The following is a 142,974-nucleotide window of genomic DNA, read 5'->3' on the forward strand; positions in this document are numbered from 1 at the left end:
GGGCACCAGGCGGAGCGGACCTGAAAGCGCAGCTACTGTAGTTGTTTTAAAGATGCGCGTCTGCAGGTCGCCCTGACTGCAAGTCGGAAGCATGCGCAGTCGCTAGAGCCTGGGAGTACGCGGGAATACTGGGGCCTCCTTCGCTTATGATTGGCTATCGCGGTAGACTCCCACCCACCGAGGCTCAGCGCTGCGTGCTGATTGGGCGAGCCCGCGAGGCCGGACGCGGTTTAGCGGAGAAGGGAGGGGAGGCGGGAAACGACCGTGCGGGCTCTGAGTCGAGCAGTAATCTCCGTAGGGGGAAGCCCTGTGTGGAGACGCTGGGAAATGGCGGTGCAGCCGAAGGAGACGCTGCAGTTGGAGGGCGCGGCCGAGGCGGGCTTCATGCGCTTCTTTGAAGGCATGCCGGAGAAGCCGAGCACCACGGTGCGCCTCTTCGACCGCGGCGACTTTTACATCGCTCACGGCGAGGACGCGCTGCTGGCGGCCCGCGAGGTGTTCAAGACCCAGGGCGTCATCAAGTACATGGGGCCGCCAGGTGAGGGCAGCCGCGGCGCCCGGGACCGGCTGGGGGTGGGGGAGCGTCGGGCAGCTCTGCAGCGCCGGGGCCCGGGGCCGGAATACCCGGGCGCATCCAGCTGGGTCGGCGGAGCTGCTCCCCAGAGCCCGGGGGGCGGGGTGGGGGAGGGCTATTGGTTTGTCTCCCCCACAGCGGCAGAGCTCGCGACAAAACACCTCTTCGTCCAGGCAGCCTCCCGAGTTGATGGGATTGAAGTCATGTGCCACCGTGCTTAGCTCCGAGTCTGTTACAGTCCGCAGCCTAAGAGTGGAGTGGTGGGCACTTGGGAGACTTCTTTTCGTTACTATCATTTTTGCCAGTAAAACTTACTATTTTTTTTAAAGCGTACCGCTTGAGGTGATGACGATGGACCATTTTTTTTTTTTTTTGAAGAGCAGTGTTGCGAAGTGGTCAGGACCAGGGGGCTCTGTTCTAGAGCCGAACTGGCCGGATTTCAGTTGCAGCTCTCCTACTGTTTGTTGTGTGCGCTTGGGCTAGTTGGAAAGCGGTGTTGTTTTCTGCTACCTGGCTCTACTAGCTGCAGAGTGCGTTTGTGGCCTAGGTAGATAGATGACGCCCCCTCCCCGTTGCTTTTTTTTTTTCCCCTTCCCAATTAAAATGGAGTGTGAGCTCTAATTCTTACGCTGTCATATGCAAACGGATGCTACAGACAAAAGATAGCCCTATCTCTTTTTGCCTTGCCAGTGCTGGGTGGATAGCCTGGTGTCACTACACTCAGTTGTATTCGGTTTTGTTGGACAACTATTCCTTACCTTCAGTTAAAGAGTGATACATATACATACAAAATAAATCACGTGTCCATTATTAGTTTCCTGGCCCTTGCCACTAGTTTATTTTCTTTCTCTAGGGATGCAACACGTAAATGAAGTCATACTTTGTTTTTGCTTCAAGGCTTATCTGTGTTATCAGTATATCATTACTTTTGGTTGCTAGTAGCTCTTTGTTTGTGGGGTTTGTTTTGGTATGGTTTTTTGTTGTTGTTGTTGGTTTTTTTGTTTGTTTGTTTTGTTTTTTGAGACAAGGTCTCATTTAGCCTTGGCTGACCTGGGACTTGTTAGGTTTACCAGATTGCCTTCGAACCTCACACCGCCTCTGTCTCCTGGGGCTAAAGGCGCTCACCACCAGGCTCCACTGAGCTGGTGTCTTGAACCTGTACTTTCATTTGCATCTGGACCCATTTTCCCCAAGAGTGCACTGAAAGGTGAGCTTTTGGCGGGGTTTTGGAGGCCATCCCATAGGCCCTGGTAGGTTTTTGCTGATAGTTGCTGATAGTCATATTCCTCTCGAGCCTGCATCTGCTGTCTGTTGACTGACATTTTACCTGCTTAATTGTCATCACATAAGGATCCATTATTATAAAGCCCTGTGCTTAGAGAGAGCCTCCCGAGTGCAAATGCTGGGATTACGTATGCATCACCACAGTACACTGTCTAACCCTGGCACGATTGAGTGCAAGTAAGGGTTACACATTATGCTCTAGAGAGGCTTGTGCGAATTTGAGTATATTTCTTCTGCGAAGAAAAAGATGGGTAATTTTAAATTCTGATCATTTGTTTCACAGCAGAAAAATCCTATTTCCTCCAACTGTTCGCTTTTCAGCAATTTAGAGTATACACAGACAAGCCCTTCAGATGCGTGTCAGCAAGCATGTACTGCCTATTGGCATGTGACACACACACACACACACACACACACACACACACACACACACACACACGTCATCTCCAAAGGATAAGCAGCTAACTTGAGATAAAGGTTCCATGATGTAGCACAGGATGGCCTCTGCCTTCCAACCTGCTGCTTGCTGCCTTGCCTCCCTGGTGTGCACCACCTTGCCTGGGAAGTCGGTCTCTGTGATGCTAGGATTAGCACAGGGGAACCAGCTCACTCTCACTTCTTTAGTCCTTCTTAGAAACCCACTGAACAACTGAGTTCCAGTTAGTAGAAAGACCAAGAAATGTTTCCTTGGGTTCTAGCTAGAGAAGAAGCCAGGCTGTGTTGCACACGCCTTTAATCCCAGCACACGGGCAGGCATCAAAGCCAGCCTTCTCTGTGTAGAGTTTAGGACAGCCAGGGCTACTTAGAGAAACCCTGTCTCAAAAACAAAACAAAAACCCCAAAACCTAACCACAAAGAACAGACGGCCTTGTATATGTGTGAGGGCGTCATGAGGGGGTGAGCCTTACCGCAATGCTTCAGAGAGCCCTGTACTGACCTACCTGTTCTTTTTTTTTTTTTTTTTTTTGAGACAAGAGTTTCTTAGCTGTCCTGCACTCGCTTTGTAGACCAGGCTGGCCTTGAACTCACAGTAATCCACCTGCCTCTGCCTCCTGTGTGCTGGGATTAAAGGCATACACCACCGCACCTGGCTCAGTCTTTGCATTTTACTTTTCAAATTGAGAGCTGTTAGGATTTTCCCCCGATTTTGAGATAGTGTCTTACTTTATAGCCCTGGCTGGCTTTGGAACTTACCATGAGCTCACAGAGATCCTCCTGCCTCTGTCTTCCTAGTATTATAGGACTCGCCAGCAGACTGGCCTCTTAAACATTTATGTCGTTGATTTCATATGTATGTGTTTGGTCTGCATGCCTGTCTGCGCATCATGCCTGGTGCCCAAGGAGGCCAGGAGAAGGCATCAGATTCCGTGGAATTGGAGTTAAAAATAGGTTATAAGTGGCCATGTGGGTGCTGGGAAAAATTGAGTTTTTATTCCAATGGGTGGTGTGTGTGTGTGTGTGTGTGTGTGTGTGTGTGTGTGTGTGTGTGTGTGTATGTGTATGTGTATGTGTTTGTAGTAAAATATGCAGTTTTTAAAAGACTTTATGTATATGGGTATTTTGCTTGCGTACCTGTCTGTGAGGAAATTGGATCCCCCGGAACTGGAGTTACAGATGGTAGCTATCTGTGGGTGCTGGGCCCCTAACCCAGGTCCTCTGAAAGAGCAGCCAGTGCTCTTAACCACCAAGCCATCTCCAAATCTCACCCTTTCACAGTCTTTTTTTTTTTTTAAGATTTATTATTATGTATACAGTGCCTGCATGTACAGCTGCATGCCTGTACAGAGGGCGTCAGATCACATTATAGATGGTTGTGAGCCCCCATGTGGTTACTGGGAATTGAACTCAGGACCTTTGGAAGAGCAGCCAGTGCTCTTAACCTCTGAGCCATCTCTGCAGCCCTCTCCTTTACAGTCTTACTTTATGTGTGTGCACCACTTGTGTGCCTGATGCAAATTTAGAATAAAAAGGGCATCATCGGATCTCCTAGGAATGGAATTGCAGCCAGTTGTGGGCTGTTATATTGGTGCTGGGAACTGAGCCTGCCCAGGTCCTTTGCAAGAGCAGTTAAGTACTCCTAACCTCTGAGCCATCATCTCTTCAGCCCCAGATTTTATTTTATATTATAAAGTGCTTGGTGTGTGTAGATCAGAAGAATTAAGCTTGAAATACTTATTTTCCATCTAAGACAGGGTCTCGTCCTTGGTATTATTTGCGTTTTGGAGGACTAATATTTCATTATTAGAGGCAGTTCTGCACTGTTCATGCTAACAGCTTCCCTGTTCCTGCCCACTAGATTCCAAAGTGTTGCTGCTCCTGTGACACCTTACATGACTTTCCATATTATCACCTGTTCCCCAGAGGAGCAGGGTCATTCGATGAGAAAGTTTGAATGTTTTGTCTGCATGTATGTATATGTGCCATGTGTGTTTGTGGTCTCTGCAAAGGCAGGAATAGGGCATCTGGTCCCCTAAAGCCAGAGCTACAGATGATTGGGAGCCACCATGTGAATGCTGGGAATTGAACGTTGGCCCTCTGCAAGAGCAGCCAGTGTTCTTAGCCACTGAGCCACCTTTTTAGCGTCTGAAAACTCTTGTTTTGTTTTGTTTTGTTTTTTTGAGACAGAATCTCATTGTGTATTGCCCTGCCTGGTCTGGACCTGGACCACAGACCAGCTTGGCCTTTCACTCTGAGGTCTTGCCTGTCTCTGAGTGCTGGAGATGTATGTCACACCCAGCTCCCCGAGGACTCTATGTTGACAGTAGAAATCTAGATTATATATAACCAAAGGTGGGGGTGGGGGGGAGGGAGGGGAAGAGTTGGCAGTTTATTAAAACCTGTGATAAAATTTGATTTTGGAACTTTCTCTTTTCAACACATTGGGAGCCTGAAGTATTTACAGTGTTTCATGGATCATGGCGATGCTGAGGAGATTGACAGTAAATCACTAGACACATCTGCCAGTACATAGGAGCCAGTTACATACTGTAACAGGCGCCACTGATATTAAACTTAGTCATAGGAGTTGTGTGTACGCTATGACTGGTGGAGTTCTGTGTAGGGGACAGTGCTAAAGGGAGACTTGGGTGTATTTGTTCGAACCTTTGAATAGTGAGGCTGTGAATAGATGATGACTAGGTTTTGTTTTGTGTTGCTGAGAATCTCTCCCAGGATGTCAAACATGCTAGAAAAGTGATTTAATGCTGAGCTCAGGGCTGGGGAGATGGCTCAGTGGTTAACATCGCCTCCTGCTCTTCCAAAGATCCCGACTTCAATTTGCAGCAACCACATGGTAGCTTAAAACCATCTATAATGTGATCTGATGCCCTCTCCTGGCCTGCAGGTGTACGTGTAGGCACAACATTGTATATATAATCATAAATAAGTCTTTTTTTTAAATGCTTAAAAAAAAAAAAAAAAAAAAAAAAACAGAATGCTGAGCTCAGTCCCAGCCCTGAGCAATTTGTTTGTTTGTTTGTTTGTTGTTGTTTTGAGACAGGGTTTCTCTGTGTAGCCTTGGCTGTCCTGGACTCACTTTGTAGACCAAGCTGGCCTTGAACTCACAGAGATCCGCCTGCCTCTGCCTCCCGAGTGCTGGGATTAAAGGTGTGCGCCACCATGCCTGGCGTCCTTTGTAAATTTATCTACTTGTTTTGTTTTTGGGTTTCTCTATGTAGCCCTGTCCATTCTGGAACTTGCTCTGTAGTTCAGGCTGGCCTCACAGAGATCTGCCTGCCTCTGCCTCCCAAGTGATGAGATTAAAGGTGTGTGCCAAGCCGGGCGTGGTGGCGCACGCCTTTAATCCCAGCACTCGGGAGGCAGAGGTAGGCGGATCGCTGTGAGTTCGAGGCCAGCCTGGTCTACAAAATGAGTCTGGGACGGCCAAGGCTACACAGAGAGACCCTTTCTCGAAAAATCAAAAAAAAAAAAAAAAAGGCATGTGTCACCATCTCGGCTAATTTATTTTTATTCACTTATTTGTGTAGGTGTACAGGTATACAGGTGTGCAGGAATCGGGTCTTTCCTTCCATCCTGAGGGACCCAGGGATTTAACTTGGTGCAAAGTGCCTTTGATTTATCTTGACAACCCCGTGTTGATTTGTTTTGAGACAGTATCTTGCTCTTGAGACAGTTCCTCCTGATCTCAAGTGGTCCCCTGCCTCAGATCTCCAAGCAGCTAGACCTGTAGCTACTCTCCACTGCTCCCAGCTTGTAGTGGCTGTTCAGTCAACAGCTTATTGAAACGTTGAATTGCTGAGAGAATATAAGGTTGGGTTAATCTGTGAGGCGCGCAAATCCTCTTTAATATGTAATTTTATTGTTTATTTTAGGGACAAAGACGCTGCAGTATGTTGTGCTTAGTAAGATGAATTTTGAATCTTTTGTGAAAGATCTTCTTTTGGTTCGGCAGTATAGAGTTGAAGTTTATAAGAATAAAGCTGGAAATAAGGCGTCTAAGGAGAATGATTGGTACTTGGCATATAAGGTAATTACCTTTCTTTTGAATGTTTGTTTTAGAAAGTAAAAAGTTCAGGTGCATGTTTTACCATATAAACTAGATTGTGATAGCAAAATGCTTTGAGAAGTTTTATTTATTTATTTGGTTTTTTGAGACAGAGTTTCTCTGTGTAATAGCCCTGGCTGTCCTGGAACTCACTTTGTAGACCAGGCTGGTCTTGAACTCAGAGATCCACCTGCCTCTGCCTCCCAAGTGCTGGGATTAAAAGCGTAGGCCACCACTGCCTGGCTGTAGTGTTGGTTTTTATTTTAATTAGTTAATTAATTAATTAATTAATTTGTTTTTTCAAGACAAGGTTTCTCTGTGTAACACCCCTGGCTGTACTGGACTCACTTTGTAGACCAGGCTGGCCTCAAACTCAGAGATCCGCCTGCCTCTGCCTCCCGAGTACTGGGGCTAAAGGTGTGCGCCACCACGCCCAGCTGGTTTTTATTATTTTTGTTTTTTGTCTTTTTTTGGTTTTTCGAAATGGTTTCTCTGTGTAGCCTTGGCTGTCCTGGAACTTGCTGTGTAGACCAGGCTAACTTCAAACTCACAGAGATCCGCCTGCCTCTACCTCCCGGGTGCTGGCATTAAAGACAGCAGTGCCGCTACCGCCCGGCAGCAGGATGAATTTTATAGGTGTGCCCAAGGGTTACAAAATCATGGTGACGCGTGCCTATAATTGTAGCACTCAGGAAGCTAAGGTAGGACGATGTCGATATTCCCAGGCCGGGTTAAAGGGAAGTCTGTCTCCAGACACACTGGCAACTTCAAAAGGAAGGGAGGGTCTTTATAGCACAAGCAGTAATAATTAAAAAAAAAAACTTTTTAATTTATTTATTATTATGTATACAGTGCTCTGCCTGCATTTATACCTGCCAGCCAGAAGAGGGCATTAGATCACATTATAGATGGTTGTGAGCCACCATGTGGTTGCTGGGAATTGAATTCAGGACCTCTGGAAGAACAGTCAGTGTTTGTTTGTTTGTTTGTTTATGTTTTTCGAGACAGGGTTTCTCTGTGTAGCCTTGGCTGTCCTGGACTCACTTTTGTAGACCAGGCTGGCCTCACAGCGATCTGCCTGTCTCTGCCTCCTGACTGCTGAGATTAAAGGCGTGCGCCACCACACCCGGCTCAGTCAGTGCTCTTAACCTCTGAGCCTAGCCCTTGAAAATATATTGACTGGTGTGTGTTTGGAAATATAAAATTTCAAGTTTGGATGAGTATTCACTAGCAAAAATTTAAATATGTTCAATATTTCTTAAAAATTGTTTTTCCTTTTGCTTAGGCTTCTCCTGGCAATCTTTCTCAGTTTGAAGACATCCTGTTTGGTAACAATGATATGTCAGCTTCCATTGGCATTGTGGGGGTTAAAATGGCCACGGTTGATGGTCAGAGACAGGTTGGAGTTGGCTATGTGGACTCCGTGCAGAGGAAGCTAGGGCTGTGTGAGTTCCCTGATAACGATCAGCTCTCCAATCTCGAGGCTCTTCTGATTCAGATCGGACCAAAGGAATGTGTTTTACCTGGAGGAGAGACTTCTGGAGACATGGGGAAACTGAGGCAGGTAAGGGACTCCAATCTAGGACCGTCTTTAATTAACACCCCTTCTCCCATATGTACTTGGACCTAGGACCTCTAGCCTGCTAGGCAAGTATTCTACCACTGAGCTCTGGTTCCAGCTGATGACACTTCATTTATGGGGGAAAATAATTAGTGGTTGTTTTTTGAGACAGAGTTATTCGGTGTAGCCTTGGACTCACTTTGTAGATCAGGCTGGCCTCGAACTCACAGAGATCCTCCTGCCTCTGCCTCTTGAGTGCTGGATTAAAGCTCTTCACTACCACACTCAGCTAAAAGTTTGAGTGTTTTGCCCACATGTGCATCACAGCAATGCCTGGTGTCCATGGACGTCAGGAAGCATTGGATGTCTTGGAATTAAAGTTACAGATGGTTGTGAGCCACCATATGGGTACTAGAAATTAAACCTTGGTCCTCTGGAAGAGTAGCCAGTGCTCTTAACCACTGAACTATTTCCCCAATGGAGGCAGATTTATTTTTTCTTTTAAAAATTTATTTATTTATTTCATGTATGAGAGCTCTATTTGCATCACTTGCCTGCCAGAAGAGGCATTAGATCACATTTTGGATGGTTGTGAGCCACCATGTGGTTTCTGGGAATTGAACTCAGAACCTTTGGAAGAGCAGACAGTGCTCTTAACTACAGAGCCGTCCCTCCAGCTCCTGCCCCCAGCCGATATGTTTTGGTTTTTGTTTTTCTTAAAGACAAGGTACCCTTGGTTGGCCTTGCCTTGCTCACAGAGATCCACCTGCCTCTGTCTCCCAAGTGCTGGCAGGTTTTATTTTCTTACCCCTTTAATGTTGAATAAAAATTCATAGTTCTTTTTGTTTGTTTAAAAGAATGTCAGGCCTCACTGTGTAGCTGCGGCTAGCCTGGAATTCTCTGAGAATTCAGAGATGCAACCAGCCTACTTCTGGCTCCTGAGTCAGTTCTTAGGTGGAAAATACACTCATTCCTAAGGACTTGTGTAGTGAACAGAATCTGATGTAGAGTAAGTCTTCTAAGCTGTCGGCACTTTGTCTTTGTTAATGTTAGGAATTTGTTTTCCTTGTTTATTTCCTTGAGTAATTTGAAATGTTCCCTGGAACAGGTTGTTCAGAGAGGAGGGATTCTGATCACAGAAAGAAAGAGAGCAGACTTCTCCACTAAAGACGTGTATCAGGATCTCAACCGACTGTTGAAAGGCAAAAAAGGCGAGCAGCTAAATAGTGCTGTCTTACCAGAGATGGAGAATCAGGTACGTGGGTTACAAATGTGTGCTTAAATCATAAGAGTGAGGTTGTAAAAGGCTAATTCAGTCACTTTTTAAAAATTGCATTTAGTTAGGCGTGGTGGTGCACACCTTGACTCCCAGCACTCTGGGAGGCAGTGGCAGGCAGACAGCTGTGAGTTCGAGGCCAGCCTGGTCTACAAAGCGAGTCCAGGACAGCCAAGGCTACACAGAGAAATCCTGTGTCAAACAACAACAACAAAAACAGAATTTTGGACTCATTTGCATTTATTTAGTGTGTATATGTGTGCACACGTTCATGTACACATGTCACAGCATGCATATAGAAGTCAGGGAACAGCTTTTTTTCTTTTACTAATTTTTATTTATTTTTATGTATATGAGTACACTGAGTTGGATCCTATTACAGATGATTGTGAGCCACCATGTGGTTGATGGGAATTGAACTCAGGACCTCTAGAAGAGCAGTCGGTGCTCTCAACCATTGAGCCTCGCTCCAGCCCCTTAGGGAACAACTTTGAGGAGTCAGTTTTCTCCCGTAACCGATGTTGTCGTACAAGCATAGCCGCACAGCCACTCAGACTGCAGGCTCAGTCAGCTACGGCTGGTTCATTGAGTGAACTCACACCGCACACAAGGCCGATTGCAGTCAGGGCCACAGAAAGGACTCAGGAGCCTTAACTGTGACATCGACCTGTTCCCAAGGGTCAGTTTATAAAGGCAAAAACCACAATAGCTCGTACGGGGTGGCGGGTGGTAACAGGGCGGCCCACTGTGACTCAGGTTATTTTGCTAACTAGGCAAGCAGTTCTAGCCGGCCTCTGGCAGCTGGGGCCAGCTTATGGTTGGGGTGTTTGTGGGCAAACAGGCCATAGAGTTTCTCATCACACAAAATGGTTTATAGCCAGCCTGGCCTTGTACAGAGATTCTTTTACGTCAGCAGCGAGCTGAGATGATGTAGCTGGTGGGCTTGAAGCTGAGTTGAAAAGTTTAAAATATTGGAGCTTAATTTTACCGTATAAGCAAAATGGAAGCTGAATATGAAAATGGCTACAGCTATGTGAAAGACAGGCCTCAGCTCCCTATGAATCCAGGGGATCAAATCCAGGCTTGACAGCAGGTGCTTTTATTGCTAAGCCATCTTGTTGGCCCACACTATCTTGAAGCCTAAACTGTGTATCTGTAATATTAGATATTTTATGTACAATAAAGTTTATTGGGAAACTTAAGACAATGACTAGAAAAGTTTAAAGATTGCCATGCTGTCTTATATTTAAAGATTTATTTTTATTTCTAATTTATGTGTATTGTGCTGCCCTCGGAGGATGAGAGATGTGGGATTCCTTAGAGCAGGAGCCACAGGTGGATTTAAGCCACCTTCTGTGGGTTCTGGGAACCCAGCTTGGATTCTCTGGAAGACAGTACAGACTCACAGCTGCTCAGCTATTTCTCCAGCCCCAATAGTCATATTTTCGTGGCTCATACTGTGGAGTTTATATGTGGAAGGGGCCTGATATTTACATGTGAGCCTGGTAGGTCAGCCTGTAATCCCACATGTGTGCCTGATAGGTCAGCCTGTAATCCCACATGTGTGCCTGATGATAGGTCAGCCTGTAATCCCACATGTGAGGCTGATAGGTCAGCCTGTAATCCCACATGTGACCCTGATAGGTCAGCCTGTAATCCCACATGTGTGCCTGATAGGTCAGCCTGTAATCCCACATGTGTGCCTGATAGGTCAGCCTGTAATCCCACATGTGTGCCTGATAGGTCAGCCTGTAATCCCAGCAGCTGCGGGGCACATCAGAATCACAAGGCCATCCTTGTAACCTTGCAAATTTGACGCTAGCCTGGGTGATGTGAGACCCTGTTTCCAGAAAAAGAAGGAAAGAGTTGTCATATGAGAAAGAACTTGATTACTGTCACTTAATTAGGGGCGTAGCATTATGTTGCCTGTCTCAGCCTTGTACTATACCAAATCCAGGGGTCTTTCCTAAATTACTTAATGTTTTTGAGAAACAATTTAATATTTTGTTAAATAAGGATAAATGTGTCTGCCTTGTTATTGGAGTTTAGCAAGTAATAAGACTGAAAATGTCTTTACTTTTTTAAAAAAAGATTTATTTATTATTTACACAGTATTCTGCCTGAGTGTGTACCTGCACACCAGAAGAGGGCACCAGATCTCACTGTAGATGGTTGTGAGCCACCATGTGGCTGCTGGGAATTGAACTCAGGAAGAACAGGCAGTGCTTTTAACCTCCGAGCCATCTCTCCAGATGCCCCCCCCCCTTTTTGTTAGGTTATGTTTTGTTGTTTTGTTTTATTTTTATTTTTTATTTTGTTTTTTGAGAAAGGGTTTCTCTTTCTCTTTGAGAAAGGTGTAGCCTTGGCTGTCCTGGACTCACTTTGTAGACCAAGCTGGCCGCAGACTCACAGTGATCCACCTGCCTCTGCCTCTGCCTCCCGAGTGCTAGGATTAAAGGCATGCCCCACCATGCTCGACTTCTTTTTCCCCCAAATGAGAAGATAAACCTGTGTGGCCAGGAGATGGGAACATTCTCAAATATATAGGGAGTTGGAGGATGTTCTTGGCTAAATGAAATGACCCCAGAAAGGCAAATAAAAGCTGATAAGGATGAGTGAAAAAAAATCCCAGGGGTAGAAAACTTTCTTCCTAGCTGAAAATATAAAGAAGCTTGTAGAGATTCAGGTTTTTTATTTTTTGTTGTTTGTTTTTTGAGACTGGGTTTCTCTGTGTAGCCTTGGCTGTCCTGGAACTCACTCTGTAGTCCAGGCTGGCCTCAAACCCACAGAGGTCCCCTTGCCTCTGGAATTATGTTCACTACCACCTCGTGGCCTCAACTTTTTTTTTTTTTTTTTTTGAGACAAGGTTTTACTATATAACTCTGCCTGGTGAGAAACATGCTGTAACCCAGGCTGGCCTTAAACACACACAGATTTAGCTGTCTCCTGAGTGCTGGGATTAAAGGCACGTGTCTTCTGTTTGTCAGTTAATAATTTCTTTTCTTTTTTTTTTTTTTTAGTTAATAATTTCTTATGGCTAGGTATTGTGGCTTCTGTAATCGGCAAACTTAGCTGAGGCAGGAGAATTGCTGATCAGAACAAATGTGGACCAGAGTGTCTTTCTGTCTCATAATCAAGACAAAGAATGTCAGTGTGTGCCTCCTGGTGATGTAATGGGAGGTCCTTTGGGCAATCTTGTATGTTAAATTAGTTTGACACAGGCGATTAGAATATTGTCATCTGTAAGGAAAAATAGGTATATTAATGTGAACCAATGTGTTTAGTTTGAAACAGGGTTTCATTTACACCAGGTTGGCCTTGAGTTGCTGGCATAGACTTTGAGCTCTGTATTCTGAATCCTAGGTTTATAGGTATAGGCTGCCATGGCTGGCTCATCAAACATATTTTACATATTATTTTGTGTGTGTGATTGCTTTGACATGAAAGTGGAGGTCAGAAGACACCTGTCCTTAAACTGTGGGCGCCACAGATGAACTCAGTTCATCAGGCCTGTGCTACAGGCAGGAATGCATAGCCAATAAAACATCTCAAGTGTATTTTAAATCAGTATTTGTCATTATTTGATGTCTTGAACTTCTTATTGTTTTAATTCATTATTATTATTTTATATTAATAATAGAGAATATAGATTATTTATTTGAGGCAGGGTTTCTCTGTGTATCTCTGGCGGTCTTGGAAATCACTCTGTAGACCAGGCTGGCCTCAGACCTATCTGCCTTTGCCTCCTGAGTACTCCGATATAAGGCATGTGACTACCAGGCTCAACCTAATTATTCTTTTTTTTCCCCCTGAAACAGGGTTTCTCTGTGTAGCCTTGGCCACCCTGGACTCACTTTGTAAACCAGACTGGCCTCGAACTCGCAGAGATCCACCAGCCTCTTCCTCCCTGAGTGCTGGGATTACAGGTGTACACCACCATGCCCAGCAGGTTTCCACTTTTTTTTTTTTTTTTTTTTTTTTTTTTTTTTTTTTTGGTTTTTTTCGAGTCAGGGTCTCTTTGTAGCCTTGGCTGTTCTGGACTCACTTTGTAGACCAGGCTGGCCTCGAACTCACAGCGATCCGCCCAACTCTGCCTCCCGAGTGCTGGGATTAAAGGCGTGCGCCACCACGCCCGGCAGGTTTCCACTTTTTTGAGACAGAATATCAGTATATATCCCAGCCTGGCCTGGAACTCACTATAGTCCAAGCTGGCTTTGAACTCACAGATCCCCTGCCTTCTCGTGTGCCACTCTTCTTGTAAGTTTCACTTTAAATATGTACATAGATGTATGTATTAATTACTATGTGGACATGTGTGAGGTCATGAGGGTGCTCTAGTACATGTGTGAGGTCCGGACAACTTTCTGGAGCTCTCCTTCTCCTGTGCATCGAGGGATCAGAGCTTGGGGAGCACCTGACAGACACACAAACACACACACACACACACACACACACACACACACACACACACACACACACACACACACACCCGTGGCCATCTCACCAGCTCAGGAGACAGGTTGCACCTTGTGTTGTACATTTGCCCACACTTGCTTCTTCCTCCAGGCCGGCTTCGCTCCTCCTTTCCCTGCATTGGTCTCCGATGTACTAGAATTCCTGGCCCACGATTCCATGCCCAGTCGATTGTACCTTACTTTCATTTGTATTTCTAGTATCTGCTCTTGGTGATGGGGAATCTTATTTTAAATTTTATCTGTAGGTTGCGGTTTCATCATTGGCTGCAGTAATCAAGTTTCTAGAACTGTTATCAGATGATTCAAACTTTGGGCAGTTTGAGCTGACTACCTTTGACTTCAGCCAGTACATGAGACTGGACATGGCCGCAGTTAGAGCCCTCAACCTTTTCCAGGTAAGAGATGGTGCGGGTGGGAATACTGATTAAAAAGGTTCCTAAATCATGGTTATTTAAGGGATTAGTGTTTTGTAACATTGTTATAGTTAGAATGGGTAAGTAGTTTTACTTGTATTTCATTTTTCCAGCCTCACAATATGCAGACTTGTCTTAGCTTTTTGGATAATTTCATATGTTCATAGTAGTGCTTTAGGTTCTGTTTTTGAGTTTGTTTTAAAAACTGCAGTAATTGGGGGAGGAGGGGAGGAGGAAACTTTGGGCAGGATATAAAAACCACAGTAATTATAAAGTAGTTTGGCTGAGGGCAAAATGTGCATCTGTAAATCTAGGAAACAGGCTGAAATGTGGTTTTAGCTTAGAGAAAATTTATGTGACCAGCTCTCAGCTAATATTTGGAGAGTAATGTTCATTCTTGTTCCCCAAATTGTACTTCAATGGCTATGAAGTCTTTGCTAACGAGTGTTTTTCTGTTTGTTTGTTTACTTATCTGTGTGTGTCCTAGGGCTCTGTTGAGGACAGCACTGGCTCTCAGTCTCTGGCTGCATTACTGAATAAATGCAGAACTGCTCAAGGACAAAGATTGGTGAACCAGTGGATTAAGCAGCCCCTCCTGGACAGGAGCAGGCTAGAGGAGAGGTACAGCGCCACTGTGTGCTTTCCCGCCGCGGAGCACGTGCTCGGCTCTGGATGCCAGTGCCACTCACTCTGACACAGTTTCATACTCTTCTGTGTTTTGTTTTGGAGTTGTGGTTGACCTTGAACTCAATATTTAGCTGAGGATGAGTTTGAACTTAAAAACCTTTTTGTTATGTGTATGGTGTGTGTCTGTGAGAGAAGGGACAGGGAGGAGAGGGAAAGAGCTAGTTCTTAGAGGTGGGGACCATAAATTCCCCTTCCTTCTTCATGTAGGTTCCAGGGACCAGACAAAATAGACAGTTTTCTCAGTGCAGGCCTTCTTCTGTTAGGGTTTTATCTAAAACCCCGAAGGGACCTAATCCTTTATCTAAAACCAGGAACCTCTGGGCAAGGCGGCCAGTGATGGATGGCTTGAGGCCATGGGGAAGCTGTGCTCTGCACCCTGGGAAACTGGCTCTTTCCCTGCGGAAGGGCATTCAGTCTGGCAGTCTGCTGTCCCTCTGTGCAGCGTTGCTTGGCTAATATCCTGCTGACTGCAGTCCACGGCGTGAGAGTTTCCTTCTGGCTCTTTTCCCTTGGGTGGTAGAATGCCTTTCAAAACGGGGGTTCTCTGTGTAGCCCTGGCCATCCTAGAACTCTGCTCCTTAGATCATGGTGGCCGTGAACTCAGAGAGATCTGCCTCTGCCTCCTGAGTGCTGGATTAAAGGGCTGTGGTGCTTCCGCCTGGCGATGCTGTACCTACTAAGCTTGTTTGACATAAGCCATCAGTTTGTGCCTTGTGCCTCCTGGTCCCAATTTTGCTATCTTCATGTTCTCATCCCAGGACCCTGTCACTGAAGAATTATATCTTAGTGTTGTATGTACGTCATGCGTGCACATGATGCCTGAGGACATCAGAAGGGGGCATTGGATCCCCTAAATCTGGTTATAAGCAGCGTGAGCTTGCTGTGTGGGCACTGGGAACCAAAAAAGCTGCTTTGTCTGGAAGAGTAGCCAGTGCTTTTGACCACTAAGTCACCTCCCCAGCCCCCAAGGATGTTGGTTTTAAAAACTAAATGTGGCTCAGTGGCTAAAGACGGTTGCCTCCAAGCCTGATAACTTAGTTTGTCTGAGGGACCCACATGGTAGAGGGAGAAGGCTGACTCTTGAACTTTGTCCTCTGACTTCTATGTGTGTGCTTGGTTACATCTATGTGCACACAGAAATAGATGTGATAATTTTTTTTAAAAGATTTATTTATTTATTTTTATACAGTGCTCTGCCTGCATGAGCACCGGCAGGCCAGAAGAGGTTATCAGATCATGTTATAGATGGCTGTGAGTCACCATGTGGTTGCTAGGAATTGAACTCAGGACCTCTTGGAAGAGCAGTCAGTGCCCTTAATCTCTGAGCCATCTCTCCAGCCCCAGATGTGATAATTTTTAAAAATACCAGATGTTAAAAAAACAAAAACAAAAAACCCAGATGTTTTACAATTAATTTGCAAAGAGTCTGGTTGGAATTTTAAGGATTAACTGACTCAAAAAAAAAAAATCTTGCATTCCACTTAAATTGTGAGTTAATACTGTATCAAATTTTGTGCAGCTGAGAAATTGAATTTAATATGACTGATGGGTATACTGGTACTCTGTTAGTGCCAAAAGTATCTTTGATGTATCTAAAATTGTGATTTTAAAATGGCATTGTCAAGGAAACAGTTTTTTTTTCACCATGTCTGTTATCTAGAAATGTAAACTGACACTGTAATTACTTTTGAAGGGGGTTTACTGAGTAGGCTTGTGAAACTAGCAATTTATTAGGCTTTTCAGGATGTCTGGGCAAGCTGAAGAAGGAGCAGTGTGGGCTGCTTTGTGCTGGTGTGGTTCATGTTTTGAGGCAGGGTGTTGTGGAGCCTGGGTCGGCCTCACTCGCAGCCTTAACTCCTTCCTGTTCCTCCTGCCTCCGTCTCCCAGGCGCTGGCGTCACAAGCATGGCGTACTGTGCCTGTCTCTTGTAACTAGGTTTATACAAGACCAGTCTCTATAGACAGGGTTTCTCTGTGTATCTCTGGCTGTCCTGGAACTCACTGTGTAGACCAGGCTGACTTTGAGCTCAGAGATCTACCTGCCTCTGCCTTCTGAGTGCTGGGGTTAAAGGCGTGTACCACCACTGCCCGGCTTTTCTCTTATTATAAAGCTGACTTTTCCTCTTTTAGCTAAAACCACGGTGATGGTGGCCACATGTGATGTGACTCCAGCACTGAAGGGACTGAGGCAGTCAGGGTAGTGACTAGAGAGTCTCTTTCCAAGGTGTGTGTGTATGTGTGTGTGTGTGTGTGTGTGTGTGTGTGTGTGTGTGTGTGTGAGAGTCACACTCCTGTGGAAGTCAGCGGACAGCTTGGAGTTAGTTCCCTCCTAGCATGTGGATGGCAAGTGCTTACCCATTAAGCCATCTTACCATTTACTCTAATTTTTTTTTTCAGATTAAATTTAGTGGAAGCTTTTGTAGAAGATTCAGAGTTGAGGCAGACTTTACAGGAAGATTTGCTTCGACGATTTCCAGATCTTAACCGACTTGCCAAGAAATTTCAGAGACAAGCAGCAAATTTACAAGATTGTTACCGACTGTATCAGGGTGTGAACCAGCTCCCTAACGTCATCCAGGCTCTGGAGAAATACCAAGGTAACGACAGCTTTGCTTTACCCAACTCCTGTTTTACTTCACTCTCACATGCAAATGTGCTGTTCGTATAAAAGTTAGGCCAAAGCCAGGCTCAGTGACACACGCCTGTAATCCCAGTACTCAGGGAGGCAGAGGCAGGTGGATCTCTGTGAGTTCAAGGCCACCCTGGTCTACAAAGTGAGTCCAGGACAGCCAAGGTTACACAGAGGAACCCTGTCTCTAAAAATCAAGAAAAAAAAAATTAGGTCTACTACCTGTCTCTGATGCTGATAGGCTCGTATTGAGCTGCACTTTATGGCAGAAGAAAGACGTCTTAAGGAAACTTGGACGTTTTGTGTGCGTATGTATTGCAGTACTGTCGGTTAAGCAGGTGGTTTTGTGCTTTAGAAATGAATGTTCACCAGGTTCGGTGGTCCAGTCCTATATCCCAGCTACTAGGTGGTTTTAGGCTTGAGGATAAAATACCGAGGCTATAACGTTCAAGACCAGTCTGGGCATGTTAGTGATACTCCTACGTCAAAACAACAAACGAATACAAAGGCTGGGCATGCTGGCTCACACCTTTAATCTTAGCACTCGGGAGGCAGACGCAGGCCCATCTCTGTAAGTTTGAGCCTGGTCTACATAGCAAGTCCCAGGACAGCTAGGCTACACAGAGAGACCCTGTCTCAAACAAAACAAAGCAAACAACCAGCTAAATGAACAAAAGAAGTAGGCTAGGCATGGTGGTGCAAACCTTTAGGTCCTAGTACTCGAGAGCTAGCCTGGGCCAGCTATGTAGGAAGACCCCGTCTCTAAGAAAAGGAAGTAGAAAATAGCCTGGGATGAAGGTGAGTGGTCAAGTACGTGCCTAGCACACTCAAAAGCTAGTGCTTTGACCCAGATAAAGGGCAGCGCTGGTGCTACTGGGCTTATTATTTACTAGTGGGTTAGTCGCACATGAATAGTGGGCAGCTGAGGAGTGCCACTGCTGAAGACGCATAGGACGGAGGTTGTTACAGGAGAAGAGTACAGTCCAGCAGGATATGGAATGTGAGGGTGTGTGTCTTGGTCTTTGGAGCCACGAGCACAGGATAGAGTCCTACAGGGGCTTTAAAAATGTTTTCTGGGGACAACGGGATATGGGCTTAGTGGGTAGAGTGCGTGCCTAGCCTACACAAAACCTCGGGTGTAGTCCCTCGCGGTGCAGAAAGATGATGGTTGGCACACTTCAGTAAGTGAGCCTCTGATCCCACCACTCCAGGCAGGTGCATGAAGACAGGAGTTCAAGGTCATCTTCCGCCACTGAGAGATTGAGGCTAGCCCAGAGGTCTTATCCAAACCAAACAAATGCTTGTTCGCTGTTCAGGGAGCACTTTTCTGTTTGGTAACTGGCCTCTACAGCAGAGCTCTGAGGAGAGCTTACTAAGGCGATGTGCAAGTCACCAACCCCAACAAATGCTTCAGTAGCTGGTCCCTGACAAGGAGAAGCAGGAAGATCAGGCATTGAGCGTGACCCTGGGGTATGGTGAGCGTTGTGGGGTGCTCCCCTCTGGACCACCCTTAGGCACAGACCACACCCAACAATCAATTTCTAACCACAGAGAGATCCTTATTAAGCAGGGCAGAGAGACAAGGTAGCCTAATCAGCAGCAGATAGCTTTGCAAATGTTAATTTAAAAAAAAAAGAGGGAAAAACGGGGAGGTCTGTGTTAGAATGAGCTAAGAGGGGTTGGTAGGTTTGATTGGGTGTTTTAATTAGGGTAGCTAAATGGGGATTTTTGACTTCTAGACCATGACATTTTGATAAGTTTTGATAGTTAGACCTTGGTGATCAGCTTCAGGAGTGAATCTCAGGCATAAGAAAGTGGCCAAATAAGGGAACAGACCTCCGTGGCTGGTGGTAGGTGCTCTAACGGCTCAGCAGGGTAGAGGGGACAGGCACCTGCTGGTGCCATGTTTGCCATGTTTTCCTTGCTTGGGCCTGCTAGAGCCCTTCAGCAAAGTCAAGGTCAACCTAGACATGAGGTGTTTGTTCTGCAGACCCTGCCTCAAAAAAATAAGTTACTAATGAAACAAAGTCCGAATAGTTGATTAATAGATTATTAGCAAGTAAAAACCAACTGGCTTATAAAAGGTGTATGTGTGTGCATTGTGGGGATGTATGTGGTTTGTGCGCACACACGTGTCCAGAGCAACCCTTGAGGTGTTTTCTGTGCTCTCTGCCTTGGGACAGTTTCTCACGGAATCAGATGCTTACCTTCCTAGTTGGGCTGACTGGCCAGTGACGTGTGCTTTTGGTATGTGATGCTAACCCTCAGGTGAGGTTATGGGTAGGCTCAGCCATGTTTTACTTTTTATCTGGGCACTAGGAATTAGAGCTTCGTTCCCACTCTTCTACAAGTGCACCTACTCATCGCGTCATCCCGCCATCTCCCACTGTCACCTCTAGTTTGAAGTGATGTCAGTTTCTACAACACCAAGTTTAGCTTTTACAGTTATTAAATACTTAACATGTAAAGTACTTTAGGTTTCATGCAAACAGCAATAGCTCTTAGGACTTAGGTGCTTGGGGGTAGAGTGTTGATGTGGCTGACTGGCCTTCAGTCCTAGTGTCACAGAGACATCTTTATTTTGATAAAATTTGGCTCTTTGTCCAGACAAATTTAAATTTAGCTTCATGATGATAGAATACAAGTTAAATGTTATATTACTGCTTTATTTTTTTTTAAACAATTTTTATGACAATAATGAATTATTTTTATTTTTATTTTTTATTTTTTGGTTTTTCGAGACAAGGTTTCTTTGTGTAGCCTTGGCTGTCCTGGACTAGCTTCATAGACCAGGCTGGCCTCAAATTCAGAGATCTGCCTGCCTCGGCCTCCTAAGTGCTGGGACTAAAGGCATGCGCCACCATACCTGGCAATAATAATTAATCTTGTGTTATGTGTGGGCATGAGTGCAGGAGTTGGAGGACAGCTTTTGAGAGTTGGTTCACTCCTCCGTCATGAGCATACCAGGCATCGAGCTCAGATAGTCATGCCTGGCAGCAAGTCCCCTTACCTCTGAGCCATTTTGGCCTGAGGGCTAGGGAGATGGCTCGGCACTTACAGCACTTGGTACACAGGCATGGAGAACCCATGTAAAGGTCAGGTGGGGTGCCCACAACTCCAGGTGGACACAGGATCCTTGAAGTACCAAGCTGGCTATCAGTGGGCTCTGCGTTTGATTAAGAGGCCTTCCGTCACTGGGCGTGGCGGCGCACGCCTTTAATCCCAGCACTCCTAGCACTCAGGAGGCAGAGACAGGCGGATCGCTATGAGTTCGAGGCCAGCCTGGTCTACAAAGTGAGTCTAGGACAGCCAAAGCTACACAGAGAAACCCTGTCTCAAAAAACAAACAAAGAAACAAAAAACACAAAAAAACAAAACACAAACAAACAAACAAAAGAAAAGAGGCCTTCCCTCACGACTCCTGCGGAAGAGCAGCCGGGGAAGCTCCTGACAGCTTCACATGCACACACATCTACACAAGTTTGAGCACGCGTGTGCACACACCACATACAAACACACAAGAAGAAAAAGGAAGAAGATAATAATTAAGTGTTGTTATCTTTTCAAGTACATTTATAGAACCATTCCTCCTCTGGGCTGGTGACATGGCTCCGTGGTGAAGGCTCACCACGAAGCCTGGAGACTTGAGTGGTCCTCAAAACCCATGCGGTGGAAAGAGCTGTTTCCTGCAAGGGTCCTCTGGTCTTCACACACGGACCATTGCACATACGCAAAGTAGACAAATTAAGTGGCTTTTTTGGGTTTAGTTTGCATTCTACTCAAGTTCCTCATGAGTTGTGAACTCTTGCATTTAGTTCCACTGGAGTGAGTGTAGAACCGTTCTTCCCACACTCCGTGACTATACATCCCCATTGTGGGGATGAGTAGCAGCTGCTTTGCATTTCTGTAGTAGACAGTTCTGTGTGGTTTCAGGATCTTTAGTGATATAAGGTGATTGACAGGAGTTGGAGATGCAGTCTGACTGTAGAGATAGGCTCTTTAAGTGAGAAAGTCTTACTAGTTGTCAGTTATTTTGGACTTTTCTTTTTTCATGTCTCTCTCCTTGTATGGCAAACAAATACCCTTTTATTTGCTGTCTACCAGTATAGATATAATTATTTATTTTATTTTATTTTATTTTTTGTTTGTTTATTCATTCATTGATGGGTTAGGTGAGTGACTGACTGACTGACTGACAGACAGACAGACAGACAGACTGACTCAGGGTCTCATTATGAAGCCCTGGCTGTCCTGGAACTCTGTGTAAGTAAGGCTGGTGTCAAGCTCACAAAGATCTGCCTGGCTCTGCTGAGATAAAAGGTGAGTGCCACAGGGCCTGCCTTTTTTGTTTTTGTTTTTTGTTTTGTTTTGACACTCTTCTTTTTTTTTTTGTTTTTGCTTTTGTTTTTGTTTTTCGAGACAAAGTTTCTCTGTGTAGCCTTGGCTGTCCTAGACTTGCTTTGTAGACCAGGCTGGCCGAACTAACAGCCATCCACCTGCCTCTGCCTCCCAAGCGCTGGAATTAAAGGCATGTACCACCACGCCTGGTTGACACTGTCTCTTTATGTGACATAGCACTTTAAAAATTTCACATTTGGCGGACTGGAGAGATGGCTCAGAGGTTAAGAGCTCTGTCTGTTCTCTTAAAGGTCCTGAGTTCAATTCCCAGCAACCACATGGTGGCTCACAACCATCTATAATGAAATCTGGTGTCCTCTTCTGACATGTAGCATACATGGACACAAGAATACTATATAAATAATAAATAAATAAAACTTAAAAAAAAATTTCATGTTTGCCCTATCCCCACTCGAGGTTTCTTTTTGTAGCCCTGGCTGTTCTGGAATCCTATCTGTAGACCAGTGGGCCTTGAACTCAGAGCACCTGCCTCTGCCTCCCAAGTGCTAGGATTAAAGGGTAGGCTAGCACTATTCAGTTACATTTGCCCTCTTTTTAAAATAGGTTCTAAGGTTGGGTGTGGTGGCACATGCCTTTAATTCCAGCACTTGAGAGGCAGAGACAGGCTAATCGCTGTGAGTTTGAGGACAGCCTGGTCTACAAAGTGAGTCCAGGACAGCCAAGGCTAACAGAGAGACCCTGTCTCGAAAAACCAAAACCAAAAACAAAAGCCAGACATGGTGGCGCAGGCTTGTAATCCCAGCACTTGGGAGGCAGAGGCAGGCGGATTGCTGTGAGTTCAAGGCCAGCCTGGTCTACAAAGTGACTCCAGGACAGCCAAGGCTAACACAGAGAAACCTTGTCTCGAAAAAAACAAAACAAAACAAACAAACAAAAAAGCCCCAAACCAAACCAAACTAACCAACCAACCAACAAAAAAAAAACATTAGAATATATTATTTCTGGAAATTACACAGACCTTGTCATCTTGTGTTGGTTTTGGTTAAGTCTAAACTTGCTTTTAGTCCAGAAAAACACTGAAAGACAGCAGGGGGCAGCAGCAGTATATGAAGTAGATTTGCATTGATTAAAGTTTTTCTCTGTCAGAAGCAGGTATTTTCTGGCTTATTTAGAGGTTTTGGCTGGACAGTACAGCTGTGTAGAACCCTTGACCAAAGTATTTTTCTTCTTAGGGAAGGTGACTGCATCACTTTAGTTACGACCTCATGGAGTGGTTGTCAGCAGGGTAACAGACACTGTAGCCAGAACACTGTCCCATCCAGAAATAGGGATTGAAAGATAAAATTGGCCTTTATTTCTATCTCAAAAATGCAAGGGCACAATCTAAAATAACACTATTCTGCATTTGAACAAATTTCTAACAGAGCTTAAAACAACCCAGCAGGTATGCAGATTACTTCATTCCAACTTATCCTCTACTTTTTGTTTAAGACATTACAACTACTTTTAAAAATTACTTTAAGCTGGGCATGGTGGTGCATGCTTGTAATCCCAGCACTTGAGGCAGAGGCAGCGGATCGCTGTGAGTTCGAGGACAGCAAAGGCTACACAGTGAAACACTGTCTCAGAAAACGAAAAAGAAAAGAAAAGAATTGCCGTTTGGGGCTGGAGAGACAGCTCAGCACTTAACCAAGCACTGGTCCTCTCCCAGAGGACCTGTGTTGATTCTCAGCACTGACATGGTGGCTCATAGCCATCTGTAAATCTAGTTCCAGAGAATCTGACATTCTGTTTTGGCCTCCTTGGGTACCAAGCATGTAAGTGATATACAGACATACATGCAGGCAAAATATGCATACACTTCAAGTTTTGAATTTGAAGAAAGAAATTACTATTGCTGTATATAGTGGCTGCTACCTGTAACCCCAAAACATGTGATATGGTGAGGCAGAAGGATTGCCATAAATTCAGAGCAGTCTGGGCTAGAGTGAGACCTTGTCTCAAAAGACAAACAAGAAAGGAAAATAGATAACTTTTCCAGCATCAGACTTGAATGATGAGACAGCACAGCAGGCCTCTGGAATATGAGAGGCTAGGGCCTGCTGTATCAGCCAGTGGTGCGTTTACAGCCGGCACAGGCTCCACATGTTGAAGGAGGGAAGTCGGGGACGTGGCTAGCAGCCGTGCTGGAAAGCTAGGGGAGAGTGGTGGGATCACGGCTGGAGTTGACGGCTGTCTAGTGGGCGTTCTCTTTCTCTCTCCTGAAAATTAAAAAAAAAAACAAAACAAAACAAAAAAACAAACCCCAAAACATTTATTTTTTTAAAAACCAAGTTGTATGAGTCTTCAGAGTGCAGAAGAGGGCATCAGATCCCCTGTAATTGGAGCTGTAGATGGCTTTGAGCTAGCCTGGGGGTGCTGGGAGTAGAACCCCGGTTCTCTGTAAGAGCAGCCAGTGCTCTTAACCTGCGAGCCATTTCTTCAGCCCCGTACCTAGTGTTTGTAACTCTGTTTTTGGTTTGTGTTGTGGGCTCTTTGGCTTCTAATCAAACCTGTCCTCAGAATAATGGTTTTAAACAAAAGAATCTAATTCTGTTGAAGTATAGTTATCAAGACATAAGCCCTTGATAAACAGCTACAAGCTTCTAATTAATGCATTTAAGGGTGTGTGTGTGTGTGTGTGTGTCCGTCCGTGTGTCCCCGTGTCCATCCGTCCATCCATCCCTTTGGAAGTCACAATAAGACATTAGATTGGTCTCACAGAGCTGGAGTGAATGTGGTTGTTTGCTGCCTAGTGTGGGTCCTTGGATGTAAACTCTGGTCCTCTGTGGGAGCCCCACACAATGTTAACTGTCCCTCTATCCCCTTAATTAATATCTTAATCCCAGCTCTCCTGAGGCAGAGGGAGTAGATGATCTCTGTGAGATTGAGGCCAGCCAGGGCTGTTACACAGAGAAACTCTGTCTTGGGGTAGGGGAGATTCCAAGGGACTGGAGAGATGGCTAAGGGCTTAAGTGCACTTGCTGCTTCTATTTATTTATTTATTTATTTATTTATTTATTTATTTATTTATTTATTACCCCAGGACTTGCTTTGTACACCAGACTGGCCTCAAACTCACAGTGACCCACCTGCCTCTGCTTCCTGAGTGCTGGGATTAAAGGCGTGTGCCACCATGCCTGGCACACTTGCTGCTCTTAAGGACCAGGTTTGGTTTCCAGCACCTACATGGCCATTTACAACCATCCCTATCTCCAACTCTGGGGATCTGACAACCTCTTCTGACCTCTGGGCACCAAGGACACATGTTATATAAAGTTAAAAATGAGTAAAGCTTAAAAAGGGAAAAAGAAGATGCTGACAGATTGGGTATGGTGGTTTAATTATGCAGCCCAGCTGCTTGGGAGGCTGAGACAGGAGTTTCGCTGATGTCCAGCTGCGTGCATATACCAGCTTATGAAGCATAGTGAAGGCCTGGTTTCTAAGGGAAAAATTGACAGGCCTACTAACTCCTTCAATTTCAAAGTAGTGAATTTTTATTTTTATTTTAATTATGTATATGTGGATCTGTCTGCATGCGAAATAAGTGCCCTCGCAGGCCAGAGGAGTCTGAAATCCCTGGAGCTGGAGCTATGGATAATTGTGAGCTGCCCAGCGTGGTCTGAAAATTGAACTTGGGTCATCTGCAGGAGCAGTTAGTGCTCTTAACCACTGAGCCATGTCTCTAACCTACTGAAGTATTTAAGTTACACTTTAGGGTAACTCAAGTTACTCAATGATTTGAGAGTGTAATTGATATTTTGATTGGTAACAGATACAGAGGCCTAGTGATGTGGCTCAACTTTATTACCTGTTAGTAATGGAAAAAAAGATAATGAAGCTCAGAGAAGATCGAGTGACAGAACTACTACTCTGCTCATTTCCACTGTCATAGACATGAGGACAAGTCATGGAGGCTTTGCTTGACAAAGTTCCAGAGGTCTCCAGCTGGTCACCACTGCCCTTAAATATTATGTATGGTCCAGGTATAACTTTGTCTAAAATAAAACTACCTTTAAACCTGCCTTTTCTCCTAAAACTGTCTTACTCTCTCTTTCTCACTTTGACTATGAGCCCTAATAAAATTCACACAGTGGAAACTTTTCCACCAAGAATGTTGAAAGGGCATCTGACCAAAGGCTTGAGACAATGACAGAGTTCGTGTCCTTCCCGCCCCCATCCCCTCCCCCCTCTCTCTCTTTCCGAGGCAGGGTTTCTCTGTGTTAACCTTGGCTGTCCTGGTCTCGCTTTGTAGATCAGGCTGGCCTTGGACTCACAGTGATCCACCTGCCTCTGCCTCCCAAGTGCTGGCATTAAAGATGCGTGCCACCATACCTGGCTAATGACAGAGTTCTTAGCTCTGACTGTTGCGAGCAGTCGGGCAGAAACTGCTTGGGAGAAAGTTAGGACCTTGACATAACAATACCTGGCTAGATACTGTTAACTGTAGAAATGTTTCTTTAGAATCTGCTTTGAGAGCAATAGAAGGTGGGCTTGGAACGTCATGCTTTACAGATATTTTACAATAGAGGACCCCTTGGCGGTTAGCCTAGGCTTGGATAGCACACCTGTTGGTTTGGGACTGGGAGTAAGTCAAGCTTTTTCTTTATTAGAGAAATTTACCTTAAGCTATGTTGCTATGACAATCATGTAAACACAATGGCTTTAGCCTGGGGAAATTTATGATTAAACTTTCCTGAGTATTGTTTAAGAAATAATAATCAGGTCATGCTAACTAGTGCTTGGATATTGATTGATTTTTGCTCTATGCTTTATTGTAGGTTATATAGAACTGTTTGTATTTTCTTGTCAGACTATTCTTTTGTTTTGTTGACTTTTGAATGTCCTATTGATTATAAAAGATGAGAAAATCATGATGTAATCTGTAATAAAAAAAATTGAACTTCACTTTAAATAAAGTACTGGGGTTAGCCCAGGGAGTGAGGAGTAATAGAGACAGAAAAGTAGAAGCAACAGAGCAGTGCAGAGAGACAAAACGGTGAAGGTCTCCAGGACTTTAAGACCTTCAGTGTGGACCACATGTGCCTGGGTCTCAGTATTTCTCTTGTCTTCCGTTCCTCAACCTCTCCTCAGCAGCTAGTTCCTATAGCTAGCTGTTCCCCAGCGGTTGGTTTCCCTTGACCAGCTGCTCACCGCCTGCTCAAGTCTCCCTACCTCGGAACCAACACTTCCTCTTCTCTTCTCTTCACTGTTTCCCAGAGCTGGTCTGTGGATTCCACCATGCTGTCAATGGTCTGTGGCCCTTGCCTTAGCTTGCATAGGGCTTTCCAGACTGTGGCAGCTCATAGAAAATGTAGATTTTAAGAATCTAGTTGGAATTTGGCAATTAAGGTTCAGTAGAGGTTAGAAATCAGAGAAGACCCCTCAAGGTGGTAGGGAAAGGTCCCAGGAGGGCTGTGTTGGAGGGTAGAAGACACTGAGGATGGCAGGGGTCTCACATTCATTACTGTTTCTGTTCTGCTTTCTTTATATAACAGGCACTTTTGTGATACCACAGAAAATTGTTTTAGATGTGGAAGCATTTTTTTTCCTGTATGTATGTGCACAACTTTTGTGCCTGGTGCCCTCTGGGCATGTTGGACTCTGGAACTGAAGTTAAAGACAGCTGTGAGCTGCCACCCATTAGGTGCTAGAAAATGGTTTCAAGCCCTGGAAGAGTAGCCACTGCTCTTAATTTCTGAGCCGTCTTCTGCAGCTCCATCATGAGAATTCTTGGAAATCCTTCCAAGTCTTGAGCTAGGAAAATAGTAGCTTATGGAAAACTGTAGGGTTGAGGCAGACCTCCACATACGCAGAAATCTCAGCACACTGACTAAAGTATTAGAAACAAGCTGTCTAGCCTCTGCAGCCCTGCTTAGCTTCTGAGGTGCATTTCCTTTTTTGAGTTGGAGACCCTTGGGGTATTTGCTTCTTTTTGGTTTTTCAACATAGGGTTTCTCTGTGTAGCCTGGCTGTCCGGGACTCGCTTGGTAGACCAGGCTGGCCTCAACTCACGATCTACCTGCCTCTGCCCCCTGAGTGCTGGGATTAAAGGAGTGCACCACCACGCCTGGCTGCTGTTTGCTTCTTTTTGCCTTTCCCCACCCCCTTCCTTCTTTCTTTCTTGAGACATGGTTTCTCTGCCTGCACTAGAACTCGCCAGGCTGGCTTCAAACTCAGTGATCCACTTGCCTCTGCCTCCAGGGTGCTAGGATTAAAGGTGTATTACGCAGAATTCAGTGCATGTGTTTGTTTAAAGCGTTGACATATGCTTTTGCCCTCTTCATCTATGTATCTTAACATAGTGGAAAGCAAAGTGCTTGTTAAATTGACACCTCTGAGATCTTTGTTGCTAAGGTTCATTCTTGGTGGTAGTGGTTTTAGTTTTTTGAGACAGGATATTATAGTATAGCCTAGGCTGTCCTCAAAGCTTGTGATTTCTCCTGCCTTACTGTCCAAAGTACTAGGATTGCAGGGTTATACCCTGTATCCCAGTAATGGAGGCGGGGTGGGGGTGGTGTTCTGTGATCCGCCATCACTGTTTGGATTGGCTGCCATTCATCCTTTTACCAGTTGTGACAAAGACAGGCATTGTAACGCAACAGACATTATGTAGGCAAAGTGTTGTTTACAGTCTGTCTAACACATAAGCACTGTTTCCTCAGTATGTTAGAGGCTGTTGTGGTTAATAATAAAACACGGCTCCATGATAGCTCCTCATCCTCCTCCTTCAAGAGCTATTGCAATTGGAACTTAATACTTTGGAATAAAATTCGGTGAGCTTGCTATCACCTGCAGAATTCCTGTAAGAATTTATTGGTAATGAGCAGGGGAAAAAAACCCTTGTGCTGCATGTAGTAATTAGTGGTGGGAGTGTGTAGTACCTGTCCAGTGTGGGGCTGTGCCTGGTGCTGTGCTCTCTCAGGTCTGACAGGAAAGGGGGCTCAGAACACCACAAGGCAGATGATGATAAAGCCACAGAGCAGCAGCTTCCGGCTGGATCCAGCTCTAACTCTGCATTCCTCGCAGTGGACTTTGTTGACTCCTGTTCCCTTCCCCACAATTCCTTGGAGTGACTTTTAAACGGCCACATTCCAGTTTAAATACTTGACTTGATTTGGCCTTTTGATTGGAGCACCGAGTCGTTGATGGAAATTACAAGTGTAAACTCCAGGTCTTACTTTAATAAGACCTCCAAGAAATAATGTTCACTTAGGCATAATTAGTGTCTCTGCATTGCTAATGAAGGAGATGGCAGACATGCAGTGTCTTATTAGTAGGGGTGTTAGGTGCTACTCACACAGTATTTCCCTGTCTGTAGAATAAACTTTGGGTTAAAGCATTAAAGTAGAATTAAGTTTGGAAACCTGCGCAGTTTCTGCTTTCTGGTTCAAAGGATGTTCATTATTTTAATTTTGTTATGAGCTGTTGTCTTTATTTTTGTTTTTGCTTTGTTTTAGGAAGACACCAGGCACTGTTACTGGCGATTTTTGTGACTCCTCTTATTGATCTTCGGTCTGATTTTTCAAAATTTCAAGAAATGATAGAAACGACTTTAGATATGAATCAGGTATGCAATTTACATTTAGTTCCCACCGCAGATACTTTTGGGAAGGAAAGAATAACCAGAAACAAAACAAAATCATATAAGGAAAAATATCTAATTTCTCTTTTTGTGTTTTGGCACTTTGTACGGCACCTTTGTAGCCAGTTGGTATAAACTTGAGTGACAGACAAGGAAGGACGGATTTGGTGGCAGTGCTGGGGATGGACCCAGGGCCTTAGATGTGATGGGCAGGTGTGTGATCACTGCTCCATCTAGCCCCAGTCCTTTTCTTCTTTTTCTTTTTCCTTTTTTTTTTCTCCAGAGGTGAGCCAGGCGCCTGCCTAGCTCTGGAAGGCCTGGTTTCTTGAACTCCCATGATTTTAATTCAATCAAAGCCAGTTTTCTTTTGGCCGTAGAATGGCACTGAGCCAACATCCTGATCCCTGCCATGATGGGATCATTTAAAGCAACAAGTGATCAGAGGAATAGAGCACCCAGCCCTGACTTGTGAGCCCCACCCCTAGAGACCTCCATCCCAGCCTTCTAGACTGCTCTGGGGCCTGACCCCTCGAGGCCAGGCTGTGCCCTCCCCACTCTGCTGGGAAAAAACCGCACCAATTTCTGAGCTTGCCCCCCAAATCAGGCCACATAATCCTCCCAATCCCAGGCTACCCTGGAAAGCTCCACCCTTCCCCAAGAAACCTTATATAAACCTTGTGTTCTGCCCGCTTCTCTGCTGCAGCTGCCCTACTAGGTGTCGCCCCCCCCCCCCCGAAATCTCTTGTGTGAGGTTTGTTGTTTCATGTGACTTTGTGCTGTTCCGTGGCTCCCGACTGCCAAGATCCCTTTCCATCCCAGCTGCAGCACTCACACTAGCCTCCTGCAGAAGGAGAGGTGTTGAGTGCAGCACTGCAGAAGGGAAGGACTGCTGCGGTTGGTCATAGCTGGGGCTCTCACAGTTCCCGTCCTAATTAAAACCTGTACTCCTGGGAGCTGAGCTGCTGTCTGCCTGTTCAGTCAGGTGGCATGCCCCTAACCATAGCCCGGGTTATAGGGCAAGTTGAGGTCACCGCCTTCACGGACACTGCAATGAATGTAGGCATTTAGGTTACATTTTCAGAACCACTTTGAGAAGTTCTCCGGGACTCAGGATTGTTCCACGTCTAAGCTTTGAGAGCCTCACGGTTGTGCAGCTGTGCCACGTACAAAGGAGCGGCCATTTACACAATGGTTTGGTTACTGTGCCCCTCCCCCGTCCACCCCCAAGCTTTGTGAGTGTTTCTGTGGCCGCCTTCCACAAGTCCCCCTTTTTTTCCTTTTCCTATTTTAGAAATAAATGTAGATCAAAACTATCCTAAGCCAAGATTTCAAGAAGGCATTGGTTTTCATAAAACTAGACACTTCCTTTATTGGTGTTTCAGTGGATTGTATTAAATGTTTTTAAGATCTTTTTTGACAATTTCATACATGTATATAGTTTATCTTGAACATATCCAACCCAAATCTTTCTACTTCCCCAGGGTCTCCATTGTCATGTCTTCTTCCTTTTCCCTTTTTCTTTTCTTTCTTTCTTTCTTTTTTCTTAGTTTATTTTTTATTTTGTGTGCATTTGTGTTTTACTTGCATGCATGTGTGTGGGTGTCGGATCCTTTTGACTGGAGTTACAGTTATGAGCTGCTATGTGGGTGCAGGAATTGATCTGGGGCCTTTGGAAGAGCAGCCAGTGCTCAGCCAGAGCTAAGCCATCTCTCCAGCTCCTCTCCTGTTTTTCTGTAATGCACTGAGTCTAGTTAGTCCTGCCTGCATGCTCATGGTTGTGCTGCCATCCACAGGGGGCGTGGGCAGCCTACCAGTGGTCGTGACTTCCCCTCCCTGGGAGCCTAATTGCCTCATCTAGACAGGGGCCTCCTGATGAGCACCTTGTATCCATGCTGGGATGTTTGCTGGCTTGACTTTATTTAGCTAACTGTACCTGCCGTGAGTTCGTGAGAGCAATGGCTGGGTCCTGTTCAGAAAGCACTTCTAGGGGCTGGAGAGATGGCTCAGAGGTTAAGAGCACTGGCTGCTCTTCCAGAGGTCCTGAGTTCAATTCCCAGCAACACATGATGTCTCACAACCATCTCATGCCCTCCTCTGGCATTCAGGTGTACATGCAGGCAGAATACTGTATACCTAATAAATAAATAAATCTTTAAAAAAAAAAAAAAAGAAAGAAAGAAAGAAAGCATTCTAGCTCTCTTCTCCATCCTCTGACTCTTGCATTCTTTCCACCCATTCTCCCATGATGTTACCTGAGTTACCCACAACCCCGGGGTGTGGGTCTGTTTGTGTGTGTGTGTGTGTGTGTGTGTGTGTCTGTCTGTCTGTCTGTCTGTCTGTGTATGTCTGTGTCTGTGTGTGGCGGGGGAAGGGGAAGGGAGAAGAGATCCTATTCGGGTCTGAGCGCTCAGTAAATACACCACTCTGATGAGTTAGGAGTCTGTGTTAAGTATTGACCTCTGCAAAGGGAAACCTTTCTGACCAGAGCTGAGGGTATAAGCATAAATAGTCAATAGGCAGTTTAACAACAGTAGTAGGATTCCCCCACCTAGGGTCAGTGACCTCCCTAGCTGTGGTCTTCTGACCAGGTTTGCAGCACTTGGTAGAAATTCCCTCTGGGATTGTGGATCAGGCCTCAAATCCAGTCAGAAACAGTCAGTTACACCATAAAGCTTCATGGTGATCATGTTAGTCATAGGAGAGGTGGGCACCTCGACTGAAAAAAAGCCTCCATATGACCAGGCTGTAGAACATCTTCTTAATTAGTGACTGATGGGACAGAGCTCTTCTCATTGTGGGTGGGCCTGGGTTCCGTAAGGAAGCAGCTGATGAAGCCATGAGAAGGAAGCCAGTAACCCCTCCATGGGCTCTGCATCAGCTCGTGTCCATGTTGCTGCCGTGTTCCGTCAGTGGTGCACTGACTACAGTGTGGAAGTGTAAGCCAGATCAACCGTTTCTTCCCCGGCTTGCTTTTGGTTCTGGTCTTTCATTTCAGCAATAGTAACCCTAACTAGGACACTGACGTTGCACCATTGGGCAAATCTTGTCTGTTGATGGGTATTGTAGTGTTCAGTGTCCGCTAATGGTGAAGTTCATTGAGGACTTCTCTCAAAGTGGCCTGCACAGCACCTCCTGGTACTCTGAAAGCTACAGTAGGAAGGGTGTTTTAGGTCAGTTTCAGCTACTTGTCAGGTGGATCCTGTGCAGCACGGGCCAACAGCTCTTCCTGGCCCTTTCGGGACTTCTCCCCCGGCTCTACTTGCTTTTATTCTTATGTTTACAATTATTATTATTATATTTATTTTGGTTTTTTCTTTTTTTTTTTTTTCGGTTTCTGAGATGGGGTTTCTCTGTGTAGCCTTGGCTGTCCTGGACTTGTTTTGTAGACCAGGCTGGCCTCGAACTCAGAGATCCATCTGCTCCTGCCTCCCGAGTGCTGGGATTAATGGTATGCGCCACCTGAATAGGATCTCCCCTACCCCTTCCCCTGCTCCCACAGACACACACACACACAGACACACACACACACACACACACACACACACACAGACACACACAGTCCCACACCCCGGGGTTGTGGGTAACTCAGGTAACATCATGGGAGAATGGGTGGAAAGAATGCAAGAGTCAGAGGATGGAGAAGAGAGCTAGAAATGCTTTCTTTCTTTTTATTTTTAAAGATTTATTCATTTATTAGGTATACAGTGTTCTGCCTGCATGTACACCTGAATGCCAGAGGAGGGCATCAGATCTCGTTGTAGATGGTTGTGAGCCCGGCTTTGGTTTTGGTTTTTCAAGAGAAAGTTTCTCTGTGTAACAACTCTGGCTGTCCTAGGAACTCCCTTTGCAAACCAGGCTGGCTTTGCACTCAGATAGATCTGCCTGCCTCTGTGTTCCGAGTGTGTGTGCCACTGTGCCTGGCTTTCCATTATTATTTTTAAATTTCTTTATTGTGTGTGTGTGCACATGAGTGCACAGGTAAGCGTGGAGAGCACAGGACAGTTTGATAGAGTCAGTGTTCATGTGGGTCCTGCAGCTCAAACTCAGGTTGTCAGGCTTGGCAACAAGCACCCTTGCTTGCTGAGTCTTCATGCTGACCCAGTGGTCATTTTTAAAGATGCTGCCGTCCGTGATGAAGATACGTTCTCTCACTGAATGTTTGTGCCTCCCCGGCATTCTCTGTCCCTGGAGTTCAGTGCTTTGTCTTATCTGCTCAGTTGGGGAAAGTAGTGTTGGCTTTTCACAAGCTGAACTTCTGCTATCTTTTTAGGTACTCCTTTTTTTTTTTTTTTAATTTATTTATTATGTATACAGTGTTTTGCCTGCATGTACACCTACATGCCAGAAGAGGGCACCAGATCTCATTTTAAATAGTTACAAGCCACCATGTGGTTGCTGGGAATTGAATTTAGGACCTTTGGAAGAGCAACAGTGCTCTTAACCTCTGAGCCATCTCTCCAGCCCTTCTTTACTGATAACTCTTTGCCTTGGATTTGATTTTGGCCAGTAGAAAAGATAGATGTGAGTTCAAGGCCAGCCTAGTCTACAGAGGGAGTTTCAGGACAGCTGGGGCTATACAGAGAAACCTTTGTTGTGAAAAACCAAAGGAAGAAGGAAGAGCGAGATCTTTTTCTCTTCCCCGGATGGTGCTACACAAAGTAAACTGAGCAGGCAAGAAAGAGCCAGGCAGTAAGTAGCACTCTTCCGTAGCCTGCTGTAAGCTGAAACAACCCCTTCTGGTCATGGTCTTTTTCACAGTAGCAGAAGGCAAGCTAAGATGATTACTAGTCCTCCAGAATTGATCAGAAATATGAACTGGTGGGCGATGGAGAGAAAGAGGGGAGGGGGAGAAAGAAAGAAAAGAAAAGAAAAAGAAACCCTAGGACGGGCAAGCTAGCTCACTTGGTAAAAGTGCCCAGACCGACTGCAAGGGGCTCATGCTGTGAGGCCTAAAGTCCTTGAGAGCTTGTCTAAGACAGAGAAGCACGTCAGCAGGGCCTGTGGTGGCTCCACATGTGCCCAATGTGTCTGTGACAGGATCAAGCGGGCTTTCCTTATCAGGAGCAGAAGAGCATTGTGGCACAGAGTCAGAAAATAAATATGCAGTTTGTTTCTTTGTCTGGTCGCCCCCCACCCCCAAGACAGGGTTTCTCTGTATAGCCTTGGCTGTCCTGGACTTGGTTTGTAGACCAGGCTGACCTCGAACTCACAGCGATCTGTACCTGCCTCGCCTCCTGAGTTCTAGGATTAAAGGAATGTGCCACCATGCCCAGTGATATGCAGCTTTTAAGTAATAAAAGAAAAAACCAGGCACGTTATCACATGCCTGTTAATCTCAGCCGTTCGGGAGGCAGAGACAGGGAATCTCCGAGTTTGAGGCCACTGTGGTTGACAAAGTGAGACCAGGACAGCCATGGGTACACAGAGAAATCTTGTCTCGAAAAAACAAACAAAACAAACAAAAAACAACAACAAAAAAAAAAAAAAGAAAAGAAAAGAAAAGATAGATGCTAGCACCATTTTTGTCTGCCAAACCCCATGGTTAGGCTAGAGGATGCTCTGCCTTCCCCCCTCCTTCAAGGCTTATGGATACAAAATCTCCTTAATTGCATTAAGGTCAGTCAGGGTCACTGTTGCTCTGATGAAGTGCCACGGCCAAATAAACCTGGCGAGGAAGGGTTAATTTGGCTTAGGCTTCCACAACACTCTTCATCACTGAGGAAGCCAGGAAGGAGCTCAACAGGGCAGGAACCGGGAGGCAGCAGCTGACACAGAGACCATGGAGGGTGCTGCTTACTGGCTTGTTCCTCATGACTTGTACAGCCTGCTTTCTTATAGAACCTAGGACCACCAGCCCAGGGGTGGGGCCACCCACACTGGACCCTCCTCAATCAATCACTAGGAAAATGCCTTACAGGGGCATTTTCTCAATGGAGGTTCCCTCCTTTTAGATGACTCTAGCTTGTGTCAAATTGATATAAAACTAGTCAGAATTTTTTTTTTTTTTTAAATAGAAACAAATAGGGTCTCAGGCTGGCCATCCTGGAACTGGCTATGTATAGATAGACAAGGCTGGCCTCAAATGCACAGAGATCTGCCTACGTTTGCCTCCAGAGTGCTGGAATTAAAGGCTTGTGCCACCATGGTTGATGTGAAGTAGATTTTGAAATGATCTCCCTGGTGTTAATATTGGAGTCTTCACTTGGCATCAGTTAGGTTGGAATTTTCTCCAGCAGATCATTTGTTTGGGAAAAAATGCTTATATTTTATCCAGTACTTTTGGGGTAGTGGAGCTTTTAAAAAGTTATTATTTTAAAAACACACTGACCTGGAGAGTTTGCTCAGCAGTTAAAAGTACATGATGTTCTTTCTTTTTTTTTTTTTTTAAAGATTTATTTATTATTATGTATACTGCGCTCTGCCTGCATGTACACCTGCATGCCAGAAGAGGGCATCAGATCATATTATAGATGGTTGTGAGCCACCATGTGGTTGCTGGAGATTGAACTCATGACCTCTGGAAGAGCAGTCAGTGCTCTTAACTGCTGAACCATCTCTCCAGCCCACATGATGTTCTTATAAGGGACCTAGCTCTGGTTTCCAGCACCAACATGGCAGCTCATAACTGTCTGTAACTCCAGTCCCAGGGGATCCCATGCACTCTTCTGGCCCCCAAGGTCACCAAGGCACTCCTGGTACATAGACACACTAGCCGGTAAAACACAAAATATTAAGAAATATAAAGCCTAAAGATATTTTTAAAATACCTAGCATCTTTTATGTTTATTTGCTTTGTAATTCTCTCGTCTTTGGAAGTAACGTTCTCTATAAAGCTTTCCTCCTCTTTCAAAATTGCTACCTTGGTTTCAGCCACGTCTCTGTTGCGCTGGGGAGCTCTTCAGTGGCGTGGCTAAGGCCTGATCTGCCTTTCATTCTCTTCTTCTCTCCTGGTTCATCCCACGACGAGCCCCATGCTTGTCTGCCTGTCGCCGCTGCTGATCCATCAACCACGTTCAGGTGCTGTATGTGGGGCAAGTGGCAGGCTGCTGAAGGGTGCCTATTTGGTGTGTTTCTTTTAGCAACATTTAGTTAGATTAAAACCTAGTTGTTCATTTTCCCCTTGTTTTTCTTAGGTCTTCCCAGCAGCTCTTTCTTTCCCCATTTTGTTTTAAATGTTCATTTGCTACATACCTGTTTATGTGCACCGTGTGTATGTGCAGAGCCAGAGAAGCGCAGAAGAGGACACTGCCACCCCTGGAACTGTAGTTATAGATGGTTGTGCGGCTCCTTGTGGTGCTGGGAATGGGAAGTGAACCTGGGTTCTCCGCCAGCCAACCCCCCCCCCCTTCTTCCAGCAGCTTTTAAAACTTTCCTTATCTCAGGGTTTGGGGTTTTGCCTCACCATGATGATTCTAGGTGGTGGGGTTGAGGGTAGGAACTTGGCATGGCCCCTGCCTTGCCTGTCTGCAGCTTCACTGGAAGAGGCGAGGCATGCAGCACACTTTCTGCCCACCTTGACCCACTGATTTTTTTTTTTCTCCTCTGTAAATGTCAATAAATCTTGATCCTTGTTTCTGGATGATCTTCATTGTGTTTAAATGACTATTAGTACTCTTCTGTCCGTGAGTTATTATGCAGCTACTGTGTCTTCAGCTGTGCTGTGCAGATGAGTGCACAGAGGCGTTGTCTAGCCTGGCGTGCTGACTTCGCCTCTGTCTCATTACTTCCGTGGGGTAGAATTGCAGTGTCAGAGAGTGGACACATCCTGAGTCTCACGGCATTTCCCTGCTTCCCCCAACTTGTTTGTTTGGTTTGGTTTTTCAAGACAGGGTTTTTCTGCGTTCCCCTGGCTGTCCTGGCACTTGCTCTGTAGACCTGAGATCTTCCTGCTTCTGTTGTCTGAATGCTGGGATTAAAATGAAAAGCATGGGGTACCATGCTTATCCACTGCTCTTCCTATTTCAAAACGTGCAGCTTCACTGTAGCAGACTTGACCGAGTGCATGCTTTCAGATCAGCCTCACCAGGTCTGTGGCTTCTGTTCCTTAGGGTCAGGGCAGGAAGTAGGGAGCAGGCTGCGGTGGAGTGGCTGCCTGCATGGGGAAGGCTGTAACCAGCTCAGGGCTGTTTAATTATTCATATCCTTCCTTGCAGCATTTCCCTCCAGTTCCTGCCCTGCTCACTATACGTGCTCATGCCTACTCATTTAGTGACCTGAATGCTCTTCTCAGGTGCCAAGAAGTGCCCTGCAAAAAGAAAACTATTCTTTATGCTTTTATATTTTTGGTAAAGCTGTGCTATATCTTTCATCTTTAAAAAGATCTATTCAGAATTTTATCTTTTAATATTTTATATAGTTGAAATATATTTTAATTTAAATATTCATTTTCTCCTAGCTTTCTGTAATTTGATTTTTATTCCTAATGTAGTGCACTTTCGTAATGTGAAGATGTGCTCTGAATAATTAGGAGCGTTTGTCTCAGCCTTATTTAGTGAATATGTTTTTGTCATCTTTTTTAGAAAATTGACTCACTCTCATTAAGCTTTTATGTGCAATTGTCTATTTAATAATTTTTAATGCCTGGTACAGATAGACTTAAAAATGTTCTTTTGTAATTTTATTTGTTTAAATTTTATTCATTTGTTTAAAAAAGAACACTCACTAGGCTTGAAGAGCTATTACCGTTTAAGTTTGCTTCCATAGTTTGCCCCTTAACTTGAAACCAATTCTATTTAATCTTCAAACAAATTGTCTTTATAAAAGTCTCTGCATAATAAAGACTTGAAAATTCCATGTATGTCTTTTCTCTTATAAATGAGATCCATTTTTCATTACACTTTATTTTTGGTTAATAATGTAGGAGCAAAGGCCAAGTATAGTGTTGCAAGCCTTTACTCCTAGTACTTGGGAGGCAGAGGCAAGCACATCTCCCAAGTTCAAAACCACTCTGAAGCCACACCTACGCAGTGAGACCTTGTCTCCAGAAAAGTAACATAGGAGCAATTTACAAAAACAGTGTATTTAAGAGTGCCACGCCTGGGCTTGATCCCAGCATTTACTACCCCCTAAAATGTTTTGTTTTTGTTTGTTTGGTTTGTTTTTGTTTGGTTTTACGAGACAGGGTTTCTCTGTGTAGCCTTGGCTGTCCTGGACTCAACTGGTAGACCAGGCTGGCCACGAATTTGCAGTGATCCACATGCCTCTGCCTCCCGAGTGCTGGGATTAAAGGCGTGCGCCACGACACCTGACCCCTAAAATGTGTTTTTAAATCATGAAAATTTGAGCCACGAGTTGGTACGCACACTTCTAATTCCAGCACTCGGGAGGCAGAGGCAGATACATCTCTGTGTGTTCAAGGCCAGATGGGTCTACAGAGCGAGTTCCAGGACAGCCAGGGCTACACAGAAAAATCCTGTCTCCAAAATAAAAAAGAAAAGAAAAATCCCAGGACTTCGGGGGTTTTGAGACAGAGCCTATTGTAGCCAGATTGCCTTCTAATTTGCTAGTCCCAGATGACTTAGAATTCCTGCTCTCCCTGCCTCTGCCCGCCAAGTGCCCGAGAGATTACAGGGGTGCAATACCACACCCAGCTGAATTGTATTTACTGCTTGTTTTTGTGTGTATGTGTGGGGGGTGTGTATGTAGGTTCTGGGGTCTACCTGTCCCTGTCTGGTCCTGGGGTTACAGGGGCACACAGCCATGCCTGGCTTTGTATGTGGATTTGGGCTCAGACAATCTCTTACTTCCTGAGTCATCCATCTAGGTCCTCAGCAGGACTTCAGTTTGAAGGAAAGCCCTCAGGTCATTAGAGATTGTCACACTATGTGACTCTGGCCATCCTGGAGCTCACTATGTAGACCAGGCAGGCTTTGAATTCACAGCGATCTCATGTCACTGCCTTCTAAGTGTTAGAATTAGCAGCAAGTGCACCATACCTGGCAATTACAGTGTGTGTGTGTGTGTGTGTGTGTGTGTGTGTGTGTGTGTGTTTTGGCGGCTACCTGTGGCAATCAGAGGACAACTTTGGTGAGTTGTTTTTCCCCTTGCACCATGTGGGCTCAGGTCGCCAGGCTTGGCCGTTAGAAGATGTTTTACCTGAGAGCCACCTTTCTGCACTAACGAGATAGATTCTCAAGAGCAGTTGTTGGGGGCCGTGGGACTGGGGTACTGTGCTGAGTGGAGCTGTGGTTTGAGCTTCTTAAGCTTGGTGTTTGGTTTGGGAAAGCTGCAGTGTGGTGATGGTTAGTAGTAATACGTAAGAAAAATGCAGATAAAGGTGATGCTGGAGACTTGTGCCTCATGGACTTGCATCTGCTGCCTATGGGTAATTCCTGTGTACCTAGCATTCCTAAGCTCCTATTAAAATCTGATAATAAGTAGAAGGTTCTTAGTAGTGTTGGCTGAGGACATTAAGGATGCTTAGGCATGCCAGCGTTAGCTGGATTTTACATAGGTAGAAGAAATGACACGCTTCGAAAATTCTGTCTTCACCCATCTATCTGTTTGTATAATTTATCTATTACTTGCTCTGTTTATAGGTGGAAAACCACGAGTTCCTTGTAAAACCTTCATTTGATCCTAACCTGAGTGAACTAAGAGAAGTAATGGATGGCCTGGAAAAGAAAATGCAGTCTACGTTAATAAGTGCAGCCCGGGGACTTGGTAAGACCGACTTAGGGGTTGACTCATCCTTTTCACAGCGTTCACAGTGGCACTGGAACCCTTTTACTCCTCACCCCCAACAGGGCACTTGCTGGGGTTTGAAACTAATCATTGCTGATGGCAGATGGTGACTGTTGGATTCCCTTTGAACATTCTGAGTTTGTTATTAAAACCTTGTTTTTCTTTATGCATGGCTCTGCTGTCCTTTCTTTGCAAATGTGGTCTGTCTGTAGTTGTTAATAATTTCAGTTGCTGTTCTTCAGCCAGCAAACTTGTATATGGTGTTTTTGTTTTTTGGTGTGGTAAAATTATGAGCAGAGGCCATGATAGAAAACTCTACAATCTTAGATGCGTAAGGTTTAGCTAGTAAGTCATTACTTACCGCACTTAACAAGAATAGTTCCTAGTTTCTCTACATTGTCATTGTCAGGGTCACAGTATTCTTTAGAAATTGCATTTGGCCACTTTTAATTATGCCCTAGTTTTCAAGCATTCTTTGGTTAAAAAGAGAAGCCTAGCCTGGGGTGGTGGCTTAGCAGGTAAAACCACCAAATATCGTACTGTCGAACTTGGAGCCACACGGTGGAAAGAAAGAAGTGACTCTCCCAATTTGTCCTCTGATCTCTGCATATGAGCCATGGCACACAGTTCCACACACAGAGAAACACATTTTAATAGATAAGAGAGCTTATTGCAAAACTCCTTCAGCGTGGGCCTTACCACCCCCGCTTCATAGAGCCCACCGTGTGAGGCCGTGGTGCTGCCAAATGAACAGCAACGTCTGCCGGCCTGGAGGCCAGCGAGCATGTGTAAAGACTCCATAGGGATATTCCATATGGTTTCCCAGTGAGTGGGGTTTGAACCTTTTCCAGGGAGAAATTAATAATTTCCAGCATGTTTTCTTGTACAAAGTGTGCTGTGCTGTTCAGATGTGATTTTGACCATTCACACTGGAAAGTGACTGTGTGCGTTTTTGACCTGATTTTCTTCTTTCCAATCATAAAGGACTGGAGGCTGGCAAACAGATTAAACTGGACTCCAGTGCTCAGTTTGGGTATTATTTTCGTGTAACCTGCAAGGAAGAGAAAGTCCTGCGTAACAATAAGAGCTTCAGCACAGTGGACATCCAGAAGAACGGCGTGAAGTTTACCAACAGGTCAGCGCGCCTGTCGCTCTTAAGCTTTCAGTGCTCATGACTTCTCTGGTCAAAGTAATGCCTTTGACAAAGAGTTTTTAACTTTACTGTTCACTGTTTTAAAAGCATCAATTAAGAGTCAAGCTGTCCTTGTTCTAAGAAGCTAGTATTTCAGCCCTGTGAGGCAGGAAGGGTGCCCGTGCCTGTGGCCCCAGCTCCAAGGAGGCTGGGGCATTGCAGTGACTTCAAGGACAGCCCGGGCTTCTCCAGAGTGAGATCTCTCCCAAGCAACAGAAACAAAGAGAGGCTCCCCCCGCCCCACACACACCAGTGTCTCATCATCTTTAAAAAAATACAAGATAAATTGAATTAGTTAGTGTCTCTGTGTCTGTTAGAGCTGGTTCCCCTTGTGCTCAGCTTCTCAGCTTTTCTTGTTTTTGTCTGTTAACTTACTTTTTTTTTTTTTTTAAGATTTATTTATTTGTTATGATACTGTGCTCTGCTGGAATGTACTCCCACACACCAGAAGAGGGCAGCAGATCACACTAAAGATGGTTGTGAGCCACCATGTGGTTGCTGGGGATTGAACTCAGGACCTCTGGAAGAGCAGACAGTGCTCTTAACCTCTGAGCCATCTCTCCAGCTCTGTCTGTTGACGTTCTTCTTCTTCTTCTTCTTCTTTTTTTTTCATTTGTTTATTTTCCCTCAAGTACATTTTAGAAATAACACTTAGACACAGGCTCACGAACACGCACACAGGCACACACAGCTTTCTTAAAGAAGAGTTATTTCTGTTTTAAACTGTGTGCATCTGTAAATGAGTACGCACACAAGAGTGCAGATGTTTGCAGAGGCCTTGGAGCCCCTGAAACTGGAGGTGCAGGTGGCCTTGAGCTACCTGACAGAGGTGCTGGGAATTGAACTCTGCTCCTGGAAGGGCAGCTGGTGCTGCTAATGCTGAGCTGTCTCTCCAACCCCTCATCTCTGTTTTTCTAGGAAAAATGTAAAGAAAAGAAAGTTTGCTATTTCAATTAAATGTATAAATAAATTAGTTTAGGGAGATATCTAGCAGCCTTCCTGAGGTTGTTACTATATCACAGCGTTTTTATGCCTGCAACTGAAAAGCCTATGTTGTGCTTGTTGTTGTTGTTGCTTGTTTTGTTTTTGTTTTTTGCGGGGGGTGGGGGGGTGGGGCACATGGGGGGGTTGTGTTTTGTTTGTTTGCTTGCTTTTTGGGTCTTTAACTGGTTTCAGTTTTGGACAGAATTATTCTGCCCTATAGGTAGAAAAAGTTGTTTCCAGAAGTCCCATGGGAAGAGCATTGTGTTTCTCCTTCTGTACCTGGCCTGCCTTGCTATCGCTCCTTAGTATTCCCAGTACAGAAAACACACACAGGGGATCCGCTCTTGTCTGTTTACTTTTTTGAACGTGTGGGTGTTTGTCTGCATGTGTGTGTGCACTGTGTGCATGCCCGACAGCCAGAAAGGCATGTCAGATCCACTGGAACTGGCGTTAGAGATAATGGCGGGCCACCGTGTAGCTGCTAGGAATCGACTCTGGGCTTTGTAGAGCAGCTCTTAGCCACTGAGCCCTCTCTGCAGCCGCACGTCAGCTTACTTGTGTGCCACATGCTGCTGTTACCTGGGGTGTTTAGAAACCCCAGTTACGAAAAACCATCTATTGGTTCCTCATGTCAATTTTCTGAAAGAGATAGGACAGGTGTATTTATTTTTCCCCTTCCTAGACATGACAAGTCTCAGCTAAGCCTAGGTCTTATTATAACTTACGTTGTTTTTTTTATACATTGTGTCACTCCTGTTTTAATAAAATAACAGGATCTATGGGTTCTTTAGACGTAAAAGAGATAGGACCAACTAGTCACATGGTACTAAAAGTTGTAAAAATCCATTTACTCTTTAAGTTATGGAAAGGGTGGGATGCTTGCTATATGTATCTGACTTTGATCATATCATTTTTCTTTTTCTTTTTTTTTTTTTAAAGATTTACTTATATAGTGTTCTGCCTGCGTGTCAGAAGAGAGCACCATATCTCACCATAGATGGTTGTGAGCAACCATGTGGGTGCTGGGAATTGAACTCAGGACCTTTGGAAGAAAATCCAGTGTTCTTAACCTCTGAGCCATCTCTCCAACTCCAACATTTTTCTTGCTGAAAGGCTCAGTTATTCAAAATAACACCTTAAACTTATGCCTCTGTGATCTGGCAGGAGCCCCCCTCTTCTGTGGCTCCACTCTGCAGCAGTCGCCTCACTCGATGACATGGTCACATCTTTTCTTTAATTCTTTCCACTTGAATATTCCGTAGTAATCTTTTTGTGCTGTTGTTAGGACCTTGGCCAACTTCACAAGTGTTACCGTGTCAGCTAGTTTCTTCTCCTTTCTATGTCCCGTCTTCTTGCTCTTAATTCCTTTTCTCTTTGAAAATTTGCTACATTTTATTTATTTTCTGTGTGTGGAGTGGGACACACACACATACACACACACCACACACACCACACACCACACACACACACACACACACACACACACACACACACACACACGTGGGGGCCAGAGGGTGACTTGTTCTCCTGTCTGTGGACCCTGGAGGTCACCTCACCATCACCCTCTTTCTACTGAGCCATGTCACCAGCCAGGTTTCATTCCTTTTCTTTGATGTCAGCATTTTTCCTAAGTTTACTTTCAATTTTATTCAGCAGTTTTTCTTTTAACCGATAATTCATTCTCTCTTCCCCACCCCCCCATTTCTTCTTTTCCTCCTCTTTTTCTTTTTTTCGGCAAGGTCTTTCTGTGCTGCAGCTGGCTGTCCTGAAGTTCACTGTGTAGACCAGGTTGGTCGAGCTCACTGAGGTCCACTCGCCCCTGCCTTCTTGTGCTGGCATCACAACACCGGCTTTGTTGTCCATGTTTCTGCTTGTATTTTCATTTTTAATTTTCATTGTTCAGCTGCTTTATGAGACAAATGTGGATATATTTTGTGTAGTGCACGTTACTTCTGGCAGACACTTTGATAGTTTTAATAATGTCATGTTTTGATTTTCAGTGAATTATCCTCTTTAAATGAAGAATATACTAAAAACAAAGGCGAGTATCAGGAGGCTCAGGATGCCATTGTTAAAGAAATTGTCAATATTTCCTCAGGTAAGTTTGTTTTGAATATGTCTTTTTTTTTTTTTTAATAGAAAAGTATCAGAGTATCTGAAGGTTGTTTTGCTTCTGTTTTAATTTTTTATTATTACAGTTATGTATTTGTGTGTGTGTGTGCGCGCGCGCATGCTTGTGGAAGCCAGAGAATAACTTGCAGGAGTCAGTTCTTTTTGTACTATGTGGGTCCTGGGATTGAAGTAAAGGTAGTCAGGCTTGGTGGCAGCATATTTACCTGCTTGGCCATATGGCTGGCTTTTTTTTTTTTTTTTAGTCAGGGTTTCTCTGTATCTCTGACTGTGTCCTGGACTCTCTTTGTACACCAGGCTGGCCTTGAACTCACAGAGATCCACCTGTCTCTGGCGTGCACCACCACACCCAACCTTTTTTTTTTTTTTAAAGTCAGGATCTTTCTTTCTGGTTGTTGTAGCTAGTCCCTAGTTGACGTGTCCTTTTGCCTTAGCTGTTCAGTGCTAGGCTTGAAGGTGCAAACCATTATATAGCGTTGGCTTTAAATCATTATCTGTGGGTTCACACTGCAGGATGCAGAAATAAATACAACTGTAAAACAGATACAAAATATACAGACAGGCTGTTTGGTAGCTCTGTGGGCTGTTGTACAGATTGTCAGTCTATTACCCACACACCATTGCAGGGTTGCTGAGTGTTGAAAGGACAGTAAAAGCCATGTGCCTGTGAAGTGGGTGAATATATGCTCAGTGCAGGGTAGGTAATGGTGTGTGTTAGGCTGGGGGTTTACACATGAACCTTACAGAGGTAATCCAGATGAGAGCTAACAGCAGTGACTGTGGGACAGATGATATGAGCCAAGGTGACCCAGAGAGCAACAGTGTCACTGGGGAATATTCTTGCCCCAAGTATTGAACTGCTGTGTGAACAGGAAGCATTAGGTAGATCTGGGTAGTGGGGCGTCCATTTCCATGTGTGGACTCTACACATGCTCCTTTTAAGAAGCATAAACAGGACAGGCTCTGTTCAGGACTGAGGGAGACTCACAGGGACAGCCAAGTCAGGGGCCTGGCCACTGACTCCTCCAAGCCCAGCGCTGGGGTTGAGAATAGCTGTAGAGGACAGGCCTGGGGGACAGTGGGGTGCTGTGTGCCTTAGGACACCCTGACAGCAGCATGCGGAAGCAGGAGGAGAGATGCTCTTTTTCTGAGGGTTCTGAGTCACTGAGGTGTGATGAGGCTTTTAAGAAGATAGGTACACGCCAGGTGCAGTGGTGCAAGCCTTGAATGCCAGCATTCCAGGAGGCAGAGGACCGTGGATCTGTGTGAGTTCAAGGCCAGCCTGGTCTACAAAGAGAGATCAGGACAGTCAGGGCTACACAGAGAAACCCTGTCTCGAAAAACCAAACCAAACCAACCAAACAAAAAAACAAAAAAGCTATATGCATGTTCAATTCTGAAAATTGTTTTTCTGTTGAGTGTTCATAATAAATCAGAAGAAACCTGGAACTTCCGGCTTTCTTTTCCTGTGTGTGTGTGTGTGTGTGTGTGTGTGTGTGTACACGTACGTGTACGTACACACACTGGTGCAAACACGAACAGGATGCTTTGTAATTACATCTCTGCTTGGGATTCTAGGCTACTGAAGCACAGTAATTTGGTTATTTGTGTCCTTGAATCTAATTTGCATTTTAAAGAACCCCACAAATACTGTTACACCTGTGAGTCTTCCTCAGTGAAACAGAGCAAACCTGTTTGCACCTAGCTAGTTAAGGGTCTGGATTTTAACCTTTGAATCAACCTGAATGTATGCTAACTTCTCTTAAAATGTAGTGGAACATTTTTAGATTTTCCTTTCTCTTCCCCTTCCCTCTCCATGGGCTCAGATTTTGGCCTAGCTAGGCTAACCTCAAAGGTGAAAAAAATATGCTTTTAAAAAACAATTACAGGCCAGGCGTGGTGGCTCACGCCTTTAATCCCAGCACTCGGGAGGCAGAGGCAAGTGGATTGCTGTGAGTTCGAGGTCAGCCTGGTCTGCAAAGTGAGTCCAGGACAGCCAGGAGTACACACAGAGAAATCCTGTCTCTAAAAACAAAACAAAACACAAAAAGATTACAGGGCTTGTGAAATGGCTTGGTGGTTAACGGTGCCTATGTGGCCTGGGTTTGAGGCCTAGGTCCCACGTGGTGGAAGGGAAGACCAGACTGCCGTGTTAAATTTTCCTCTGGAGTCCACATACATGTAGTGGATCATGTGGCACATGTATGCACACACAATAAATAGATGCCTCTTTCTTTAATTATAAAAATTTATTTTGTTTTCATTTTGAGACAGTCTTGTACATTGCAGACTAACCCTGAGTTCATGCCTTGGCCTCCTAAGTCCTGAGCTGGGGTCATGTACAGCACACACATGCAGGTGCCTGCAGAGCCCAGAGCAGGTGCTGGGATCCCTGGACCTGCAGTCGCAGGCAGCTGTGCGCTGTCTAGTGCGGGTGCTGGGAATTGCGCACTTCTGCAGCGACAGCCAGTGTTCTTAACCACCAGGCCGTCTCTCCAGCTCTGCTGTGGTTGCAATCCTAATAAGTTTAAAAGCAGTAAGGAGTGGGGGTTGTCCAGTGCCAGTCAGGGTAGTGCGCACGCCTTTAATCCCAGCGCTGTTGAGGCAGGAGTAGGTGGGTCTATGTTAAGTTAAAAAAAAAAAAGCATATATTTATAATATAATGAGATGGTTATTTTATATGGCCATTTATAGGTTAATTATTACCACCAAAACATTACTTTTAATGTGGAACAAGAGATGGAAAATGAGTAGTTTGGACATGGTCCCCACGCTCATTTATCTCATTACTCGGAAGGCAGGAAGAGGCAGATCTCTTGTTCAGGGACAGCCATCCTGGCCTAAAACGTGAGGCCCTATCTAAGAAACCAAAACTTTTCAAGTCAAATTTCCAGCCATTTAAACACAAAACCTTACGTATTCTTAAAGCTAAGCTTTCTGGGTGACCCAGAAGCATCGAGCTTAACAGACATCCATGTGCTAGGTTATGAGTGTCACTGCCCATTAGGATTTAGGGTTTATTTAGGGTCTAAGTTCTAACCACTGTTGTGTTCTTCGCACGCATGCTCTGTCTAGCCTGTGGCAGGTAGTTTTATGTGGCAGCTTTTCTTCTAATGCTGTAGCAGAGTGGACCCTGAATGAGTGCCGAGTGGCTGTGGGGGTCCAGTCATGCTGAACTCCTATGTACTGCTGCTTGGACAAAGCTGCCTACGCTTTTACAGTCTGTGCTTGCATGCTTCTTACGGTGGTGTCAGTGTGTGTGTGTGTGTGTGTGTGTGTGTGTGTGTGTCTGTGTAGTTTTTTGAGACAGGGTTCCTCAGTGTAGCCCTGGCTGTCCTGGAACTCACACTGTATAGACCAGACTGGCCTCAAACTCAGAGATCTGCCTCTGCTGTGATTAAGGGCATGCGCCACCTCTGCTCTCATGCTAGGTAATGTGGATTTCATAAGGAAAGATCTTGTACTCTATTTATGAAGCACCCGAGGAATATAGTAAAACATTTAACACCGTGTGAATCTCAGCTATAGCACACGTGTTGGTTTTTTTCGGTGGTCCTGTGTACATCTCCTTGTTGATGTTTTCACAGGCTATGTAGAGCCGATGCAGACACTCAGCGACGTGCTAGCCCAGCTAGACGCCGTTGTCAGCTTTGCGCACGTGTCAAATGCAGCACCTGTTCCTTATGTACGGCCAGTCATCTTGGAGAAAGGAAAAGGAAGAATCGTACTGAAGGCCTCCAGGCATGCTTGTGTTGAAGTTCAAGATGGAGTTGCATTTATTCCAAATGATGTGCACTTTGAAAAAGATAAACAGATGTTTCACATCATTACTGGTAAAAAAAAAAAATGAAGCAAAACAAAAATTAAGAAGGGGGGGAAAGCATAAACCAAAAAGCCTACTTTCTGGGCCTTTGGTGAAGGATTAATTTTTTTTAACGATGGCATGGAAATAAGTTAAATTGATGAAGACCGTCTGTCTGTGGTGTTAGGGGAGACTGTGTTACTCCGCTTGATAATTCTCTCAGATCCTATTGACAAGGACGATTCTTGCGGTGGCTAATGTTGAGGAGGTGACATTGTACTGATAGACAGCTTGTGTTTTACCCACAAAGCTCACCAGAGCCGGTTCTTGGGAGAGTGCGTAGGAATTGTTGAGCTTAGGCTAGCAGTCTTCTTAGATGTGGTGCTGTGTTCACATTCACTTAAAAGACCGCTGACTGCTCAGAGAGCAGGGCGGGAGCTGGGGCCTGGCCGGGCAGGAGGGAGTGGGAGGTGTGCAGGTACACTTGGGGAAATCATGGCTGCGTTTATCATTTCCCTAAGTGGGTCTTTAGATTGTTTATTTAACCAAGTAAATTGTACATTTGCCAAAAGAAGAGTCGTGTGTAGCATGGAGTTGAAGTGATTGGAGGAGCTTACCCAGACTGATTGATTGATTGATTGATTATTTATTTATTTATTTATTTATTTAGCTAGCTAGCTAGCTAGCTAGTTCGTTAGTTAGTTAGTTTTTCAAAGCAGGGTCTCTCTGTGTTAGCCTTGGCTGTCCTGGACTTACTCTGTAGACCAAGCTGGCCTCAAACTCACAGCGATCCTCCTGCCTCTGCCTCCCAACTGCTGGGATTAAAGGCATGTACCACCATCCCCAATCAGACTGATTATTTATAACTAACCTGTTTATTAGTGAATAATACTCCATGAGTAATCAGTTGGGTTTACTGTAGACATCATTAAATTAGCCCGCAGGTATCTGTGAGCCCAGGGAACACAGTAGCTATGCAGACCGTAGTGGAGATCCAGGTTAGCTGTATGTTAAAGGGCTCTGTGTCGGTCTGAAGAAATGCCAAGAACATGGCACTCGGGGCTGTGGACTGTGACTTTGTGTGTGCTTTTTGATGTATTGTGGGTGGGCGTGTCACTCTGACTACTAGTAGCTTAATTGTTAGTAGAAAAGGAAATCAGTGATGTTGCTTTTTGATATAATTCATTTTCTAGGTCCCAATATGGGAGGTAAATCAACATATATTCGTCAAACTGGGGTGATTGTACTCATGGCCCAGATCGGGTGTTTTGTGCCGTGTGAGGCAGCAGAGGTGTCCATTGTGGACTGCATCTTGGCTCGAGTCGGGGCTGGTGACAGCCAGTTGAAAGGCGTCTCCACGTTCATGGCTGAAATGCTAGAGACTGCATCCATCCTTAGGTATGTGTGCCCTGGCCACTGAAAGTGGAGACGTGTGGCCCTACTTTGCATGAAATACATTTGCAGATTGAACTATAATATGCCACGGGCATTCTTAGTTTGGTGATTGTTTGCCTCTGATCTGTATGCACTTTATGTTACCTTAAAGGGGTGATTGGAGCTGGGGACACCTGTTACCCCAGCTACTCTGTAGAGTCAGGTGGGAAGAACTTGGGCCTAGTTGTTTGAAACCAGGTTAGGCAAATAGCAAATGCCTCAAAACAGAATGAGGAAAGCAGCTTGTAATCCGAAGAGAGAGAGAGATAGAGAGAGAGAGAGAGAGAGAGAGAGAGAGAGAGAGAGAGAGAGAGATGGAGAGATGGTTCAACAGTTCTGAGCACTTACTGCTCTTGCAAAGGACCCGAGTTTGGTTTCCATGGTGACTCACAACTGTAACTCTAGTTGCAGAGGTGTAGTTGTATTAGAGCTGATGCCTCTGCCCGACACATGTTCCTGTGTGCACACTGTGTACATATGTGCACTCAAGCACCCACCGATACACATACATAGATAAACATTTAAGTCCTTACTGTTCCTAGGAGTTGCCTCGGCTTTCGCTTCCACTGTTCACAGCACCTGGAACAAGCCTTGTCTTTTACTCAGGTCCTTTCTGTCTGTAAAGCCAACGGTGAAGATGCCACTTCCCTGATGGATTTTATGGGAGCGTGCATATTTGCTCTTTGACCTACTGCTGTTCTAAGTTTATTTGTTTTTATTTTATGTGCATTGGTGTTTTGCCTGCATGCATGTCTGTGAAGGTATCAGAGAACCCAGGTTCCGCTCCCAGCACCCACATGGTGGTTCTCAGCTGTAACTCCCAGAAGAGCAGTCAGTTAGCTAACCAACCACTGAGCCATCTCTTCAGCCCCCACTGAGGTTTTAAAGAGTGCTGGAATCCTGTGTGTTGTGACAGTTTAACACAGATGATTATTTTAGTAACTGATCAGTAAGTCCATATCTGTAATTTTAATTTTAAAAAAAATGAGGTCACAATTGACAGAAAAGAAAATTGAGGAGTGATGATGCACGCCTTTCACCCCAGCACTTGGGAGGCAGGGGCATGTGGTTCTTTGTGAGTTCAAGGCCAGCCTGGTCTGTGCAGTGACTCTAGGACAGCTAGAACCGCAGAGTCAGATCCTGCCTCAAAAGCCAAAGCAAGTGGTAGTGGGGGGGGGGGGGGCGGGGACAGAGAATACACACATGGAAACTGTCACTCATCGGTGGGAATTAACTGTCCTCTACAAGCAACACTGCTGCAGGCACCCATTGCCTCTGCCTGGTAGCTGTTCTGTCCCCTCTTCCTTCCGTGACAATTTCCAGACTACATTTATGTGATGTAATTATGCATTTCAGGTCAGCAACCAAAGATTCCTTAATAATCATTGATGAACTGGGACGAGGAACCTCTACTTACGACGGGTTTGGGCTAGCATGGGCTATATCAGAGTACATCGCAACGAAGATTGGTGCCTTTTGCATGTTTGCGACCCATTTTCATGAGCTCACTGCCTTGGCCAGCCAGATACCAACTGTCAATAATCTCCACGTCACAGCGCTAACTACCGAGGAGACCTTGACTATGCTTTACCAAGTGAAGAAAGGTGGGTAGGCACACCTTGATGTGGGGTTTTAGTGTGTGAAGTAGCATCAGCCGCGTCATTTACTCGCCGTTGTGATTAATCGATGTTATTCCTGAGAACGTATTTCCTTCATCACAGGGGCATCTGAGGGGCTTTCAAGCATATGGCTAATATATTTGGAATAACCTAAAGTTGCGTTTTCTACTGAGGCAATAAAAGGGATATTCCATTTACATAAATGGTGTTTCTTCTCCCCCTCCCCCACCTCTGTTTCCTCTAGGTGTCTGTGATCAGAGTTTTGGGATTCATGTGGCTGAGCTCGCTAATTTCCCTAGGCATGTAATAGAGTGCGCCAAGCAAAAAGCTCTGGAGCTGGAGGAGTTCCAGAACATTGGGACTTCCCAGGGACGGGATGAAATGGAGCCCGCTGCAAAGAGGTGCTGCCTGGAAAGAGAGGTGGGTCAGCGGGGCTTCAGTTCCTGAGGCTCCTCGGCGCTGTGTGCCGGGTAACCAGGAGAAGTCACCCGTGCACTGTAAGGGTTTCAGCGTTTACTGTGTGGTCATTCGTACTGGCTTATATTTCTTAGCATAACCAAAACTCCGTCCCTGGGTTGGTTGGTTGGTTGTTGTTTTTGGTTGGGTTTGGGGTTTTTTGTTGTTGTTGTTGTTGTTGGTTTTGGTTTGTTTGTTTGTTTTTGTTTTTGTGAAGCAGAGTCTCACCTTACAGCTCTAGCTGGTCTGGAACTCATTCTTTAGACCAAGATGACGCTGAATTTGTAGCAATCCACCTGCCTCTGCCTCCAGAGTGCTGGGGTTAAAATGTGAATCTCCACCCCTGGCTCCCAGCCCGTCAGTCTCTCCCCTGCGGCCCCTTCTCTCTCCTCCCTCTCCTCCCCGTCTCTTCCCTTCCTTCTGTCCCCCCGCCCCCCATGTCGTGTTGTGTCCTCCTCCCCGCCCCCCCCCCCTTGTGTGGTGGAAGGGTTGGAGCTGGAGTATAGTCCCATGATAGAGCAAGCGCCCGCACAGCGGCAGGAGCCTGGCTGTGGCTCCTGTCACACCCACACTGCCCTCCCCCTATGTCATTTAAAGGACTAGATTTGATAGTAGGAGTAAAGAATGATTAAATAAATGTTAATCTAGATTTAATTTTTAGCTAAAGCTGTCTGGTTAAATTGAATAAATAAAACAACAACAGCAAAGCCAACTGCGCTGCCCTCGCAGGTGAGAAGTGGCCGTGCTTGTGGGCAGAGTGACTGTCAGCAGGAGCGGGCTTACACAGTGCTGCAGCAGCATATGTCTAACTTGTTTCTTGCTCAGTAATAAAAGCATCTTGCTTGGTCCTGGCAGCATTACGGTGGTGCACATTGTGACAGACTTTTACTTGGCATATTTTTAGCTTTTACCCAGTGGGCTTTTTCCCCCCCTCTTCCTTTTCTGTAAGGACAGATAGTTGCTATACAAAAAGGAAAATATATCATAACTTGCTCATAATTTTAGATATGGAAGGCTGCCACCCTGAGCATGGACTGGTTTTGTATCCACACTTTCCTTAATATATCAAACTCACAGATCCTGATGATTGGGATTAGGCAGGCTGTTTTATGTAATTCCTGGTTTCCAAGAAAACTGAAATCATGTACTTTTGATATAATAAGACATGTTTTGAAAAGTTTTAAAGCTAAAGGAAACAATGCATTGTTGCTGCTGTTGGTGTAGGTCTTTATTTTTTAGAAAGTCCATTTTATGTTTTAGCAATGCTGGAGTTTGGCTTTTTTTGAATGGGGAGGGGGTTGCAGGAGGGTGTGTGTGTGTGTGTGTGTGTGTGTGTGTGTGTGTGTGTGTGTGTGTGTGTGTGTGTGTGTGCGCGCGCGCGCGCGCGCGTTGCAGTGGTGACATGCAGAGTTCAGAGGATAACTCTCAGGGATCAGTTCTTCTCCTATGTAGCCTCAGAGACTGGGCCCCGGTGGCCAGGCTTGCCTCTGCATGCTGAGCCATCATCTTCCTGCTCCCTGTGTGATTTTCAGTAGAGAAATACTTCTTTCTCACTAGTTGAATACCTGCTGCTGACCTATTAGATCCTTTCTGGTGCTTACACGGCACAGGTGACTCCCTGCTGTGGTGAGTCGCACAGCACTTACTCCTGCTTCGGACCTGCTGTAACTTCTTTGAATCATCACAAAAAGTGTGTGAAGTTGGTAATATTAATACCCTATTTTGTAGATGAAGAAATTGAGTTAAGAAATTGCCCACAAAATAATAACCATGTTCTTTGGTACAGCACCGAACAGTAAACAAAGTAGAAATGTCCTGTGTGCACACTTGTATGCATCTTTGTGTGTGTTAAACAGTCTCAGGGTTTATGCCTTTATGTTTGCTTTATAAACCTTATGTTCTTTTTTCCTGAGATTAAATTCCACCCCAGTTAAAGCAGAGGGACTTAAGAGCTACTAAATTTCGACTCCCTGTCATTTGGAAATAAAATGTAAATGTTTTATACTTGCTCCAGACTTGCTCTGGAGACGTTCCTAGCAACCACGGGCTGTGATTCTAGAAGTTGCTTGCCCACTCATGATAAAAATGTTTGTTAGGCATCTGGCAGTGTGTTTAGATGAAAGTCAGAGCTCGAGTCTCAGGCGGGAGAGATGACAGAGCAGGAGGAACACCCAGGAACATCACACACACACACACACACACACACACACACACACACACACACGGATAAAAGTAAATCTTTAAAAGAAAAATGGTTCACTGTAAGTGGCTTTAAGGAGACACTGCAATGACTTTGGGACATGTGTGTGTTTCAGCAAGGTGAGAAGATTATTCTGGAGTTCCTGTCCAAGGTAAAGCAAGTGCCCTTCACCGACATGTCAGAAGAGAGCATCACGCAGAAGCTAAAGCAGCTGAAAGCCGAGGTGGTCGCAAAGAACAATAGTTTTGTAAATGAAATCATTTCCCGGATAAAGGCTACATGAGAACGCAGTGGGGTGAAGAGAGGAAGCGTGAGCTCGGTGTGTGTTCTGTAGTGCTCACCATCAGAACCTGGGAGAGCAGCGGACTCAAGTATTCAGTACCTTCACCTGAAAACATGTTCAGAAATATTTCAGAGTCACAATCTGTAGCTGGGTACTGTTTAAACGGGCATGGATAACTTTAAACACTATGCTGAATTTTATAAATAAAATCATGTAGTTTCTAGATTTGGGGTACCTTGTATTTCTTTGTAGTGTGACTTTTGCCTGTATTTACTCTACTAACATTTACTTATACACCTTGTATAAATAGAGAATCTCAAAACACAGGCCACAGAGATCTCCACACATACATAGTACATAATTTAAAAACGACTTAGCCCTCGTGTGGCGGTGCACACCTAGAGACCCTGCCTCAAAAAAAGTTCCGACATAGCTGAGAAAAAAAAATCACAACAAAAATGGGCACACAAACACAAAAAGATTTTCATTTTTCTTTGGTAGCCAAAAGGTGAAAAGAGTCAAAGTGTCCTAACAGTGGGTGAGTGTGTTAATAAAATGTGGTCTGGCTATTGTTTATCTGTGTTAAGAGAAACAAACTAAGACATTGAAAACATGCTGAGTCAAAGACGTCAGTCCTAGGAGTCCACTCAAGTAGGTGGGCAGTGCCCTGGGGCTGGGGAAGTGGTAGCTGAGGGGTTCGCTGTCTGTGAGGTGAAAGCTTAGTCCTGGGCATACACACCTGGCAACACAGCAAAACCATTGAGTTGCGGACATAGAAAGGATAATCATTGTGTGTGAATAATATCGGGCAGCTATAAACAAAATGGTTTTGGGACTGGGTGTGGTAGTGCACACCTTTAATGTTAGGGCTTCAGGAGCAGAGGTAAGCGCTCTGCATTCAGTGTCTGGTCTGCGTAGTGACCCAGTTTTTAATTGCCAGGCACAGAAATCCATGCAGTCTACTGCTTACTGCACCCTCCTCCAGAGCTGCCTGCAGTTTCAAGTGGCAGTGCCCACTGTTGGCCAGGATATGCGGATGTGCTGGTTGGTTAAGCCTAGTAAGACTGAGAACACGGCCCTGGTGTTCTGTCCCAGGGGCGCATTAGAATGTTCAAGCTAGCTGAAAGAAGCGAACTACATTATCCACAAGGCAACATCAACAGGCCTCAGAACAGGAAGCAAAAGAAATAGAGAGTACTCCACTCCCCCCCCCCCAACCCCCCACTTACATGGAGTTGTTTATTACTGATGCGTGTGGTGTTTCACCTGCAGAGTCCACGCAAGGGCACTGAATCCCCTGACTCTGGAGTTACAGACAGGAGTCACTATTGGGGTGCTGAAAATCGAGCCCCAGTCCTATGGAAGAGCAGCGAATGATTTTAACCACTGAGCCATCTCTCCAGACCAGTGTGGAACGTAAGCAAGTGAAGGGTAGAAGTGTGCATACAGCAGGCTGCAACTAAAATGACTGGGTGAGCATTTTCCCAGGGCTTCTAGAGTGTTCCTGAGGGTGACTTTGCAATGTTTCTCTCTCTCTCTCTCTCTCTCTCTCTCTCTCTCTCTCTCTCTCTCTCTCTCTCTCTCCCCCTCCCTCCCTCCCTTTCTCCCTCCCTCCAGTTACTGTTAAGTTGTGTGGTTTGTTTCATCCATGTAATTTTGGCATGAAATTAACTTGAACAAAATGCATGTGTGTGGCTTGTGTGTTGAGATAGGATCTTTCTGTGGCAGGCCAGGCTGGTCTGGAACTAGATCCTCGTGCCTCAGCCTCCCAGGCGTTGCATAGGGACCAGCTACATGGGAGTCATTTGCTTATCTGCTCATTTCTTGAAACATCTCACTCTGTAACCCTGACTGGCCTTGAGCTCATAGAGATCCATCCGCCTCCACCTCTTGAACGCTGGGATTAAAAGCATTTACCACCACTCCTGGCTCAGCCAGGAATTTTTATTTAATTCAGAGGCAATTTTTAAAGTGAGCTGAAATATTTTCATCCCTTGGATGGCTGTGAAAGGGTGTTTTTAGATTGCTGTACAGAAGCATGTTAAAAGTAGAAATCAGCTGTGACGGGTTTAGTTGTTAGGACTACAGAGACGAAGGAGCCAGCGCTGAGTCCAAGACAGCATGCAGTCTCAAAAGCCCCCAAGGCAAGGCTTCTTCCGTGCTCTAAAGGAAGCTTGGAGTTTAGTTCTAAGACGTTCTTGAAAGATGATTTAGGATGCTGGGCACTGAGGCTGCTCCAACGAATGGTAATGAAACAAGCAGTTTCCTTCCGTTAGACGCGCCCTCCTTTTAGAACCTAAAGCACCCTGTGTTTTGGCCTATTAAGAACAGTTCATTTGGGCTGGAGAGATGGCTCAGTGGTTAAGAACACTTGTGCTTCCAGAGGACCCAAGTTCAGTTCCTGGCACCTGCGTGGAGGCTCAGCAAACACTGCCTGTAACTCCAGTGCCAGGGTCCTGGGTCTCGGCTTCCGGTTTTCCGGAGCACTGTACTCACATGCATGCATACTCCCACATAGATAACACACAAACATACATAATATATCTTTTAATCTTTAATTGAAGAAAGACAGTTCACATGAATCTTTCGCTGTAATTAATGGGTTTTTGTTGTTGTTGTTGTTGTTGTTCACAGTAGAAGTATTAGTTGATAATACCAGAATAAAGTGACTGTTAGTATCTAGATCACAAACGCAACCCTAGTTAACATGAACTCTGTTAGACATAGAGCTGTGTTTCAGAGAAAACAATTAGTTGTGTACTTTAACAAGAAAAGAATCCATCTAAGAGCAAGACGGTGGTGGCTCCCCAGCACTTGGGGAGCAGAGGCAGGCAGGCATTCTGGTCTGTGCAGAGGAACCCTTTCCTGAAACACCCACCTGCACCTTCAAAAGCCTTCTAAGGTGTAATTTTGTAATTGATTATATTTTTCCTAATTTTTTGGAGAGGGGATTAACAGTTCTAATGAAACAGATAGTGGAAAGTGTGTGTGTGTGTGTGTGTGTGTGTGTGTGTGTGTGTGTGTGTGTGTGTGTGTGTGTGTATTTAGATATATAAGGTTGCCAGCTGTACTGACTTAGCTGGCCGGGTGACTAGGATAGGTATATTTAAGAATAACTTGTTCTCCTCAGAGTCTCAATGTTCCATATAGCGAGCACGTCCTGTGAGACTTGGGTATTAAATACATCTTCTATCCTTGGTCTTTCTGCATTTAGCTTTTTTGGGGAAGTTTTTACCCTCAGCATATGGTGTGAGCTGCTGATTCAGTACCGAGTGGCTCTTTAAGCTTGTTAGTTACATTCTGTTGATTAAAATGCTGTGCAGAATAGTGAGGAAAAGCCAGTCCGGGGTCTGAAATAAACAATGTTAATTAGCTTGTGGAGAAGAACAAATCAAATGAGTGAAGAGGCTTTTTACACAGATTCCCTACGTTTGGGTTCAGGAAGGGAGGGTGTGGTCAGGCAGGAGGCTTGAACATGCCCAGAGTGACATCCCGTTAGTGAGAAGCTGCGTGCCCAATGTGAAAGAATAGCTTCTGCCAGATGTCCCTTCTCTGTGCCCACACCTTTTTTTTTTGACAGAGCTTCAGAATTTACACTTGCTCTGTTGCCCACCTGTGGTCTCTGCACTGAGGAGGAGCCTGAGTTGAAGGCCAGCTTGGATTTATAGAGGCCACTTGAGGCCAGTCAGAACTACATAGTGAGCTGTGCAGTCTCAAGCGCTAAGCACTCTGATGGCCTCTCTCAGATTGTGCATAGCCTGGCGCCGCGGTGCGGAGGGATGGTAACTCCTCGTACACAGCACACCACGGTAGTGAATCACTCTTCTTCCTGTTCTCCCAGGGAGGGAGGCAGCCTTGCCTTGCTCCACCTCCCTCTCCTTCATCCCCACGATTTCAGGCAACGTTCAGAAGATGGTCAAGTTCCACTCAGCACAGTCTGTAGTCTGAAGTGTCCCCCTGCACATAAGCAGCCATATTGGGAAATCAGGAGCGAAAGAGCTGTAAGTTGGGTCTTGGATGGACTGCCTTAACTGATTTTCTTGAGAGAGCATTTCAGCATGAAGCCCAGGCTAGCCTCTGACTTGAGACCCGCCTGCTTCGGTCTCCCTACTCCAAGGACTGTAGGTGTGGACTAACATGCCCTCCCCCACGGGGCCTTGCGTATCACCTAGACCTGGTGACTGGGAGACTGTTGCAGTGCCTGATTCACCTCCGTGAGGCAAACAAATTAGAACTTCCCTTAAATGATTCCATTTAGACTAAAAATGGTTCTTATTCTAAAGAGGATCACAGCAACAGACTGCTTGTTCAGACTCCACCAGTGAGTGCAACCCTAATACATCTTATAAATCATCTTGGATGGAGATAGTTATAGTCAAATTGGGAGTAATTAAACCTAAAATAATTTAACTTTTCAATTCAATCACTGACATCCAGGTTTAAAAGGTACCACCAGGATGCTTTTTTTTTTTTTTTTTTGGACCCAGGGTTTCATGTGGCCCAGGCTAGCCTCAAACTTGCTGTGTAGCTGGGGATGATTTTGAACTTTGAAGTTTTCTGCCCCCGCCTTCCGAGTGCTGGGGTTACGGGGTTATGCTACCGTGCCTCATGCTGGGGATTAAACTCTGTGCTAGGCAAGAACTCTCCAACTGAGCAATACACCCAGCCTCCATTTTTCACGTAATGATTAGGTTTTAATGTTTATTATCGAGCATACTGTGATGTTTTATTGCAGAACATTGACTAGCTCAGTCACATCAATCAAGAAAATGACTCTCCATGCTGAGTCCTTAATGTCAAAACATGGATTCACAGTTTGTTCAAATTGGCCACAGTGAACAACACTTCATAAGGGTCCAAGAAGGGCTCTAGCTGGTTGGAGGCGGGTAGGGACAAAACAACACGACGAAGGCAACTTATAAAAGAAAATGTTTGATTTGAGGCCTCCGGTTCCATTGCAGGATATCTGGTCCCATTGTAAACTCTGAGATTGTGAACTGAAAAAAGAACCTGTCTTTTGTTTGGCATGGTTCAACCCTAACACACACCTTTAATTCAAGAGCTTTCTTTTTTCTTTTCTTTCTTTTTCTTTTTGGTTTTTCAAGACAGGGTTTCTCTATTAACAGCCCTGGCTGTCCTGGGCTCTCTATGTAGACCAGGCTGGTCTCAAACTCCCAGAGATCCACCTGCCTCTGCCTCCTGAGTGTCACCACACCCAGACGAGAGATCACATGTTGATCCACGAACCTGAGGAAGAAAGAGCTAGCTGGGAATGGGCTTCTGAAACCTCAAAGGCTGCCCCCAGTGCCATAGCTTCTCAAACAAGGCCACACCTCCTAATTCTTGCCAAACACTCCATCAACTGGGGACCACATAATCAAATATATGAGTCTATAGGGGTCATTTCCCTCTATACTGTCACATTCTATTCCCTGTCCCCTGTAGGCTTGCTGCCATATCATAATACAAAATACATCTAGTCCAACTTCAAAAGTCCCCTGCCTTCTCACAGTCTCAGCAGTTTAAAAAGTCCAAAGTCTCTCCCGAGACCCAAGGACATCAATCTCGTAAGGTAATCCTCTGAAAAAAATCAAAAAGCAAATTATACATTTCTAACATACAATGGCACAGAAGATACGTTACCATGCCAATGGGGGTGGGTGGGTATGAGGACGTGATGAGGAAATATTAGACCAAAGCGAGATCAAAACACAGCAGACCAAACTCCAAATCCTGCAGCTCCATATCTGATGTCGAAGGGCTTAGGTGGCTCTGCCCTTCCAGCTTTGATGACTGTGTCTCTCTTGGTTTGGTTCCACTTCTACGAGTAGCACCCTCTGGTGGACATCCCACGGCTCTCCCGCCTCCAACATCCTGGGTGTCCAATGTAACCCATGTTTTACTTACACAGATTCACAAAATGGCCTCTCAGTGCCTTCATGTAGCCACTCCCTTACCACATGTGGCTTACCTCAGTGGCTCCCCTTAACCACAGAGGAAGGATCTCACAGCCCCCTTTACCTTTATGACTAAAGCCAGAACCACTTGGCAGTGCTGCCAAGTTTGACTTCCTGTTTGGGATGGAGCCTGCACCTCCCTTGGATTACATTTGCACAGTATTTTCATTAATTCCTTAGGCATTTTCTTGTCACCGGTTGGATGCTTAGCTGGGTGGGGTCTTGCCTGAGGGCGCCACTGCCTGCTTTCTAGTTCACTTCAGGTCTCTCCTTGTCTGTTCCAGCACAGGCCTTGGCGACTAAGTTAAATTCCCTGGTGCTCTTTTCTCTTCAAGCCGCACAGTTTATACTTCTCTTTGCCCTGCCTCCTCTTTTTCATTGTAGACCTGCATAAGCATCATCATTAATAACCAAGTGACAGAGTCAATATTAGGCTCTCTTGAAATCTTCTCTGACAACAAAATTATTGCAAAACTTTTCATTTGGGCTTCAGGAAGATTCTTAGATCAAGGTCGAAAACCAGCCACATTCTTTGCCAAAACACCAGGGTCTCTAGTTCAGATGTTGTTTCCCTCCGAAAGCTCCTGAGCCGGTCTCTGCACCACTGTCTTACAGGTTCCTAGTAGGTTGGCCTATTCAGCTGCACTTACGGCATTCAATTGTTTTCCCAGTTTAAAGTCTCAAAGTTGTAGCCAGGAGTGGTGGCGCACGCCTTTAATCCCAGTACTCGGGAGGCAGAGGCAGGTGGACCGCTGTGAGTTCGAGGCCAGCCTGGTCTACAAAGTGAGTCCAGGACAGCCAGGGCTACACAAAGAAACGTCTCAAAAAACAAAACAAAACAAAAAGTCCTGAAGTCAACCATGTCAGGTCTACAGCAACAGCCCACTCTCTGGTACCAATGTCAGTTTTAGCAGCAACTCTGTGGCTGTGGGAAAACCTCACAACCTACCTGCTGATCCTGGAGCATCACCACAGGCGGCCATGGCACTAGAGCAGCAGTGGAGAGCTCCATCTCAGTCCACGCGCATGAGGCAGGAGGAGCTAACTGGGAATGGCACGGCGTTTTAAAACCTTAAAGCCAGAGGTGAGGACATTGATCATGTGAACACAATGTTAGCAGTGTTTGGAGCAAGACACACACACACACACACACACACACACACACACACACACACACACACAGAGACAGAGACAGAGAGACAGACAGAGAGACAGAGAGACAGAGAGACAGAGAGACAGAGAGACAGAGTGTGTGTGTCTTAGGGTCACTTGAAAGCCATGTGTGTTCTTTTTATGCTCATATTGCTAGGTCCTCAAAGACCACCAGGAGTCTGAAGCCCTATACAAAAGCAAGGAGCCTTTCTTTAAGCTCGAGCCCGAGGTGCTAGGGAGGTGGTCGAGCCTGACCATGAAAGGCTCGGGCAATATATCCCACTGTCCCCTGATTGGCTCAGGCCTAGGTTAGTTCTTTTCCTGGAACAGCCTGTGGTTTTTCCAGTAACGGGGGTGACCTTGAGGACAGGCCTAAGGTGGAGTCTAGTGAGAAGATGGAGTCACGATGCGTCGGGTTCCATACTCTTCCACAAGCTAAGAATGCTTTAACCAACCAATGGGGAGCATCATTTCTTATTACACTGCTCTAAATATGTGCAATGACTGAGCCACATGGGCCTGGACAGAGCGGAGCTAAAGAGAGCTGCAGTGTAGTCTGCTGTGAAGACTGACTTGGACCGCAGGCCCTGCCCATCAGTGTGACTTTAAGCTGGCCCCTTCCCCTCCTTGGCTTTCTTCCTTCTTTTGGTTTTTTGTTTGTTTGTTTGTTTTTTTAAGATTTCTTTTTTTTTTCCAGGACAGCCAAGTCTATACAGTGAAACCCTGTCTTGAAAAACCAAATATGATGATGATGATGATGACGACGATGATGATGATGATGATTTCTTCTAGCATCTGAGCTACATAGCCCATAACTGCTACCTTTAGTGCCTGTGCTGCTCAGGAGCGTCTGCTTATCTCAACACTGTCAAGCTCTCCCACCCTTTCCTACCTCCCTCTCTCCTCCAAGCCTCTGGTCACCACGCCCACCTCCATGAACCAACCCCCTTGTACGTGTGTGTCGGGGAGAGCAGGCACATGTGTGAAGTCACCTGGGACCTTCTGTTTCTGTGCCTACGTTGTCTCATTCGAAGTGATGACCACTGTTTCTGTGGCGAGCCTGAGCCACGTCTCTGCTGTGAATTCTGTTCATTTGCCAACAAAAACTTGAATGGCGACGGGCACTGGCCTGAGGGAAGGGTGTGAGCATGGAAATCTGCTACTCTCTGTAAGATAATGTTTAAAACTGGAAAGCAGCCAGGTAGGCATGCTGCTGAAAACTGGAGAGGGAAAGCTTGAGAACTGTGGTAAGAGGGTTGAAGGTGGCTCCCTCTGGGACAGTGAAATTGAAATGGTGTGTATAGTAGGTTCTCGATAATGGATGTGTTATAGGGTCAGGAGATGGCTCGGTGGCTAAAGGCCCTTGCTGTGCAAGTGTGAGGATATGGCTTTGAGTCCCCAGGACCCACATAAAAGCCAGAAGCAGAGCATGAATACCTGAAATCCCAAAGCTCCTGTCGGGAGGCGAGAGGTGGAGGCAGGAGAATTCCTATACATTTGTGTGGCATATGAAGTGGAAAACAATGAGACTCTGTCTCAAACAAGGTGAAAAGCAAGGACTGACTTCTAAGGTTGTCCTCTGACCCCCCCACATGTGGCCACGTGCACATACCTCATCCCACGCATGCATGCGCGCACATATATCATGTACATATTGATGGGTAGATGAATGGGTAGATGAGTGAATGGATGGCTCGCTGAATAGACCAGTGAATGGATAGATGGGTGGATGGGTAGGTGGATGGATGGATAGATGGGTGGGTGGGTGGATGGATGGATAGATGGATGGATGGATAGATGGGTGGATGGATGGATAGATGGGTGGGTGGGTGGATGGATGGATAGATGGATGGATGGATGGATGGATGGATGGATGGATGGATAGATGGGTGGGTGGGTGGATGGATGGATAGGTGGATGGATGGATAGATGGATGGGTAGGTGGATGGATGGATGGATGGATGAGTGAGTGGATGAATGGATGGGTTGGTGGGTGGATGGATAGATGGATGGATGGATGGATGGATGGATGGATGAGTGGGTGGATGGATGGATGGGTTGGTGGGTGGATGGATGGATGGGTGGATGAGTGGGTGGATGGATGGATGGGTTGGTGGGTGGATGGATAGATGGATGAGTGGCTAGTTCTGAATGATCAGGTTTGGCACAGGAAGAGATTGTAGATCCATGAGGGAATGAAAGAAAGGAACAGGTACTCACAACATCTGTGCTGGATGTTGTTTGGCACTTTATAACTTCACTTCAGGAGATCCTCACACAGAAACAGCTGGATAGGTTTGTTTCCTCATTTTAAGATGGTAAAACTGCTGGGCTGTGATGGCACACACCTTTAATCTGAGCACTTAGGCCTAGGCAGGTTAGTCTCTGAGTTTGAGGCCAGCCTAGTCTACAGAGTGAGTTCGGGGATGGCCAGGCCTAAACCTGATTCTTAGAGAACTTAAGGAATTTGGTAGTTCAACTCTTGTCTGAGTTGATGTGAATGAAAATACCCACTACTAGGCCGGGCAGTGGTGGCGCACGCCTTTAATCCCAGCACTCGGGAGGCAGAGACAGGAGGATCTCTGTGAGTTCTGGGCCAGCCTGGTCTACAAAAGCGAGTCCAGGACAGTCAAGGCTACACAGAGAAACTCTGTCTTGAAAAACAAAAAGAAAAAAGAAAAAAAATACCTACTACTGTCTAAGGGTCAAGCTGATACCAAACAGACAACGGAAGGTTGATTTTTCCCAGAAGTGTTGGCTTGTGGCTAGCGTTACCGTCTCGTCAGCAAGAACGACGCTGCACACACAAACAGGATCCTTCTGCAGTAAAGCTTTAATGCATCTTGAGAGGGAGAGCATAAGCTTACAACACGTAAAACGGAGACAGAGAGAGCAAACAGCAGAAACCCATCCCTTATATAGGAAACTGTCCTCCGCTTAGGATGTGTCAGTCCCTGATTGGCTGTTGCTCATCGGGCGAGATGATGCCACGGGAGAGGCAGAGCACAACGAGTGGAAAATCCCTTCGCACATGCGCAGATTAGTCGTTTGTCAGCATGGGACACAGGGTGTCAGCGCCATCTTGTAATGGCGAATGTGGGCGCGGCTTCCCACATTGGCTCAGACTAGAAAGGATCGGCCACACCAAGGGCAGTCAGCTTCTGCAGGAACTGGGGGACTCAAAACTGTTCCCTTCTCTGTTCATTGGTTTCATCATTTTTGTTCTGTCCAGGACCCCAGTCTGTGGGGTGCTGCCCCCTACACTTGTGCATCTTCCTCTTCAGTTGACCCTTCCTGGAGAGCGTCTACAGACATGCCCAGAGGTGCGTTGCCTCAGACATTCCAGATCTCAAATGGACAGTGAAGACCAACCATCAGTCATAGGATGGGTATTAGTGGTATGTAGCTACTGAACACGTGTCTGGAGCAACTAAAGATTGGCCATTTTAAGAAAGTTTATTACATTAATTGTGGGTGTGGATGGGTAGGAGAAGGCATGCCACAGCAAGTGAGTGGAGGTCAGAAAACAGCTATCAGAAGTCAGTTCTCTCCAGGAATCAGACTCAAGCCCTTTATCTGCTGAACATCTTGCCAGCCCAAGATTGGAAATTTAATTTTAATTTTAATCCCTGTAAACCTAAGAATCTGTGTGTGGCTATTGGGACATTAGAGGACAGCATACATCTAGAAGCAACGCTTTTACATGGCCACCGGGGTGTAGAAACTGGGGAGACCAAGAGCGGAGAGCCCACACCGCTTTGGGGCTGTCGGATGCTGAAGCGGCACCCTCCCGGGCAGGCATGTTTCCTCCGGTCCTGCACCCAGATGCCTGGGCCTGCTGTATGCGGTCCGCGGAGACAGAGCTGGAATCAACTGTTCAAGCTAGGTAGTCACTTGGGAGGCGCTACACGGGATCCTTGATGGGGATCCCCGGGGACCCCGTACGTTTCTCCCCTCTTTCCTTGACCATCAGAGGTGTCGGAGACCAAAGGCCGGCCTCTCATCTTTAGCTGACTGATTAGAGGGACCGGGTTGCAATCATGCAGAGGCGGGACGCTGGCTGTCAGCTGCCCTGTGCGGTCTCTAGCGATTCTACAGACAGCCCTCTGTGAACGTGTCCCTCAGACTGAAGCACTGTGGAGCCAGGCCCGGTGGCGCACACCTTTGCTCTCAGCGCTCCGGAGGCAGAGGCAGGAGGATCTCTGTCGAGTTCGAGGTCAGCCTGATCTACAAAGCGGGGTTGGGACAGCCAAGGCTACACAGAGAAACAGAAAAACAACAAACAAACAAACACAAAAATGAAGTAGCACGCTTTCAAGTGGACTAGAGCAGGGCATGAGGGGATGCTCTGTCCTCCCTCTGGAGGCTGAGGTAGCTCGAGTCCCAGTGTTTACAGCAACCTGGGTAGTGAGACCCAAGCAGTGAGACCTTGACTCCATAACAAACTGCTGACCAAATAAAGGACGAGAATGTTCCTGTCTTTGCTTCATGATGCCTGAGGTGTCCTAGTGGGGTGATGTACCCTTTTATCTTATTTTGGTTTATGTGTACGTGTGTCTTTCTATGTATTGTTTGTACATTTGTGCAGGTACCCACAGAAGCCAGAAGAGGGTGTTGGATGCCATGGATCTGGAATTACAGGGGTTTTTGAACTATCCAACATGGTGCTTGGTGCTCCATTTTACACTTATTGCTTCTAAACTGCTTTTGCTTTGCTGAAGTTGGAAGTCTGAAAACTACATTTCCCAGAATCCCTCACCAACTTCCTTCCAGACAGGCTTATTAATGGGGCACACTTTCTGGGAGATGAGATAGGACAGACATTGGGTCTGAATCATATTAGCAATTACAAAGAGTTACCAGCCCAATCTTACCATGAGCCCCTAGAGATCCCACTACAACTGCAGAATGTCCCCTCAATAGCCCAAACAGGAACACTCTCACTAAGTCAATGGCCAACTTGCAGTCATGTTAAGTTATATGACAAAGTTTGGGTTGGCAGAAAGAGGATGAAAGTGACGTGTGCTGTCTTGGGGCCATGCCTTTGAAGGGAGACATATATCTAGACCTTTGCCTTGCCTGGAATGTAAGTCAATCATCTTGGACCATTCTGTATGGGATACTGAGGAAATAGCAGGAACGTGGATGCTGGGGGGCTTCGGGTTGGGACCTCTTCCTGGGAGAGAAAAAGACTTCTTACCTGTTGTTAGCCAGCATTATTTTGAATTTCTGTTAACATAGCCCAATTTGCTCCTTAACTAACGTAAGATGTGGCCCGTGAGAATTAAACATGGCGGCTGCGTTGCCAAGGGCTCACAGGGGCCGATCACTAGCTGAGGCCCTTGCCTCAGCCTCTGCCTCTGCCTCCCTGGTTGGGATTTGATATTCTTCTTCGCTTTTTCCGCACTGTGTGTGTGTGGGTCTCTACTCCTTTAGGGGCCACGCGACCGTTCCACAGGGGTTGCATGACAGGCATCTTGCATACCAGATATTTTACACTATGCTTCTTAACAGTAGCAGAATTACCATTATGACGTCACAGGAAGATGCTTTTATGGTGGAGCGTCCTCACAGCATGAGGAACTGTATTAAAGGGCCACAGCGTTAGGAAGGTTGAGAACCGCTGGGCCAGATGATTCCATTAGCAATCCCGAGGCTGAGAACCTCTGGCTTCTTTGCTTTGCTTAGGGCTAGCTGTTGCTAAGTGGAAACCTGGGAGACTCCCAGACTCCTCAAACCCAGCTTCTTGCCAGGTGTTGCTGGCACCCACCTTTGCTTTCAGTGGCCGGAGGCAGAGGCGGACTGATCTCTTTGAGGCCAGCCAGGGTCCTTGGAGGAAGGGAGGGAGGAGGGGGGGAGGGAGGGAGGGAGAGCAACTTCTCCCTCACTGAGCTTTCTCTTCTTTCCTGTCTAAGCCTATTCAGCCTTCTCAAGTTCAGTGTAGCCCCCACTTCCAGCCAGCTACTCAGCTTGAAACCTGGGGCTTCTGGGACTTTTTTTTTTTTTTTAAGATTGTGTTTATTTGTTGTGTGTGTATGTGTGCACATTCACGCATGTGTGCCTGTGTGTGAGCACATGTGCGCCATGACATTGTATGGGGGTCAGAGGGTAACTTTCAGGAGCCAATTCTCTCTGTCTACCATGTGGGATTGAACTCAGATCTTCAGGCTTGTCAGCAAACACATCTACGCACCGAGGTATTCACTGCTGTTCTCTCAGGCTTTTGCCCACGAGCAGGCACAGTCCTCGCTTCTGCTGGCCCAGCTTTCTTAGCCCTCTCCACTTCTCACTCTCAGACTTTTCTCCCCCAGTCATTCTAAAGCCCAAGTTTCCTTAGGGTCCCTCTTGTTAATTTTCCGGTGTCCTCAGATGAGGCGAAACTGCTTTGGTTTACAAGGCCTTTCACGGTCTGACCCTTGGTCACATCCTTGTATCTCCAGACCTGAGGAACTCTGTGCAGCTTTCTTGAAGGAGCCTGGCTCTGGTCCTCTCCTACCCTGTTATTTTCCTTTGCCTGCGTCCTCTTCCCACGAGTCACCAGTAGGCTCCCTGCAGCCCCCTCTCTCCCCGAGGGCTCGGTGCAAAAGCTCTCTGCAGCATCAGAGTGACCACATTTTTTTTCAGTGGCCTCAGCATCCAAGAGTGCCTGGCTGTGGCTGTGGCCCCTCTCCAGCCGGGCTGAAGTGCCAGCGTGGAGTCCAGGGTCTGCAGAATTGTCATATTCAGGAACGTAAACATGTCTCTTGTCCAATAGCCTGGCTTGATACATGTTAAGTTCCGTTTTCTTTTTTTTTTTTTTTTTTTTTGGTTTTTTGAGACAGGGTTTCTCTATGTAGCCTTGGCCGTCCTGGACTCGCTTTGTAGACCAGGCTGGCCTCGAACTCACAGAGATCCGCCTGTCTCTGCCTCCCGAGTGCTGGGATTAAAGGCGTGCGCCACCACGCCCGGCTAAGTTCCGTTTTCTTTTGTACTTATTAGGAACACAGATATCTCAATAGAAATGTGAGTGAGTGACCATAGAGGAGACAGGGTTTGCCACCGATCCAGGTATTGTCCTTTGGGCTCCTAAAATGTCATCCAGGAATCACAGGCCTCAGGACCTGGAAAGCAGTAACAGGGTCACCTGAAGATATGTTGGTGTCATATAACTGAGCCACAGCTGGAGAGCCTCGTCAAGGGTAAGCAGAGCTGCTGGTGGCCGGAGCTCACGTGTACCCAGCATTTTAATTTAGGTAACAGTCTTAATCTTAATTGGAGGTTGGGCTGTTGGAAGCCCTCCCTTTAGAAATGCTATGGGCCAGGCCACTTTATTTTTATTTTTTAAAGATTTGTTTATTAATTATGTATACAGTGCTCTGCCTGCATGTACCTTGCAGGCCAAAAGAGAGCATCAGATCACTTTATAAATGGTTGTGAGCCACCGTGTAGTTGCTGAGACTTGAACTCAGGACCTTTAGGAGAGCAGCCAGTGCTATTAACCTCTGAGCCATCTCTCCAGCCCCCAAGGGCCAGATCACTTTAAATGGCAAGGCGACTCCACAGATCACGCTAGTGGTCTAGTGAAACAAACAACTTCCTCCTCCTCCTCCTCCTCCTCCTCCTCCTCCTCTTCTTCTTCTGGTTTTTCGAGACAGGGTTTCTCTGTGTAACCTCGGCTGTCCTGGACTCGCATTGTAGACCAGGCTGGCCTCGAACTCACAGGGATCCACCTGCCTCTGCCTCCCGAGTGCTGGGACTAAAGTCGTGCGCCACCGCTGCCCAGCTGAAACTTCTTTTATTTATTTTTATTTCGCCTACATGTATATATTCATATCATGTGTATGCAGTGCCCAGGGAGGCCAGAAGAGGGTGTTGATGCCCTGGAACTGGAGCTACAGGAAGTTGTAAGCAGCCAGTGTGCATGCTGGGAATCAAATCTTGGTCTTCTGCAAAAGCGGCGAGTGCTCTTAACCTCTGAGCCAACTCTCCATCTCTCATTAAACTCCTTGTCCCATTTTATCACGTAAGCCATGAAAGGCCCTGGTGTGGACAGCAGAGGCTGGTGCATTTGGATGTGGATCAGCAGGGCGAGAGTTTACAACCCTGGAGAGCGAGTGTAGATTTTGGTGGGTGGGGCCAGTAAGGGTAGGAGGAGCCAGGGTGGGTGTGGCCTGGGATGAGAACGTATAGAAAAAACCAGGCTAATGCTGATGATAAAGGAGGTAGAAACTGGCTAGGAAGTTTAGCGCAAAAAGACCCTCCAAAGTGAGCAGTTTCTTTCTTGGCTAAAAGAAGGAAATGTCCTTAGGCAGCTCCATCCTGGCTATAGTTCAGAGATGCCAGAAGTGTTTAAGTCAAAATGTCTCTGGTCTGCTGGGGATGGGAGGGTGGGCCTTGCGCGTGGGTGCTTACGTGCATGCATACGCGTGAGTGCATGTGTGAGTGCGTGCGTGCGCGCGTGCGTGTGGGTTCCTTATCTCAATTCCCCTGGGGAAAAGTACCCCTCTCCTGGAAATGCTAATGGAGATGTAACAGAAAGTTCTAGACACTTGCCGTGAGAACTGGGCTGACCAGCTCGCCCGCCTCTTCCTCTCCAACTTTAACATTTTCATCTTATGAATTCAAGGCAGCTAGACTCAGTGGTACCCTCCTGGGACCTTTGCTGCTACAGAGAACTTCTGTTCTCTTTCTCTTTCCCTCTTAAGTGCCCACCTATAAATCTACAATGATTTTCTCTCTAACACTTACCCTCTTGTGGTCTGTGAATTCCACTCTTCAAAATTTCCAAACAAGACCCTGAAGCCTCAGGGTGGCTTTGATGGCTCCTGAGTTTCTGGGACCCGAGTTCCCCAAGAAAGGCTCTGCTGTCCTCAGACTCTTAGTAATCCGGTATCACTAGAAAGGGCACATGGAGGAGGAAGGACGGCTCATCAGACTCTGTGATGCTAGCGCCGATGCTAAAGCTGAGAGCTACTGTGCCTGTCTCCCTGGGGGAAGCAATAGGGACTCCCTGGTCCCCTCAAAAAATGCCTCTCAGGCAGGGCGGTAGTGGCCCACACCTTTAATCCCAGCACTCGAGAGGCAGAGGCAGGTGGATCTCTGTGAGTTCAAGGCCAGCCTGGTGTACAACGTGAGTCTAGGACAGGAAAGGCTACACAGAGAATGCCTGTCTCAGAAAACCAAAAACCAAACCCCCCCCAAAAAAGGGGGCTTCTTCGAGTGGGAACCCCTTGCATCTTTGGAACATTTTGTAGTTGTCAAGAGTTCCCAGCCTCTGGTTACTTGAATCTTTTGGGGAAGCAGGATTTAGGATCATGATCCCATTTTGAGAGTTGAGGGAAAGCAAGGAGCTGAGCCAATTCTTTGACTGCAGGTCTGACCCAGCACCCAGACCTCAGTTCGGAGTGAGGATTGCTCTGTGTCTGTAGCACAAGTTCAAGAATCACCTACGTTATTTAAAAAGACTAACCCTAGTGCCTGCCAGGGGTCCATCCAGGGTGGGGCCTGGCCTCAGCATCTTTTCAAGATCACTTTGGAGTGTGCAAGCAGGTATGAGGATGTGGTCAGCGGTCAGTGCAAGCCTTGACATTACCAACCACAGCCCAGCCTGGCCCAGCTCTGTCAGACTTGTAGAGTAACTAACTCCTCATGGCAGTCACAAGTCTGAAAGGGGCCTGGAGAGGCAGTGTGCATGGGACGTGAGGAGCCGGAGCCCCCACCAGACAGAAAGCAAACAACTCAAAAGGGTGGCAGGCTGCTTTTTATTCATCGTTAATTTAAATACCTTTTGGTCCTCTCTCAGAGCCAAGTGCTGCTCAGGAGGAGAGATGTGTTGTTTTCAAGTGCCTTGGGCTTGCTGCATGCTAGGACCCCTCCCCCAGAGAACGCAGCATAAAAAAAAATGAGTTGTAAAGCCAGGGGCCAGCTTCCTTGGGAGGAGGGATGGGGCCTCGGGTCAGACTGGTGCAGAAAAGGCCACCTCTTCTCCTCAGTGCAAAGCTGGGTTTGCTCTGCAGTCAGTGAGGTCACACAGCAGGTGCAGGGGCTTCTCCAGGGTCACAAGAGTCCAGGCCCCCCCTCCCCCATGCCTGTGCCGCTGAGCCCATGTGGGGCCAGGAATGGCACCAACAGGTCCTTGCTGGTCCCACTCTGCAGGAGAGCCTTCGCAGTCACTGGATGTCATTTAGCAACCCTAGGGACAGACAGACAAAGCCCCAGAACCTCTCCTGGATGCTGAAGTGTCCCTGAGTTGCTGGCTGGCAGGGCCTCCCAGACACCGGTAGAGAATTGTGCTTTTTCTCCCCCTAAGAGTGTAAAAGGTTAATTAAGATAGGTGGCCCAGGGGCCCGGTGGTGGCTGCCTTGGTGGGGGTGCTGTTGGCCTCAATCTCCCAGAAGTGTCTCCTCTGTTAATAAGGGCTCAGGTACCCTCACCCCAGAACCTGTAGGAAGAAGAGCCTGCTGGGGGTTCTGGTGACCAGCTGTTTCTTAGGGTGGGCTTGGGGCCGGATGCTAGTTTCTGTGTAATACATAAACACATGCACAATGTACCTACAACCCCCCAACACAGAGAGGAACGAAGCCCTAGGAGCTCTCTTGGGAATTAAGCAGGAAAAGTCTTTCTTCTTAAAGTGCCCCACCTGGAAAGGTCCCCCTGGGGACAGGGCTCATCGCTGTCTGTAAGGCTGCTGTGCATGTGCGCCTATGCACCCCATGCAAGGGCCGGGGCTCCCTCCCTGTCACTGCTCAAGGACTGAGGGCCTGCGACTGCCTGAGCCCTTAGACCATCCTACCAGGCCCCTGGGCTTCATTTGGAAGAACTAGGGGGTGACTATGCTTTCGTGAACAGTGACGTCAGGAGTGGCTTCTTGACCTACAAGGCCTGATGTGCAACCCTCGGCTTCTGTGTTCTTTGTGGCCACAATCAGAAGACAAAGGATTATGGGAGTCATGCTGTCATTATAGGAGCCCAGAACGTGGTAGGACACTGTGAGTGAGGACCGGAAGCGGTGTTGCCACCTAAGGACATTGAACCTATCTTAGAAGAGGGGTCCTGATCTCCCCCCCCCCCCCAGCTTTTGGTCTGGGCAGGGGAGAATGGTTGTGTGCTGTACCACATAGTGGGGCTGTGACGGGTGCTGTGTGACGGAGACCAGAGCGACAGGACAACGATGTACACGTGCCACTGAATCCTGAGATCTATGTATTGCACTCGGAGGACAGATGTTTCTCTGGGAAGTCATGAGAGGGAAGGAAAAGAGGGGCCTCCTTCCCCTGCCCCCTCAAGCCATGCATGCGCTTCCTTTAGAAGCTTGCTGTAAGCCGCAGCCAATTGCCTTCCTCCTAAGCCAAGGCATTGGAGAGGAACTTTGGAAAACAGCTAAGGCTGTACAACACAAGCAACTCAGGAGAGCCTCAGAGGCATGGTGGCAGAGGAGCTGCCAGGAGTGTTGGCGCGTCTCTCCCTGGAGGAGGATCCTGGAGGTTGTTCCCTCTGTTCCCAAGGAGGTAGGATTCCATGCAGAGCTATGAATTCATCTACAGTGGCCTGGATGTCTTCTTAGGTCCATCTAGCCGTGGGGACTTGATGGCGGAGCCTTAGCCCTACTGTGGTGATGCTGGCACTCTCTCCCCGTGGGCAAACTGCTATTTTGCCTGGTCCAGACGCCTGTGCCATGGGGATCTCCTGATCCGCCCCCTCCCCTCCCCCCAGGATGGTTCAGCTCCCCAAGTTTTTTCCCCGTTGCCTAGGTGACATCTCTAATTGGATGCTTTTTAATCTGCTCCTCTTTTTAAAGGGATAAAGCTGGTGCTTTACTTCCAGGTCCTGTCAGCAGTCCTGGAGATGTACAGTTCTTAGAGTGTGTTAAGTCCCTTCCTGTCACCAAAGCCATTACTCAGATGGTAGTTCATGAGCTGGTCCCGGTGGACAGTCCCAGTGGATCCCGGAAACATGGCTTCTGGAGGCGTCTACCCACTGATGATTTAGCAAGACTGTCTCTCTCCTGCCAGCCCTACATTATTGGTTTCACACCAGACTAGAGCCCGTGTTTAAAGACCACCTACAAACCAGGATAACGGAGCCCTCGTGCCCAAGGTTGTTTGTTTCAATTCCTATCTGAAACTGGAAGGGAAAAGAGGAGTTTGACATTCAAACATGGCTCTTAATGTTATGTGTGTGAGAGTGTACATGCGTGCACACACACACACACACACACACACACACACACACACACACATACACACACACACACACCCTCCAGGCACATTAGCCAGGGAGAAGGATGGTGCTGAGGTGATGCTTTTGTAGAAACTGCTGTCACAAGTGGTGTATATTGGGTCACACCATGGATTTATCCATTTTGACATTTCTTCAGATGGGACAGAGGGCAGAGGTGTGCTCTCTTAGAGCTTCAAACTCTGCCATTTCAACGAAGCCTGCGGCGTCTGGACTGCCTCTGCAGAGGAAGGCTGGGAGACTGCGCCTGCAGCTTCAGGACCATTCGGAAAGGCAGGATTCCCCACCCATGGGTTTGGGCAGCTCCCTCCTTCCTGCCTCCTCCACATCTAGCGCAGAACACCCGGAGAGAAAACAACCCCACCTGGTTAACTGGAGACCACACAGTAATCATAATGAGATCTCACTGTGTCTGCTCCCAAACGCTATGTGGTGGGCATGGGAACCTAGTGGCCTGACGTTTGCAATATGGCTGACTGCTTTGGGTTTCTGGTGCTTGCAAGGTCAGTGTGGGTAGAGGGCAGAGAAGAGGTGGATGGGGGGATGGGGGTGGCGGAGGGGAAAGGGGGAGCGCTGTGCACCTCTAGGCGCTCTAAAAAGGAGAAGAGCTGAGCTGGTCAGTGGCAGCAGAGAAGAAAACAATAACAAAATCTTATCTGAGAGGAGACAACCAGCCCTAGTTAACAAGGGAGAAGCAGCCCCGCCTGTGCACGAGGCTTGTGAATGAAAAGAAGGCGGGGTCTCATTCCGAGGTCACGGTGAAGCGGGAGTACAGCAGGATCCCCAGGAGCTCCTCCCCCCACAGGTCCCCCTGGCCTTCCACAAGGAGAACTCACTAAGTGGACTAGCTGCTGGCTGAGAAAGGCCAGCTAAGCCCCTCACCATTTGCAAATTCCAAGTGTGTGTGTGTGTGTGTGTGTGTGTGTGTGTGTGTGTGTGTGCGCGCGCGCGCACGCGCGTGCGCCACCGACCGCAGGTTAGTGCTGTGTTTCCTGGCATTGCATAATACTACACCAGTCCCTGTGTGTAGTGGCTGTTCTATATATATATACACGGGGAGGCAACATATGGCTCTCCCTGCCCCCACCTGTCAAAACTGTGACTATATCACTTCTGACGACCAGAAGGAAGCTGCTAGGCTAGGCCAGGATTCTAAAGGCTGAGGAGGTAATTCAGAGCCATGAAAGGCGGCACCATATGCTTCGGGGTTGCCAGCGGCTTATGCGCATGGGGAACGGTTTAGTGCCTGTCTGCAAAGCCCAGGAATGCACTCTCTTTACTGCAGTATGCACTGGCGCCGGGCGGAGAATTTGGGGTGGCACTTTTCTGGAGGAGAAATCTATTGGGGACCATGATTCTCCAAGAGGGGACTCAAAAAAAAAAAATCACAGTCTCATCTAAAACTTGCCCTTGATAACGTCAGGCCTGGCCAAATAGTATTTCTTTAGAAAACATTTTTTTTTGTTTTTGTTTTTGTGGTTGTTTTTTGGTTTCGTTTTTATTGGATAAAGATTAAGAAAGCGCCATCTCGGAGAGAGGTAAAGCAAACCCGCCCGGCGGCGCGCAGCCCGGACCGGGTCCGCGGCGCTGGGGGCGGGCGGCCGCTCTACCTGGAGGCGCTGGTCTCTGCCAGCCGGTTGTTCATGATGCCCAGGGCGCCCACGCCGCCCGAGAAGCCGTTCTGGCGCGTGTTGACGCACACGCTGCGCGGGTAGCCGTTGGCCGTCTCGGACAGCTGCTTCTGCAGCAGCGCCAGCGACACCTTGTTGGATGCCGTGAGGTCGCGCATGGAGATGAGCTCGCCCGACAGACGGCGGCCCTCGGCGTCGCTGTCGCGGGTCGCGGGGTCCGCACCTAGCGCGGCCAGGCGACGGCGCAGCCGGGAGCCCGGGGTGATGGCGTTGCGCCGGGCCAGGGGCGCACCGGGCGTCGGGCAGCAGCGCGTGCAGCAGCGGCAGCTCAGCTTGCGCAGCATCCAGTTGAGCACCTGCTTGATGAGGATGGAGATGACGTTGAAGAGCGAGTAGATACAGCACACGCCGAGCAGGATGAAGAGGAAGTTGCCCAGGCGGTAGAGCCCCTGGTTCCGGTAGGCGGCGTGCTGGCTGCTCACCAGGTCCCCGAAGCCGATGGTGCTGAAGGTGACGAAGCAGAAGTAGAGAGAGTCCATGTAATCCCAGCCCTCCACGCTGGTGTACATGGCCGAGGCGCAGCAGGCCAGCAGCACGGCGAACAGGCCCAGGATGAGCAGCACGTGGTACACCGAGGGCTTCCAGCCCGCCAGGCTGTCCGCCTCTGACAGCGCCGAGCCGCGGCGGAAGGTGGCGGGCAGCAGGCCACTGCGGCGCAGCTGGCGCTCTCGGCAGGCGCGCATGATGAAGGCCAGCAGCGAGATGATGCGCTCCAGAAAGAGGTTGAAGAACAGGATAGTCCCCGCGCAGCCAAACAGCCCGTAGGCGATGAGGAAGGCCTTTCCACCTACTGTGGCTGGGGTAGTCATGCCGAAACCTGTGGAGATAACAGCTAGGGTCAGCGAGGGCGAGTGGTTTCTACCCGGTGTGGCAGGCGAATGCAGATGCCGGATTAACCTCTATACTGACTGATTTAAGTCAGGTGGGGGCGGGACAGTACTTACTCGGTTCCCTTTTTCTTGGTGGCTCCTGATCACAGTGATCCCCAACAAGACGGAGAGAAGCCCTTTGCTTTGGAGATATTTAAACAACGTGGGTAGGACAGATAGGCACTAGGATGGGCCAAATAGGACGCACCAAGGAGCAACAGGTGCACAGAGGCAAACCACTGAGCTGCCCACAAAAGCCAGCAACTGACACCAGTTACCCTAACTGAATTTTCTATGGATTTCCCGGGCAGACAGCCTTGTTGGGCTGGACTTCCAGACTAACGTTTTGTAACCGGGATTGCTTACTCTAGTGAGAGAAAATGACCAGATAGCTCTGGTTCACTTACCAGGCTCACACAAGGATCGTTTTGGGGGCCAGCTCCCCTCCCAGCCTTTAGAGTGCAAATCTGGACATCTGCCACTGTGTTTCAGATCCCTTTACCTCCAGAATGCCATCCTTGCTCACACCATGACCAAGGGAAATGTGTTGGCTAGGTGGGTCCTGTGGCGCTGGTGTGTGGTCGGAGTTTTGCCCTGGAAGGTCTGCCCTATGGCTGCCCCACCACAATGCTCATTAGAGGGGAGTGGGGAGAGAGGGAGGGAGGAGGGAGGGAGGGAGGGAGGGAGGGAGGGAGAGAGAGAGAGAGAGAGAGAGAGAGAGAGAGAGAGAGAGACAGATAGACAGACAGACAGACAGACTGACTGACTGACTGACTGACTAAGCCGTGGGAACAAACCTTCAGAGGCACACCACTCGCTTCATACTCAACAGAAAGGAGCCACCTGTGTGCTGCTGTGAGGTGGGCCCAGCTCTGGGAAGAAGTCCCACTGTATAAGTTGTTGCATTTGGCTCATTGTCTTAGTAAGTAGGCCCAAGAAAATACACCTGACAGTTGCAAGGCAAATTTCTTAAGCTTGGATGCTAATCGGTTTCTTAATTCCCTGGAGGAAATGCCCAAGTTGCCTGTTCATCTTATGCTTACCGCCTCAAGTTCAGGGAAAATCCTATAATATTACTCAGATGGTTTATTTGCTGCATTCCAAATTTGGCCACAAAGGAATGAAAAAAGCAAGTAACAAAACAAATAAAATGTTAGTGGTTTGCCCAGGAATGTGAAAGAGGCTTTTTACAACACTCCAAAGCCAAAATCAAGTTCTTGGGTTCAGGAAGAAATCAGCTCTATGTATATTGGTGTACGTGGAGGCAGGGCCTAGGCATGGTGATGGATGCTTGTAGTCCCAGCATTTAGGAGGTGGAGACAGGAGGTCATCCTTGGCCACATAGTAAGTTGGAAGCCAGCCTAGGATATAGGAGACCCTGTCTCTAAAGTAAAAGCTGGTCATGATGGTGCACGCCTTTAATCCCAGCACTTGGGAGGCAGAGGCAGGAGGATCTCTGTGAGTTCGAGGACAGAGGACAGAAACCCTGCCTGGGGACGGGGGTAAAGTACATTTAGAACTCCAGGATTGGGGGCTGGAGAGATGGCCCAGCAATTAAGGGCACACACTGCTCTTCAGAGGACCTTAGTTCTTAGCTGAGCACCCATACCAGGTGGCTCACAGCCACCTGCAACCCCAGCTCCAGGGGTCATCAAAGTCTTGGGCACCTGCATTCCCACTCCCACTTATAGTTTAAAGTCCTAGATTGATAAGCCACTGTAGCAACAGGACTAGACCGTGGTCTGCTCATTACAAGGGACCCTCACACACTGGGGGGCGGGGAATTACAAAGGACCCTCATACACTGGGGGGGATTACAAGGGAGGCACAAGCCATAGCTATTTACAATATTGTGAACATCACAGAAAAGAACATTGAGCAAAAGAAGCTGTAGAAAAAAGAAATCCTGCTTCATAATATAACACAATCATTTTTTAGGGATGCCTGTTTTGCTGATCAAGCCATTAGAGTTGAGGCTTTCTTCAGGAGAGGGTTCAGGGCATAGTGAATTACATACAGGGGTCCTCAAAACGTCACCCAAATGCTAGCTGTGCTGGATGTGTTAAGCTGTGTATTTTTACGTATTTTCTCACACTTCCGTGATGAAATAAATTTTTTTTTTAGAGTGTTACAACTAGGATAGGTTTTAGACTTTGCTTTGTTTTTTCAAGACAGGGTTTCTCTGTGTAGCCATGGCTGTCCTGGACTCCCTTTGTAGACCAGGCTGGCCTCAAACTCACTGAGATCGGCCTGCCTCTGCCTCCTGAGTGCTGGGATTAAAGGCATATGCTACCACATGCTGCTAGAGACTTTAGTCGTCTTCTTCTTCTTCTTCTTCTTCTTCTTCTTCTTCTTCTTCTTCTTCTTCTAAAGATTTATTTATTTATTTATTTATTTATTTATTATGTATACAGTGCTCTGCCTGTATGTACACCTGCAGCCAGAGGAAGGCATCAGATCACATTATAGATGGTTGTGAGCTACCATGTGGTTGCTGGGAATTGAACTCATGACCTCTGGAAGAGCAGTCAGTGTTCTTAACCTCTGAGCCATCTCTCCAGCCCTAGTCTTCTTTTATTATAACTTACTATTTAAGTTTGAGTACTGTTTTTATTAGAGTTGGAGAGGAAACAACAGGATGCTCTGTTATTTTATTTCGTCATGGCTGGAGATAGCAGGCAGTCCTGGAGCGAGACTGCCCAGGGCTCATTGCCCACCTAAGAGACCCTGCTCTGCCCCTCCCTGCGTTAGTGAGGGGGAGGGCCGGTGAGAGCCTGGCTTGTAGCTTGTTCAGAGGCAGACTGCCACCTCCACTTGTCACAGAACTGCTTCTGCTTAGGCAAGGAAACAAAAGCCCTAGTGGAGGGATCCCCACTTGTGAGATCCCCAGAGAGATGGAAACTTCTAAGCCTGGAAAATTGGTGCTTAGTCTCCCTGCCAAGGGAGTGCTGAGTTGGATTTTCCTGCTGAGAAACCCTGTGGCATGTAATTCCTCATTCTTCTTCTACCTTTTTTTTTTAAGGGCGTGGTGTGGTTCTTTGTTACAGGGTCTCATGTAGTCCAGAATGGGCTCCAATTTACTATGTAACCAAGGCCTTGAACTCTGGACCCCTTAGTCTGTCTCTAGAGTGCTGGGACTACAGGTGTGTGGCCCCTTGTTGGCCAGACATCTCCATGCTGGGTTTACTAAGTAGGTAAAACAGGTTTAACAACTAGGACACCCTCACCCCAACCCCTTGCACACCCCCAGGTGTCTGAAAGGGCAGACAGTACCCTGGATATCGGTGGGAGATGGATTTGAGGTATTAGGGTCATTATGTGCAGGCCTTCCACTGGCCCACAGGCTGCTTATGGTGATGGGGGGAGCTGAGAACCTTGGACTCCAGATGGCAAACAGGCATCTTCTGTTAGCTGGGTGTTGGCTGAGGCTGCGTGGAGGTCACATACACCTGCACGCATGTTGGGGTGGAACGTAGGGACGAGAAATCCAGGACAACCAGTGTCCTCAGAGTCTGAGGCTGTGTTGGCTAGCTGTCCAGGCAGGAGCCTGACAGAGAACCCTGCCCAGGCAGGGAAGGAAGCGGGCAGTGGTGAGAGTATCCGAGGGGCTATAGGTTGGAGTTTTTAGACATTATGCAAGGCGGCCTCCTGCCTCAACCTCCCTCTGGGTAGTGCATGCCACTGCACCTAGCTTACTGTTTGCATCTTTTCAAGGGTAGGGACAATTTATCATTTAGCACAGCCAGTCTCAAACTTGCTATGCATCCAAGAGTGAGCTTGAACTCCTAATTTTCCTACGTCTACATCCCAAGTGATGGGCATTCACCACCACACTTGTCTAATTTGGATCTTGAATATCCCCCAAATTCCCATGTGTTGAAGGCTTGCTCCATAGGCACTTTTAGAAGGTGGTGGAACCTTTGGGTGGGGCCTCCATGGGGGGTCTTTGGGCCAATGGGGGCATGTCCTTGCAAGGCCGTTATGGAACTCTGGCCCCCTTTCTCACTCTGTTTTGCTCTTTGGCCACGACTACTGGCTGGTTGGTTGGTGGTAGGAATCGAACCCAGGGCTCTAAGTAAGGGCATGTCCATTCTAAGAGTGGGCAGTGCAGCACCACCAGCAAGATCCAAAGGACGGTGTTAAGGGCACCCGTGACATAAGGTTCCAGCACCACTGTGCCCTCCCCTGCTCCTGAGCCACCCACCCGGACAGAGTGGGAGGAGCTACAGGAGGAGAACGGGAAGGTTGGATTTGGTACCCGAGAATGACTCTCAATCTCAGAGCAGGCACTGAAAGCCAAACCGAAGAGATGGCTACTTGGAAACTCTGGTGCTCGTGGAAGATGCTGCTAAGGGACACAAAAGGAAGTCCTTAACGACAGTGGACTGGAACAGAGCTGCTCTCTGCGTGGGCCCATTTACCAGACCAGTTCCGCAGCATTCGGTCCGCGTGTGTCAGCCCACTGTGCGCCAGCTCACACCGCGTCTACAGCCTATAAAGAGGCAGGCCCCACTCCACAGAGGAAACCGCGGGTTACAGCGAAGCAGTCGCTGGGGCCCCACATCTGGGAAGAGGGGGGGGCGGCGAGAGGAGTGTTATCCCTAAGCATCATGACTCTCGTGGCTAAGAGCTCTTTGTGGCCGAACTACGACACGGCTACCACCTTCACCTGGCATGGGGAGGCACCACTGCCCTTCTGTTGTTGCCACCAAAGTGGACTTGTCTTCCCATAGCACAGATGAGACCAGCTGGCCATTTAGATAAGAGCTGACCCAGGCCTTGGGCACAGCACGTGAGATGTCTGTTGCTTCCGGATAAGTCTTGTTGACCACAGGCAAGGTGTTCAGCTCTTTCTTGGGGTCCCCGCAGATCTACCCTGCTCCATGTGGCCAAGACTTTCTCCTCCACCCTCTTGTGTGTGTGTGTGTGTGTGTGTGTGTGTGTGTGTGTGTGTGTGTGTGTGTGTGTGTGTGAGAGAGAGAGAGAGAGAGAGAGAGAGAGAGAGAGAGAGAGAGAGAGAGACCCTTAAACCCCTCCCCCACATATCTTGCCTCCTGGCTTCCATTGAGGCCCTCCCCCCCTTAGCACTTGGGTTTAAGGTGTGGATCTGGCTTCTTGAATACCTGAACTTTCCAAGGGCCTCAGCAAGATTACCAATGCCAGATAAGTGGCCTTTAATACCAGCTTATTGGTGCACAGCCTCCTCCGGTTGTCCCTACAAAGAGCACAGCCAGAACCTTTCCTGGAGGCTCGTGGCCTTCGCTCAGATTATAGTCGGCATGACCCCTTGGAAGGGCAATGACTGTACTCTTGGAATGATGCTGGGTACACAGAAGTGACAATAGGTCTGAAGGTTCTCTGGCTGATCAGTAGACAGCCACTGCATGTCTTTTTATTGTCCTATTCTGAGGTCTGGTTTACTGGGCTCATATCTCTTTCCTTACTTTCCTGTAACCCATAGTTAGTTCAGACAAGGCAGAGGGTGATTCCTTCTCCTTCCCCATTAACATTCGGGGCTCAGGCCGCTGGGGCTTGAAGGCTGAGGAGCTGGCTTAGACATTGCTTTTCACAGTAAAGGAGCAATCCCCTCAAAGCTGGGCAGTTGATGGGCGTCCAGGCTGAGTCTGGGGCAGGACCTCGAAGCCGTAGCCATGGGGAAAGCAATGCCCTGGACCAAGCGGGAGACTCCCCATACCCATTGTACGCTGAAGAGGTGCAGCCTGCCCCCAGGTTCGTACCAAGCCTGCTGTGACGTTTAGGCCACCACTGGTCTGCCATCCCAGTCTGTAAGAGCAGGCTTTATCGCCTCACTCTGACAAAAGCGTCAGGTTCATTTTCATAGGCCAGCTGCCACCACTGCCCTGCTGACAGGGCCTCTGGAATTTGGCTTGAGGAACCTGGGACTGAGATTGGGCAGACACTGCTAATGGGTATCACACACCCCTGGGTGATAGCCTCTGTGGGACACTGGACACTGACACTCATCGGATCCAGCCACTCTGTGAAGAGGTGTAGTTACACCTCTGAAACACAGACAAGGAAGTTAACATAGTAGAGATGCTCGCGCTGAACCCACATGTTAGAGGCTGTGCTGCCCTGAGCCCTCTGGGACCTCTTACTCCTCCTCCTCCTCCTCCTCCTCCTCCTCCTCCTCCTCCTCCTTCTTCTTCTTCTTTTAAGATTTATTTATTTTATTTATTGCATATGAGTGCTTTATTTGCAGAAGAGAGTATCAGATTACATTATGGATGGTTGTAAGCCACCATGTGGTTGCTGGGAATTGAACTCAGGACCTTTGGAAAAGTAGGCGGTGCTCTTAACCACTGAGCTATGTCTCCAGGCCAACCCTCTGGGACCTTCTGCCAGGAGGTGCTGCACCTTTGACTCTGGGAAGAGGGACATAATTTATAGCTCAACCTGGCTTTCTCTTGAGACTAAGACTTTCTCCAGGATGATTTAACAATCAGGGTCTTACAAGCAGTTGGGCTGCATGATGGTAGTGCAGATTCTAAGATGTGCCCCATTCTAGGGACTTTATTTAGTGCCCAGTAATCTGCACTTTATCATATTTCTGTATGAATGTGCTATACATCAACTGAAGTCATCATGATGTTAAGTACATCAGTGGGTATCTTGGAGGATTTCAAAGTTGGACTCTGTCCAGCTGTAGTTAATTAGAATTTCCACTGTGGGTATATTTTTACTAAAAGACAATTCCATATGTGAACTAGAATTGGAATTGCACGGCTGCATTTTTTGCTTTGCTAACCCTGGCAACACAGACCCACCTGTCTGTAACTCCAGCTCCAGGGGATCTGACATCCTCACACAGAAAATCATGCAGGCAAAACACCAATATACATGGAACAAAAATAAACTGACAGGAGAGAGGGAGAGGAGAGGAGAGGAGAAGGGGGCGGGGCTCTCAGCTGTGCTCCATGGAGGAGGTCTGGTCAGTTGAGAAAGACAGGAGCAGAGATGTCCCAGGCCACAAGCCACAGAACTGGCATTTTAGGACTGCCACATGTCAGCTCGCTCTGTGTCACTCTCCTGGGTGGACAACAGGTTGTCTTGTTAAACCTGAACCTGTTGAGAGAGCCAGAGCTAAAAGGAAGGCTGGGAACGGTCACTGACAGAAACACTGACAGAGGGCTGGACCCGAGGAGGGCAAAGAGTGGCATTGCGCCAGGTGCCTCGCACTTAACCATTTCACAACCCTAGGGCACTAACCAGGCTTCCCTGATTCAAACTCACAGCCTTCCCCACCCTCTGTATTTTAACATGATTCAAATGGTTGGTCATGCATCTTAGAAGCAATGTCACAGTTTATTCGGCAGTCTTTTATTTTATTATATATATATATATATATATATATTTTTTTTTAATTTTGTGCTTTGGTGTGGGGGTGTCAGATCCTTTGACACTGGAATTACAGACAGTTGTAAGCTGCCATGTGGGTACTGGGAATTGAACCATGGTCCTTTGAAAGAGCAGACGGTGCTCTTAACTACTGAGCCATCTCTCCAGCCCCTCAGCAGTCTTTTAAATCCCTCGTGATACATACATGGCTGAGAGGACCCATGGCGAATAGAACCTTAGATTGGATGGACTGTGGTGGCATTTGTCACCGCACCCACTAGTGAGACTTCTAAATGGGATCCACCCAACAGATAAAGATAGTAACTTGCCCAAGATCATGGCACAAGTGATAATGCTTGTAGCTAGAACTTGTAATAAGACAAGGAAGACAGACATGCATGAAAGAGTTTGGAAGAAGTGAGGAAGGCTTGCCCAATGCGGCAGTGCTCAGATCTAGTCACATAGCAGCATCACCTGGGGAACCCACAGACAGTCCCAGCTGCCAGGTGCACCCACGGGTAGTGCCTCCTGAAGTCCCCCTGCTGCGGTGACTGGGAAAGCCCAGTGGGTGGAGGGAGTGCCTGTGCTCAGTTTGAAGACTGGAATTTCAAGAGCGAAGGAGCCAAACTCCCAAGGAGTTTCCCAGGAGCTGTACACGGGGCACATGTCGGGTTCAGCCTTCTGCCGACTGCATGCAGTTGTGTTGGAGTATGTGAGTCCGTGCGGAAAAGAGGAGAATGCTGGGAGAGGCTTCTATCCACCTCCTAGCTTTGTATGAACGAATGCTACCCAGCTCTGCTTTCCAGGGATGAAAGTCAGGGTGTCACGGTTCCCAAGGCTCGGCCACCTTTCACGGACTGCTGAGGGCAGGAGCTGTGGCAACTGGCATTGTGTTCCACCTACAAGTGAGGCCTCTTGTAGGTGCACCTCCTCCGCACCCCTCTGCTTTTCCCTCTCAGACACCCAGTGCCTGCGGCATCTCACTGTGCTTGGGAGGACAGATGGAGGGTGCGGTTTCCACGGGGCCTAGGGAGTGTCATGAGAGCACCAGCTTCCCGGGAAACACTTCGGGCCGGGTATGGCCCTTACTTCACAGCTGAAGTGCTTCAGGGCAGATGTGTGAGAAAAGTGTGCTTTAAAACACTACACAGGAATCCGGGCACAGGAAACAAGATCAGCCTGGCTCCATCACAGACTCGTCTTTCCCTTCCCTGGGCCAAGCTTAGCTTCATCCTGGACTCACTTCCAGCTTTGGGCTCTCTGCTGGGTAGGAAGCCCATCTGGAGGTAAGCACCAGCTTGGTCAATCCTGAGATATTATATATATCTATATATATATCTATATGTATGTATATGTATATATATTAGATTGATAGATGGACAGATAGATAGATATAGGTGGGACATATAGAGATGGGATTTATCAATAGATAGATGATATTGATTGATAGATGATAGAAGATAGATAGATAGATAGATGATAGATGACATATATATATATGATATATAGGGATGGGATTTATCAATAGATAGATGACATAATGATCAATAGATGATAGATAGTAGATAGATAGATAAGTAGATAGATGATAAAAGACAAATAGAGATCATAAACAGATGAGGCTGTTGGTGGAAAGGTGAGAGTGCAGTCTTCTGTGTATGTTGCTGCTTGTGGTCGCGCTAATTTGGAAAGCATGAGTGTTTGGCATTGTGTGTACACATTGGAATGTCCATTTCACTCCAAAGTTCAGTGACTCTGAATACCGAGACAGGAGCCAGCCAGCCATATGGCAGAAGTACCCCTCCCATCATCCTGCCTGCCTGGCTTGTCTTCTGGGGCCTCTGAGATGGTTTTCTGTATTTAATGACAGGAGGCTGAGGGCTGGGGAGACTGAGGGGCCAGGGAAGCAGGGTGGGGTGGGGTGGGGTGCGAAGTAAGGCTGAACCCCATGGTGCTGAGCAGTGCTTTTTCTTTCTTGGTGATGAAGATGGAACCCAAGGCCTTGCGCATGTACACATGCTCAGCGAGCTCCTTAGCGCGGAGCCAGAGCCTCCAGCTGGGTCAGTGCTTTTCAACAGGAGAAAGGGTTTGGTGAGATGTGAGCAAAGAGCCGTTCCCTGGAGCTCTGTGCCCTGGCACAGTTCTCCTGCTGAGGCTGCAGTCAACCCCCCACTCTGCGCCTCATCTCTGGGACGAAACTCCCCTCTCCTCACCAGAAATCATTCAACAAAATGAGTTATTAAAAGCCAGTTAACTACTCTTGCCTCGGGCAGCTCCCGCTCCACAACCTCTCCCGGCAGAGCAGCTGTCAAATGCAGGGCCTGTGGAGCTGGCGGGGAGGGAAGATGACTCATTTACATAGTCAGGCTCCATCCTGCCCCCCAAGTGCTGCCCTCGTCTCTTTGATGACTAATCCCCTCCAAGGATGAGATCACTGCCCCACTGTACCCTCACCAAAAGAGCAGAACCCCAGCCTTGCACGAGACCAGATGAGGTCTTGGCTGAGGCAGACACGTGGCCAACGAGAGCCAGGGTTCGGAGCAGCAGGCTGCGGAGGAGTCCCGCTGCCCAGGCAGGCTCCTTTCTCTTTCAGAGCTCCAAGGTGGGGTTCCAGGGATGGTCGGCCAGGAAGAGTCAGGGTGCCTACCCTGATGGGAGAAAGTGCTTCTAAGACCTATTACATTGTCAATACATGTCAGTTTGATCATGGTGTATCGCGAATCTTCCATCACAGAGGGCTAGGATTTTTAAAGAACACCATGAGTCTAGAAGGCAAAGAATCCTGCTCCCAGTGGAAGGTTCCACTCCACTCAGCCAGGCCTTTCCATGCGTGGAGAAGCACTCTCTGTCCTTCTGTGTAGCCTCAGGCTGCCTTGAGGGCCTCTGTGCCCAGGCTGAAAAGAGTGGTCCCTAGGGAAAGGGACGAACCCCTAAAGGCTCAGGGATGACTGACCTGTCAACGCACGGAGAGGCAGTCTTGGCCTTTTTGACTGTGGTGTTCCACATATGTCAGCAAGCCCCGTAGACGGTAGCCTGTTGGCTGTCCACAGAGGACAAGAAGGCACAATGAAAACGGCACCCAGAGAATTACCCAGGAGGGTCCACAGAGAACCCCGCGTGTGTCCTGCCAACCTCCTGACATGCTCCATCTGGACGCTGGCAGACAGGCCAAGGCATTCATCAAAGCAACTACCACAGTGCAGAGTGCCTGTGCAGTGCAGAGGTTCCATTAGAGCCTGGCAGGGGTCAGAGGGAGTGGGCTTGCCACGGCTGAGCTGAAGACCTGGGTCAGGCTGGTTCTCAGGCACTGTAGCGAGGAGGCCAGCATGGTACAGGAAGTAAGCGGCTCGGCACCCTGTTAGTGCATTTGGAGGTGTGGTCCAGGCTTGGCAAAGGAACAGGTGTGAGAGAAGAAGAGCAGAGAACAGGGCACAGCCGTGACACCCAAAGCTTTTCCGTCTTCCCGAAGCCCCACCCCATCCTCCCCTCAGCCTGCAGGTAAGAGGGTGAAACTGTGATTTCGCTTCAAAACACATGCCTGATTGATTGTACCGTGCCGAGAGGCTTGCCCAGACGCCCGCCCTGGGTCTGTGGCACGAGCTTTTACTGTCTTCTATGTAGAAAGAGATAAATGCTTGGTCCTTAGGGAGTGGCGCCATTAAGGGATGTGGCCTTGTTGGAGTAGGTGTCATCTTACTGGAGGAAGTGTGTCACTTGGGGTGGGCTTTGGGGTTTTACATGCTTAAGCCAGACCCAGTGTCACTCTCTGCCTGCCGAAATGTATGCTCTCAGCTACCTCTCCAGCACCATGTCTGCCTGCACAACCCGCCATGATGACAACGGACTAAACACTTTTCTTTATGAGAATCTTTATGAGATGTGGTCACGGTGCCTATTCACAGCAAAAGGACATTGACTAAGACAGCGGCCATGGTTTGGAGCTGGCAATGACCTTGGCGAGGGCTGCTCACTTCCATACCCTTCCTCGTCCCTCCCGCTTCACTGACTGGCCGTTTCCTCTTCTCCCAGCGAGCAGAGAGATGGCTGGGAACACTGTGCCTCCGTCAGCACACCATCTCACATGGGTGTTGTCAGTGCTCAGCTGGCATGGCATGTCTGAGCTCTGACTGCCTTCCAGAGCTGGGAGTCACCTGCTTCCTGGGCCGCTCACCTCAGGAATCAACTCATCACCAGGCAGCATTTAAACTTTTTTATTATGTTATTTATTTTTTAGTTTACTTATGGGTGGGGCACATGCATTCCATGGTCTGTGTGTAGAGGTCAGAAGACAGCTTGTGTGAGTTAGCTCTTTCCTTCTGCCATGTGAGTCCTGGGAGTTGAACTCAGATCGTAAGGCTTGGCACCCATGCCTTTATCCTCTGAGCCACCTCACTGGCCCACTTCTTACCAGGCATTTAGCGCCCTGTTGCCTGTGACTGCTTCTACTCTGTTATTGACTACTGTCCTGAAGTGTTCCTTAGCTCCTTGTGTTTTTTCCATCTTGTCTGGCCAGCGAGGACACACACTTTTCCATGCTTCCCTCTACCCTGGGGACAGAGCTTTGACAGTCCTGCTGGCACTGGCTCTGACACTGTTCCAGGATCATGGCTTCCCTCCTGGATGGAGTTCCGTTCCTTTAACAAGTTTCTGAAGTGTTTCTCGGTCTTTGGGCGAAACCCAACTGTGCTGTGGTTTTGATACGTGAAGACAGGGAAGAGGACGCCTATGACGAGAGACAGTGCCCCACAGCCAAGACTCCAGGAAAACACCTGCTGAACACACGGGGCATGCGGGCACCTTGTGACAAGGGCTCATTGTACACCTGGGGGGGAGGAGCATCTCTGCAAAAGGGGCCTCTGAGAGGGCTAAATCTGGGATCTGGTCTTGACTTTGAAGACTTGGGGCCAAGGCTGGAGGCAGCAGGCTGGATGCTGCCAGGGGGTGGGCACGTCTAGGATGGGCACCTCCATCGCTCTGTGCTGGCAGATGGGAACCACAGAGCACCGCTCTTCTCTTCTCTCTGTTTAGCCAGACAGGGGATGTGGGCCCCCCCTGTGGTCTGACGGGCACTCATCTTTTGGTTATGGGCCTTTGTTCTTAGCGTGCTCTGCTTTGGTCTGGCAGTGAGCTCTTCTGATGCAACATGGCCCTTCTGAGGGCACCTGGCTAGCTTCTGGCTTTTGGGAGCTGCCTTCGTCTAGTTCCACATGGCTCTGCCTCAGTGTCCCACAGCGACATCCACTTGGCTGCCATTCACTATTTTTGTAATAGGACTTCCTGCCCAGTGCCTACTTTATTTGGTGGCGTGTGTGCAAGGAGTGTGCACACATGCACTCATTTCCTATGGGAAACCTATCTCTGAGGGATGAGAATACAGTTTTCATTTTAAGTTTCTTTTGGATGCTTTTATAAGCATTTCACATTTTGGGGTACGAATGGGGTTGTTCCTGCTTTTGTCTTTTTGCAGTGGTGGGGATTGAATCTCTGCAATCTTGCACATGTTAGGCAACTGCTTTCCATTGAGCTACATCTCCACCCTAGTTTCCAGTTCTGCTAGTAAAAATGAGTAGTTTAGGGGCTGGAGAGACGGCTCAGAGGTTAGGAGCACTGACTGCTCTTCCAAAGGTCATGAGTTCAAATCCCAGCAACCACATGTTGGCTCATAACCATCTATAATGAGATCTGTATACATAATAAATAAATCTTTAAAAAAAAATGAGTAGTTTGAGGTCCCTGTCCTGGTAGCATTGTAGTGTTACCTATGGAAATGACAGCAAAGGAGATGCTCCAGGAAGCTCTGAGAGAAGAGGTGGGAAGGCTTCTCGGAGGAGATGCCTCTGGATCTGAGCGGATGCCTTAGCAACCAGAGGAGGTGCTGAGGGCGGGGTCCAGGAGGACCATGTTGGGCTGAGGATTCAGGGACCCTGTAGGTAGGGCCTCCTAGGGACCTCAGCATTGAAAGTGGGGAAGTTATGCAGGAAGTGTCATTAATTCACCAAACACTTCCAGAGGGCCTAGGATATACCAGGCCCTGGAGAGTCGTCCATGATTCAAACAGTTCCCTGATCTGTGAAACTTACAGCCCAGTATGGAATATGAGTGCCAAACCACAAGCAATGTGCGGGTAAGTCACATGGCATGACAGTGGTATAGGCTAGTGAATAAACAGCAGGCAGAGAGGTGGGGAGAGGGAAGGAGGGAGGAGGCAGGTTTGGTGGTGTGCCAGGTGGGTCAGGGGAGGTCTTATGGAGACAGTGGCATCTGGATGGGAGTGTCCCAGGGCCAGGTGTGTGTGTGTGTGTGTGTGTGTGTGTGTGTGTGTGTGTGTGTAGGAAACAGCAGCTGAAGAGATCATCTACAAATTCCCGACACTCCCAGGTGACACAGATACCTAAGAAGACGAGAAAGCCTGTCGGTCCCTGTCATTGGTTGGCGTAAGAGAGAAATGAACACACCAAAGATTTTACAAAAAGAAAAAGGCATATAATACCCAGATAGATTTCAAGCAACTGTGGAGACACTGAATATGTTTGGTAACTTTTTTTCTTTCAGGATTTCATTTAATTTTAGAAGGAATTGCAAGAACAGCCGTCGCCGTGTGTGTGTGTGTGTGTGTGTGTGTGTGTGTGTGTGTGTGTGTGTGCGCGCGCGTGTGTGCACATGCATATGGACATGTGCATATATGGAAAAGAGGGGACCCAGACAGGGCAGCCGTCAGGAGGAGCTAAAGGAGCCAAATCAAGGCCAGAAAACAGGAGAGAACAAACTCAAAACCTAAAGGAGGTATAGGAGGTTAAAAATAGAGAAACAAGCTGACTTGGTACAGTCCCAGCACTTGGGGAGATAGGGAGTCAGGAGTTCAAAGCCACCCTCTGCTACATGACACCCTATCTCACAAAACCAAATCAGAACCACTCAAATGAAACTAAAAAAGCTAAAATAGAACCAGACGACAAAAAAGTAAGATGAAAACTCAACACTCTCAGGATTAGCTCTGGGCACGTGAGAAAGTGGCCTCTGGAGTACTTCCTGGGGAGTCTGAGGGCCCCCATACACCTCAGAGAAGCAGAATAAATTACCCATGGGACTTGGTGGCCAAACCACAGGCCCTGGAGTCAGGGAGTTGGGTCCACCCAGCCACCATGGCTCACTGGGACCTTCTCCAAGCTATACGGTTATCCCCACCCTCACCCTCAACCCCCACCCTCACCCTCACCCCTGCCCCCCACGCCCCCACCCCCCCACCTGTTTACTTGTCTATCAGATGGAGACAGGCTGGGAGGACCTAACAAACACTCCCCATACTTAGCAGAGTAGACAATAATAAACATGACTTATTAGCCTGCTATTGAGGTTGAGTACCTGCAAAGGGCAAAGTAGGGAGAGCCAGGCCACACTAGGCAGATCTCCTGTTAGTAAACAGGCATTCCCACTGGCCTGTCCTCGGCGACCTAGCATTAGCTATGTCATCACCGGCCACTGCCAGGTGCGCCTGGTGTGCCAGCAGCTGCACATAGAGGCTCCCATCCACCCCAGCTCTCTCTCTGTTCTCTCTCTCTCTCTCTCTCTCTCTCTCTCTCTCTCTCTCTCTCTCTCTCTCTCTCTCCCTCCCATTCCCTCTCTCTGTCTCCCTGTCTGCCCCTATCTCTCCTTTATGTCCCTGCTCTCCCCTCCCCCAACAAACCTTCTACACTAGATGTGCTGCATGCTGTGATTTCTCAGGGGCACACCTTGGCATGGGCCCACCACATTTTATCCTGTCACCTCCAGTTTACCGAAGATACAATAAGTGAGAGTGTCTTTTTTTCCCTCACTTGTATGTTCATCTGTGACTGGATTCCCTAATGCTATAAAGAGCCTACTATGCGACAGCCATGAGGTGAGACTTATTCCAAAGGGCTTAGTGTCTGGCTGTGATGAGAGGGACACTAGCTCCCCACTTTGGGCTTCCAGGAGAACCCTAGCAACTATAGGCAGTGTCCCTCTGGTGGGAATTCCAAATGCCATCTCTTTTAAAAATATATGTATTTGTTTTTATTATTTGTGAATTATATGTTTATGTGTGTGTCTCTGTGTGACATGTGTAAAAATGTAGGTGTCTGGAGAGACCAGAAGAGGGTCACACAATTCAAGTTCTCTGCAAGAATAGTACCCACTTCTAACTGCTGAGGCATCTCCCCAGCTCTTCCAAATGCCATCTCTGTGTTCATGTGGTGTGATGGCTGGTTTTGACTGACAGCTTGACACAGTTGTAGAATCATCTGGGAAGGGAGTCCCAGAGAGGGCTGGCCCGAGGGCGCCTCTGAGGTGGAGTGTCTTGATTGTGTGAATTAGTGTGGGAGTGTACAGCCCACCATGGGAGGCTCTATTCCCTAGATCAGGGATCGGTGAACATGCAAGCATGCCCTAACTCCTCTCTGCTCATGAATGGGATGTGACTAGCCACTTCAAGTTTGCGCCTCGACTTCCCTAGTGAACAGTAACATAGGGTTGTAAGCCAAAACAAACCTTTTTTTTTTTGGTTGTTGTTGTTGTTTTTTTTTTTTTTTCAAGACAGGGTTTCTCTGTGTAGCCTTGGCTGTCTTGGACTCACTTTGTAGACCAGGCTGGCCTCGAACTCACAGAAATCTGCTGCCTCTGCCTCCCGAGTACTGGGATTAAAGACGTGCACCACCACCGTCCCGGCTGCAAACCCTTTCTTAAAGTTGCTTTTGTTAGTGTGTTTTTGATTACATAAAGCTAAGACAGGTGGGCAATTAGAAAACAGAAACTGTAGAGTACAGAAGTTGTCTTCTGTATGGTCTAATGCTAGCTCTTCTGGCTTCACAAAGGGATAGCAGAGGCATCCATCTCAAAGCGATGGTGAACACTGCTGCCCGCTTCCCATATTTAAAGCGTCTGTGAGGCTCTTCCCTCTACTGAGCATTGCTGCTTATGGTGCTTGCTTGTTTTCATCCTTTTATGGAGCCCTGGACTCCCAATATGGCCGTCCCCATGGCAGAGCGGCATGGGGGCGTGGCTGCACTGCTGGGTCTCCAACTTGAGCCTCTCATTGCTTTTTTTTCTATTTCTGAGCTTCCTTCTTCTGCCTAACTCTTTCCTTCCAGTCTACAGGAGCCAGTGATGGGCAGGCAGGATACGCTCACAGCGGCCTCTGAGGCCCACCCTTCCCCCAGTCACATGTCAATGTCCCAGCACTGAGTGTGCTGGTAGGGTAGCTCCTGTGAGGTAAACAAGAGCAGTAAGGAGGCCCTCATCTGGTCCTGTGAGAGGAAGCAATGAAGACCCAGGGACACACTGAGGGACAGCAAGCGGAGGACGGGAAGAAGAGCAAAGAGGCTTACAAAGAAACCAAACCCAGCCAGGTGGTGGTGGCGGTGGCCCACGCCTTTAATCCCAGCACTCGGGAGGCAGAGGCAGGTGGATCTCTGTGAGTTCAAGGCCAGCCTGGTCTACAAAGTGAGTCCAGGACAGCCAAGGCTACACAGAGAAACCCTGTCTCAAAAAACAAAAAACCAACCAACCAATCAAACAAAACCAAACAAAAAGAAAGAAAGAAAGAAAGAAAAGAAAAAAGAAACCAAACCCTTGACCTCAGTGTTAGCCTGTGGCACTGTGAGAAGTTAGTGCATGCTGGGAGAGCTGTCTGCCTATGACGTCACAGAGCCAGACCTGATCCACATGGGCCAGCAGCCAGGCTGGCTGCAGGAACCCGTATGGCCAACCCTGGCCACTGTTTCCAGGAGCATCAAAGGCAGCAGGGAGTTCAGGATGCAAAGCTTCATTCTAGGGCCTTGGTCAGGAGGCTGTGTTTATATTTAGCCCACTAGCTGTAGGGGATCTTTATACCCAAAGAAATAACCTTTCCTGGGAGATGGGTCACCTGCTTCTGGCTCCTCCATGTTGTCACCACAGGCCATCTCCCTCCTGGAGGTTGATGGAGGCTGCTCAGCCCAAGGACAGATGCCTTTGCTAACAAGGCCAGTTCTGGTGTTTTTCAAACCCTAGCTCAGTCCCCAGAACCTACCTATATGGTGAAAAGAGGGAGTGGACTCCCAAGAGTGTCCTTGCCCACTATAGCAGGCATGCATACATCCAATAAATAAATAAACATAAAAAATTTAGTCTAAAGCCAGTGAGATGGCTTAGCACAAAATGAATATTGTAATAAAAATTGTAAAAGAATGTACATAAAAATTTTTTATTTAAATTGGTGAGGTATGGTGACACATGCCCGTAATCCCAATACCCAAGAGGCTGAGGCAGGAAGATTGCTTTGAATTTGAAGCCTGCTTGTACTACAGAATGAAATCCTGTCTCAACAAACAAACAAATAAAAACACACCAGTAAATAGGGTGGACAAGATGGCTCAGAGGGTCAAGGTGCTTGCTGCCAAGCCTGATGACCTGAGTTCAATTCCCAGTTCCCACATAACGGAAGAAAGTAGGAACTCCTGAAAGTTGTTCTCCAACCTCCACACACATGCTGTATGTAGTACGTGAGTATGTGCGCACATACACATACACACAAGAAAATGCAATAAAAACCTAACAAATCGATTTCTTTACATCTTGATAAACTGTAAAATGCCGTTAGCTACTACCTTCTCTTCTTTTGTTTTGACACAATGTTTCATGTATCCCAGGCTGGCCTTGAACTCTTGGTACTCCTGCCTCCATCCCCTAAGTGCTGACATGACAGACACAGACCATAACATCTGCTGTATCCCTACTCTTTGGTTTGTTTCTCTGGGGCCAGGTCCTCCTGAGTGGGCTCTAAAACCCATGTCTTGTTCTGGAGTCTCGCAGCCAGGATGGGCTTTCAGGAATCTACGGGGCTGTAGCACCACCACACTGTGATCATTCAAGTCCGTCAGAGATGTCATGAGGGGAGAGGAGCAAAGCCAGGAGAGGGTACCCTGGCTGCCATGCCTGCCAGAGTCGCCAGCAAAAGCCGACTGCCAAAGAGTCCAACCTGGGATGCACAAACCCTGGGTTCAAAGCCCATTGCTGCACAAAGCACGTATGGTAACACAGGCTTACAGTGCCAGCACCGGAGAGGAGAGCAAAGACCGGAAGTTCAAGATCATCCTTGGCTGCATAGCAAGTTTGGGGTCATCCTGGTCTGCCTAAGACCCAATCCATTCCCCAAACAAACAGCAAAATAACCCCCAGGCCCATTCACAGGTTGGTATGTGACAGTAATCCTTTTAAAGGAAAAAGTTGGGGTAGAAGTTTTTGAAAAAAACCAATGATTTTTATTTTATGCGTATGGGTGTTTTGCCTGTGTAGAGCTGTGCACTATATGTGTGCAGTGCCCTCAGAAGCCAGAATAGGGCATCAGATCCCCCTGAATAGAAGTTATAGATGGTTGTTAGCCACCACCTGAGTGCTGGGTCTTTGGGCTCTTAACTGCTGAGCCATGTCTCCAGCTCTTGAGTCATGTGTGTAACTAAGGAAAAAAACAGCTGGTAGGGCACTGGATGGCAACCCTGTCACCACGACCACCGCTGACTACCACCATCGGAACAGGAACAGGTGGCAGCTACACTTTTCAAACCTGTGCTCACTGGTGGCTGTGACACTTTCCTCTCTGAGGCTTGGGCGGCCTTTATGGTTTTAGACTGTTTTAATATGTGTTTTGTTTCTCATACCTACCTAGGCTGGCTACACTGTTACCCTGTGTTTGGATGTACAGCCTGAGGCTTGGGTGACTGTATGAGGGGTTGAGGGGTTGGTATAGTGGAGTCAGAACTCCATCAGGGACCCCACAGTGGCTGAGCTCATCTCTAGTTTCTAATGATGTTACCTTGGAGATCTCAAGGCAGAAATCTGAAAGCGGAGAAAGCTCTGCTCAGCTGCTGGGGACATCTGCTCTGAGGCTGGACACCTACAAGGTGACAGGGCGTGGCTCCTAGGCATGTGCTCTGTTGGGTCTTCCTTTTTTTTTTTTTTTGAGACAGGGTTTCTCTGTGCAGCCTGGGCTGTCCTGGACTCGCTTTGTAGACCAGGCTGGCCTCGAACTCACAGTGATCTGCCTGCCTCTGCCTCCCGAGTGCTGGGATTAAAGGCGTGTGCCACTATGCCCGGCCTTCTGGGTCTTCCTTAAACAGAGGGGAGCAGGACGGGCAAGAGACCCTGGAGCTGCCTGCGGTTTGGTCTCCCTCGGAGTTAGGCGTGGGGTTGGACACCTTCTCACCTCAACCATGTCTGGTTCTCAGGTCTGGGAAGGGGCCCTTAGCATTTTCAAAGTGAGGCTGTCAGCAACTTGGCTTCAGGTCTCATAGCGGTTTTCCTTGATTGGCAGCAGGAGGGTGGAGGTCCTTTTAAGGAGCTGGTTTGCCAACGCGGGTTTTAGGGGCAGGAATCTCCAGATGTGGTGCTGAAGTCCTAGGCCTGCTCCACCCCACCCAGGGAAAGGCCCGCAGCATTCTAGAAATACACTCTCACTCTTATTTCTTTCATGTGTATGTACAAGTTCGTGTGAGGCTGTGTGTGCATGTATGTACATATGTGCGTGCATGTATGGAGCCCAGAGGTTAACCTCAAGGGTTTTCCTTTCTCTATCGCTGCTCACCTTGCGTTCTGAGACAGGATTTCTCACTGGGACCGAAGGCTTGCCAACTAGGCTAGACTGGCTGCTTCCCCAGTGTCGGGGCCACGACGACGACATGCCACTGCACCCAGCTTCCTACGCGGGTTCTCCAGATCAGATTCAGGCCCTCACACTTCTGAGGGGGGGGCTTTACTAACTGCACCAGCCCCCAAGCCCCACTGTCACGTGTTTCTATTGGATGCAGGCTTGTGTGCACAGCTGGGGCCTCCACCATGACTGAGACACACGGGTGTGCAAGCTCTTACCTCTTTAGCCCCGCTCGGCTCCTGCCTCCCCGTCCACATATGCGGGCGTCCCAGGACAGAGCTGCACTGAAGGAGCTCTTCCCACAGCTAACCTCCCGGTCACTTTCTCTCAGTAAGCTGGCAACTGGAGGCGCTCACCTCCTGGCACTACAGCCACTGCACCCCGAAGGGCTGGGGTGGTGTGCAGGGCAGCACTGGGAAGGGCTTTCCTCTTTAGTGCTTTCCTCTCAGGCCCGAGGAGTGCCGCGCCATTGTCCCAGTGTTCTTACTCAGACACACGGGGCCTCTGTACTTTTCTCCTATCTGAGGAGCTCAGACTGCAAAAGCTATAATTTCCCAGCATTTGTTGTAGGTGCCCTTTGTTGGCTGACGTGGGCTGGGGATGAGCACTCTGTAATTTTCCAGCCTTCTAAATGGCCCCTCTGGAGCTAACACATACGATGTACCAAACATAGTCCACCCCCTTTCCCACCCCCAGACAACCCAGTTACTCACAGTCGTCACCAGGGCAGGGGCATGAGATAAGTCTTATGGAGAGACAGGAATGCTCATGACAAGCCATGCTACATCCTCTCTAAGGAATACTATGTATCTAGTAAAAATGATACTTGAGGGAGGGAGGGAGGGAAGGACAGGAGGATACAAGTGATGGGATAACAATTGAGTTGTAATCTGAATAAATTAAATAAACAATAAAAAATGATACTTAAAAATTTAATACATGAAAAGCAATACACCAAATTTTTATCAAGAGGAAAGACTCAGAGCTAAACCCCCAGAATTATTATAGTGGTAGAAATAGGAAATTTTCTGCCCTTCTATTTCTTTTTGACTTTTGGCTTCTTTTCTTTCTTCCTCTCTTTCTTTCTTTTTTTCCTTTTTTTTTTTTTTAAAGTTTTTATTTATTTATTTATTTTATGTAGCTGAGTGCTCCATCTACATGCCAGAAGAGGGCATCAGATCCCAGGTTAGATGGTTGTGAGCCACCATGTGGTTGCTGGGAATTGAACTCAGCAACTCTGGTAGAACAGACAGTGCTCTTAACCACTGAGCCATCTCTCTAGTCCCCGACTTTTGGTTTCTTTAAAGAAAATTGATTTTTGTGTGTGTGTGTGTGTGTGTGTGTGTGTGTGTGTGTGTGTGTGTGTACACCTGTGGGCATGTGTGCAGAGAATGGAGGCAGAGAACAACTTTTGGAAGTTCTCTTCTTCCACTACGTTGGACCTGGGCAGTTACTCACTCCTGCTAGCCTGTTCTTTGTTTTGTTTGTTTGTTTGACACAGGATCTAACCCTGTTACTGTCTGGCCTGGAACTCTTTATGTAGACCAGGCTGGCCTCAAACTCACAGAGATGCACCTCCCAGGTGCTGGGAGTAAAAGCGTGCGCCACCATGCCGGGCTATGGCTTATTATTTTTAATGACGGCAAGACTGAGTGACAAAGGTAGCCGTGCATGGAGAAGACAGCGAGGTTGTATGTGGGCGGGTTGTACTACTACATACAGAAGTCAAATAAAAAAGGAGCCCACGTGACCAGGCAGGTTCTGCAGAGTGGCCCTCTGGTGCTGTGTGCATGTGTGAGAGGGTGAAGGCAGAGGCACCGCTATCAGTCAGACCTGGAGGTCTGCGGAGGTTCCAGCAGGCTTAGCGGCTGCACTGGGAGCCGGAAGGGCTGGCAACGTGCAGAGCTTTTTCCTGGAGCAAACAGGAAACCCCTGTCAGAAAAGGCAGGACACAGGTTCTTTTATTTTGTGGCTCGATCATTGACACGTGGTTTTGTGTCTGTTCATTTGTCATTCAGGGAGCGTCACCTTTGCGAGGGGTGGGGCCGGGGGTGGGGGTGGGGGTGGGGCAGCCATGGAGCAGTACACTCGGGTTAGATGCTCAGCTTTGTTGCTTGCAGGCTCCTTGATCTCAGAGAGTCAGGTAACTTATCCTTAACAAATTTTAAGATTTTATTTTATGTGTTGATGTTTTGCCTGGTTATATGTATGCGTGCTGTGTGTATGCCTGGTGACTGCAGAGGCGAAAAGAGGGCATTGGATGCCCTGGGACTGGAGTTATAGACAGCTGTGAGCTGCCACATGGGTACAGGGAGCCAAACCTAGGTCCTCTATAAGGACAGCAGTGCTCCTAACTGCTGAGCCATCTCTCCAGTCCCTAATAACCTTTTTTTTTTTCAGTTTCCTTGTTTACAGATAACAGGACATGCTGTACCTGCCACCACAGGATGGATATGCGGGTGTGGTGAGTCACGTGTGCAGACTGCTTCGCACTGTGCAAACACCTTCTAATGCTGCCCCTCTGTGCTGACAAGTGCAGGACGGGTCTAGGATCTCAGAGGTGAAGGCCGAGAACAGAGGATGGAGATGTAGAATAAAAATGCCTGGGCTGGAGAGATGGCTCTGAGGTTAAGAGCACTGACTGCTCTTCCTAAAGGTCCTGAGTTCAATTCCCAGCAACCATATGGTGGCTCACAACCATCTATAATGAGATCTGATGCCCTCTTCTGACATACAGGTGTACATGCAGGCAGAACACTGTATATATAATAAATAAATCTTAAAAAAAAAAAGAAAAGAAAAGAAAAGAAAAAAAAAAATGCCCGACCAGATTTCAATTACATTCTCAGTTTCCTTGGGAAAATACTTTGCTTAGGGCTGAGGTCAACAGGTAACAGGTAAGGGCTCCCTCAGGAAGGGGAGCACCCAGAACTGTCACCCAGGTACTGAGACAGGCTCTTCTGAAGCAAGTGTGCACAAAACTGCCAGTGGGGCTGAAGTCCTGGGCCCAGGTGAGCAGCATGGAGTCCCGGGCCCAGGTGAGCCAGCGTGGAGTCCCGGGCCCAGGTGAGCCAGCATGGAGTCCCGGGCCCAGGTGAGCCAGCGTGGAGTCCCGGGCCCAGGTGAGCCAGCGTGGAGTCCCGGGCCCAGGTGAGCCAGCGTGGAGTCCCGGGCCCAGGTGAGCCAGCGTGGAGTCCCGGGCCCAGGTGAGCAGCATGGAGTCCCGGGCCCAGGTGAGCAGCATGGAGTCCCGGGCCCAGGTGAGCAGCATGGAGTCCCGGGCCCAGGTGAGCAGCATGGAGTCCCGGGCCCAGGTGAGCAGCATGGAGTCCCGGGCCCAGGTGAGCAGCATGGAGTCCCAGGCCCAGGTGAACAGCATGGAGTCCTAGGCCCTGGCAGTTCCATGTTTACTCAGCACTGTGCTTATATTTCTTGCATTTCTCCTGCACACTTGAGCTCTTTGTTTCCAAATGGACTTGCCATAAGGAAGGACGCTCTAACACAGGCAGCTACATTAATTCAGGGGACTTCAGAGGCCAACATGTATTCTTGCTATTAATTAGTGGTTTGTGGAAATATACATATAATGACTCCTACTGGTCTTGGGAAGCATTTATAGCCTCCCCAGGGCTTCGTCCTTGAAGGCAATCGTCTGCCATTGAGCTGTTCCCCAATCTCCGAGTGCTTGAATGTATTTCTATCCTATCTTAAGACTATATTAAAATGGCCTATAAATTAGCAAATCCCAAATTTGTAAGCCAGTTCTGACCTGTCTTGGTCCAGCGTTTCCTATCTCTGTAAACAGCAAAGCCATTTTTTTTTCAGTTGCATAAGAGTGTTTTTCCCACATGTGCGCTGCATGCATGTGTCGTGCGACAGGTCGGAAGTGGGCTGGAGATTGAACCCTGGGCTTTTGTGCATGCTTGGTAGACATGCTTGAATGGCTCTACACAGCCAACCCCTTACCCCGCCATTTTCTTTTTGTAGTAAGTGTTACCGTCCAACGCTCACTTGCTGGCCTTTTGCCATGTCCCATCACTAGAACGTTGCAGTGGGGAATCTGTCTGTGTGTACACTGCGGTGTCCCTGGGGATCTAAGATTATGAACACGAGGACACTCAACAAGCACTCACTGAGTGCATGGGTAACTGCGGTCACATTTCCTGGATGCTGAACTGAAATGTGAGGTCTGATAAATGTTCTAGGAAGTGAAGATGGGAGGCCAGTGTAGCACCCGCATCCTGCATCCTGCATCTACACCACAAGAGTCCCTGGGCCTTTTCCTTCTAAGCTCTTTAACCCACAATGCCATTTGGTGCTAGTTTTGGTGGCATCTATTGGTCTAGGATCCAGGTCTAGTCACCAGGGTGCCCTGCGCTGAGGGCCAAAGGCTGGAGAGCAGCTCGGACATCATCGGTACTGTGCCCAGCAGGGAAAACCTGAAAACACCACATAGATGCGCTGACTTCTCCCAGCAGGCCCCGTGTGCCCTCCCTCCTCCACACTTAGCCCTAGGAGGAGACAGAGTCCTGCACTGATAGAATCCATCAGAGAGCAGCTTGGAGTAGGCATTTGGGGTGCCCTTCAGCAGTAAATGGCTATAAAAGCAGACGTTTTATAGGAAAACATTAAAAAAAGAAATAAAGCAGGGATTTAAACCGGGGTAAAGGAGAGTCTAAGGACAGAAACGCCATGAATTAAGGTCATTGTTGTTACACACTGGCTTCTGCTCCGACACAGCCCCGCGGCCTTTCTCTCTGCAGGACTCAGGAAGGCTGCTCCAGAGGCCCCAGGAGGCGGGTGCAGCTCTGCTGAGCCCACTTTGGAAGGGAGAAGCTGCAGGCCCTGCCGGCCCCTTGCCCCAGATCTCCGCATGTGGTCTTTTTTGACTCCCAAGATTAATTACCCTCCTCCCGCCCCCCCCAACCTGTCTGTATGTGTGTGAATATCTAATGGTGAGGATGTGCACATGAGTACAGGGGCCTGTGGTGGCCAAAAGAGGGCATTGGATCTCTTGGAACTGGAGTTACAAATCGGAGGTGGCTGTAAACTGCTCCTTGCTGGTGCTGGGAATTAAAGTCCTCTACAGCCACTTTCCGAAGGGTCCACCAACTTCTAGCTCCTGTCACTGGTCCTTTCTACCTCCATTCCTTCCTGGGCTGCTGCATTGCACCCCCAGTCTATTATTTGGGGGCTCTCTTTTGACCCTGGCTGAGTCCCCTCACAATGTCGCTGTGAGAAAAACTTGGACTTGTGTACAGCTTCTACATTTCATCTGCCAAATTCTATTAACTGTCCATTCAAACTATACCTACAAAACAGAAACAGCATGAGATGCCCAGAACTTACAAAACAATTCACAATGGCATTGGAAGAGTGTGGGATTACACAGTGGGCCAGAGCTAAATATACAAACTAAGTACATGTTACTCAAAGAAGGCACTACTGGTAGAGACACGATGCTCTTGATAAAGTGAGGGGACAGCTGGCAGTGGGCTGACTTACATGTTGGTAAACAGCTAAGACAAGTGATTTCACAATTGCTCGGCTGTTTCCAGGCGATCTAGATACTGGCGGTTTACTCGAACTAGATTGCTGACTACACGGCGAGGATGCTCTGAATTTACGGCTCCTGCTCCAAGTCTACACAGTTCTGCCTGGCCCTCAAGAGCTGCCGCTAAGACAGTTGCAGGTCGCTGTTATTTAACATGGTTGAGGCAGCCTGGCCCTGGTCCCTGGTCTTGCTGTCGTTCATGCCTACCCATCCTGTTAGACACAGTGGAAAAGCAAAAGATCTGGAGTCTGGCTCCTCAGCCATAATCTGGCCACTCACAGCGTGATCTCAGCTCAACTGTGCATTCATGTGATCATGGCCCCATCTTAGAGACTTATTAACTACAAGGGCCAAAGCATCACCACTTTCTGTTTCATATTATCTCCCACCTACCCACCCTAAGAGGCTGGTTCTCTTACAGCTCCTATTCAATACCTATATTAAAATCTATAACTGGACATGGTCACATAGGTCTGTAATCCCAGCATTTAGGAGAGGAAGAAGGGAGGATTAGAAAGTCAAGGTCATCTTTGGTTACCTAGTGAGTTTGAGGCTGGTCTGGGATACATGAGACCTCTCAAAAGAAAAGGGAAGGGAAGGGAAGGGAGGGAAGGGAAGAGAAAGAGACGTGCAAGGAGAAGGTAGTTCATTACCAAAGATGAGGGGTTCAGTGAAAAGGAAAGAGGGATAAAAGAGTAATAGAAGGAAGTGGGAGTGATCAAAATACATTACATACATGTGTAAAATTGTAAACAAAACAAAACAACAACAAAAACAGGTAGAAACAACATTCCCCCCAAAACTCATTTGTTCTGCAAAGACCAAGCAGTGGGAACATAAGAGATGAGGTCCCTGCTCTCATACACAGGGACTTGTGGGAAATGTGACAAGGCTTTCTGAAGAGAGTGCGTGCTCTTAGGGCAGGCAGTTACCAAGAGAGAGGGGACTATAGTCAGGGGGCCAGGAGGGCTCCACGACAGGTGACATCTTAGTTCTAGGCGAGAGTCTGACTACAGCTGAGAGGTTAGGCATCCACGGCTCAGGTTGAGAAAGTAAATGCTAGTGTCCTAAGGTCTGAGGTGTCCAGCATGGATGCCGTGAATGAGCACAGGAGAAGGCTACGTGGGGCCTTGTGGGAAACAGTGGGGCCTTGTGGGAAACAGTGGGGCCTCGCGGGGAAACAATGGGGCCTTGCAAGAAACTAGGACGAGCAGGATTTGGGGTGGTGTTTCAAGCACAAGAGTGAATTGGCCTGATCTGCATTTTTTAAGTCCTTTGTTAAGTTGGGCATGGTGGCTTATATAGGGCAATCAGGAGTTCAAGGGTAGCGCTGGCTACATATTGCGTTATAGACCAGCCTGGGCTACATGAGACCCCCTCCTTTCCTTTTTTTTTTTTTTGGTTTGTTGTTGTTGTTGTTGTTGTTGTTGTTGTTGTTATTATTATTATTATTATTATTATTATTTTAGTTTTTCGAGACAGGTTTTCTCTGTGTAGCCTTGGCTGCCCTGGACTGGTTTTGTAGACCAGGCTGGCCTCGAACTCACAGTGATCCACCTACCTCTACCTCCCGAGTGCTGAGACCACCACACCTGGCCCCTCCATACCCAGCCTCTCCTCTCCTTTTTAAAGATACCTTTGTGTGTTTTTTTGGAAACAGAGGCTGGCAAGAAGCAGAGAGGAAGCAAGAATCCAGGGTAGGTCAGGACCCGCGTGTCCCGCAGAGGATGCTGCAGGAGGCTCGGGGAGAATAAGGATGACAATGAAGGAGGCTACGTGAGGGGGTCCTGATGGGTCTGTAGGTTGTTCTGGAAAGATCTGATAATGCACTAGGAAGAAAGAACTGCGGCCACTTTGTGGTGTTGGTGACATTTATTGAAGTGAAGACTAAAAGAGGCACTAAGGCAGGGGTCACTATTCTGGCCTTTTTCGTAGCTTTTGTTTGCAGTTTTAGAAACCCAATCTTTCTGTGCATCCCTGGCTGGCCTGGAACTTGCTATGTAGACCAAGCTGGTCTTGAACTCATCTTCCTGCGCCTATTTCCCAAGGGCTGAGATGACAGGTGTGCACCTCCCAAGCCCCCCCCCCCGCCCGCAACTATTGGTCACTGCAAGAAAGTGGACAGAACCTGCTGGAGGCAGATGGAGACAAGCCTCGCTTTAAAGGAGATGTCAAGGAGCTCAGGTCACCGTCCAGGGTGACTTGCCAGGTGTGGAAACAGATTCAGTGATGCGCAGGGGGTCAGTGATGGCGCAGGGGGCCAGTGATGGCGCAGGGGGCCAGTGATGGCGCAGGGGGCCAGTGACGGCACAGGGGGCCAGTGATGGTGCAGGGGGCCAGTGACGGAGCAGAACCCACCGCCCAGGCTGGAGTCAGCACTGAGCAGACTCACAGTGAGCTGCCTCCTGATGCACGCTTCCTCATCCTAACACCGCAGCCGTGAATAACGCATGCCTGCCGTTCACACAAGGCCCATCTGGGAGCTTCGTGAGGCCCGTTCTACGCCAACAGTCCAGTCTCTGCTGGGCAGCCCCGGGGCCCCGAGTGCCTGCTCCAAGCTGTGCAACCTGCTACACACTCCCCTCAGTGGCCCAGCAGGCCCTGTGGATTTACTGCCCTTGAATTTGACCGGAGGGACTGAGACTGCCCTTGGCATCAGGAGCTGGCAAAGCAGAGACGTGGACTCTCCGCACGCAGGGGCTGGTTTCAAGTTCTGTCCTTTTTTAACGTGCTGGGACACCTGGATCGAATAGCCCTGCCATGGATGGCTCAAACACTGGTGTTTTCGCTGGGCGGTGGTGGCACACGCCTTTAATCTCAGCACTTGGGAGGCAGAGGCAGGCAGACTGCTGTGAGTTCGAGGCCAGCCTGGTCTACAAAGCAAGTCCAGGATAGTCAAGGCTAACACAGAGAAACCCTGCCTCAAAAAGCCAACCAAACAAACAAAAAAACCTGGTGTTTTCTTTTACAACGTAGATCATTATCTGTATTTTCCTTCTTCCCTCCTCCGTCCCCATCCTCCTCTTCTTTTACTCCAAGGTTCTTTTTTCTTTTTATTTATTTATTTATTTATTTATTTATTTATTTATTTGAAAGATGAGCTTCCTTGTACAGCAGAGGATGACCTGTCCAGCTTGTCATTTGGTTGGTAAGTGGAGATTTCATATTTCACTTTTTCCTTAATGACTGAGCACACAGGTGGACTGGGAAATTCTGACCATTTGTTCAGATTTACGTTCGTTTCAAGAATATTGCTGGAGCCACATGCTATGTTTGAGGCTGTGGAAAGAAGATAAGGGCCAAAGAGAAAAGGAAGCTTGCAGGAACCCAACATCTGCGGAGGAGACAGATGTTAACCACTGGCCCCCCAGGGACTGTGTGCCTCACGGGAAGTGTGAGGATGGTGGCGAGCAAATTGGCCAGGGTGGGCCTGAGGTCCCATGTCTGCACTGCTGGGGTAGGGGTGAGCCTGAGGTCCCATGTCTGCACTGCTGGGGTAGGGGTGGGCCTGAGGTCCCATGTCTGCACTGCTGGGGTAGGGGTGAGCCTGAGGTCCCATGTCTGCAGTGCTGTGGGTAGGGGTGGGCCTGAGGTCCCATGTCTGCACTGCTGGGGTAGGGGTGGGCCTGAGGTCCCATGTCTGCACTGCTGTGGGTAGGGGTGGGCCTGAGGTCCCATGTCTGCACCACTGATGGTAGGGGCTGCTAGATCTCCTTCAGGGTTGGCTAACATGCTACCTCAGCTTTCTGAGGAAGAAGAGAACCCTATGATCTAAATTCTCCAGGCCTCCAAAGTGCTGTTCCCCAGCAAGTACCTCCCTCCTGAGGAACTGCCCCTGCAGCATTTCTGAATTCAGAGCACTTGGCAGCGGGGAAAGAGATCTCGGCCATTTGGAAGGGAGAAGGCCCCCGGGCTGTGATTCAGGCTTCGCGTTGATCTCAACTGTAGCTTTCCAGAAAGCTGGGACACCCGATTCCAATAAAAGCTCCCTGAGTATTTCTGGAGACACCGTGGAGGTGCTGGGCTATGTGGGTGGGTCTGGCTTTTCTTGGCTTGTGGAATTATATTTTCTTACGGCTTAAAAACTTCCATCAAATTTGTGAGCCAGTGTCCGTCCATGTGGGGTGGTCCTGAGCTGGTGAAGGCATCGGTTAGGGAGATAACTGAGCGGGAGCTCTCGTAACTGCAGCTGAGGACACAGCTAAGACCAGGGCAGGACTGGCCTCGAAGACAATAGGAGAAACAGGACTGAACTTCTTTTTACTGTGCAGAGTAGGGAAGGGGACAGCATTGTGTCTGTGACAGGACTGAGGTTTTATTCACTTAGTTTGTTTTCGGGGACAAGACAGGACCCATCTGACTCAAAAGCCACAGAGACTGCGCTGCCAGCCAGGGGAGTCCCAGGTGGCTGCCCAGCTGCACACCTGCCAGCTTTGGAGAGATGAAGCCAGTGGCCAGAGAGAGGGACCAGGGACATGTCCAGCTCTGCCAGCCATGGGGGTGGCATTGGGGGGAAGGAGATCTGGGGCTGGGGGGCAGCTTAGAGTTTCCCAGGGGTCCAAGGGTGTAAACTGTTCACTCACTCATCTCACCCATGCAGCATACGTTGGCTAATTGTGAACTTTGTGCCAAGCAACATGGTCCACGATTGATAGGAGCCACCTCGGAGCTCTCATTACTTCTAGACTCCCTCACAGAGTCGTTCAACGTGCCAGTTCTGATCTGGTCATGACCATTTTACTAAGTGTCATGGGGGCCAGCACTACTAAGACAGAGCTGCTGCGCTAGAAAAGAAAGGAATAACAGAAAATGTTCTGGGTCATGTGCCAGCTTTGGACACGCCCTATTCTACCTAACACCAGCTTATGTTAGAGTTGGGGGAGCTGACCCAGGTAGGTCCCTGAAAGGGGAGCCTCTCACCAAGTACCCTCAAGTCCAAGGTCAACGGGTAGAAAACAGGAAGAACGAGAGAAGCCTTCTAGGTGGAGAGAAGAGTGTGAGCAACGGGCCCCCCCTGCCCCCCCCCCCCGCGGCAGCTTGCAGAAGTTCCTGGAGCAAGTGTGAGGGCTGTGTGGGCAGATGGAAGAGGTGGGGGTGCCATGAGGAAGGGGAGCCAGAAGCTAAAGCTGGGGAAGGGATACACGGACACACACACACACACACACACACACACACACACACACACACACACACTGACGTACGCACGCCCAGCAGTGCAGCAGCAGCAGCGTTTACCCTCAGGCTATGACCTTGAGCAGAACTCTCTCTTGAGCAAAGTCTGTGACAGGACTGAGGTTTTATTCACCTAGTTTGTTTTCGGGGACAAGACAGGACCCATCTGACTCAAAAGCCACAGAGATTGCACTACCAGCCAGGGGAGTCCCAGGTGGCTGCCCAGCTGCACACCTGCCAGCTCTGGAGAGATGAAGCCAGTGGCCAGATAGAGGGACCAGGGACATGTCCAGCTCTGCCAGCCATGGGGGTGGCATTGGGGGGAAGGAGATCTGGGGTTGGGGGCAGTTTACAGTTTCAGCGGCCCAAGGGTGTCAGTTACTCACTCACTCATCTCACTCATCCAGCATACGTTGGCTAACTGTGTACTTTGTGCCAAGCAGCACGGTCCAAGATTGATAGGAACCACCTTGGAGCTTTCATTGCTTGTCTGCATATGGCCCAGAGAGGCGTGGCCTGTGACTGATGGAGAGCCGCATAGCCGTGGAAGCTGTCTCAGCACAGCCAGCGTTCCTAAACTGGGCTTCAGTCCTGCCTGAGACTTCCTTCCCCACATCTTCCCTCCAGTGGGCAGTCCCGAGGCGGGGCTGTGTGTGGGTCTTCACATGGGATAGTGTCGGATAAAATCCTGGGTTGGTCAGGACCCCGAATGCCCATTCTGCCCAGACTGACTCGGAGCCTGAGGCTGAATCCACAAAATGAGGATTTTGTTTGCTTGTTTGTTTGTTTGTTTTTGGTTCCAAGGATTTGAGAAAGCTTCTGGGAAAAGCATAGATAAAGGCGCAGGTGATAAACTAGCCGCGTGATATGGAACAGGAAGGAGAATCAGCCAAGGAGCTGATGAGGTGACTTTGATCCTTTCCTCAATCCCAGAACGCAGGCCCTGACTGCTGGCATGGAGGTCCGGAGAGAGGCGAGCGGGAATCATTCTCCAGCAGGCCCTACCCAGTGGTTTTGATACCAGATCCATCCAGGGAAACAGGGTAGGACAGGCCTGGGCCAGGGTTTTGTCTCTTACTCTCAGGGCCACAACCTCCTCCTCCTCCAACTGAATATTGCCAAGAAAGAGGAAGGAGGAAAGGACCGAGCTGCGGATGCCTTTGTGGCGGCTGGGGACAGAGAAGTCACTTAGTCTTTTGGTGGATCAGTGCACAGTGATCAAGACACTAGATGGGGCCTTGAGATGCGCTCTGTTGGTACCATGCATATCTACCAATCACAAAGCCCCAGATTTGACCCCTACCACCCCCAAAATGGGTCAGAGTTGGCCCATGTCATCCTGGGCTAGCAAGTCCAAGGCTAGCCTAGACTACATTAAACCCTGTCTCTAAAAACGTGTAAGTGAGTAAGTAAATAGCACTCCAATTAGGCGGGCTTAAAAAAAAAAAAAGAGAATTTTAAAGAGCACCATGCTGGGTCATGCCTGTAATCTCAGGACTTCTAAGGTAGAGAGATGGAAGGACCAGCCTCAACAAGTTCAAGGCCTGCTGAAGCTACATGGGATCCTGCCTTGACAGCAAACCAAACAATATCATGGCAAGCATTATGTAACAGCACAGGGCCACAGCATGCCCTAGAGACACAGGCTGTCTCAGAGTGGTGTATGCCACTCTGTAGGTTTGGCAGAGACCCAGAGGGTCCTGCACAGGGTGGTGAGGTCGAAGGAGCTTCAAGGGCAGACCAGGGCTCACCGACAAGGCATGACCAGCTCTGGAAAGCTGCCGCCATCGCTGTGGACTCACCAAGCATGCACACAGGATGAGCCCTTTCAACCTTTAAAGCAGTGAGCAAGAACCACTTCCTTTTATTTTTGGTATGTGCGCTGGCTAGATTTATGTCAACTTGGCTTTGGAGAGGAGGAAGCCTCAACTGAGAAAATGCCTCCGAAAGATCAGGCTAACGACAAGCCTGTAGGGCATTTTCTTAACTGATGATTGGTGTGGGAGGGCCCAGCCTATTGTGAGTAGGGCCACTCCTGGGCTGGCGGTCCTGGGTTCTGTAGGAAGCAGGCTGAGCAAGCCATGTGAAGCAGTGCTCTTCCATGGCCCCTGCGTCAGCTCCTGCCTCCAGGTTCCTGCCTCCCTTGAGTTCCTGTCCTGACCTCTTTTGATGAGGAACTGTGATGTGGAGGTGTAAGCCAAATAAACCCTTTCCTCTCTGGCTTGCTTTTGTCATGGTGTTTATCACAGCAACGGTAGCCCTAAGGCAGGTACCGTTGGTACCAGGAGTAGGGTATTGCTGACCATGTGTTTGGAGGAAGACTGTGGAAGAAAGACTTGGGAATTGAGAATTCGAACCTTGGTGAGCTGTTCCGTGTGAGTGTAGAAGAATGTTAAGAGAAATAAAGATGGAGGCCTGGCTGGTGAAGTCCCAGTGGGCAGCTGGAGAGCCACTGGTCAAGTCCCAGTGGGAAGTTTGAGAGCCACTTAAAGGCTCTATCAGGGTCGTTGCATATTGTGAGTTAAGAATCTGTGGTTAGAACATCATGATGGGTGGATTGGGGCCCAGGGGGGTCTGCTCAATCTATTGCACCAACCAAGGACAATACAATAGTAAACACTGAACCCCTACTCTGATCTACCCAATGGACAGGACATTCTCCACAGTTAAGTGGAGAGCAGGGACTGACTTTGATATGAACCCTGGTGCTCTATATTTGACCACCTCCCCTTGGTGGGGAGGCCTGGTGGCACTCAGAGAAAGAATAAGCAGGCTACCAAGATGAGACTTGATAGCCTATGACCACATAGTGGGGGAGGAGGTCCCCCTGGGTCATAGACCTAGGGGAGGGGAGTAGGGTGAAAGCAGGAGAGAGGGAGGAATGGGAGAATACAAAAGATGGGCTGGCAATTGTGTTGTAATCTGAATAAATTAATAATAATAATAAAAAGAATCTGTGGTTCTAGTCAGCTGGGACTGACGAATCAGCCGTGATTAACAAGAGACAAACACCACTGAAGTAAAACCTTTGCATGACTGGGACAACTAATGCTGGCCGGCTGGAGCTGCAAAATCAGCAGTGATTAAGAAGAGACGGGCATCACTGAGGTGAAATCCAGAAAATATTTCCTCAGAGTCAGGAAACAGGAGCTGTGTTTCAGAGGTGTCCACGCTGTACCTCACTCTGGCCGCTGAACTCAGTAATGTGAAGAATCACCCAGGTGCTCCTGGTTTTGAAGCCATGGATGCGTTATGGAGAGCAGCCAAGGCCTTGAACTGAGAGGCCATTGGTGAAGGTGCAGCCTCAGCGGCAGTTGAAGGCCTAGGGATGAAGACGCAGAGAAATGGAGGCTTGGCACCATGAAGAGAGCTTATCAGTGAAAGTGCAGCCCAGCGGCAGCAGAAGGCCCCAGAGTTTTGGAGATGCCAGGACCCCGGGACGACCATCAAGGGCAGCAGCAGCAGTGATGTGGAGCCAGCAGCAGCCTAGAAGACAGCTGTGCGCTACAGAGGCAGAGCTGGAGACTTGACACAAGCCCTTTGGATGAGCTTAGAAGATGGGAGGGGAGCCCAGACGTTCAACATGGAGTTATTTACACAGTTGGAGTTTGGTTTGGTTTTGGTTTGATTGTGACTGTGCCTTGGTTCTTCCCTCAGGAAGTAAGAAAGTATTTAGCTTATTTTTCATTTTTATAGGAGCCTGCAGTTGAAAGACATTAGATTTTAAGAGACTTCGAGTTTTAAAAGAGATATTTTAAAAAGACCTATTTTTTTTAATTGCTTGAAATTTTAAAGGCTGTGGGTCTTTGTAAGCTTCTAAAATGTTTTATGTTGTGATGTCTTTATTAATGTGTGGTCTTGGGGATGAATAAGAAAGTTATGGCTTAACAGAAATGTGTTTGTGTCAAGTTGACAAAGGGTCAGTTGTGCTAGCTAGTTTTATATCAACTTGACACAAGCTAGAGTCATCAGATAGGGGAAGCCTCCATTGAGACAATGCCTCCATAAGATCAGGCTGCAGGCAAGCCTGTAGAGATTTTTCCTAACCAGTGATTGATGTGGGAGGCCAGGCCCATTGTGGGGCCTAAGAAGCCAAGTGCTAGCATGGGTGAGGACCAAGGAATGCCAGTCTCCTTCCCTGCCCTCCACCAGCACCTCCCCACTGTAGAGAAATGTTAACTCAGAACATGGATATTCTGGCAAGACATCATCACATCCAAAGGCCTTCTATGTAATCCAGTCGGCAAGAGATTATATCCAAAGATCTATGTCTGTGTGAACTGGCTGGAATACAAAAATGCCTTTAATCCAGGAGACAGAGGCAAACAGATCTGAGTTCAAGGCCCACTTGGTATAGAACAAGTATCAGGTAAAGAAAAGCTTAGGTCCAGGCATGGTGGCACAGGCCTTTAATCCCAAACAAAGGTTAAAGTTAATTTGTAGAAGGAAGCACCCATATTAAAAAGTGAATTCTAATTGAATGGCAGGAAAGATGAAAAATCAGAGAAGATCTGGCAGAAATAGGATTAGCCCAACTCTCATGAGAAGAGAGAGGAAAGGGAAGCTGCTTACGTGGCAGTTTTACCAGGACAGTGAGAGATGGGTTGCAGAGAGAGAACTCAGGTGAAGATGGAATGAGCCAGAAAATGAGAAGAAGCCAGAAGGTTAGAATAGATTTCTGAGTTAGTTTGAGGCCAAGCAGAGCAATTCTGGGCTGAGAGAGAAGCCAGGTTAATAAGTCAGTTGGGAGAGGAGTTTGAGCCAGAATTGCTGAGTTGAACCTGCCAGCCCAGAGCTCAGAAAGAACAAGTAAGGATGAGCGTATTAAGCAGGAAGTGTCAGAAGCTGAAAACATTCTTGGCCGAGGTTAGATTGTACAGAAGCTAGAAGCTTCCAGGACTAGGCCTAGGTTAGCAGAAGGAGGCAGTGAGCCTCCCAGATAACAACTGAACCAGGAGAATAAAGATGTCTTTTACAGCCTGCGCATTTCTCAATCTTGTTGAAAGTGAGACATCCGGTAGTTTCAGGGTGGGAAGCCTGCGCCTGTGATGACCCGATGCTAGAGCCTCTCAGTGCGGACTCCTCCGGCTTTACGCACATTTTGTTTGGGCTGGTTGCTGGCCAGAACCTGGGGTCCATGACACTGGACAGAGGTGGGGGGGCAGGGGCACCGAGCACTCAGAGAAGACCTGTGGCTGGGACAACCCCAGGAACGGACCAATGGCCTTTGGCTGCCTCCTAGCTTCTAACATGAGCAGCCTGCAAGGCGAGGTACTCTAGCTGGGAAGATAGGGACACATACTAAAGGCTGTGGCCACCACTTTCAGATCAGGACGTTTAAAGTCTCTCCCTTTTCTTTTTCATGTAGAGTTGAACACTCTTCCAATAGCCTAGGTACCAGCTTGGGAGAAACTTCAGCCTAATTCAGTCCTTGGCTTCCCTTTGAGCAGTGTGTGCAAGAACCTTACCCCGCCCCACTTCCCTCCCTGCCTCCCTGTCCCTTTCCCTTTGTGAGTGCAGGTGTGTGAGAGTGGGAAATGCATCTACTTTCAACAATTCTGACAAAACATTTAGCTTTGCCCCTTGTGGACTAGTTTTGGAAGGGCTCCTTGGACTTCGACGGCCAAGTGTGATATTTTATGCCTGCAATCTTAGTGCTTGGGACATGAGTTCTAAGGCAGCCTAGGACATATAGCAGGTTTCAGCCAGTCTGGGTTACATAGCATGACTCTGTTTTTTTTGTTTGTTTGTTTTGTTTTTTTGTTTTTTTGTTTGTTTTTTGAGACAGGGTTTCTCTGTGTAGCCTTGGCTGTCCTGGACTCGCTTTGTAGACCAGGCTGGCCTCGAACTCACAGCGATCCGCCTGCCTCTGCCTCCCGAGTGCTGGGATTAAAGGCGTGCACCACCACACCTGGCTTATGACTCTGTTTTAAGAGGAGGAGGAGGATGAGATGAAGAGAGAGAGAGAGAGAGAGAGAGAGAGAGAGAGAGAAAGAAAAAGAAGAAGAAGAAGGAGGAGGAGGAGGAGGAGGAGAGAGGCATAGACATACAGAGAGACAGAGACAGAGGGACAGACAGTCAGACAGACAGAAATTTCAGATAGGTGGCATCTGAGGGGTGCTCCATAGTTGGGGTTCTTGCCTTGATCTCCAGTCAGCATAGCTCTGCCACACTCTGTTCTATAACGGGCTGCTGACTGGCTTTGGATGACAAAATGTTCTTCTAAATGGCTTGGGAAAGTTCTAGACATCTTCATGGTCCTTGCAGCTATAGACCCTGAGCCACTCAAGACTGGGGCCCTAGGCAGACTCAGCACTAACTAGGAAAAGGTCCCCATCATCTGGCTGCGACTGGGAACAGTGACAGACCACTCCCCAAGACAAGGAAAGCTGAGGGTCCCGATGCTCCTCTTGTCTTGGTCTTGGACACCTGCAGCTGTCCCCATCTGTTCCTCTTTGTCTTCCTCTCAATCAATGTTTGTCCTAGGAAGCATCAATGGAGGCCGAAGATGCCTAGTTCAGCAGGATGCAGGAGAAAACCAAGTGTGCATGTGGCCTGCATCCATGGAGCAATTAGCAGATGGCTGTGCAACCTCGGTTAGGCTTTGTGGGAGCCAGGAGCTCACCTCAGGAAAGAGCCAACAATTTCTCCCTCCGAGACGGCTGGCCAGAAGCTGAGAAGACAGCAGCACCGGCTGACTCAGTGACTTCAGAGCCGCATCTGCTGACTCAGCGTTTCCACTGCTGGAGACTCACCACCCTTGAGGAGATGTTCTTCAGAGGGAAGAGGCCTCTGCATAAAGATGCTCAAAATAGCCCAGGCTGGGAGCCACCCAGCTAGCCTGCAGCAAGGAAGCATCAACTACAACGAATGTCATGCACCTATTAAAAGCCACGAGTGCAGGCCATGAGGAAATGTGGACTTGGTGTTAATGATACAACAAAGGGAAACAGTGCCTCCCTTTTTGTTTTACCTAACTGCAGGGGACCTGAGGCAGGAGAAGAGCTATGTTGGACCTGGGTGACTTGCTCTGTGAGTCAGTTAAACAATCGTTGTTTCCTAAAGGGCAACTACAGGGCAAGGGGAGATGAAGGATAGGAACGTGTTTCCTGTTCATCGACAGCTTCAAAGCCAGCGTGCGCGTTTCCCACATCCTTCGACTCTGTCACAGCACTGCTTTCCAATAATGAAAGAAGGAAGTGAGAGAGACACAGCCTCCTCCTGGGACATGCTTCAGGTGTCACCACCACCTCCAGCTCAGTACATACATGTTAGAAGAAACCCAAATGAGTGATGGCGGTGACATTTTGCTCTTATAATGTCTTAGTCTCCTCTACAGCAAAAAACATTTTTTTTTAAAAAACTCAAGTTTTTTTTTTTTTAAAGGAGGGGGGTGGACGTGTTACTAATCCCGTGGCCGAATAATTATGTGTACCCACTTCTGAAAGCAGGAAGCTAAATTATGCAGTGCCAAAAGTGACAACTCTCATACCTACACCATATCGTCTCTACCGGCATGATTTTAGCTTTACAGCTACTAAAAAATTCTGCCAGGAAACCTAATAGAAGGAAGCAAAAATATTTCTGTTTTGATCAAGCTGCCATTTGAGAGAGACTTTTAAATATGTTCTTCTGTATGTGTAAATCTGACAGCAGATGCATAATTAAAGCCCCTAGGGAGAGCTTCCTTTTAATCTTTTCAAAGAAAACCAATAAAGTATCCTTTAAGACTCGAGATGATGGATTAATACTCTTGGACTGTTCTGAATTTCTCCAAGCCAGCGTGCTGCTGTTAAGAACTCAGCCAGGAGCTAGAGGAGCCAGAGTCACTGACTTCAGTGTTAGTTCATCTGATTCAGACGATGACACAGATGACGATGTGCCAAAGGCCACACTCGCCTCTGCCATGAGGCCTGTTGCTTTGGGTGTTGGTTAGATGGAGGAATGCAGACACAAACATGTTCACATTAAAATAAGCTTCACTCCAACCCCCTAGGGAGTATGTCGCAGAGGGTAAATGGGAGAAGTGGTAATTACCCAGGGTTTCAGATCTGTGTGAGCAATCAGGATGAATAATTTAGAGTGTAAAGTGGACTTTTTAAAATATCTTGCTTGAGCTACTCAGATAGACTTTGTGCACAGCCTCAACTACCACTGGATAATTGCAGGCACATTTCCCCCATAGGGTCTGTGCTGTGTGAACACCTGTGTGTTTACACAGTTGCAAAGCACCCATCTCAGGATATGGGGCCCCTTACAAGCCAAATGTCAGGACAAATATTCCCTCTCACTGTGATGTCCCATGTGATGACCTTGAGTACACATAACCAGATTGAACCTTCCTGTACGCTGCCTGCCTCTGAAGGCCAATCCCATCCCTCTGTTACCTCCTCTGAGTACATGCTCTTGAGAGCAGGCACTCTCAGACCATCCTTCCCCTGATGGCTGTCTCTCTTGCCTATACAGCCATTCAAGGCCTTCAGCTGCTTCTAACACACCTGCCTGCAACATCTGTGTGACCCATCAAGTTTTCTGTACTTAACCAGCTGCTGGCCTGACCAGCAACCTAGCCACTGCCTTAGTGTCAGATTTATGTGCACACACACACACACACACACACACACACACACACACACACACACACACAGAGAGAGAGAGAGAGAGAGAGAGAGAGAGAGAGAGAGAGAGACTCACATTATTAATATATCAGTTTCACACAAGGATATTCTCACCACTGCTATATGCATGAAATTGGGGTACTATTCACCACACAAACTCAGCTAGACATTGAGGTGAACCCCTCATTAACTGTGTGTAGATCCTCTAACATGGCACCACACAGACTCCACCAACAGTCTCCCTTTGGTTCTGGTCACCTGTAGTGAGCATGGCTAACACACACTGCGTCTCAGCTGCCCACATTGGAATATGCTTAGGCCTCTGACACATAGACCAAAGGTTATTAGCCTTTCACAACATAGCGCTGGGCCTGACACACACAGTTCTTCACGGTTAGTCACTGAATGAAGGGTTGTTTATACAAAGACTATATGGATCATTTATCTGAGCCTGATAAATAACAGCAAGGGAAATACTCTATGTCATTAGGCAGGATACAAGCCTGGAGCCCTGAATTCCACATAGCTGCATGAACCACACACCCCGTGGTGATTGTTGATCAAGTCCAACCCAGACCATGATACTTTTCTCTTTCCTGGATGAGATGGCAGACTAGAGACGCCTGGCTACCTGTTTACGGCTGAGCTTTGGTTCCCTGTGTGATTGCATCCGTAAACACACCATAACTGCAACAACTGGACATTTAAAGGGAAGGAAACACATAAGCAGAGAAGACACTGACCTATGTAGGTCTCCATTGAAATCTCATCCTAGTATGTTTTCCACAGAGATGGCTGAAAGGATAATCATGCTGGTTGGGGACTCAGCAGAACTTATTTGACTGACAGACGAGGACCAATTTGAGCCACTATCCCCAAGTGTCACGCCAGGCATGCAGCTTGCAGAGACTACTCAAACAGCAGTTTTGGTATCCCCAGAGAGGGCCACCAGTTCAATCCTGAGCCATCCACACACTGGTGCTAATTTTGCCCTGAGGATTTTGGAAACAACATGCGAGGTCATTCATAACACAGCCACACCGTGCAGCCTGTCCGCACTGCCTGCCTACATCCAAAAGCACGAGCACAGTTCCTTCCCACTTGACTAAAGAACAGACAATCCTGACAGTAGATTAAAGACTGGGACGTGGGACAATTTTCAAACAATCTGACTTGGTTTTGTCCCCAAACCCGAGGGAGAAGCCTGGGTTCCGAATCACGGCTTCTGAAACCATGCAGCAAGCACAGGCCACAAGAGTGGGGCCTCTGGATGGGAAGAGGACACTGGCGCAGCGGCTTCTGCTTATCTTACAGTTCCACTAGGAAGCTAGAGCGTGTCCCTGGGGGAGAGACGCTGTGACATATATGTTCCCAGGTGTACCTCTAGGTAGAAGAAGCAACAGGGAGTGTTTACAAGAAGACTACTTGTTACAACGAACTATAAACACATGATGTCACCCTCTAAGATTAAGCATCCTTAGTACTTTTAAAGCACTTAAAAAAAAAACCCTCTAGTTGCTATAGCAACTCGATGCAGCTTTTAAAAGGGGATTTTTTGAGGGGGGTCATTTTATATCTTCAATCACCATAACAACATGATATATTTTTAAAGCGTATTTTTATCCAGTTTGTATAGACTTTGGGCTCGGTCCATATTTTCCTTTTCTATTTAAAATAATCAGATCAAGCATGACACAGGAGAAAAAAAGATTGGTGGTAAGGAAGCGCTTCCACGGACTATACATCCACACAGACAGAGAACTGCAGAGAGACATCTCCCTCTGCGCACATCCCGAACAGACCTGCTGCCTCTGTCCAGCCTCCAGGCAGCAGTACCATGCTCTGAACTGGCACCGGGAACGGTATTGATAAAGCTCCTCATTTCTCAGCCCTGAAAGTACATCCCTTTCTCCTAAATTGCATCAGCAGAAGAGGACGTCTTGGGGTGGCCAGCGAATGCTTCTCAAACCCTGAGATTCAAAAAAGGAGTGGGTGAGACAGCAACCAAGTCTTCTCAAAGTACATTTCTTCTGCACTCTCTACAGCTAAATAAGTGGGGGAGGTGGCTGTTCTACAGGATGCCAAGCTCCTGGGAAAAGGAGTGGGTGGGAGGGGCTGGAGACTCACTCTCCCAACAGGAGCACTAGGGGACTTCAATCTAGCTGAAAAGGAAGTCGCGGCGGCGGGGGGTGGGGGCGGGGGTGGAGTGGGATGGGGGGTGGGGAGGTCTCAAGAGTCTGCACATTTTCTCGAGGTTAAGAAAAAGTGAGCTGTTTATGTCAAGGTATAATGAAAAGGCCACTAACCTCTGTCTGTCCTTTGGCATTACTATTGGTTGGAAAAGGGGGAGCAAAGACAAGAGGTCAAGAACTTGGGGGAAGTTTAGGGGCGTGGGAAGGGGAAAAACCAAGGCGCATGGTGTAAAACAGTGAAATGGAAGGTTTGGCTGCCTTGTGAATAACGGACTTTACTTTGAGGGGGGTGGGGCAGTGTCAACAGGAGAAGAGGACGCGAAGAGGAAATGAAAACGCTGAGAATGGACGCGAGAAATAGCGAGGCCTGGGACGGGTGGAAAGTAGCAGCCCTTGACCTGTGTTCTCACAAACCCTCTAACAGGGGACAAAACCAAAGAGCAGAGCCTGGACACGTAGCTCTTACAGTGCTCGGTGCCTGGTTGACACACAGTCAAGTGAGTGGCCCCTAATAAGAGCTAGACCTGTCCATTCCAGCCAACCTTTGGTCCGAATGCAGGAAAGAAAAGTAGGGGGACTAGAGGACAGAGAGCGAGACAAAAGTAGGCAAAGGGTATCAGAATGGAAGAGAGGAGCCGGGAGATGCCGGCCCAGTCTCCGATCGGTGGAAAAGGCAGTGAGCGACAGGCACGAGAGGAAAGACGCGCGGGGCGCGCAGCTCACCTATGGTCGACACCACGGTGCCCACGAAGTAGAAGGCTCCGGGGAAGTCCCAGCGCGGACGCAGGGCGTCGGCGCGGACCCCGGCGGCCAGCGCGGCCTCGTAGTGCCGGAGGAAGGCGCGCAGCTCCGGCTCAGCCACGCCGTGCGCCGCGCTGAAGTTGCGCAGCGTGGCGCCCCAGCGCGCCCGCGCCTCCGCCTCGCCCGGGCTCTCGAGCGCGGAGAAGACAGTGGCGCCCGCCACCAGGTAGAGGCCGATGAGCGCGGCCAGCAGCACGAAGCGGCCGGTGTCCTCGTTGAGGTGCGAGCGGCGACAGCAGCAACAGCAGCAGGAGGGGCGCGGCAGGCGGCGGCGACAGCGGCGGGGCGGGGGCCGGGGGCTGCGGGAGGACATGGTCCGCAGCTCAGCCCCGGGGCTGGGGCGGCTCTTGGAGCCGGGGCCGTGACATCCCCGCCGCAGGAGCAGGAGCGTGAGGATGGTGGCCAGAGGTTGGGGCCGCGGCGGAGCCCCTCTGCAGTCTCTCCGGAACCGGGACGGCAGGGCGCCTTCGCCTCCTGCCGGTCGTTCAGGCCATGCACCCGTCGCGCGGCCCAGTGGGCACCCGGTCTGGAGCGCTTCTCTCCGCGCCCCGACGCCTTACTACCTCCCGCGGCTCCTCACTTGCTGCCCTCGGGCTCCGGGCTCCGAAGCTAGGCCAGCGCCGCCCGGTGGCTGGAGTCCACCGGGCCCCGGGACGCATACTCCACTCTGGACAGGCCGCGGGCTGCGGACAGGTCGAACCGTGGAGTCCGGGAGCCTAGGATCGGAACACGGTGGCAGGGCACAGAGAGAGTCCTCTGGAGCATCTCATGAGGCTGCTGGGAATCGGTGGTGCCTAGGAGCGGGCTGGCGGGCAGTCCTGTTCCACCCCAGTAATTGATCTGTCGGTGTCGGCTTCGGAGCCTCAGAGCCAAGCCGAGTCCTCCGGGGAAGCGCTCCCTTCCTTTCCCTGCTACCGCCGAAGAGCTACCCAGCTAGGAGAGGCGGAGTCATCCTAGCCTGGGGCGGAGTGTTGGGGAGGGGTGAGTAAGGAAGGGAGGAAGGGGTGGAGAGTTGGGCTGCTGCGACGCCTCCAGGTCGCTCTGTAGGCACCAGTGCGTCCCACTGGAGCAGGTGTCCCACTGCCGTGCTGGCTGCCAGCCTGCTAGTCTACCGCGTCCTTCCTTCCCTGTGCTTGAGCTCCGGAATCGCTTCCTTTCTCAAGCCACGGGAAAACTTTATTCAACTTAGTGTTTTGAGGTTTCAGAGGCTGGGGGCCAAGCCGACTTTCGATTCTTGGGCTCTAGCCAGAAGTTTGAGGTCCCTTTGCTCACTCATTTGTTCCTGGACCAACCGCAGCGCCAGGACTCCGGCGGAGTTCTCTGAAGGGAAAGACCCGGCTTGGGAACCGAGGGCAGGCAGTCTTTCTGGGCTCCGGGCATGGCGGGAACCAGGGCGTCTGCTCCCTCTCCCGACCGAGCGCCTGGCCGGCGTCAGCACCGCGGACAGCGCATCGGTGCCGCAGCCTGCGGGCGGGAGGCTCCAGGCTGCGGGGGGCCCGCCACCGGGGGCCAGGTTGTTCACCCCGCGCCGCGGTGCTCCCCAGACCTTCCTTGTTTCCCCTTCTATCTCCTGAGTGTCCTCCAACCCACTCCGACGCAGGTGCGGTCGCCAAAACAGCATATTGCCAGGGTGCGGAAGCTGCGGAATAGAAACGGGAGGAGGAGTCACGCGCAGGTGGAGGACTCAGGGCCACCAGAGCAGGAGGATCACAGGCCCAGCGCTGCTGGGGCTTCTGTGCTTCCCGAGCTCACCCTCCCGAGGGACAAGAGCCTGGATATACCCGGGGTGCAGTAGAGGGTGAGGAGGGTAGAAGCTCGCAAGGAGGAGCGGTGTGCTTTGGAACACCCTGAGAAAGCTTCCGCCCTAGCTCTGAGGGAAAAAGATAGCGGTGCTGTGCATAGCCGCTGGTCCTTCTGTGTCCAGCAGAACCCAGTTTGGCTGGGGTCATAAAGTTGTGTAGTGAGGGACGCCGTCGATATAAACAGATAATCCCGCCAACTCTGGGTAGCTAGACCCCCTTTTGCCCCCTCCCCTTTTTTATTGGCCTCGAAGAGGATACTGATGACATAATACGGATAACAGGAAAGAAAAATAATGATGCTGTTTTCTTAGACACCCTAGCTGGCTGAGGGCACTCTGGCAAAATGCAGAGCTGCCGTCATGTCCCTCCCCAGTCCATGGCCAGGCTAGCTAGCCTCTACCTACTCAGAGTGATGCTCTGGTGATGCTCACTGTGGGCCCTGAGTGAGTCTCCTCCGAACATTTCACAGCTATGAACTTGGGATCCTTTTGCTCACAAGCTGGCACTGGAGTCAGGAGAGCTGTGGAATGCTGGGTGGTACCTGATTTGTGGTATAGCTAATGACTAGCCAGGGAGCAATGGAGGTTTGCTTCTTAGAGACGATGCTCCAGTGTATGAGTGGAAGGGACCACGCTCCTGTGGGTATGTGCAGATGGGAAGGCGTCCACTCTACCTCGGACTCCACGCTTGGATGGCAAGTGGTCACTTATGGATTAAGGAGGAAAACAGCTTATCTACTGAGAGAGTCCTCAGTGCCCCGAGTCACTGTAGAGCACACAGTGGGAACACACACACACACACACACACACACACACACACACACACACACACGCACACTTGCCAACTATCACTGCTGCAAACCACTGTTGTTGTCAACTGTCCCCTTTCCCAGCCTTTGCTTCCCCTCAGCTGCCTACAGGTGTCAACCCAGCTGACTGTTACCTCCAGTCAGGCCCTGCAGACAGTGAGAGTGGCCTAGCCATGGACCTCTGTGCTGGTGAGCCCAGAAAGAAGCCTTGTGGGTGTGTGATTTCAGGAGATGGCTCTGAAAGGTACTACCAGGCCTCTCAGGGCTTTGTCCAGACTTCCAGAGGAGGGATGGGGCGCCTGACCACAGTGTCCTGTGCCTCTGGGTCCAGCTCCTTGCTCAGCTGGCAGAGGGCCCTCCCTGTCTTCTGACTTGTGATTCTAGCTTGATTAGTAGCAAACCCTTGGCATCAATTTCAGCACCGAGTGACAAATCTACTTATGTAATAGAGAAATGATGGGTTCCCTGCTCATGGACGTGGGTCCTTTAGGGAACCAGCCCCGTGATGAATGTGGCTTTTGCACACTTAGCCGCCGACTGTGCCAGCTGGCAGCCCAGTACCGCAGCAGCAGCCTGCTAAGGATAGGGCTTGCTGTGGCACCATTTCCTCACATAGGTCCATCCTAGCTGCCAGTCACTGCAGTCATCCTGCCCATTCGGCCCAGTCATGTGACTGATGGCCTCTAAACCTCTCTCTCCCAACACTATAGCGTCCCAACACTACACAAAATTGGTGTTTAAATTTTTGAGGTTGGGGTTCACTGCCTTTGATTATGCGACTCCTGGAGCAGCTGCGTGCATGTGTGTGTGTGTGTGTGTGTGTGTGTGTGTGTGGTCACTCCAGCTTTGCCTGCCACCTCTTAGTCTTTAAGCATCCTGTTCCAGGCACCAGGCCCTTCTTACGCTGTGGACCCCACTTTTTCAGCTTTCCAAATATAGAGTCAGCTTAGACTTTCTTTCCTTTTAAAATTTTTATTTGCTTGTGTATGTGCATGCACGCGTTACTGTGTGTGTGCAAGGTCATAAGACAACTTATGGGGATTGGTTCTTCCACCATGTGGGTTCTGAGGAGAGAACTCAGATCATCAGCTTTGGTACTAAGCGCCCTTCCTACCCACTGAGCCATCTTGCCAACCCAAATTTTGCTTTTCCCACAAAACTTTTCCTTTGTAGGAAATTTGACCCAATTACTTGGATGCCAGCATTTTATACCTCCTCTCTTCCTTCCTCCACTTTCTCTTTTCTCCGTCCCTTTCTCTCTTTTATAAAGGGAAACAGTGCTGGAATGTTTAGTCAGGAAATATAGGTAAAGTCAGGTTCAACCTCAACTGACATCTTGCATAGGACACATGCATACATACATACATACATACATACATACATACATACACACTATATACTACATACATGAATACTGATAGTCATAACAGTAACAAGTGGGAACAATCGATAGGTCAGCTGATATGTGGGAAACATAGTATGTTTTATACAATGAAATATTCTGCAGTAAGTAGAGTGGAGTACTGACTTGGGTAATAACAAACAACCTTAAAAGAATTGTACTTATAAGTAGAAAAGTGTCACCAAAGACCACATAGACCGAAGCAGCTCAGGGGTCACCTTGGGGTTAAGAGTGCATGAAGATGAGGATGAACAAATATGAGTTTCCCTACGAGGGCTATGAAAATATTCTAAAGTTGACCCTGATGATGATCGTATGATTCTATCATGACTAAGAAGCAGCCAGGTGTGTATCCCGAACTCTGGAATTGTACAGAATGTGAACTGAAGATCTAAAAAGCTGTTTAAGAAGCGGAGGTGAATTGATTTGGTAGTTTTTATTTTAAAAAATAGAAATAGAAGCCAGTGTGGTGACCCATTTTGTAATCACAGCACTGAGAAGGTCGAAGCAGGAGGAATTTGTGTTTATGACATGCCTGGGTTATGTAGCATGTTTCAGGCCAGGTTGGTTGCATACTGAGAATATGTCACAAATACCCCCTCCAGAGAAAGGGGCCTTCCTTCCTTCCTTCCTTCCTTCCTTCCTTCCTTCCTTCTGTTATTTCTTTCTTAAATAAGCTGGGGCTCACAAACATCTACCTGCCTCTGCCTCCTGAGGGCTAGAAGTAAAGATATGCATACGTGATGAAAATTTATTTTATTTTATTTCTTTAAAAAGTAGTATACAGGGGGCTGGTGTAGCTCGGTTGGCCACATGCTGGCCTAGCGTACACATCCTGGGTTCAGTTCCCAGCACCACATAAAACCCTGTGGTAGCACATGCCTGCAATCCCAGCACTTGGGAGTAGAGGCAGGAGGACCAGATATTCAAAGGTTGTGACCAGCTTGGGCTACATGTGACTCCTTTTCAAAAAGAGTGAAAAGGTGGGAGATTTGAGCAGAAGAGGGCATCAGATCACATTATAGATGGTTGTGAGCCACCATGTGGTTGCTGGGAATTGAACTCAGGACCTTTGGAAGAGCAGCCAGTGCTCTTAACCTCTGAGCCATCTCTCCAGCCCAAAACACATCTATTATTATTTTTTTGTTTTTGGTTTTTTGAGACAGAGTTTCTCTGTGTACCCTTGGCTGTCCTGGACTCGCTTTGTAGACCAGGCTGGCCTCGAACTTACAGAGATCCTCCTGCCTCTGCCTCCCAGGTGCTGAGATTAAAGATGTGCACCACCACCGCCCTGCTCTACCTCAATATCTTAAAAAGCATCCAGGTGGTGGTGGAGCATACCTTTAATTCCAGCATTTGGGTGGCAGAGGCAGGTGGACCTCTGAATTTGAGGCTAGTATGGTCTACAGATTGAGTTCCAGGACAGCCAAGACACATGAGAAAAACCCTGTCTCAAACAAAACAAAACGATACAAGAAAACAAAACCAAAAACCAAACCAAAACATCTCCCAAAATAAATAAACATAGATGAATATTAATAAATACAAATAATTATTTATAATAAAATATTATAAATAAATAGAATAGAATAAAAATTAAAAAGCAACCCTTTCTGTGTTTCAGGTTTTAAATGAAGATTTTGGTCCATTTTGATTTGATTTTTCTGCAAGGTGAAAGATTATCTGGTTTCATTGTTCTGCAGGTAGAAATGCAGTTGTGCCCCCACAAGTTCTTGAACAACAACAAGAATCTGTTTTTGAGCCGAGCATGGTTGGTGCACGCCTTTAGTTCCAACACTCGAGAGGCAGAGGTAGGCAGATCTCTGAGTTCGAGGCCAGCCTGGTCTACAAAGCAAGTCCAGGACAGCCAAAGGCTACACAGAGAAACCCTGTCTCAAAAAAACAAAACAAACAATCAAGCTATTTTTTTAAAAGTATGCTTTTGCCTTCTTTTTCAACAGTTAAGCAGACATAGTTCTGGAATTTTCTTCTGAGTCTTCTCTTCTATGACATTGGTCTCCCAATGTTTACGCTAGTGTCAGGGTCTCTTCACCTGGGTAGCTGCATAGTATGATTTGAGGTCTGGTATTGTAACTCCAGCATTGTTCTCCCTCCTTAGGAGTGTTTTCAGGACTTGTGGTTCTGTATAAATAGCTTTTTAAATTCTAGATCTGTAAAATTTGACATGGGAATTTAATAAGCATTGCAGAAATTCTGTATATTAATTTTGATACTATGGATATCTTCACAGTACTTGTCCTATACTCCAGGAACATGGAGTGCTTCCCCACCTTTTAGCATCTTCTGTGGTCTCGTTTTCTAGCATCTTCCTTCCTTCTTTTCTTTTTTTTTTTTTTAAGATTTATTTATTTATTTATTTATTTATTTATTTATTTATTTATTATGTATACAGTGCTCTGCCCGCATGTACACCTGCAGGCCAGAAGAGGGCATCAGATCACATTCTAGATGGTTGTGAGCCACCATGTGGTTGCTGGGAATTGAACTCAGGACCTCTGGAAGAGCAGTCAGTGCTCCTAACCATGGAGCCATCTCTCCAGCCCCAGCATCTTTCATTGTGGAGACCTTCCTCTTCTTTGGTTAGATGTATTCCTAAATGCTTCTAATTTCTTTATCAGAGAGCAGGCAATTAATATAAATGAAGGCTGTTTGTTTGTTTGTTTCTTTTTTATATTGATTTTTTTTCTCCCACAACTCCACTGTGTTTATTAGGTCCAAGAGTTTTCTACTAGAGTCAATGGGGTCTTTTCAGGAAAGAATCATGACCTCTGAAAGCAGGGCAAGTCTGACTCCCCCCCTCCTATCTCCCTCTTATGTGGTTAATATTTTTGAGCACTAGCCGGGCGTGGTGGCGTACGCCTTTAATCCCAGCACTCGGGAGGCAGAGGCAGGCGGATCGCTGTGAGTTCGAGGCCAACCTGGTCTTCAAAGTGAGTCCAGGACAGTCAAGGCTACACAGAGAAACCCTGTTTCGAAAAACCAAAAAAAAAAAAAATTTTTTTGAGCACTATACTGAGGGAGAGAGGGGCGTGTGGACACTTCTCACTCCTGACCTTAGAGGAAATGCTCTCTGTCTTGGTTTCGTTTTTGTTGAATAGAGCCTTTATTGTTTGAGTTTTGTCCATTTCTAAAATCTCTAGGACTTCCATCACACATGCATGTTGAACTTTGTCAAGTGCTTTTTCAGTGTCAGCTGAAATGAAGACGTGGTTTCTGTCCTTCCGGTCCTTTTTATGGTGTGATACATTTACTGGTTTATGTTGAACCTTGGCTTTCCCGGGATGAAGCCCAGGTGGCCATAATGTATACTTACTTCCTTTCATGTGTTCCTGAGAGTTTGGTGAGTAAGTATTTTGCTTAAATTTTGTATCGGCCGGGCGTGGTGGTGCACGCCTTTAATCCCAGTACTCAGGAGGCAGAGGCAGGTGGATTGCTATGAGTTCAAGGTCAGCCTGATCTACAAAGCGAGTCCAGGACAGCCAAAGGCTACACAGAGAAACCCTGTCACGAAAAACCAAAAAATAAAAAAATAAAATAAAAAATTGTATCTATGTTCATCAAATGCTTTTTTTTGTAGTTTTTAAGTTTTTTTTTGTTTTTGCCTTTACTTGGTTTTGGCACCCAGAGGACCCTGACTTCACAGAACACATTTCTTCACTCTCTAGTTTATGGAACAAGTTTCGGAGAATTGTTGTGAAATGTAAATGGACGAGGAAGGGATGGATTTGGGCAATGGACACAGTTATGAGAGGACATAAGGCTAACTTTTTTTTTCATTCTAATTCTGTCATGGAGTTTTTGAATTCGGTGCTGGATATGTGCATAAAATATATTCAATACTGAAAGTGTAAAATTTAATGTGAATCTTCACAGCTTCTGTTTTTGATGCCAATTTTAGCTGTATATAAGTTCATTAAGTTCTGTAGACTTTGGGTACGGGTAATTTTGGTGTGTGACATTTTATTTGAAAGGGATTTTTTTAATAACAAAGTTTCTTTTTACAAGCCAGAGGAAGCTGGTCCTCTCTTTCCTAGGGAAGGTTGCTTGGCTGTTTAAAGGCAGCCACTGCCTTCCCTGCGCACTCTTGAAATCAGGCCTTTATTTTTTTCAGCAGCTGGCAAGTGTCTCTTCACGCCCTGTCACAGAACGGTGGAAGACGAAACCAATGCGCAGAAGATGAGTGCGTCTGAGAGATAAAGCCACTTTTGTAATGAGGCCCAATAATGGCCTCACTGGCTGATCTCTCATGATGACTTCATGCAACAACTCACCGTGAAGTTTCCCTCCCGGAGCGAGAACTTGACAACTCATGTTGGTGGGGCCTGTGCTTGGTGAAGCTGATTTGGGTCAGATTTTCAGTGTCCTTACAAGCATTACCACACAGTGAGGTCAGCTACGCCTGCAGAGAAAAAGCCAGATGAATGAGGGGTACTGCATGGAGTCAGGGGCTCCACTGCCACGTGGTCCTACCACCAGGTGTGAGGCCAAAGCCTTAGAAACTATGGTTTAAAAATAAACCTTTCTGGGCCGGGCGGTGGTGGCACACGCCTTTAATCCCTGCACTTGGGAGGCAGAGTCGGGTGGATCGCTGTGAGTTCGAGGCCAGCCTGGTCTACAAAGTGAGTCCAGGACAGCCAAGGCTACACAGAGAAACCCTGTCTCGAAAAACAAAACAAAACAAAAACAAATAAATAAAAATAAACCTTTCCAGAGATTTCTTCTGTTTGGTCTTGTTTCTTGTCAAAGCAAGAAGAAAAGTAACTAATGTGTCCATCAATCAAATCTGTCCACATACACATGAATTTCATTTCACTAAACCCATAGATGTTTTCTATTCTGCTTTAAACTTACCGTTTGTATAATGTAGGCTACTCGGATAGTTTTATTCACATGTATTTGGGCGTCCACTGCGCAGTGAGCACACTCAACGTATTTGGAGTTGGTCACTGAGCATGAAGCTTGCATGCCTTGTTTTTGGTTTTTTCTTTGTTTGTTTTATGAGACAGGGTTTCTCTGTGTAGCCCTGGGTGTCTTGGACTCACTCTATAGACCAGGCTGGCCTTGAACTCACGGAAATTCACCTGCCTCTGCTGCCTGAGTGCTGGGATTAAAAGGCATGTGCCACCACGGCTGGCATCCAAGTGAGGTTTTATCTGAGTTTCATTGGCAGATCTTGAGATTCTTTGTTCTTTCCTCTGTCCTTTTCTCTTTCTCCTTCTCCGTTAAAACAACAGTAAAGATTTAGATTTGGCTTTAGAAAATAGTGTGACTGTTGTATGTAGTACATTCGATGCAAGCGCGTGCATGCCGTGTGCGGAGGCCGAAGACAGCAGTTGGAGTTGGTTCTCCATTGTGGAACAGTCAGGGTGTCAGGTTCACGGGTTTGTCAGCTCAGCCACCTGCCCTGCCCTTCCCTATTAGACTGCTAACTGCCATTCAGACTTATGCTTTCTCAGCAAGATGGTGATCATTTGATTTGAGTATCAATGGGCCCAATTAAAATGCCCTGTCTGGTGGCCAGTGAGATGACTCAACACACACACACACACACACACACACACACACACACACACAAAAGCAAGCAAGCAAACAAAACAAAACAAAACAACAAAAGAAAAAAAAACAAAACCCTCTTATTACATAAACCCCATAACCTTTAATTTGATTCCCAAATCCCATAGGGCAGACTCTCCAAAAATGACCTCTGACCTCTACCTGCATATTCCCCCCACACACATACAACAACTAAGAATAAATAACTAATAACTCATTTTTTTTTTACTGTGCATAGTGGTGTATGCTTTAGAAACAGCACTACGGAGGCAGAGGCAGGTGGATCTCTGTGAGTTTGAGGTCAGCTTGGTCTACATAGAGAGTTCCAGGCCCTCTAGGGCTATGTAGAAAGACCCTGCCCCCATCCTCAAATCTTATTTTTCAACCTTCCTCATACTTAGCAGTGTGACCTTATGTTTGCAGATTGAGTGCGGGCTCTGACACTGAACTACACCCTCAGCCCCTGAGGAGAGTGCAGTCGTAACTTCTGGCAAAATATTATGGGGATTCCAGAAATGTATAGAATTCCTCTGGCCGGCTGAGGTTTTGCTTTTCTCCATTTCTTCCTTCCTCGGTTGTGCTTTCTAGAATGTGGGCCTAGCAGCTGGGGCTCCCAGCTGCCCCACTGACTAAGGTAGCGACTGTTCATCAAAGCCAGAGTGCATAGGAACAAAACTGCCAAAACCCGTGTGCTTCTCTTACAGAGAACCAGTCTTTATGCGTCTGGCCCACAGTGGACAATCTCTTACTAACTACTCCGAATGTTCGGGAGTCCGGTTGGAGTGAGTCTGAGGTGGAGATTTAGACCAGCAGGTAGCCACTCCGTAGGCTTCTACCTTCCTCTCTTCTCCTTCAGGCTAGTCTCGCTTGTGCTCTGCCCCACCCCCAACAGCATATCCCTGCAGGTGGCAGAGATGGAGTTGGTCGCTGAGAACAAAAGCTGGGGACACTGAAGTCCTGATGAGACCGGAGAATATCAGATCAGCCTTTCTAGGGAGACTGGGCGGTTGTCTTGGCTTGGAAACCTCTCTTTTACTTTTTATTTACTTATTTATTTTTAGATGGGGGTCTCACTATGCAGTTCTGGTTGACCTGGAACTTGCCGTGTAGAGCAGGCAAAACTCACAGAGATCTGCCTCCCTCTGTTTCCTGAGTGCTTGGGTTAGAGGCTGCATGGAAGCCCTCATTAAGGGAGAGAGGCCCCCTACCCTCCCACCCTCATCCTCCCACCCTGTCCCCCCTCACTAGGAGAATGAGAAGACCACAGTAGTAGCTGCAATCCTGGACAAGGATGCTAGGGCGTAGAGACAGGTCAGCCTAGGCTTCGATGGGCGCAACTGTCCTCTGTCTGGTCCTCCTTCCCCCATCCTGGTTTAGCACACTCAGCCACTCCCTCTTACAGAATCTCAGCTAGAAAGATGAGAGTGCATCACTTGGGAGAGTGAAGAGGCTGGCTCCAGAGAGGTTGGCTGGATGCTAGCACTTAGATATGAAAGGTCTCCCTAAAGGCTCTTGTGGTAAAAGTCTCGTTCTCAGCTGCCAGATCAAATCATGGAGAGCTAATTGGATCCTGGAGTCTTTGAAGTAATCAATGGATTAACCCCTGGATGGATTCTTAATCTAATGCTGTTATTGCGAGCTGGTGGGAAGTAGGAGGCGGGGCCTTGTTGAAGGAAGCAGGTCCTTGGGAGAGCGTTCTGGAAAAATGCTCTCTCCTTCTGTCTTGCTGCTTCTTGGCCACCATGAAATGACCAGGTCTGCTCCATCTCAGCTTCCTCGTATGAAGTTCTGTGCAGAGGCGTGGAGGCCAGCCAGGCGTGGACTGCTGTCTCTGACTCCAGGGGCCTGATGAATATTCCTCCTTTAACTTGCTTCTTTCAGGCATTTGTCACAGTGACAATAGGAGCAATGGATAAATACAGGGCAAAGGTTCCGTTTTGAGCAGGAAGTGCGGAATGAATTTACTCTTACACACAATTACAGTCTGGGGGAAACATCCTCATTGTGTTGTGCTTTCATTTTTCTACAGTAAAAAGCACAATACGCTGCTGCGACCTGAGGGTGAAGAGCCAGCAAGGCAGCAGCGTGCCCTACTCTGAGAGCTACAGCGCTGTTGGCTCCCCCTGGTAAGCAGATTTCTATCTATAAGGCGCAGGCAGGGTTGGAGGAGTCGCCAATGAAAATGCTAACCTCGGAGTCTCAGGTCTCTTTTCCCGCTGCCCCCGGCAGGTCTCCAAGGGCCCTCGGTCTGTTAGAAATACTGCAGTCTCATCTGCTCACTTCCTGTTCACCCAGCAGAATGGGAAAGTACGTGGGTACTAAATGGTGGTAGGTTCTGGATACGAGAGCTGAGCCTGGCTCCTGTCTCCATGGACTTTCGGGACTAATGTGCATCCACGTCGGTGAAAACTGACCTTCGGCATGTTAGCAACAAAGGCACACGCTGTGTTCTGGGAGATGCATACGAAGAGAATGACGGAGCCAGGCCTGAGGGGCAGGCAGAAGGGAGATGTGTGAGGGACCAGCATGCACCAGTCCGTTAGCTGGAGGCAGAAGCATGGAAAAGCCCTGTGGGGTAGGCAAGGAGAGGCCTGACCCCGACAAGGCTCTAGACACCCTAACAGGGGATCTAGGGAAAGGGAGCCAAGCCTTGATGCTCGCTTTGGCATGTTCAAGTCTCTTCCTGCCACAGCTCACAGTTCCCTCCATGCCTTGTTTCCTTCCTTCATCTAACGCGTACTTGGCCTGTGTCCTTTGGTTGGCTCTCCCGAGTCCAGAAAGGTGACTCCAGTCACCTCCTAGGAGTCCCAAAGCTCTGTTCTTTTGGACCCAACCTACTTGCAGCTCTATCTGCTCTTCCCTCTCATCCCTTTCCTCCCCTGCACCTCTCGCCACACCCCAGCAATGCCTCCAGCTTCACCCCTTTTTCTACTGGAAGATTCTTATCTGCATAGCAACAGAAATGATGCCCAGGCCAAGCAATTCTGCTGCCAGTTGTCTTTCTCCCAGAACGGACTGGACTTCTTGAGGCCAACCTTCAGCCACTACCTGCTCATGTGGGCATTGAAACCTCGAGAGGAAAGGTCACATGGTAAGCTCTGCTTTATATGCAGTTTCCATAACGGACAAACCCAGGAGGCAGGAAAGGGGTTATTTGGAAAGCGTGCTCCCAAATCTATACGTTCTTCCCCTTCCGATGCTTCTTTGTATTTGATAATTTGGCAACTAATCAAACAGTTCCCTGGTCAGCCGGGAAACGTTATTTGCTAGCTAAGGGATGGGGAGACGTCATGTGCGGAAGAGCCTTCTCTTGGAGCATCCCTGCCTTGTAACTGAGACCAGGTTCAGAGACTGTGTTCGCGCAGTCACAAGAGATCCTAATGGAAAAGTGTGTCCAGCCACATTTCTGGGAAGAGGAGAAATGTCTACTCATCCCAGATGCGGAACCAACAACAGAGCAAAGTAAAGATGCCATCAAAGTCAAACTTAGTAGGCAGTGAATGTATTGGGGTTATTTGCAGGCGCATGGGTGACCCAAAGGCAGCCTCCTCACTGAATACCCACCCCAGCCACAAAACCCGGAACCATGGCGCTCTCTACACAACGTGCAGGCATCTTTGCAGATTGGAGAGTCTCCTCTCCTCCTCATTCCTTAACTACTCATATAAACTCGACGATGCTGGACCCTTAAGTATCTTATAAATTTCAGGGACTTCTGAGCCTTATGAGTTGCTTACTTCCCACTCAAGTCCTCTAGAGCCTCTCTGCGGGATGGAATTCTTTAAGTCAGAGGAAACCACTACACAGCAAGAAGGAAGGAGGTTTCCAGGAGTCAGGATGCCAGATTTTTCCCAATTTTAGCATGGCCATATCTGATATAATGCTAATAGAAGTGTTCTCATGCCAGAGCTTATGAGGTCAGGTAAGAGGATCACCAGGTCAAAGACATGCAGGGCTACACAGAAAGATAAATAAATGAACAAGCAAATTGCTAAGAGCACACCTTGCCTTTGCAGAGAACCTCGGTTGTATTCCCAGCACATATGTCAGGCAGTTCACAAATTGTCTCTAAGTGCGGACAACACCTGTGCGGACAACTGCTGTACAGACAACACCTGTGCGGACAACACCTGTGCGGACAACTGCTGTGCGGACAACACCTGTGTGGACAACACCTGTGCGGACAACTGCTGTGCGGACAACACCTGTGAGGACAACTGCTGTGTGGACAACTGCTGTGCGGACAACTGCTGTGCAGACAACACCTGTGAGGACAACTGCTGTGCAGACAACAGGTTTTGACTCCCTCTTCTGGACTCAGCAGGCACCTACACTCATGTGTACGTGCCCACCCCCGGCCCCCACAATTAAACAATAATAAAAGCAAACCTTTAAATAGTAAAGAGGATGAAAGAAAATTGCTAGTTCTGATCAGCAGGATAAGAGAGCCTGTGCTTTTTCCTTGAAGTGAAAAGAGAGGGAACGAGCCTGATGCTAACATAGGGATGAAGAGAATTTTCTTACCTTCTCATGAAGATCTGAAACAAAGCAGCACCGGATGTACTAAGAAGGGGAGAAGGCCTGTGAGTTTATGAACATCCACAGGAGCCATGTAAAATAAGGCACGCAAAGGGTGGTCAAGTTGTGTGAGACTTGTGGCCTCTTCAGCTGGGCCTGGTGGCATGGGTCCGTAACCCCAGCTACGTGGGAGAGTGAGGCAGGAGGATTGAAAGTTCAAAACCTGGGGCTGAAGAGATGACTCAGTGGTTAAGAGCACCGCCTGCTCTTCCAGAGGTCCTGAGTTCAATTCCTAGCAACCACATGGTGGCTCACAACCATCTATAATGTGATCTGATGCCTTCTTTGGCAGATAAGGCACTCATATACAACAAATAAAATAAAATAAAATAAGAAGAAAGTTCAAAACCTGCATAGGCTACAGAGTGAGCTCAAGGTTAGACTTAGACTCTGTATCAAAAAAAAAAAGTAAAAATAGGGTTGGCGTGTAGCTTGCTTGTTGAAGGCTTGCCTGCCTAGCCTGCCTGAGTTTCTTAGTCCTGCAGAGTCAGTCAACAACCAGCCAACACCCTCTTCATGGGAAGAGGGAGGTGGGGACATAGGCAATTGTGGTGGAAGAAAAATATTTTTTAGGGGAGGTGAGGAGGCTGGAATGATAGCCCATGTGCACAGGGCTGTGAAGAGATGTGTTTTTGTTCCGGTCTAAGCAGTGTCCTCACGGTGGCTTCTCTCCTAGCTGCATCCTGTCGGCTCTCACACCCAGTTCTGCACCTGGCACTGTGGGGTGGATGGTTGGATGACACCCAGCAACCTAGAGAGCTTCTGCCTCAGAGTTTCTACCTGAATTGGGAAAAGGAAACAGAAAAAAACAGAAAAACAAACAAACAAACAAGCAAACACCCTGTTGATAGTTGATCCAAAACAACAAATCAATTGCTTTTGTTTTATTGACCTAGGGTCTCATGCGGTCCAATCAGCCTTGAATTCCTGATCCTCTTGACTCCACCTCCCAAGTGCTGAGACGGCAGGCCTACACCACCATGCCTCAGATTGCACCAGCAATCCACGGACTAAGGCAACACCGCTAGAGAGGTTAGGAAAATTGCTCTGAGGCACAGAGCAGAGTTTGGCAAGACAGGTAAAACCCAGCCAAAGCAAGAACAAAAGGTGCATTGGATGCCTCCCAGGTGCAACATTTCAGCACACTGGGCAGTTTAAAATAAAACTAGGTCTCGGGGGGTGGGGGGCCGCAGGGGGTGCATGGAAAGACAGCCCAGTCAGTAAATCTCTAGCCGCACAAATGCAATGACCTGAGTTCCGTCTCCAGCCCTGGGAGTGGATGTGCTCTCCTTCTGGTGCTGGCTCTTAGGGGGCCCCTCTCAAGGTTGACCTCTGCCCTCCACGTGCACACACAGGAATGCTCTGGGGGCTGGGGTGTGGGTATGGGTGGGAATGGGGGTGGGGCGGGGCTGGGGTGGGAATAAGGATGCGAGCATATGGGTGGGGCGTGGGTGGGAGCTGGGGTGAGGGTTGGAGTGGGTGTGGGCACCGGGGTAGGAGTTGGGGTGGGAACCAGCTGGGAAGTCTTAGAAGTTGCCTTAGAATCCAGAATCAAGGTCTCTGATCTCTGGTTTCCTCCCCAGCCCAAATGAAGGAAGGTCTTCCAAAGGAAATGCCAATATCTTGAACTCCCCCCCACCCCGGAAATTTAAGCAGGAAAGTTAATCGAAAAAGGAGGAGCTGGCTCAGTGGCTAAGAACACTGGTTGCTCTCCCAAAGGTCTTGAGTTCAATTCCCAGCAACCACATGGTGGCTCACAACCATCTGGTGCACTTTTCTATCATACAGACACATATTCAAATAGAACACGCATATTCATAAATAAAAAGTCTTAAAGAAAAAAGGAAAAAGGTCTTTAAAAGAGATTGGTGTTTGGTGAATGCCTGTAACCCAAGCGCTTGGACATAGACAGATACAGGAAGATCAGGAGTTCAAGACTGGCCTAGGTTACATAAGAGTCTCAAAAACAGAGACAAGGGAACAAACGGAAGGCCCTTGTCACACTCAGCCAGACAGATGTTTTAGCTATTTATTTGAAGGGTGTTACTGAACTCCATTTTACCGTTGGCCTTTTCTGCTTAGCATGATGCGTTTATCAGCTCATCAGGTATGGTAGCATATGTCAGTACTTCGTTACTTTATACGGCCGAATAATATTCCATCATGTGGATGCAACATTACCCCTTACCACCTACAGCCATGTGGAGTGTTTCACCTTGTGGGCATTTTTTTTTCCCTCTCTACCTAGCCCTGGTTGGCCTAGAACTCACTCTGTGAATCATACAGGCCTGAACTTATGGTGATCCTCCTGCCTCTGCTCCCTAAGAGCTTGGGTTACAGGTACAAGCCCCCACACCCGGTTGCCTTTTGGGTGTTGTTATTGTGGTGGGACTGGTCATTGAACTTGTGGTTGAATGGGGTGGGCAAACACACTAACATGCACTTTATCCCCAGTTTCTCATGGTTTGTTTGTTTGTGATGCTCGGCAATAAACCTAGGGCCTTGTGCCGGCAAGATGACTACTCTAGTGTTGAGCAATATCCAATATCTAATATCTATCTATCTATCTATCTATCTATCTATCTATCTATCTACCTATCTATCTATCTATCAATCTATGTATCTATGCATCTATCTATCCATCCATCCATTCATTTTTGTTTGAGTGCTGGGCATCAACCCCAGGACTTGTGCACGCAAGGCAAGCACTCCTCTCTTTAGCTAGAGCCCAGTTTCTTTGAGGTATTAGCAACAACACTGCTACAAACATTCGTGTGTATTTGCCTGAACACCTGTTTTCAGTTCATTTTAGCATTTGCCGAGGAGGGGCATTACTGGATTGCACAGTAATCCTACATTTGGTGTTTTGAAGAACTGCCAGGCTCTTTTCCACAGTGGCTGAACACAAATTCATTTTTTATTGTCCCATTCGACTGAACGATGTCGGCTACGTGCCACAGTTTTACCATTTTTTGATTGTTATTCCTAGGGCCTCCGAGCAGAATGTCCCTCACTAGTGCCCATAATGGTGCGATTTGTGATCCAGTGTGCTGGCTGGTTTTTCTGTCACCCTGACACAAGTTAAGAGTTATCTGAGGAGACCTTAGTTGAGAACATGCCTCCATAAGATCAGTCTGAAGGAAAGCCTGTATATAGGACATTTTCTCAATATCTCAATGATAGGGGAGGGTCCAGCCCATTGTGAGTGGGACCACCCCTAGGCTAGTGGTCCTGGCTTCTACAAGAAAGCAGGCTGAGCAAGCCAGTAAGCAGTACCCTCCATGGCCTCTGCATCAGCTCCTGCCTCCACGTTCCTGCCCTGCTTGAGTTCCTGTCCTTATTTCCTTCAGTGATGAACAGTGATGTGGAAGTGAAAGCCAAATAAATCCTGTGTCTTCCAAGTTGCTTTTGGTCACGGTGTTTCACCACAGTAATAGAAACCCAAACTAGGATGCCCAGGAGCGGTTGCTGCTGGAGAGCCATGCCCTCGGACAGTCTTCCTCTTCAACGGCTGGAAGAGGCACACCCAGGCAGTGTCTAGCTTTCTGTCCCTTTCTTCTCCATAGCCTCCCTAAGAAGGCGTTGAGAGATTGGGATGACTTCAAGGATGGGTCAATCTCCCCCTAGACCCAGGCTCTTGGGGCTGAGATGAGCAAGGTAATAGCCGTCCATCACCGTCGGGTGTGGGGCTGTGGATAAAGGCGATGGAGTCTGAACACACAAAAGTCAAGTGCTGCAACCCAGTAGATCATGTCTGGCCCTTCTGAGTGTCCTTAGAAAGGAGGCCTGAAGAGAACTACCTGCCTCTCATCTCCTGAGGCCCCACGGAGAATTCATCATCTATGAGACACAGAACACACACCAGACCTGAGGTCAACTGCCTCGTTGGTCTGAGCCCTCGTAGTCTGAAAAACGGGGAGAAGACATTTTCTGCTATTAGTCAACCACCCTGCGGATGCTACTATGCTACAGTAACTGGGTGGACCAAGACACTGACTGCATGGGGACCTTGGATCCTTGAACGTCACCTAGCCAGTGTGTGGCCCTAAGCAAGTCCATTCTGTCCCAGGGTCTCCGCTTCTCAGTTGTCAAATGAAAGGGCCTTACTTATTCAAGGGTTGTCCCCACAGTCTCATGACCTGGGGCCTCACTCCACCTTGCACTCTAGCTCTGCCTCTCTCAGATCCTCTTTCCCCGGCTCTCCCAGCATGCTGTCCTCATCAACTGTCCACTGTCAACTGTCCCAGAGCTCCTCCCATCAGCAGCACCCGTGCTGGCATCCTCCTGCAGCTGCTGTGTTCAGAAGGCAAGCAGCAGCTACCTCTGGAGATGGAACAGTTGCTCCTGAGTGAGGCGTGGTGAGGTGGGCTCCCCTCAACTGACTCCTGAGTGACACCGGAGCTCCCTGGCTGTGTGTGTGTGTGGGGGGGAAGGGCAGCTTCCTGTCTAAAGGCTCAGCTGGGAGACGTGAGCTCATCTCTACCAACAGCACTGGAAGTGCCCCACATGCGTTCCCACTCAAAGGGGCCTTGCAGGGCTGGCAGCAGCATCTGGGTGCTTTCTCTGTCCCTCCCTCTCCCACCTCCCTCCTGCTCTCTCTTCCCCTTTCCCTGCTTCCCTCCATCCCTTCCTTCTCTCTTCCCTTCCTCTCCCAGGCCTGTCATAGAGCCTGTGGCTCCACATCCTCTAGAGAGCGGTCTCACTATTCTCATCTTCCAATCAAACGTCCATTCAGTTTTGCGGCCGATATTTAATATGCAGGAAGGCTATAACAGTAAGTTTTTGTAATAATTGCTTTTATTATTGCTCAACATTTATAAATCCAGGCGACGCAAACGACAGCTTTGGAACTGTGGCTTCAAGAGGAGTTTTAATTCAATCTCTGGAGCTGTTGAATTTCGCTCGAGTTTTGTTGGCTGCCACACAGGGGCAGGCACTCCACTGCTGAGCCGTATAGTCAGTCCGTCTATGTGTTTTAACTTATTTACTTTTGGGGCGCTAAGGGTTGAGCCCAGGGTTTTGTGCATGCCAGTACTCTACCACTGAGCTGTGTTCCTAGCCCTGTGTATGGCTTGAGGGAGGCTAGCACCTGAGTAAGCTCTCTATGGCAGTGGCGGCAGCCTGTGGATTGAAGAGCGTTCATGTCATGGCTCTTTGAGAGCCAGCACAGTTGCCTTAGTCTTTGTGTTAATTCCCGGGGCTCCGTGTCCCATCCTGTGATGTCCTCTTAGGAGCCAAGGTTACATGGCTGCTGACCTAGCAAGTGCTCTTACCACAGGTGGCATCGAGGGGAACCCGATAGTGCCGAGCAGGCGCATCGAGCAAGGCTTTGAGCGGGGAAGCCTTGGGCAGTGCTGACGCTGTTTATATGGCCTGTGCTGCCAGGCGGGGGATGCTGGTGATGGCTGAGGGTGGGCAGACCACTGACTGGGCTCTCAGCTGTTCTTCCACAGAAAAGCCTGGAAGGACTGCGGCCCTCTGAGAGCTGTGTGTCCTGCCATGGAGGTGCTGTCATCACCTAAGTCCCCTGCATTTCCCTAGACAGGGCAGATGACATGGCACCCTAGAAAATGGTAAGAGGGGGGCACACCGTGACCTTGCCCATAAAAAGGATGCGGTCGTCCTTGCTGTGTTCAGGGTATCCTATGCTTGGCACGGTTCTCACCCTCAGGCACCCAGCCTCCTCCTCTCTGGCACTTGTGTGTGAGGGGGACAGGTGCACATTTAGGTACATCTCAGTCATCAACCCAGTGGGACCAGGGTGGGGCTTCCTCTGCCTGCCACTGCAGTCTGTTCTTCAGGGCTACGGATAGGCCCGGGATAGCTCAAACTCTATGGAAAGGACGAGGCTGGCAGAGCCTTCCCATTTCTCCAGTGAGCCAGAGGGAATCTGCCATAAACAGTCCCCTGGTAGTGCCACCTGGAGCCTGGGTGCCCTTCTGCATAGGCAGAATACAAAAGTCTGTGTGGCACATGGCCAGGATTAGAGAAGGCAGGGATTGTAGATGGAGCGACATGGTAGAGAGCTTGCCTAGCATATCTGAGACACTAGGTTCAATCCCAGGAGGATGCACGCGCGTGCGCACACACACACACACAGAGACATGCACGCACGCGCGCGCGCGCACACACACACGCACGCACGCACGCGCACACACATTCACTCAGACACACACACACACACTCATTCATACACACATACCCACACTCTCACACACTCATTCACACATACACACATACACTCATGTGCACACACACACTCACACACAGACATACTCACATATACACTAGCACACAGTCACTCACACACTCACACAAACACATTCATATTCACACTCACACACTCATACACATATAACTCATACTCACAAACACACCCATCCACACCTATACTCATACGGACACACTTATGCACACTCACATGCTCACACACTCACACACCACACACTCACACACCACACACTCACACACCACACACTCACACACACACACACACACACACTCACACATACTCTTCGCCTCTCTCTCTCTCTCTCTCTCTCTCTCTCTCTCCACATACACGCACACACACACACTCACACACACTCTTCGCTCCTCTCTCTCTCTCTCTCTCTACACACACACACACACACACACACACACACACACACACTCACACACTCACACACACTCACACATACTCTTCACTCCTCTCTCTCTACACACACACACACACTCACACACACACTCACACACACACTCACACACACTCTTCACTCCTCTCTCTACACACACACACACACACTCACACACTCACACATACACACACTCACACACACTCTTCACTCTTCTCTCTCTCTCTACACACACACACACACACACACACACACACACTCCAAAGCTGCCCTAGATGTAATTCTCTGTTGTGCCCAATAATGATCATTAGCGGCCTTACCTTCCTGGTTTAATGATCTCAAATGCATACACTTATGGAGAAGGGATGCTGGCACACTTGAAGACCCCCTTCTTGAATTCTGGAGCAGGCATGCAGCAGGCCTGTAGAAGCCCAGCGTTCCTGACCTCCCTGCCCGGCTGTTTCGCGGCAGCAGTACAAGGGAGCAGGGCAGGCAGGCAGGGGGTAGGCAGGCTGTGCGTGGCTGCTGTGGGTTTTAATTCAATTCAGTCTGTATGGCTTATTGAATCAATGTTGGGAAAACACAGCTCTCTCCTGGGAGGAGAGGTGTTTGGTATAAATAGAAGGTATTATCACCGCGAGGCAATTGGGGGACGTCACGTCGCTCCGCGCAGCAGCCAGAGCTCCAGCCAGCTTCAGGGCAGCCAGCAACCTGCTCTCATTTGCTCACCCCAGAAGAAAGAGCCCTGTTCCACATGACACTCACTCTCAGGGTGACCTGGGCAAACCTCTGTGTCCTCTTGGACACTTAGCATCTTCATTGCCAGGAAAACGGAACCGTTTTCATGTGGCTCTCTTCAGCTCAATACCCCGAGTCACCCTCAGGGAACCCTTGATTGGTGACGCAGGTGGGGGACAGCAAATGCGGATGCCACGCACCACCCTCGGCACCATTTCTGAACCGAAGCTGTGTCTTCCCTGGTGAAACACTTTTGTGGAGCTGCATGGTGATCTAGTTTACACACCATCCAATTCACCCATTTAAGGCTAATTCCAGCCACTTAGGAGACAGAGGCAAGATCAGAAGTTCAAGGCTAGCCTAGGCAATTTAGTAAGACTGTCTGAAAATAAAGGGTAAGAATGGGATCGGGGGTTTTGCTCAGTGGAAGGACACTTGCCTAGCGTGCTGGAGAGTTTTATATGAACTTCACACAAGCTTATCTGAAAGAATGGAACCTCAGTGGAGAAAATGCCTCCGTAAGATCTGACTGTAAGGCATTTTCTTAATAATTTATTTATTTTTATTTCATGTGTTTCGACTCTATATATGTCTGTAAGAGGGTGTTGGAGTCTCTTGAATAGAAGTTACAGACAGTTGTGAGCTGCCGTGTGGGTGCTGGGAATTTAACTCTGGTCCTCTGGAAGAACAGCCAGTGCTGTATTTCCAGCCCAGCTTTTTCTTAATTGGTGACTGATGGGGGAGGGCCAGCCCATTGTGGGTGGTTCCATGCCTGGGCAGGAGGTCCTGGGTTCTTTAAGAAAGCAGGCTGAGCAAACTATGGGGAGCAAGTCAGTTAGCAGCACCCCTCCACGGCCTCTGCATCAGCTCCTGCCTCCAGGTTCCTGGCCTGCTTGAGTTCCCGTTTTGACTTCCATTAATGATGAAAAGTCATGGTCTTTATCACAGCAATAGAAACCCTAACTAAGACACTTGCTATATGCAAGGTCTGAGGTTCAATTCCCAAGACTGTGTGCTTGCGTGTGCATGTGCACGCACACACACACACACACACACACACACACACACACACACACACACTTTTCTGTTTTTATTTATTTTGTATGCTTTTGGGTTTGTGTTCTAAAGCACTAGCTGGCCTGGAACTACATATACAGCCCAGGTGGACCTTGAACTTGTAGAGGTTTCCTCCCTGTTCCGAGTAGTGGAGATTACAAGCATGCACTACCATCCCTAATCTCCACTCCGTGGTTTTTATTTTTATTTTTATTTTTTAGCAACACTATCCCCACGACTGTAGAACATTTCCATTGTTCATACTGTCCTGCTACCTCCTCTTCGTCTCCATGTCTGTCAGCACCACAGCCAGTCCTCTTTCTGGTCCTGTGTTGGCCACTGTTCTATCACTGTGGAGACACCATGACCATGGAAACTCTTATTAAAAGAAAGCATTGACTGGGGACTGGCCCATGGCTTCAGAGGTTTAGTCCTTTATCGTCATGGTGGGAAGCATGGCAGTGTGCAGGCAGACATGGTGCTGGAGAAGGAGCTGAGAGCTCTGCATCCGCTCTGCAGGCAGCAGGAAGAGAAACACTGGGCCCATCATGGGCTTTTGAACCTCCAAAGCCCACCCCTAGTGACACACTTCTTCCAACAAGAGTGTACCCACCCCACCAGGGCCACAGCTACTCCATCAAGGCCTTCCCAGATCAAAAGATACAGAATAAAATTGGATCTTTATACTTCAAACGACTTTTTATTAAGAAAAAAAATCCCCCTTAAAGAAACCCAGGCACAGTAGGACTTATGGTTCTTTTGCTTTATTTTATTTTATTTTATTTTATTTTTTAAGACTTATTTATTACATACATAGTGCCCTGCCTGTACACCAGAAGAGGGCACCAAATCTCATTATAGATGGTTGTGAGCCACCATGTGGTTGCTGAGAATTGAACTCAGGACCTCTGGAAGGGCAGACAGTGCTGTTAACTGCTGAGCCATCTCTCCAGCCCCCTTATTTTGCTTTTTGAGACAATGTCTCACATAGCCAAGGTTAGTTTTCAACTCTATGCAGCTGATGATGACTGTGAGCTTCTAATGCCTCATCTTCCCCAGCTCTGGGGTCACAGGTGTGCACCCCTCAGTCAGTCCTCTGCCTCCCCAGCTCTGCGGTCACAGGTATGCTCCCGACACTTGAATTTGTTTTGTTGTTGTTCTGTTTTTGAGACAAGATCTCCCTATGCAGCCCTGGCTGTCCTGGCATTCACTATGTAGACCAGGCTAGCTTTGAGATCCTCCTGCCTCTGCCTCCAGAGTGCCAGGACTACAATTACACCTGTTCTTTTTTGCTTTGTTTTGTTAATACAGGGTTTCTCTGTGTAACAGCCTTGGCTATCCTAGACTCGCGTGGTAGACCAGGCTGGCCTCGAACTCACAGGGATCCGCCTGCCTCTGCCTTCCGAGTGCTGGGATTAAAGGCGTGCGCCACCATGCCCGGCTCTACCTTGTTCTTAACAATAATCAAACAGTTGTTGTCAAGCAGGGACAAGCTCAGTATTTATTTGCTACTCAATTCTTCAAAACATCTTTTATGTTTACTTATGTGTGTGTGCTTCTATGTGGGGGCACACACATGACATGGTACATGTGTGGAGGTTGTAGGGCAATTGTGTGGGAGTTGGCTTTCTCCTTCTATCGTGTGGGCCCTGGATACTGAGTACGTTCATGTTTCAGGCTTGGCATCAAGCTCCTTTATCCACTGTGAGCCACCTTGCCAACCTTATTGTTATTTTTATACTAGTGTGGAGCCTGGCCACTGCATGAACTTTGGTTTTTATCTGGAAAGAAATATGGGGGACTTGGATGGTTGTTCATAGGTGGGGACATTCGCCAGCCTACAGACCTTTTGCCTATGTTGAACCCCTGGTTCCTGCATGTGGGGGCCTATTTTTTTAGCCTCTATTCTGCTCCATTTGTCTGTCTGTACCTGATGCCTTGCCACCCTGTCCTGAATAATTTCATAATAATAAACATTAAGTCAGGCAGTATTTCTTCAATTTGGTTCTT

At 48.0% G+C, this 142,974-nt stretch overlaps 2 protein-coding genes across 2 annotated transcripts; one reads left to right on the forward strand and one right to left on the reverse strand.

The window, feature by feature from the left end:
* The first annotated feature begins 218 nt into the window (after positions 1-218).
* Positions 219-54,391, forward strand: MSH2 (mutS homolog 2). Its single transcript, XM_084791528.1, has 16 exons — positions 219-538; positions 6,190-6,344; positions 7,648-7,926; positions 9,032-9,178; positions 13,920-14,069; positions 14,575-14,708; positions 17,171-17,370; positions 29,261-29,370; positions 39,924-40,047; positions 41,053-41,203; positions 44,245-44,342; positions 47,962-48,207; positions 49,370-49,574; positions 50,967-51,214; positions 51,474-51,649; positions 54,001-54,391. The coding sequence occupies exons 1-16, from the start codon at positions 328-330 to the stop codon at positions 54,166-54,168; spliced, it is 2,802 nt and encodes a 933-aa protein (XP_084647654.1). The 5' UTR covers positions 219-327; the 3' UTR covers positions 54,169-54,391.
* A 16,603-nt stretch (positions 54,392-70,994) lies between these two features.
* Positions 70,995-120,612, reverse strand: KCNK12 (potassium two pore domain channel subfamily K member 12). The gene is made up of 2 exons (XM_084791925.1): positions 118,315-120,612; positions 70,995-76,001 (listed from the first exon to the last, which is right to left on the reverse strand). The coding sequence occupies exons 1-2, from the start codon at positions 118,703-118,705 to the stop codon at positions 75,100-75,102; spliced, it is 1,293 nt and encodes a 430-aa protein (XP_084648051.1). The 5' UTR covers positions 118,706-120,612; the 3' UTR covers positions 70,995-75,099.
* Positions 120,613-142,974: the final 22,362 nt, after the last annotated feature.

This window comes from Acomys minous, assembly GCF_964271855.1.
Source record: "Acomys minous genome assembly, chromosome: 8".
Lineage (NCBI taxonomy): Eukaryota > Metazoa > Chordata > Mammalia > Rodentia > Muridae > Acomys > Acomys minous.

What these genes read in the sequence shown, in the direction of transcription:
- MSH2 (XM_084791528.1), top strand. Translation starts at nt 328, where the DNA reads ATGGCGGTGCAGCCGAAGGAGACGCTGCAGTTGGAGGGCGCGGCCGAG. An exon ending in CAAGTACATGGGGCCGCCAG is followed by an intron (nt 539 to 6,189) that starts GTGAGGGCAGCC and finishes TGTTTATTTTAG; the next exon opens with GGACAAAGACGCTGCAGTAT. An exon ending in AATTGTCAATATTTCCTCAG is followed by an intron (nt 44,343 to 47,961) that starts GTAAGTTTGTTT and finishes ATGTTTTCACAG; the next exon opens with GCTATGTAGAGCCGATGCAG.
- KCNK12 (XM_084791925.1), bottom strand. Translation starts at nt 118,705, where the DNA reads ATGTCCTCCCGCAGCCCCCGGCCCCCGCCCCGCCGCTGTCGCCGCCGC. An exon ending in CACCGTGGTGTCGACCATAG is followed by an intron (nt 76,002 to 118,314) that starts GTGAGCTGCGCG and finishes TTATCTCCACAG; the next exon opens with GTTTCGGCATGACTACCCCA.